General features: G+C 43.4%; 6 protein-coding genes across 15 annotated transcripts in view; 1 reads left to right on the forward strand and 5 right to left on the reverse strand.

Annotated features, from left to right (window-relative positions):
- Positions 1-3921: 3921 nt before the first annotated feature.
- LOC110501519 (MAP7 domain-containing protein 1) lies at positions 3922-68422 on the forward strand. Of its 10 annotated transcripts, none has more exons than XM_036947634.1 (19): positions 3922-4334; positions 30584-30802; positions 36096-36164; positions 36831-36851; positions 40632-40795; positions 42560-42671; positions 46977-47081; positions 48887-49009; positions 49386-49525; positions 49834-49964; positions 51179-51444; positions 52145-52433; positions 57452-57632; positions 59689-59793; positions 61836-61886; positions 61970-62030; positions 63709-63781; positions 64846-65081; positions 67233-68422. In XM_036947634.1, exons 1-19 carry the CDS (start codon positions 4265-4267, stop codon positions 67241-67243), a joined length of 2427 nt encoding a protein of 808 aa, XP_036803529.1. In that variant the 5' UTR covers positions 3922-4264; the 3' UTR covers positions 67244-68422. The 10 variants fall into 10 exon arrangements, with proteins under 10 accessions (XP_036803529.1, XP_036803542.1, XP_036803537.1 ...); XM_036947647.1 differs by having other exon boundaries at positions 48887-49000; XM_036947642.1 differs by having other exon boundaries at positions 48890-49009.
- A 13688-nt stretch (positions 68423-82110) lies between these two features.
- LOC110489008 (complement C3-like) lies at positions 82111-86889 on the reverse strand. Its single transcript, XM_021561545.2, has one exon. It carries the CDS (start codon positions 86841-86843, stop codon positions 82236-82238), a length of 4608 nt encoding a protein of 1535 aa, XP_021417220.2. The 5' UTR covers positions 86844-86889; the 3' UTR covers positions 82111-82235.
- A 9056-nt stretch (positions 86890-95945) lies between these two features.
- LOC118939581 (complement C3-like) lies at positions 95946-101095 on the reverse strand. Its single transcript, XM_036947701.1, has one exon. The coding sequence runs from the start codon at positions 101035-101037 to the stop codon at positions 96442-96444; it is 4596 nt and encodes a 1531-aa protein (XP_036803596.1). The 5' UTR covers positions 101038-101095; the 3' UTR covers positions 95946-96441.
- Positions 101096-109715: 8620 nt separating this feature from the next.
- Positions 109716-111499, reverse strand: LOC118939584 (complement C3-like). The gene has a single exon (XM_036947707.1). It carries the CDS (start codon positions 111401-111403, stop codon positions 110186-110188), a length of 1218 nt encoding a protein of 405 aa, XP_036803602.1. The 5' UTR covers positions 111404-111499; the 3' UTR covers positions 109716-110185.
- On the reverse strand, positions 111466-114762 carry LOC110489018 (complement C3-like). The gene is made up of 2 exons (XM_036933861.1): positions 114610-114762; positions 111466-114450 (listed from the first exon to the last, which is right to left on the reverse strand). The coding sequence occupies exons 1-2, from the start codon at positions 114760-114762 to the stop codon at positions 111466-111468; spliced, it is 3138 nt and encodes a 1045-aa protein (XP_036789756.1).
- An 8058-nt stretch (positions 114763-122820) lies between these two features.
- Positions 122821-125136, reverse strand: part of LOC110489027 (complement C3-like) — a 5405-nt gene continuing 3089 nt past the window's right edge. Inside the window, exon 1 of the mRNA XM_021561577.2 lies at positions 122821-125136. This exon is cut by the window's right edge and continues 3089 nt beyond it. Coding sequence (XP_021417252.2) covers positions 123179-125136 — 1958 coding nt within the window. The 3' untranslated portion in view covers positions 122821-123178.

Raw genomic sequence — 125136 nt, forward strand, 5'->3', positions numbered from 1 at the left:
GCTCTTCCCTCGATCCTATTAGAAGTTTTTTTTCACATCAGTCTTCATTTTATCTTAATTTCATATGTGTGGTAAAGACCTCCACAGGCAATAGAAAGTGCTTCATTTGCTCCTATTCATCTCCTATCTTTGTAAAAGGCTCTTGGGTATACTACTGGGACCAAATCATAAAATGAATGCAAGATTGTTGAATAGGTTTCTGGATTCATCCCAAGCCAAGTCTAACTGAATATCTCTGTCTCCTCCGTTTTCATTTGAAATTCCCCCTTCAAAAGATTAAGTGTCAGTTATGCAAACTAACAATCAAGCATGTGCACAGACACACACAAGCCCCCTTCTCCCCAGCACACACACAGACCCCCTGCTCCCCAGCACACATACAGACCCCCCCTCTCTGCCTCTCTCCTTTCGAGTTGTAGTGATAGGTGGCACTTGGGGGTTTGTGCTAAAATGGCTGAACAGCTGCACAAAGGAGCTCCACTGGGTCTTTTTTTGCGGGGGGGTGTCCCCTCTCAAGCGTGCCGATTAACCCCCCATGGCAGCCCCCTCCTTGGCAGATGCTCCTTGAGATCCACAGGTGGGGGATAGCGTGCTTCAGTTGGAATGAGTCGAAAGATCCATTATGGAGAAGCTTGTACACTTTGTATATATTTCAGTGCATGATGAACTAATGACATCAAGACATCTAAGCATGGATTTCTACTCTGCTTCTATTTGGCATGCAGTCGCCGTTAGCTTAATTACCTTATAAGGCCCATTAGACTGCGTAACATATTATTGGAATACTGTATTAGATCATACTAAAGAATTGTGAAGAAGAATCATTTTGTTATACTTTTCCAACATTGTTTTGGCCCAGATTGGCATGGTGTTTCTGTAAGCATAAACACTGCAGTAAAAACTCTTATCTTGGGTGGAACATGGCTTGTTTAACAAGTCCTGATATAAATCAGATTCACACACAAGAACACTGAGTAGAGTTTTCTCTCTACAAAGAATATATCTAAACTCAGTAAAAAAATAAACGTCCTTTCACTGTCAACTGCGTTTATTTTCTGCAAACTTAACATGTGTAAATATTTGTATGAACATAACAAGATTCAACAACTGAGACATAAACTGAACAAGTTCCACAGACATGTGACTAACATAAATGGAATAATGGGTCCCTGAACAAAGGGGGGGTCAAAAGTAACAGTCAGTATCTGGTGTGGCCACCAGCTGCATTAAGTACTGCAGTGCTTGGACTGCACCAGATTTGCCAGTTCTTGCTGTGAGATGTTTCCCCACCCTTCCACCAAGGCACCTGCAAGTTCCCGGACAATTCTGGGGGGAATGGTCCTCGCCTTCACCTTCCTATCCAACAGACTGAGATCCGGGCTCTTTGCTGGCCATGGCAGAACACTGACATTCCTGTCTTGTAGGAAATCACGCACAGAACGAGTGGTATAGCACGTGGCATTGTCATGCTGGAGTGTCAGGTTAGGATGAGCCTGCAGGAAGGGTACCACATGAGGGAGGAGGATTTCTTCCCTGTAACGCACAGGGTTGAAATTGCCTGCATTGACAACAAGCTCAGTCTGATGATGCTGTGACACACCACCCCAGACATGACGGACCCTCCACCTCCAAATCGATCCCGCTCCTCGGTGTAACGCTCATTCCTTCGACAATAAACTTGAATCGGACCATCACCCCTGGTGAGACAAAACTGCGACTTGTCAGTGAAGAGCACTTTTTGCCAGTCCTGTCTGGTCCAGCGATGGTGGGTTTGTGCCCATAGGCGACGTTGTTGCAGGTGATGTCAGGTAGGACCTGCCTTACAACAGGCCTACAAGCCCTCTGTCCAGCCTCTCTCAGCCTATTGCGGACAGTCTGAGCACTGATGGAGGGATTGTGCATTCCTGGTGTAACTCGGGCAGTTGTTGTTGCCATCCTGTATCTGTTCCGCAGGTGTAATGTTCGGATGTACCGATCCTGTGCAGGTGTTGTTACACGTGGTCTACCATTGCGAGGATGATCACCTGTCCATCCTGTCTCCCTGTATCACTGTCTTAGGCATCTCACAGTTCGGACATTGCAATTTATTGCCCTGGCCACATCTGCAGTCCTCATGCCTCCTTGCAGCATGCCTAAGGCACGTTCACACAGATGAGCAGGGACCCTGGGTATCTTTCGTTTGGTGTTTTTCAGAGTCAGTAGAAAGGCCTCTTTAGTGTCCTAAGTTTTCATAACTGTGACCTTAATTGTCTATTGTCTGTAAGCTGTTAGTGTCTTAACGACCGTTCCACAGGTGCATGTTCATTAATTGTTTATGGTTAATTGAACAAGCATGGGAAACGGTGTTTAGACTATTTACAATGAAGATCTGTGAAGTTACAAATTATCTTTGAAAGACAGGGTCCTGAAAAGGGACGTTTCTTTTTATGCTGAGTTTATATATATCATAGCAATGTATGCAGGATAACTTCATCATATAATTTGCTGAAATTTTCCATTATTTTACTATGAAGGAGAAACATGTTTCATGCCAATTATTGTGTTTGGCATGCCAAACCATGTGCCAATAATTGTGCTGTTGTGTTCTCTTGTTTTCATTGCATGCACCCTCACAGTCCAAATCCTCAGCTAATTTCTAATCCCTCAGACTGGAACGGTCGACTGAATCAGCATCTTTTACACACTGTGATGAGAATCCTAATTAACGTGAGTGTACATCCCACTCCTGAGTCAAGAGATTTAGGGGTGAAAGGTTGTGCATGTTGGTAACCTAATTCCCTGGGACTAGGGTCAGTCTAGGCCTACCTGAGATGCACACATGAGAGTTTTGAACAGTACATGTGTTCAGAGAATATCATTCTCACATGGTACAATATTGCATTTTATATGGTCAGTTACCATCGATGATGGCCTTGAACTGGTGGGGCCTTTCACAAACTTCTACAAACGTGTAGTGCCAGAGAGTGTGGTCACTGTGGTGTCTTGATGTTGTGTTGAAATTGTGCAGACTAAGACCAAGGCAAGGCTATGCCAACATAAAGTAACAATAGAATTTAGACAGCAGTCTCATTTTCTTTTCTGCAAGAGACAAGGGCGCAACTTTCACATAATTGGAATATTATACAAAACGAGGCAATGGTATTTTTTAGGCCCATGCCGACACCTCAGAGTGGTCGGGTAGTCAGTTTGGAGTGTTTATCCGACTGGATAAAAAATCATAATAATTATGTCTCCCCCCACTTCTGAAACCAAAGTTGCACCCCTGGCGAGAGATAATACAATTTAAACACTTGGGGAGAGTGAATTATACTTTAGGTTATACTTTTTTCATGGTCAATAGCAGGACAATAAGTGTGCCAAAATATACTGAACCAAAATATAAACGCAACATGCAACAATTGCAAAGATTTTACTGAGTTACAGTTCATAGAAAGAAATCAGTCCATTGAAATGAATTCATTAGGTCCTAATCTACGGATTTCACATGACTGGGCAGGGGCGCAGCAGGTGATGGATGCACTAATAATTAGGCTACCATATGTGACTCCAAAAAAATTGCTTTGAAAACGTTTGTTGTTTGGATGATAGCATCGTTGAAGCAATGGTCAGGAATTCAACACATGAAAAGCATTGAAATATACTTACCACTGGAATGGCCAGAGGTTGTAGTATTTTATAGACGGATGGCTCCATTTGGAATGAAAGGGGTATACATTTGTATCGTATGTGAATTATTTGATTAAACAATTTTAAACAAGTACATATTAAAATATAAGTAATTACAACATAATAATACAAATATATGTTATTCGTTGTGAATTAGATAATGCGGTATAAAGATTGAAAATAAACGTGCCCCATAACATATTCACACCCCTTCTGGCTATGGAACAGTCCTATCCGGAGGCCAGCATCCGACGGTCCGTAAAATGAGCATACCGTCAGCTGTTGTGTGGGTTTAACTTATTTCCCCATTCTCCTCCCCCTCAATATATTTTTGATCCTAAGCAATTTGTGAACGTTGATGGTATTGCAGCCCAAGTAGTTTCCAACCAAACACATTGTTGCTCTGTGTGTGGCACCGCTTTTATTTTTTTGAAAGAGCGCTACCTACCCGGTGCGTTTCCAGCGTTTTCCATTTGGAAATAGGGGTAGACTGCGCGCGCTGGTGAACAAGTAGAGTGACTCAACCAAGTTTCCCTTCTGTCTGAGGAATGAGTATACATACGGTCGGGAGAGGACGAGCCGAAAAGCGCACGATTGAATGAATAAAATGGAAAGCCAAGACCTCGACACCGATTTGGTGGGAAATGTGTTGCCCGAAGGTACAACATGTAAGTTACCTATTATTTCATTGAAACTCGTTAAAATGTCACGCGCGTTGAAACGTTTGTGGTTCGATCTGTCAGTGCATTCGAGGAGTTTCTTGTGACCTTTCTCACGTATCTCCCGGCAAAAAACTTTGGATCGAATGATCATCGTACCGGTCATTTGCACGGTTGTTGTGCGTGTGAATGTGAAATTGTTACAGATCAAACGAGCTTTATTTCCTCTTATCTGTATCATTGTTAGGCTATGTGTGGAGTAGTCTAATAAGGGTTATTTCCACGCTATAAATGTGTAATAACACGTCGATTATTTGTCTAAATGTTGATTATTAGCCTAGTCAAAAGGAAGGAAGCAGAGTTATACATTCACCACATTCACAAACAATTCATAATAGCATAGACTTGTCCGGATTGACTTCCGTCCCAAAAGCCTCACAGTACAGCCTAGTCTACTGCCACACTGCGAATTCTTTTCTAATCCGTATGACAACAACAACAACAACAACACATGGGAATATGCTTGTTTTAAATCACTGGATTTTCCTCAACAGGTTTCTCAACAAATGTATGACGAGTGTCTCTAACAGCCTGACCCAAACACTGCCCATTCGATCAAAACTGAATTAATAATAAATAATTACAGCGGAGCTTGGTGAGGTAATCTCTGTCCCCTCCCCCTCACATGTTTACATTATGCGGTCACCGGTCTGGCATCCGTTCCGTTTCCCCCTCAACCGGCTTATCACATGAGCACCCATCAACCGGGATAATGAACGGCTTCTGTTCTGTGCCATTTGATCTTGACTAGCCTAGCTCTAATGCAGGGATTCGTGGATCATATATCTTTAATCCAGGTGCCTTTCCATCTGTAAATATATACACTGTGATTTAGCCTACTGAGATCAGATGCCCTTTAATCAGAAGTGCAGAGCCAAAGTGCAGGCAAGTGCCATTTTCATCATCTGGCCAGATTGATTGATTTACTCTTGAAGCGCTATGATTTTCTATGTGCAATTACAATCTGTGACTGTGTTGTCCAGTGTTCAAGGACAAAGTTATCCACTGGATATCATAAGCAGTATGCTGTCATTCTGTCAGTGGGCTTTTGCATAAGAGTGTTTAACAGTGACCAGTCAAAACGGACGTGGCAGGAGTATGAGTGCAGTTGTGCATTCCCTTCAGGCACAAGTTTCGTATACACACACACACGCACACACACACACGCACACACAGACACACGCGCTGCATTGTTCAGGATATGCCTCCTCGACTCGATGGCTTTTCATGTGTCGTCATAATGCATAAGGACTATTATGAAGTATAATTACGAGTGAGTGAAGGACGTTTTGACTGAAGACCAGAGCACAGCCATGGATGTCATTCAGTTAAGGGAGTGTCGGTGGCTATTTAAATGTTCCGCTTTACACAGCCAGATAAGCAGCTCTATTTGAATACATGAAGATAGGTTTATTGGGAAATAGAGGACCGTGCACGTTCTCTCTGAATCAGACATACCTGATAATCAATAGCCTTGTTGGCCAATTACCTCTGTGTGAGTAATAGTACTCCCAGTAATGAATAGGGGTGGCTGGGGGGCGGATAACTAAGGTCCTCAAAACAAATCCTCCCCAGAAGGACGATGGAATTACTCCGATTCTCAGGCAATTCATGAGAGGAGGTGGTTGTGTCATAATGCAGGTGAGGTGATGTTCACTGGTTAGGACTGAGGTTGTCTAAGAGCTAGAGCCATTGCTTTGACCCATTACCCCGCTCTGCTAGTAGGACGGACACACACACACACACACACACACACACACACACACCATGGACAACAATGTCCAACCAAGAGCTTCCTTCCTTCTTCTTGTGGGCTGCTGGATGGGTGGGTTGTTACTTGTTTTGGCTGAGATTCATAAGAATGGGGCTCCACCCTGTTGACCGTGGGAACCCTGACCAGTCTCTGCGGTATCTTTCGAGCAGCTATGTCATTGATAGCCTGGTCCCAGATCTGTTTGTGTGGTCTTGCCAACTCATATGGTCATTGGATGATAATGACAATCGGAGTTGGCTACAGCACACACCAATCTGGTACCGGGCTATGTCATTGAAGGCTGTGTCCAGGAAACGCGCCATCCTCATTATGTGCACTGTAGCCGACAGTATTCTTCTTCTATGATCTCCGCCCCTTGACAACGATCAGAAGCTGTTTCTGAAGCTGTCTGTAAGAATTCATGTGGAGCAGGTTACATGAGCTAAAAATGTACCAAAGCGACGACTCATGCATGCAGCCCTCTCTGACTGACAGGTCCTGTTAAAGATCTTAGTCAATCTTCATCGTCACATTCCTCAAGCATGAAGGGTGACCTATTTGTCAAGCCTTAGTGGAACTCTGTTGTCATGTGAGAACATTTATAGATGGGATTTTCTTCAGTAGGGCACTTAATCAATATTTTAATGCCATCGTTGTTTTATATTGTTCTGTTTGGAGAATTTTTCGATATCTAAGGATTTTGAAGGGGTTATTGGGGCAGTCATTCATTCATACCTTGGAGGACAGACCAGCTTGGTTGCTAACCCAAAGCCAGACATGTTTTTCTGTGTCCTCCCTTCGGAAGAATCAGGGAGTTACCCATTCAGGTTGGAACAGTGTGCCTCTGAAGTGCATTGTTTATGCTTGCTAACGCTACTACGTTCTACTAGCGTAGAATAACGTTGATAGGATCCACTCATTGGTGTGAACTGTGAATCAGAGGCCCTTGCAGTGGGGCTGCTGTACTAGTCTCTTTAGTCCGGTCCAGGCATTGTGGAATTCTGCCTCCGTCAGGACTTTTGAAGAACATCTTCTAATCCTTATTTTCTTTAGGGACTGTGTCCCAAATGACACCCCATTTCCTATGTAGTGCACTATAGGGCTCTGGTCAAAAGTAGGGTACTATACAGGGAATATTTGGGACGCAGCCTAGATTTGCATTCAGGCACTCGCCCCTCTGAGCTCTCCTTCTCTCTGCACCGCCAGTCCGCCACTCGTTCCATGCCCTTCGAGTCGGCAACCATTTGGTCTTTCTCTCTAATCTGTTCAGTTGTTAACCTGCAAATCTGAGGCAGGCTGACTGGAATCAAGAGCTTTCTTTCTCTTTCGAGGCTAGCTATACCATTGCTAGTGCACTCTAACCATCACACACACACAAATGCACACGAACGCACTCACGTGTACTCACTCACGTGTACGCACGAACACGTACACACACACACTCACACACACACACACACCCACACACACAGAGTATGCCCTACCCATCAGAGAGGGATATAAAAATAACACTTGTCTGAAATGGTTACTGTAGACGTCACAGACAGTACAGGATATATCATATAGAATTCAGGCCTTCTGAATAACTTGTCAGGTACCTCTGAGGAGCAAAGTGAAGAGAAGCCATCTTGACGTTTGAACTCTGGAGGCAGATCATGTCAATATAGATGTGTTTCGTACTGGCATATTTACTGTAAATGTCAAGTGTGTAACTGCACAGCTAATGGTAACTGCCTTTAAACGAATTGAGGGTCGGCCATTGTATCACAGTTTAGGCTTACTTTAAATCTTGACAACGTGTGTAATATTGGGTAATATTGGGCCACTTGCTGATGCACCAGGTACTGCAGTGACGCCTCTTGCACTGAGATGCAGTGTCTTAGACCACTGCGCCACTCAGGAGCCCCCCGAATTGGAAAGTTGACACTCTTTCCAGGCTCAGCAATTTCAGAATGAGCGTGAGAAAGACGGAAATTGAGGTTCGTGGACTGGAGACAAATGCCGTCTAAGATTTGGCAGATTTGTCAAATTTCAGGTTCACGTGTAAGAAAAGTCCACATGTGAAAACCTCACTTTCACATGTGGAATCGCATGTTCACAAATATAACAAATCAAACTTGCAATTCCACATGTGAAAGTGATGTTTTCATGTGAAAGTTTTTCACATATGAAGCTGCAAGTTAGATTTTTACACGTTATTGGTTTTTCACATGTGTACTTGCAATTCCACATGAGAAAGTGAAAATCCAATTTGCAGTTTCACATGTAAGAAAACTCCAATGTTTGTAAACAAAGTAAATGTAAACAAACACGGTATAGTATAGCAAGGAAATACTTTTTAAATGCGAGAGCAAATTAATTGTAAATGGATGCACAACCAAATAAAATGCCTCCCTCTTCCGTGCAATTGTACTTATCTTTGGTTATGTTACCCTGGCCTTTGCTTTCCCTGTTTTGGAACATTCCTTCCAGCAACATAGCATCCAGGCCTTCTGCTTCTGAAGCTAAACAGGGTTGGTTCTGGTCAGCCCTGAACCAGAGACCAGATGTAGCTTAAAGGGGTGAAAATGTGAAAAATAAATGTGTGGGGGGGAAAAAATCCACAAAAATGTAAATGTGAAACGTCACACGTTTTTTCTCTCCACCTGATTAAAAAAAAAAAAATTATAAGGGTGATCACAAATGTAAACATTGCTGTCGTATAGAGATGTAGCCTAAGATTGGTCTTCTGTCAGATTTCATATATGGGGTAATATTTGTGAGGATGGGATCATCTTACTGATCATCTTGAGCTTCTAACAATGTCATTGTTGGATCAACTTGTTTTGCATAACTTTCTTCAGAAAATACTTTATTTCAACTGGACATACGGACATTACCATACACTTTCCCTCCACAGTTGTCAGTGTGTGGTTGAGACAATGTAGGCTGTACATCCTACTATAGCCTAGTGGTTGCAGTGTTCCTTCGCTTCATCAACATCAAAGCTGGCCTTGAAAAGGCGGGTTGCTGCTGCTGTGTGTGTCGATGAGCTTCCAGCTAGCACAGAAATAATTCATCCTCTCGGAAGATTTCAATTTGCTCGCAGAGTGAGATTTCAAAAGGGGGCCCATTTTCTAGCGCTTGATTTGAGGGACGACGGGAGAGATGGCGAGCAAATAGAAAGTCTTGTTCTAATTCATAATTTCACTCCTCTGTTTTATAATCTATTTGATGTATTACCGGTTACAGTGCAGAAGGAAGACCCACCAGAAGGATGACGGCTTTATATCCAGTATAATTCAGTTAATTCCATATGTATGGTTCTTCTACCCAAGATTATGTTGCCAATCAAACGCCCCGCTTCCCAACATATTAATCCGGTTGACTTTTTGGGAAGAATTAAAAAGCATTTGCATGGTTAAAAGGATTAGGCAAATCCTAAATCCTCTATAGAATTTGGAAATAAAAATCAGCAGAATAAGGAGAAGGCTTTACTTTGCTATCCTATTTAAGAGGTATGGCTCGTTGCTCGAATGCTGACGGAATGGGTTACCCTTCTAAGTTTGTAGTATAGGAACGGGAGTTTTCCAAACCACTCAAACTAACCAGGGAAATCTCTGGGCCCTAGTAATGCTGGTATGTTGTTGGTGCAGGAGGGAGGAGGATTTAGAAGGATAGAGGGTTATTAAGTTGTCCTCCTCTCCCACGTGTTCAAAAAGTCCATGCTCAACATATTGCACAGCCGAGGTGGGTTTTGAATGAGGACCAGAGAGAAAGAAGAAAAGAGAGGGAGAGGCCACAGAGTGACAGACGTCATGCCAGATTCGTAGTGTTTGGAGTCAGGTCTTTAAACAACAGGCAAGTCTATGTCGCTAGAGAGGCTAATGTTGACAATGTTTGGGTGGCATTTCTCTCTTTCTTCCGGTGCAGGGGCCTTGTTTGTGTGTGTGCGTGCTAGTGGGCATGTGCGTGTGCTTATGTGTATGTTTTCAGCAGGGTGTTTCTCCCTCATAGGAAGAGTATTAGTGAGGGTGAAGAAGAGGTAAAGACGAGCCAAAGAGATGGGGAGAAGAGGTAAAGAGATGAAGGAGAGCTCAGTGAAAATATATCTTCCCCAGGGCTAAACTTCCGAATCCCCACACATAGAGATAGCATCATGTCAGCTATGGTCCCCTCTACAGCACCCAGCTGGTGGAATTCTGCCTCAGACACGCTCAAAAGGTAAACAAAAACATAAATGTTTAGACAGAAAACGGGGGAAATAGTTACCTTCCAACCTTTTATGCTCAGGAATTTGCTGCCAGAACTATAACCAGTCATTGTTTATGTTACTTAGGGAGCAAGATCATTGCTTTTAAAATGAATGTGATCGTTTTTGTCGCCCATGCTTATGATGTTAATTTGGTCTCTTAATTAAGCACTTAAGTTGTATGCATATCCATGCTCATTCACAGCTCCATTAAATATGTTATTAGTCACGCTTTCAACGGGGCTTGGTAGTTGCGGTAGCCTCTTCGATCTCTCTGGTCTTCCCCACATAATATTAGCCTTCTGAAATAGGAGACCATTGATGTTTCAGATGGTTCCAGACCTATAAATTCCTTTATGTGGACCTGTAACTCCAAAGCTCCAGGTATAGTGATTAAAGGCTAATAGCAGATGACAACGAAGTGCTTTGAAGTAAGTTGAGTGGCTGAGTTAAATGTAACATATAATCTAATACCAACAGCTAATTTATGGCAGAGTGGTTCCCTATAAAGTAATGGTCATTGCTGTATACACCCAGGTTTGTAAATGGAGATCGTCTGAAGAGCTCACCCATTCATGAATTTGTCATCCAAAACATTGGACAAACACTGTAGTAGGGTCTCAACAGAGTGCTACACAGGAATTTCAAACCAAAAGGACACAGAGAGGAAGTGACCAAATACCAGAGCCACATGCTGTCTAATAGCTGACCGCCTGACCCCTCACTCTCAAAACACGAGGGGCCCTGAAACGCACACGTCAGCTATTTACAAACCTTCCTCTTTTTTATTCTCTCTTCCCACCCCCTCATTCTCTCTATCTTTCTTTCTCTCTGTCACTCCTCTGTAACTTCAGAATAACTCTGAGCCCGTGGCGTGGTGCCGTGCCCTAATTATATCACCAAACAGCTGTACCCCACTTCCCGGACTAGGTCGTTGCTGAATGTGAAGGGCTATGGTAGGAAACTAGCTCTGAACTCCATAGCTGCTTCCTATCCTGCCATTTCCACTCCTCTCAAAATAGCCCAGACAGGCTGCTTTATGCTCTCTTGGTCTTCTTAAAGTCCCAGTCACCAGACCCATCAGCTAACATTAGAGCCAGGCCCCGTTCAATTAAAGGAATTGGTACTGTTTTTATAGGCCACCTCAATGTGTTCTCACCTCTGCACAGATCAGAAAGATCACTTGATGGTGGTGGCCATCTTGTCAGAAATATCTTGAACCAAATGTTGTGGTAGTCATTTATTGGTTAATGAAGCACTTTGAACTCAACCTCTGACTGTCCACCAAGTGTCCTGTTGTATTATTGATCCACAGGTTCATAGTCCTGAACCTTGGCTCCATGGAAGATAGTTGCCAAGCTTGTCATTGCAGTAAACTGTCCTAAAATAGTCACGAGTTTCACTAGCCTTCCATGTTGTGGATGATGGAGGATGTACACCAGGGCTATTCAACCATAATCTTACAGGGGCCAGATTTGAAAATGTTTTTTTTTTTTTACAAGGGGGACAGATATTTTCTACATGAGATTACTCTTCCTAAAACCGGTATAACAAACTATGCACAATTATAATCTTATAAAGCACTTTTATTCAAATTAAATGATGCTAAAAGTTAATTTTAAGTGCTTTAAGATTAGCCTTATTCAGTGCATCAAATTGTTTAAATAACGGAACACATTTGTACTTATAACACAGTTAACCTGCATCACATTAAATCATTTCTACTTTCCTGTCCGTTTTACAAACATAGCTTCATCTTTTGTTTTCGTTTACACATAGTAAACATTTTATGAATGGCATATCTCAGTTGACCAGCATCATGTTCTGTTCTGTTTTCTATTTCTTTATCATTTCGTTCTTTTCTTTGTCTAGATGTTGTTGTTTTTTTACATATAGAAACCTTTTATGCATGGCACATCTCAGTTGACTAGCTTTTGCGGAGAAGTCTCTCGACCTCCGCATCAGTAGAGAACTGGTCTCTATAACGAACAGTACAACCTCGGTGGGGACTTAACTTTGCAACGACATTTGAAGAGTTTATCTTTCAGTTTATCTAAAAACTCAGACGTCATAGGAGTGATCTGTACTGATGATGACCGAATGTAGTTGCGCAGTGTAGAGAATTTGAGATTTTTTTTTTTGGGGGGGGGGGCTCAAATCTAAGGAGAAAATACAATAATGCATGTCAATCATGTCAATGACTGTTTTATCCCTCTCCTGTAGTCTCAAATGAAGTGCATTCAATTGATTTGAAGATGTCACAAAAAACAACAGCATCTCATTCAAACCCATCATCAAGCATTTTCGCTAGATATGTGTTGGCGTTCTTGTGGCGGCAATCACGGTGAAAATAAACTTATCTCCTCCTGAAGTTCACATGGGCTGCTCTCTTGACACCATTGTTACCCTTGCTTAGCCACCGAGCGTCATTGCATAAAAGTAGATCATGATGCTCAGCAGACTAAGCAAAAAGCAATGTTGCAAGCTAGATGTTGATTGCATAAAGTTTATGATAGCCAAAACTGAGTCCATGGTGTTTTTTTAAATCACCACTGAGTTAAGCGCAAAGAACGCTCTGGTGTATCAGGCAGTGTAATGATCTCATCTGTTATGTGTTTTTTTTCGTGATATTTGTAAATCATTTTGTACATAATGTTTCTGCAACCGTATCTTACGGAAGAAAAGAGCTTCCGGATATCAGGACAGCGATCACTCACCTCAGATTAGACAAAGATTCAACAACAACAACAACAAGCAGGACTCACACGATATTCTCCAAACACCCCACAGGGCAGACATCCCAATTATTCGCAAAAGGAAGCGACGCAGAGGACGAAGAGCCGGATGCCTCGTCCGGATCCGCAGAAGGCAATTAGGAAAGCTGCCGTTACCGTCTATTACTCGCCAACGTGCAATCATCATTGGGCAATAAACTAGACGAGTTACGGTCACGAATATCTTACCAATGGGACATTAAAAAGTGTAATATCCTATGCTTCACGGAATCGTGGCTGAATGACGACATGGATATTCAGCTAGCGGGATGCACGTTGCACCGGCAGGATAGAGCAGCACACTCCGGTAAGACGACGGGGGGCGGTCTGTGCATATTTGTAAACAACAGCTGGTGCACGAAATCTAAGGAAGACTCTAGATTTTGCTCGCCTGAAGTAGAGTATGTTGTGATAAATTGCAGGCCACACTACTTGCCTAGAGAGTTCTCAGCTATACTTTTCATGGCTGTTTATTAACCACCACAGACAGATGCTGGCACTAAGACAGCACTCAGTCAGCTGTATAAGGAAATAAGCAAACAGGAAACCACTCACCCAGAGGTGGCGCTCCTAGTGGCCGGAGACTTTAATGCAGGAAAACTTAAATCCGTTCTACCAAATCTCTATCAACATGTTAAATGTAGAACCAGAGGGAAAACAATTCTAGATCACCTGTACTCCACACACAGAGACTCATACAAAGCTCTCCCTCGCCCTCCATTTGGTAAATACGACCACAACTCTATCCTCCTGATTCCTGCTGACAAGCAACAATTAAAGCAGGAAGCACCAGTGACTCGGTCTATAAAAAAAATTGTCAGATGAAGCAAATGCTAAACTACAGGATTGATTTGCTATCACAGACTGGAACATGTTCCGGGATTCTTCCGATGACATTGCGGAATACAACACATCTGTCACTGGCTTTATCAATAAGTGCATTGAGGACGTCGTCCCCACAGTGACTGTACGTACATACCCCAACCAGAAGCCATGGATTACAGGCAACATTCGCAGTGCGCTAAAGGGTAGAGCTGCCGCTTTCAAGGTGCGGGACTCTAACCCGGAAGCTTACAAGAAATCCCGCTATGCCCTGTGACAAACCATCAAACAGGCAAGCGTCAATACAGGGCTAAGATTTAATCATACACATCCGATGCTTGTCGGATGTGGCAGGGCTTGCAAACTATTACAGACTACAAAGGGAAGCACAGCCGCGAGCTGCCCAGTGACACGAGCCTACCAGACGAACTAAATCACTTCTATGCTCGCTTCGAGGCAAGCAACACTGAGGCATGTATGAGAGCATCAGCTGTTCCAGACGACTGTGTGATCACGGTCTCCGTAGCCGACGTAAGACCTTTAAACAGGTCAACATACACAAGGCTGTGGGGCCAGACGGATTACCAGGACTTGTGCTTCGGGAATGTGCTGACCAACTGGCAGGTGTCCTTACTGGCATTTTCAACATGTCCCTGATTGAGTCTGTAATACCAACATGCTTCAAGCAGACCACCATAGTCCCTGTGCCCAAGAACACAAAGGCAACCTGCCTAAATAACTACAGACCCGTAGCACTCACGTCCGTAGCCATGCGGTGCTTTGAAAGGCTGGTAATGGCTCACATAAACACCATTATCCCAGAAACCCTAGACCCCTAGATGATGCAATCTCTATTGCACTCCACACTGCCCTTTCCCACCTGGACAAAAGGAACACCTATGTGAGAATGCTGTTCATTGACTACAGCTCAGCGTTTAACACCATAGTCCCCTCAAAGGTCATCACCAAGCTAAGGAACCTGGGACTAAACACCTCCCTCTGCAACTGGATCCTGGACTTCCTGACAGGCCACCCCCAGGTGGTAAGGGTAGGTAGCAACACATCTGCCACACTGATCCTCAACACTGGAGCTCCCCAGGGGTGCGTGCTCAGTCCCCTCCGATACTCCCTGTTCACCCACCACTGCATGGCCAGGCACGACTCCAACACCATCATTAAGTTTGCTGACGACACAACAGTGGTAGGCCTGATTAGAGGTTGACCGATTAATCGGAATGGCCAATTAATTAGGGCCGATTTCAAGATTTCATAACAAACGGGAATCGGTATTTTTGGGCGCCGATTTGCCGACTTAAAAAAATATATATATATATTTTTTCATATACCTTTATTTAACTAGGCAAGTCAGTTAAGAACACATTCTTATTTTCAATGACGGCCTAAGAACGGTGGGTTAACTGCCTTGTTCAGGGACAGAACGACAGATTTTCATCTTGTCCGCTCGCGGGATCCAATCTTGCAACCTTACAGTTAACTAGTCCAACGCAATAACGACCTGCCTCTCTCTCGTTGCACTCCACAAGGAGCCTGCCTGTTACGCGAATGCAGTATGCCAAGGTAAGTTGCTAGCTAGCATTAAACTTATCTTAGAAAAAACAATCAATCATAATCACTAGTTAACTACACATGGTTGATGATATTACTAGATATTATCTAGCGTGTCCTGCGTTGCATATAATCTGACTGAGCATACAAGCATCTGACTGAGCTGTGGTAGGCAGAAGCAGGAGCACAAACATTCATTCAAACAGCACTTTCCTGCGTTTTGCCAGCAGCTCTTCGTTGTGCGTCAAGCATTGCGATGTTTATGACTTCAAGCCTATCAACTCCCGAGATGAGTCTGGTGTAACCGAAGTGAAATGGCTGGCTAGTTAGCACACACTAACTAGAGGGACGGAAGCTATACTGTTACACTGGCAATACTAAAGTGCCTATAAGAACATCCAATAGTCAAAGGTTAATGAAATAGAAATGGTATAGAGGGAAATAGTCCTATAATTCCTATAATAACTGCAACCTAAAACGTCTTACCTGGGAATATTGAAGACTCATGTTAGAAGGAACCACCAGCTTTCATATGTTCTCATGTTCTGAGCAAGGAACTGAAACGTTAGCTTTCTTACATAGCACATATTGCACTTTTACTTTCTTCTCCAACACTTTGTTTTTGCAATATTTAAACCAAATTGAACATATTTCATTATTTATTTGAGGCTAAATAGATTTTTTTGATGTATTATATTAAGTTAAAATAAGTGTTCATTCAGTATTGTTGTAATTGTCATTATTACAAATTATAATAAAAAATCAATTGTCCGATTAATCTGTATCGGCGTTTTTGGTCCTCCAATAATCGGTATCGGCATTGAAAAATCATAATCGGTCGACCTCTAGGCCTGATCACATACAACGACGAGACAGCGCATATGGGAGGAGGTCAGAGACCTGGCCGGGTGGTGCCAGAATAACAACCTATCCCCCAACGTAACCAAGACTAAGGAGATGATTGTGGACTACAGGAAATGGAGCACCGAGCATGTCCCCATTCTCATCGACGGGGCTGTAGTGGAGCAGGTTGAGAGCTTCAAATTCCAACTAGATTGGTCCAAACACACCAAGACATTTGTGAAGAGGGCACGACAAAGCCTATTCCCCCTCAGGAAACTAAAAAGATTTGGCATGGGTCCTGAGATCCTCAAAAGGTTCTACAGCTGCAACATCGAGAGCATCCTGACCGGTTGCATCACTGCCTGGTACGGCAATTGCTCGGCCTCCAACCGCAAGGCACTTCAGAGGGTAGTGCGTACGGACCAGTACATCACTGGGGCAAAGCTTCCTGCCATCCAGGACCTCTACACCAGGCGGTGTCAGAGGAAGGCCCTAAAAAATTGTCAAAGACCCCAGCCACCCCAGTCATAGACTGTTCTCTCTACTACCGCATGGCAAGCGGTACAGGAGTGCCAAGTCTAGGACCAAAAGGCTTCTCAACAGTTTTTACCCCCAAGCCATAAGACTCCTGAACAGGTAACCAAATGGTTACCCGGACTATTTGCATTGTGTGCCCCACCAACCCCTCTTTTACGCTGCTGCTACTCTCTGTTTATCTTATATGCATAGTCACTTTAACTATACATTCATATACATACTACCTAAATTGGCCTGACCAACCAGTGCTCCCACACATTGGCTAACTGGGCTATCTGCATTGTGTCCCACCACCCGCCAACCCCTCTTTGCACGTTTCTGCTACTCTCTGTTCATCATATATGCATAGTCACTTTAACGAACCTATATGTACATACTACCTCAATAAGCCTGACTAACAGGTGTCTGTATATAGCCCTGCTACTCTTTTTTCAAATGTTTTTTTACTGTTGTTTTAATTTATTTACGTACCTACACACACACACACACACACACACATATTTTTTTCTTTTTTCGCACCATTGGTTAGAGCCTGTAAGTAAGCATTTCACTGTAAGGTCTACTACACCTGTTGTATTTGGCGCACGTGACAAATAAACTTTAATTTGATTTGTTGTGATGAACCAGCTATGAGAAGCTAACCACTACAAGGATTAGCCACAATAGTGCACTTTGTGGTTAGCCTTCAAAATAAAAGTATGGCATAATTCTACTATTTGTATTCATTTGCATCAATGTCAATGACATACTTTTATTTTGAAGGCAAACCACAAATTCCACTTTTGTGCCTAATCCTTATTGTGGCTAGCTTCACAACACATAACCTGGTCCGGTCAAGCGTCACTAGCCAGATGAAGCTAGCTGGCTGCTTATAACATTAGCTTTGGGCAACAGGGTTAAGTAGCTGGCTAGCTATTTATTTTCATGAACTGAAGTTCAATTTCAATTGGCGAACAGCAAGTGGCAACCTAGCTAATACTTACTCACAAGGGATCCTAAATCATTGCTAAGAATAATGAAAATGACTGCAAGCTAAAGCTACCTACCCCAGAAGTTGTGGTCGAACAAATGATGCTTTATTACCAACGCGGTATTGTAAACACTTCGTTCGTGGACGGTTTTTGCTTGTTTGCTGATTTTCTTGTACAGCTTTGACAGTGCTACTGTATCTTTTTTGACACGCAAAGACCCAAACGGCGTTCCATAGTATGTATGTCGTGAACTAATAGCAGTGAAGCTATTGCTGTGCAACTCCGGAAGGGAAACATTTGAAAAATTGCGCACTTGGTAGTGTTAACCGGTGCTCGACCAGTCGGCGAAATGACAGAGAACGGTTGATTTTCAAGGGCAATGAATTCCAATATCTTGGCTTTAATGGATTTCCCCTTTGAGCTGTCTCGCTGAAATGTTCTTACTCTTTCAAATGACTGCTGGACTTGTTGACTCCTCGATACACACAGCAGATATTGTGGGCTAGTTTGGGAATGCTGTGTTGCACGTATATCGCAACGTGGCGTCATTACGTCATGTACCTTCGTTATATAGCCAGCTTTGACTTCGGTTTTGCACATCGGGCGTTAAACTAGGCATCGGCCGATACCGATGTTGGCATTTTTAGCTATTATCGCCCAATTTAATATTTTTTTAATTTCACCTTTATTTAACCAGGTAGGCCATATTCCGATATGTTCACCGATATATCGTGCATCACTACTCCTTTTGGCACTAAACCTCACATTTTTGCTGGTCATTTTGAAGAAACCTTTTTGGTTCCAAGTAGAACCCTTTTGGCTCCAGTTAGAACCCTTTTGAGTTCCATGTAAAACCCTTTCCACAGAGAGTTCTAATTGAAACATAAATGGTTTCTACCTGGAACCAAAAAGGGTTCTCCTATTGGGACAGCTAAATAACCCTTTTTGGAACCCTTTTTTTCTAAGAGTCTAGGCCTTGAGAGATTACACATTACTCTTATGGTCTGTTGTGTTCTTGTAGAAGCTATAATTAGAGCTCTTGTCATTATGCAGAGAATCTCTGAACGGTTGGGTGGGACCTTAAAAACCCAAATACTATACAGTAACAAACAAGGACTTTGGGACTCTCCTTAATTGTATGTTTGTGTTGAGACTGTTCACATGATTACTGCTGGAACCTGATGTTGTTTGCCTGAAGTAATGGCCCTGAAAATGACTATGTTTGACAAAACAACCTCCGTCATCCTCCCACCTACAGTACCTCACGCAGGAACACACGCAGTCCCAGACATCCCTATCTCCAGAAACCGTCAACAAAGTCATAATGACACAAAATGACACCAATAGTGGTGCCTGGTTTTCATCAATGTATGATCTAGCTACATTATATGCAAGCTTTTGGAATTTGGCGTTGTAGGTCGGTTTTCCACAGAGAAACAGTTTGAACCAACTCTTCTGTTCATCTCTCTGTCTGCTGGCTCCAAATCACTGCTGAGTTAGAAACCTAACCCTCTGGGAGAGTATAGGAATTTTGGCTGTGTCACTCGTTAGTGATGTACAGAGAGAAGAGGAATAGCAGATAGCAGAGATGTTCAATGTGGTTTTGTCATGACTAACCAGCCATCCAGGCACAGCTGTGTTTTGTAATGGGCATCTGGCCAACAACAAGGTCATGCGATTGAAGTCTCTCTATTGTAAGCATGACTGTTTAAACTGTATCTGATTATCGGATGTAAACCCCCTCTATCTACTCTTCTAGGGCTGTGTTGGTCTTGGGATGTGATGTTACGGTAATTTCACGATTGCATTGCACTTTGTTACTGTTTTTTTTCTTTTCTTTCCATTTTCATTTATTTTTCGTATTGTTTTTGATGTGTCCAGCCAGTCACTACTCACTTCCTAGAACAGTGAAGTTGTCAATGAAATCCCTGCTATTCAGATACATATCGAGGACTGTTTTACAAATGCTCCATTAAATATTGATTGTTCAATTAAGGGGACTTTGGCACAATCAGTTGAGTTTGTTTGTAGAGGGTTTGTACACATCGAAACCTACATCCACACCATTTACAGCTACTCTAACAGTTACTCCTCCTTGTTAATGCCCCGTCCTGCCGCCGTGTAAACACATTGTGACAGGGGTGTATTTAGTGCCATGAGGCCACCTCACATAGACCAGTGGAGGATTAGACTGGGCTGCTGCTCCCAACCCCCAAGGGGGAGGTGGAGCAAGTTGGTCGGTATGTCGGATAGAGTGCTCAGTTATGAATGGATGGCAGCCAAGCTGCATGGCCCAGATATCCAGTTGAGGGTGGCTTGTGTGTGAAGGTTCTATCACTCCCTATTACTGCTGGGTGTCTCAACCAATCAAATACTGGTGTGTGTTTGTGCGTCTGCTGGGCATTTCATCACCACGATGGCTTTGAAAAGGCTGACAGCGCTTGGGAGGAAAGCGGCTAGCAAAATGCCAGGCATTGTTCCATATCCAGGCCAGGTGACAGTAGAAAAGTCGTGGCAGAGACCCTAACAGAGACATGACTATTAATAGGCACATTTTTATGCTATGAGAAACCGCCTGTAACGATGTGCGCTGAGAGTTGGGAAGCGAGTTCAGGGACTGAGAGTTTTAATAAATAAACGTAACATAATACAAAACACGAACAAAGCACAGACATGACACAGAAACAGAAACAATGACGCCTGGGGAAGGAACCAAATGGAGTGACAATAGGGCAGATAATCAGGGAAGTGATGGAGTCCAGGTGAGTCTAATGACGCGCAGATGCGCGTAACCATGGTGACAGGTGTGCGCCATAACGAGCAGACTAGTGACCTAGAGGCCGGAGAGGGAGCACACGTTAAAAGTTGTTTTCGGCCCCAAATCAGAATTATGTTGCTTAACTAGGCCATAAATTGCCATTTCTAGATGTTGGATGCCCAATAATGTTTCAACCTCAGTTTAGTTACATTGTAAACCCTGCACACATCTCTTCTCTCATTTGTTGTATGTATAATAATGCTCACAAGCAAGCAATTATATTTTGTGGAGTTAAAAAGTAACCCGCAATGTTGTGTTGATTGTGCTAATGCGGAGTGAAACTGTGTAAACGTGAATTAGTGATATATCTGTTTTATCTATTTCTCTCTCACGCCCGTTGTCGCTTGAACTCTAGGAACTTGAAAACAAAGTACAAATACACTCATTTCACAGGCTGGCAAGCCCGATAGTTGGAACTTTTAAACCCCGGCATGAGTACGCACACACCCGCACGAGCACGCACGCGCACGCACGCACACACACAAATACACACAGTGAGAGCCTTTTGGCGCAGAATTGGTGGTTGTTGTTTACACTGCGCTTCCAGTGTGTCTGGGGCCCCACCATAGCCCCTTACATCACCCCATTAGGGGTGAGAGTGTGAGGGCCGAGAGAGGAGCGAGGGGGGTGACGGTGAGGTAATTCATTAGTTCCCTGTCCTGCTCAAATGAGATGCAGACCTATTCTCTTTCGGCCTCCCGAGTTCCTCTTTACTCTTTTTCGGAGCAGCCCTTTTCCCTTTCCACTCTCTGATTTCACAGCTCGGGACCCGATGCTATTTCCTAGCCTGTTGTTTGCCTCATTTCCATTTTTGCAAGAGAACCATACAGAGTTCCCACCCTGTTTACTCAGTGCTCTTTTTCTGGCAAGTTCCGTTTGAAGTCTATTTTTATGATTGGGCTTCCAAGTCCACATATCACTAGCCACTATTACCAGTGGTTGTCTCGCTGTGCTCGGTCCTTTTTTGCCTGGTTTGGCAGGAGACGGGAAGAGAGATGTGCGTGAGAGAGCAATACTTGGATCTATGAATATTTCATTCCCTCCCTGTCCTATATTTCCATCATGTCCTGGGCCATGCCAGTGCCAATGATAATACCCAGGATTTTATGTTTGGGTGCAGATGAGTGACTCACTGTGTTTGTAAGTGATCTAATTGGTTGATGTCCTGGGACCAGGATCTACATGGGTTTTACCCATGTGCTTTTCTGTGGATAGTGGGAATCCAAGCCTGGTCTGATATCTGTTTTCTTGCTAAATCCTATGGTCATTGTTTGGCTTGACAATGACCATATGAGTTGGCAAGGCACTAAAGACGTCACAAACAGATCTGGGACCAGGCTAGGGGATTTCTTAGTTTCACATTCCCATTGCCTTAGTTGATGGTTTGCTTCCAAAGACAAAATCCCTTCTCAGGTGTAATTGAGTAATATTTAGTCATACTTTGGCGTTTGAGTCATATGTTTGCGTTGTGGATGAGACAACCTCATCGCTCTTTGTTCCTCAATGCATGTATGATGACACCGCCTCACAGCGGTTTGAGTTTGAAGAACAGGTAGCCAACAGAAAGGGGTGTGGTACGCACACACACAAACCCAAGTCCGAATTCCCCACTTTTTACGACTGCCAGGGTATCAGGCAACCAGACTGGCACAGCACATTTAGGCAGTTACTTAAGGCCTGAGTGAACAGTGTGGAGATATGAAATACCTTACATTCTAATGGGATCAACTTCTCAAGGACACAATGATAACATGTTTTTTTGGTTTGATGGCATTTACAGCTTTCATATGTATTTTGGGCTTTGAAAATAGAAGCATGCATAAATGTTTTTTGTATTTTTTGATTTTCAGGCTGCCAAATTTTTCTGATAATACAAATAGATTTTCATTTTTTGTCAGGCCGTGGGGCTTTTTGTGTAATTTTTAATCAAAGATATCACATCAGTCATTTTTATGTAAAGTGCTTTGATTTGAGACATTTATTTGGTATGACTCACCAGACCCCAGGAAGTGAGTTGATTACGAAAAAAGCAGTGGTTTCTCCTCTGAGAAATTGAATTACTGACATTTTCAGTTGCAATGTTGCCATTTGCACGTATGTCAGTGGCCTCATCACCTACTATATGCAGCTGTATTTCAGACCATGATATGGAAAGCCACTTAGAAAAGCTAGAGCAGTGAAATTACAGTTTACCTCTAGACCTGGAAAAGATGCAGTGCAGCAAAGCCCTGACGTCCTCAGCCTCTTTAAACAGACCATATCGCTGTATTCTGATACCAGAGGCGGCGCTCCTAGTGGCCAGTGATTTTAATGCAGATGAACTGAAATCTGTCTTACCTAATTTTTACCAGCATGTCACCTGTGCAACTAGAGACAAAAAAACTCTAGATCACCTTTACTCCACACATAGAAACGCATACAAAGCTCTCCCTCACCCTCCATTTGGCAAGTCTGATCATAACTCTATCAGTGACCGTACGTACATATCCCAATCAGAAGCCATGTATTACAGGTAACATCAGCACTGATTTAAGCGCTACAGCTGCCACTTTCATGGAGCGGGACGCTATTCCGAGCTCTTATAAGAAATCCGACCTCCGATGAGCCATCAAACAGTCAAAATGTCAGTACGGGACTAAGATCTAATCCTACTACACTGGCTCTAACGCCCATCGGATGTTGCAGGGCTTGCAAACTATCACGGAATATAAAGGGAAACCCAGCTGCGAGATGCTCAGTGAAGCGAGCCTACCAGATGAGCTAAATTCCTTCTATGCTCTCTTCGAGGCAAGCAACACTGAACCATGCATGAGAACACCAGCTGTTCTGGACGACTGTGTGATCTCACTCTCCATAGCCGATGTGAGTAAAACCTTATAAAAAGTTAACATTCACAAGGCAGTTGGGCCAGACGCGTACTTAGGGCATGCGCTGACCAGCTGTCATTCAGCCTTTTAGCAGCAGCCAATGTGTGGTGTTCAATATTGGCCTACATTACTTAAGACTTAAAAACAAAAATTTGCAGGGCTTGACATTAACCTGTTTATCCACTTGTCCTTCAGATTTGTTGTTGTGTTGTTTGATGCAAAAAAAATGTACAAAATAAAATGCATTATTATTCCCATACCATTATTACAGAGAAACAGACAAATTATGCTACCCTTTGCCTAATGGCTACTTAGCTTATTCAAGCCTGTCTTAAATTACTACACTGCCCCTTTAAGACAAAAAAAGCTCTTTACCTGACTCACTTTTAAAAGATGTCTAGAAATGTACACATTTTGGGCTCTTGTAGAAGGCAATCACTCCCCTATTGCTGACTGCAAAGTATCTATAACTGGGCTAATAACTCACTAACTAGCCAAGGATATGAACACAATGTGCACACGTGGCTAAATGCAGCTTTCACTTTGATCACAAAACAAGCTCATCTACTTACGACCACTCATGCTGTAAACATAGTCCAGTTCAAAGTAGCACAGCAACAGGTTGCCTCACTGCCTGATGGCGGCCGCGGTGCAAATGAGTATAGTCCAAAAATCTGCATTCCACGTCCAACATGTTTTCACCCGCGATCGTTTTCAAAGTAGCCCAATTTTCAGAGAAAATCTCAGACATGGCAACTCTGCCACTATGCCCAACAAACCCATCACCCCTTCCCACTACTTTGGCCCTAACAGATCCAACACCTGGCCGTCGGCCTGGGAGGATGGAACCCCTTCTCTTAAAACCCCCTGTAGTTCTGTGCTAAAATCTCTGACACCCAAAACCTTCTCTGCTGCTGCTACCACCAATCAATCTTCTGAGATTCCTGTACTATTTGTGCAGTACAATTAATGACCATAGCAATAAGCGAAAGAAATCCTACCTTACTAAAAATCCATCCTCTCTTAGCAATGGCAGCGCAATTGAGGAGTTTCACCATTTCTAAATAGTTAACTTGGTGCGATTTCCTATGAGTTAAGGAAGGATCACATACTTCCATCCAGTTCATCAGGAGGTATTAGCCAATTAATTATGCTTGTGTCATGAGCAAACATAACTGCAGGCGACAGTAAATCGGCAACTATATAACTGTTTAAACAATTCACTCAAGGTGGCAGTATGCTCCCTTTCAGTTTGTTTACCAATTCATAGAAGTATTAGAAGACTACTTCAAAATGGAGATGGCCTCAATGGCTCTGCCCATGCTCTCACAGATGCCAGAATGGGACAGATACGACTAAGATTTTTATAACTAACCAAAGATAGACCACAGCATGCCTTTTCCAATGGGAACAAGTGAATCATAGTGGGCAGAACAAGCAATGAGGTGGGCAGAGCCAAGCACGATCTAGTGAGATCCTATTGACATGTTCTAGCGTGCATGTGCATATTTCCGTTAGGGAATACCTACTCTATGAAGTGCCCGTGTGCAATAACTCAAATTCGCATTTGCATTCCTTCTTTGCACTCCTTTACACTTTGGCAAAGTGTAAAGTCCACATATCTTTGTCTACTCTGTTCATAACGGATTCTAATTTTGGTAACAGAAAACTTTATTGAGATCTCACTACCATCCGTTGAAATATATGTCTCATCTCTGGATACGACTTTTAGTCGTCTAGCTCTAGGCCTTATCATTGGGGTTTTTACAGAAATATTTGGCAATCGACTAGGAATTCTTTGGAGATCGCGATCGACCAGTTGGTGACCACTGCTCTAGAAAGTTGAGTGAAGTTCAATCTCGTGCGTCCCTCTGTGGCCTGATATTTCTTCTGCACGGCAGTCCCTGGGAGGCAGTCTCGGGGCTACTGTGAGGGGCTATTGTTTGTGTAATACAAATCAAATCAAATGTTATTTGTCACATGCAAATATAACAGGTGTAGACTTTACAGTGAAATGCTTACTTACAAGCCCTTAACCAAAAGTGCAGTTTAAAGAAAAAAATACATATTAAGAAAGTATTTACTAAATAAACTTATGTTAAAAAATAGAAAAAAAGAAAAGAAATTACAAATAATTAAAGAGCAACAATAAAATAAATTAACTGGACAGTGTACAGGACCAGTATGCCTCAGATTCCTGAAGCTGGTCTGTCCCACTTTCTGGGCCCCGACCTGGACTGCTCAAACCTCTGCTTTTCACTGTTTGTCTCTATATACCCACAGCAGACCTGGGCTCAAATACTATTTGAAAGCATTTCAAATACTTTATCCGTGTTTTATTCAGCTTGTCTGGTACAATGGGACCATTAGAATAGTCACGACAGTGCAAACGCTACCCATCTTGCACTCCAGGCAAGCTGAAGTAAATTCTCAAAGTATTTGAAAAATGTCAAATAGTATGTGAACCCAGGTTAGATAGAAAGTAGCGACCCTCTTCAACATGGAAATATGCAGTGTCATAGTGTTCATTATTTAGATTGATTCTAGTGGCACTTCTCAAGGTCTGTGCAAGGCAGCATTTAGAGTGGTAGGGACACTCCAAGAAGCCTAAAAACACATTAAGTCGGTGTGTGTGTGTGCATGTGTAAATGCGCACTGTATTTGGTCTCTTCAAAATGTAGAAAGAGAGAGTTCCAGTTTATTCTGTGAGTAATAATGTGACTGAATGATTGTGAAACAGTTATTTCTAAGACATTTGGCACTTGAATATACACACAGCTGGACAGCAGTGTCTACATCATAGCATGCCTATTGCATTCACTTCTTGAATTAAGTTGTTTTTAGCCGTTTTTACACTCAGAAGACTTGGGTCACTGACGCCAGAAGGTAGTATTTGAATGGTTATTCGACAGTAAGTCAAGTAATGGTTATGTTGGAATTCATTGAGTACATCGGCGCAAATATCAGATTTGCATTTTGAAAACCACAGTGTGTTAAATTGCAGCTAGCGTGTTAACATTTTGTTGCTGTGCTGTGCTGTGCCCCAATCCTGTCAGGGTAACTGGCATGGGGTTACCAGGCTTGTTGCTCAGTACCCGTATTCATAAAGCATCTCAAAGTAGGAGTGCTGATCTAGGATCAGCTCCTGTTTGTCCATGTCATCTTACTCATTATCGTATTAATGTCCAAACTGGTCCTAGAACAGCACTCCTAGTACGGGCACAGATGACTAAATGTCACTAACATAGAATATTATTCAGTGAGACAAATATAGTGTCTATTCTCTTGGTCTTTGTATCAGCAATCCCTTCTCTGTTGTCCGAAAGTGCAGGGCTGCAGGCAGCCAGAATATCACATCCATAATGACCCTCGTTTCTCTCCACTGCACCAAAACACCATGGAATATTAATCAGCCAAACCTCCCCTAGCCTGCAGCACAACACAAAACAACACCTCTTCTCATTTCCTCTAACTCTTACGCTTAGTAGTATACGGTTTAATTTGTATTCAGCATACACAATGTGCCTCCAGACTGGGCTTTCTTGCAAATTTATATCATAGACACTACACTGTATATATCATGCAGATTATCAGAGCGGTCGCACTCAGCACTGCTACCCATTGTGTTCTTTATGACCATAGTCCTCAGGTGTTAATGAGTATGCTATGATATGCTTCCTCAGAGTACAGCACCATAGTGCCCTCAAAGCTCATCACTAAGCTAAGGACCCTGGGACTAAACACCTCCCTCTGCAACTGGATCCTGGACTTCCTGATGGGCCGCCCCCAGGTGGTAACGACACATCTGCCACACTGATCCTCAACACGGGGCTCCTCAGGCGTGTGTCCCCTCCTGTACTCCCTGTTCACTCTTGACTGCACGTCCAGGCACGACTGCAACACACAACATTGATAGGCCTGATCACTGACAACGATGAGACAGCCTATAGGGAGGAGGTCAGAGACCTGACCGCGTGGTGCAAGGATAACAACCTCTCCCTCAACGTGACCAAGACAAAGGAGAAAGGAGGACGGAGCACACCTCCATTCTCATCGATGGGGCGTCCACATCACCAACATATTCCTTGGCGTCCACATCACCAACAAACTAACATGGTCCAAGCACACCAAGACAGTCGTGAAGAGGGCCCGACAAAACCTTTTCCCCCTATGGAGACTGAAAAGATTTGGCATGGGTCCTCAGATCCTCAAAAGGTTTTACAGCTTCACTATTGAGAGCATCCTGACGATTTGCCTCACTGCCTGGTATGGCAACTGCTCGGCTTCCGACTGCAAGGCACTACAGAGGGTGGTGCGTACGGCCCAGTACATCACCGGGGCCAAGCTTCCTGCCATCCAGCCACCCTAGTCATAGATTCTAGTTGCCATCCTCTGCACAAGCTCTCTCTCTCCCTCTTTCTGTTTCTCTCTCCCTTTCTACTTATATCTCTTCTCTTCTCTCTCTCTCACTCTCCCCCTGTCTCTGTCCTCTCTCTCTCTCTCTCTGCCCTCTTCCTGTTTCCCCCTCTCTATATATCTTCCCCTCTGACACTTCTCCCTGTCATTGCAGTGTGTTTGGCAGCAGGCCCGTTGCCATACAGAGACACCAACAATGGCTCCTCTCTCTCTGAGTGCATCACTGAGCTCATCCACCTCGCTGGCCAAGTACTTATTTAACAGTGGCAGGCTTTGAGCAGGGGACCGCTGTGTATCTGTCTCGTCTCAGCTGAGCTCCCCCGTAGACTCGTCTCAGCTCATCTCGCATGCCAGCACTCTCTCTCTCTCTCTCTTTCCATCGATGTCTCTGTCGCTGTCTTTCTCTCGCCCCAGTCTCACCTCTCAAGGAAGCCCATGGCGCCAATGTCCTACTAAGAGTAATCAGAGTAAATGCTCTCATTCCAGAACTGATAATGAGCTTTTCCATGAGCTGAGCTCTGGCTTGTCTTTTCCATACGGTCTATGTCAACAGAGGGATGCAGGAGAGCTCAGTCAGTTATGACTAGAGGAGTAGCTAGGAGTGACTAGAATGCTTCTCGTTTTTGCTTAACGTAACATAAGTACATGTAGCACTCTCCGATGATGTGAGTCAGTTAAAATTAAAAGTTTAAATGTCAAATGCTGTTGATATTGATATACAATATGCTTCATGGAGTGGGTCCTTCTTTTTTTGTGGTAATAATGCATTGGTTCTCCCTGTTGACTTGGTTGGCCACCCATGCCCACCCACTCTCTGTTCTTTGCGGAGGTTGGCAGCAGGTTGCCTGAATGCCGGTCTTATTTCCATCACTACCTCAAGCAGACCATAACATGTATAATTCACACAGGTTTCACTCTGCCAGGTGCATGCCAGCTTCCCACAAAAATGCATAGTGTATGTGATGGAGGAGGTCTGGTTGGCTGTGTGTGTCTCTCTGTGCCAGGTAGACTGTACAACAGATGGCAGGTGACTGAGAACGACAATGTCAATATGGAGGAGATCTGTTCCCATAGAAATAGAATGACTAGATGGGCGTATCCGTTCTAGTCATTCAATTTCTATACACACACCTACAGTTCAGTATCAGAGTACTCTTCAAAACAATATAGCTATACTGTATAGGCTACATGCAGCTAGATGCGATACTAAGTACATCATATTGAATTTCCAAAGTTATACACTATTTTCAGCTTCCAGCATTGCTGCACTGTGTGGCATTATCATACTTGCCACTGTGTTGCACAGAAGAGAGTAAATCTCCTGTCAATGGTCCTTTGTGACATACCTGCTCCACCGTCATTGTTTTTAGCCCTGGATGAGTCATTTAAAGCACGTTGCCCCAGTGTTTACCCTGAGAGACTATGTGGAAGAAACTCAGCTCAATGCTGAATGTTGCATAGGGAATGTAGGGTGACAGTGCTGAGTGGACAAAGGAGCCAAACATTTCTCCCTAGGCCTTTGTGAGGCCTCCAAAGCCTGGGCAAAGTTATGTTTGAGCAGGGAGCTTCAGGCTCAAGCTGCCAAGTGTGAGTCACACTGCCACTGAGGCACTGACCCAGCTGTGGAGCTCTCGTAACCAACACCCTGTCCAACTGTTTCTATTCCTAAAGGTTTTTGCAGGTGCAACCTGTGATCCCATTGTCTTATGTGGTCACAGGATGAAATGCACACACAATCAAGACCCACTGAACCTGTACACACACAATAACACACTTAGTGCCACGTAAGCCAGTGTTCAATTTACTCAAAAAAATACTCAACAAGACCAGACAGTACTTTTTTAGTATGAAACTACAGAGTACGCTTTTAAAATGTTCTCTGGCTAAATTAATGATGACCTTTGTCATAAAGAGAGGAACCTGCAATTATTTTTTCCCCCTCCTCTCACTAAATCAATCCGTTCCTCCCCAGTAGAATCATCAAGAGGCAGAGAGGCAATTACCTTGTTTTGTTCTGCCAGGGAGAGAATTCACTCAGCCCTGACTGTCGATAAATCAGCCGGTCGTTCTGGGAGAGAGGAGTGTGGGGTAAAGTTAGAGAGCCAGACCAGAGAACCGAGATCTTGTATTAGAGTGCTAGTGGACTAAGCATATCTTGAGTCATTTAGACTTTAAGGTTTGCCAGTGGGTGAGATGTATCGTTCTTGTCATGTTGTGCTTTATCATTCTTGTGTGTTTATAGTTTTACATTATTGAGGCTGAGAGTTAGTTGAGTAGCTCAACAGAGACCACAATGCACAATGCCTGTGTTCTCTGTTGATCGCGTACTATGACTTGCTGGTACGGTATGTATGTACAGTATACTGTTAGGCAAACCCCCATGGAGAAGGGGTTTCTTAATATACCTTGATTCCACCTGTTGCACCTGTTACATCCTAGACTATAAAGTAGAGCAATACAACGTCACTCAGACCCACCTCCAGACAAGCAGTTGCTTTGGAATGAGGACAGGTTGAATTCCATCTCTGTACTGTGGTGTGTTACACTTCTCACTCCGCCATTTTCTCACCTGGCTTCTTTTTGCCTCTTTCTCTGACCAGCTCCCCACCCGGCTCAGGACCCAAACCTCACAAAGCAAGACACTGAGGGGTTGACAAGCCACCCTAAAACAGGCCCAGCCCAGATAATGGAAACCTACACGAAAAAAGACAAAGAAAGGAGAGTGGGGACCCCCACGAAACTGGACGTCATCCCGAAGTCACCTGCTACACCGACATCGCCCAGGCCTGGCTCAAGTTCTAGCCCCAAACGTAATAAAGGTAAGTCTCCCTATACTGTGGTGTTACCGGTAATAAAGGAAATGGTGTGAAAATGGCTACCCATTAGTATGTGTTTCTATCTACCATAGAGCATTTGAAGTAGTTTATGACCATTTTCAGGGGTATGAACACCGCATTAGATATCCATGGTTGTATAATAAAGGCTATCTTCAGCAGTGCCCTGTGATTATTGAGCAATTACCTCAGTGCTCAGATGATGTCATCCGACCCCTTGGGAAAACAACATGGTTCAGTCCAGAATTATGCTGACCACAGGCTTTCAGTGCTGGGGGAAAATCCAATAGACATGCTGCAGGTGGTTAGTTACAGCGCTTACAGCTCACTTGACAAAATCCATTAAGCTGTAATTGTGTTGCTATGGGTTTATAGAATTTAGCCAACATTGTATTTTTGGGGTAATATCTGATGTAATGTTGAGTGGATGGCTAATGCTATTCGCTACCAGGCTAGTCGCTTACGGGCTATAGCTAGCCTGCTCGCTAATCACCTCCGGTCTCAAATGAAAGTTGGAGGAATTAACCAGACTGGGCATCACATTTCACTGAGTGATGCCAGGGGGTCATTTAGACCAGCTTGACCTGCTGTTGCACCACCACCACGTTTGTTTCTACAATGCCACTACTTGTCCTACCCCAAGTGCTGGCTAATGCAAACACTAAGAAATGTGTTTGGGGGGTTTTTGTGAACATAATCTTATTTTCTCTCTGCCCATTTTATTCTTTGCCCAGTAATCTATTGACTGTGGTCATGGTCTATTTAACAGTAGCGTGAGGTGGCAGAGCTGAACCAAAATAGTTCTACTGACTGATTATCACAGTAACGCCAAAGTAGAAGACTGGTTTTGGTGTGCCGGATCAGATAGTCCAATCAAGGAGCTCATTTTAGTGACAATCTAATTGAACTGCAGGATCTCTCAATAGACAACAGATCTCAGATCAGCTTTTGTAATGTAAAAGATATTGGTAACACTTTACTTAAAGCCTACAGGTGTAATGCTTTATAATCTGTCATAAGCATTTGTAGTGTCTTATGATAAGGCGTATAATGTTATGTCTCTGTTAGAAGCATTTGAGCACCAATAAGTCAACAAACCTCTGAGACAGCACATTCTCAAACAAGTTCTGTCACTTCCTCTCCTTCAGGTTGCCTTTCTGCTCAGTCATGCAAGCTTACCTCTGTTTTTAATCTTACCCTGGGGGTAGGAGGAAGAGGAAAAGGACGAGAAACACTCTGCAGCTCTTAATTAGCTAAGTTAAATGGCAAGTCATGTGTTTGGGAGCACTACCTCCGTAATGTCCGCCTTAATTAAACTTTGTCACATCTCAGACTCGGGTCTGACAGCTCATGGCACTTGGCCACCGGCGGTCCCTTGCTCCCTGGGAGGTTTTCAGTGTCCCTGTGTTTTCAAGAGATCTTTAAAAGACCGGGGATTTTACCCTTCACTGTCACTGTCAGGGGGCCCTGCTGCTTCAGTTCAGCCAGCCACATACACACGCATGTCGCACACACGCGCACACACCCTCTCCACGGCACTTTGTTGCTATGGAGACTTGGTTTTTACTATAACACTTTCTTGTGGGTTTCCCGTGGACATAAATACAGTGCCTTCGGAAAGTATTTACACCCCTTGACTTTTTCCACATTTAGTTGTGTCAGATTTTGTGTCACTGGCCTACACACAATGCCCTATAATGTCAAAGAAGAATGATGTTTTTTGAAATGTTTACAAATGAATTTAAAACGAAAAGCTGAAATGTCTTGAGTCAATAAGTATTCATTCCCTTTGTTATGGCAAGCCTAAGTAAGTTCAGGAGTAAGCATTTGCTTAACAATTCTCATAATAAGTTGCATGAACTCCCACTGTGTGAAATACTAGTGTTTTCTCATGATTTTTCAATGACAACATCAACTCTGTACCACACACATACAAATATCTGTATGGGCCCTCATTCGAGCAGTGATTTTCAAACACAGATTCAACCACAAAGACCAGGGAGGTTTTCGAATGCCTAGCAAAGAAGGGCACCTATTGGTAGATGGGTAAAAATAAAAAAGCAGACACTGACTATTCATTTGAGCAAGTTATTGATTACAATTTGGATGGTGTATCAATACACCCAGTCACTACAAAGATCTACATTCTACACACTACGAAGGCGTCATTCCTAACTCAGTTGCCGGAGAGGAAGGAACATCTCAGGGATTTCACCATGAGGCCAATGGTGACGTTAAAACAGTTATAGAGTTTAATAGCTGTGATAGGAAAAAACTGAGGATGGATCAGCAACATTGTAGTTACTCCACAATACTAACTAACCTAATTGACAGAGTGAAAAGAAGGAAGCCTGTACACAGGACAATAACCTAAAACACAAAACACAAGGCCAAATCTACACTGGTTTTGCTTACCAAGAAGACAGCGAATGGCCGTGTTACAGTTTTGACTTAAATCTGCTTGAAAATCTATGGTAAGACTTGAAACTGGTTGTCTAGCAATGATTAACAACCAATTAGACAGAGCTTGAATAATTTTTTATAAGAATGACACTTTGTTCAAAAGTTTGGGGTCACTTAGAAATGTCCTTGTTTTTTAAAGAAAAGCCATTTTTTTGGTCCATTAAAATAACATTAAATTGATCAGAAATACAGTGTAGACATTGTTAATGTTGTAAATGACTATTGTAGCTGGAAACGGCTGATTTTTAATGGAATATCTATGGAGGCCCATTATCAGAAACCATCCCTTCTGTGTTCCAATGGCACGTTGTGTTAGCTAATCCAAGTTTATAATTTTAAAAGACTAATTGATCATTAAAAAAACCTTTTACAATAATGTTAGCACTGCTGAAAACTGTTGTTCTCATTAAACAAGCAATAAAACTGGACTTCTTTAGACAAGTTGAGTATCTGGAGCATCAACATTTGTGGGTTCGATTACAGGCTCAAAATGGCCAGAAACAAAGATCTTTCTTCTGAAACTCATCAGTCTATTCTTGTTCTGAGAAATAAAGACTATTCCATGTGAGAAATTGCCAAGAAACTGAAGATCCCATACAACGCTGTGTACTACTCCCTTCACAGAACAGCACAAACGGGCTCTAACCAGAATATTAAAGAGGAGTGGGAGGCCCCGATGCACAACTGAGCAAGAGGACAAGTACATTAGAATGTCTAGTTTGAGAAACCGACACCTCACAAGTCCTCAAATGGCAGCTTCATTAAATAGTACTCGCAAAACAAAAGCTCCAACGTCAACAGTGAAGTGGCGACTCCGGGATGCTGGCCTTCTAGGTTCCTCTGTTCTTCTGTCCAGTGTCTGTGTTCTTTTGCCCATCTCAATCTTTTATTTTTATTGGCCAGTCTGAGATAAAGCTTTTTCTTTTCAACTCTGCCTAGTTGTTGACTGTTGACGTTGAGACTGGTGTTTTGCAGGTGCTATTTAATGAAGCTGCCAAGGGATACGAATACTTTCTGAAGGCACTGTATAGCCAGAAAGGCAGGCCCATCTTCGTCCAATGAGAGAAGGTATCCATTTAACGGATACCCATTGGATATGCCCAGACAAAAGTTGCATTACAACTCGGACCCCAGAACCAAATCCTGTGTGCGTTAGCTAGTACTACAATCTGCCATGAGAGCTATGTATAAAACTGCTCCTCTATTCCTTTCAAAAAGGCAAGTAAAAGAGATGAGAGAGAACAGTATTGTTGAGATTTGAGGAGTGGGCTGCTAACAGTCTGGAACCCAAATACGCTGCAGTGTTTCTGGGCCAACTTGATTCTGTTTCGGTCTCTGAGGCTCCTGTGGGGGGACTCATCGGGATGGTCAGGGCCTACACACACACACACACACACACACACACACACACACACACACACACACACAGCACTATACATAATCAGACGTAGTGTCAAAGTGGGTCAGAGGATGTAATAGGGAGGCTGCTGTTTTTCTTGCGTATCTGGTGGATTGTTTCAGCCCTGTGATGATATTGTTATAATGTGTTACAATCCCCTGAGGTATGAATCGTGACATGGATGTAGAACATATGCTCTGTTTATGGAAGGAATGGGTGGAAGATGAGGCCCGAAACCTTCACACATACAGTAGAATCCAACTTGGCTGGTTAAATGCCGATAAAGTGTCATGAAAAGGTAGTAAATGGTGCTTGGCATTTGAGAATTACATTGTAATAATTCCAGTATGGTGTTTTCATTCAGGGAGTTCAGGTCATAATTCTGCAATGAATCATATACAACATGATCATCTAATTACATGAATTATCTTTAAAAAATATCATTCAAAACCAATTGGTCAGGGGAAATGTTCCACAAAGAATCTATACCAAACAATCCAAAGGGGTGCAGTAGAATTCCTGTAACAGTAGGACTATGCTTCCCAGGCATGAGTTAAGGTGCTCAGAGGAATGCTCGGAGGAATGATCAGAGGAATGCTCGGAGGAATGATCAGAGGAATGCTCGGAGGAATGATCAGAGGAATGCTCGGAGGAATGCTCATAGGATTGCTCAAAGCAATGCTCGGAAGTAATGCTCGGTGCAATGCTCAGAGGAATGCTCACAGGAATGCTCAGAGGAATGCTCAGAGGAATGCAGACGCCAGAGATGTTACAGTAGGAAAAGATAAATCAACACTCCTCTCCCTTTTTCCACTAATGTAACACAGATACACACGCCTTTTTCCAGTCAGCACCATCAGGGACTTTGAACATATACAATAACTTGCAAGACAGCTCTGCTTGAAGATCGACGAGGACCTCTATAGAAACGGATTGTTCTGATGTACAATGTTTTTGTCTCGAGGTTGGACAAAGGCCATCTCTACCTTCCAAACATGATTGTTTATGTGGAATGCATTTCCTCATAAGTCAATAACAGCTAAATTGAATGCTGGAAGAACATAAACCCTGTTTATAGCCATATTCTGTCTAGGATTGAGTGCGTTACTTAACTGAATGCAATTACATGTTCACTCATTAATCCTCACCAGGACACAGTAGCCAAGGTGTGCCATGGGGTGACTAACCATCAGTCCTAATCAGAGTGTTTTCCACATTGCTCATTCACTTCTATTAGATACTAGAGTGGAGTCTCTATCTGGCTCTGATATAGTTGCCAGATTTGACTGCCAGCTTCCAGCGTTTCATCGCTCTGCCGATGTGGGGCTGGATTGGGGCTTCTCTCTGTGTACAATGACCTGTCACGTTCACATCCTCTCTCTCGCTCTTTCTCTTGTTCTCTCATTCTCACCCTAGACGCAGTGAAGTCAGAGGACAGACAGAAGCTGGCCAAGGAGCGGAGAGAGGAGAAGGCCAAATATCTGGGTAAGCTGAGATGGGGGGTTGAGAGGACGAAACTCTGTAAACAAGGAGAGGATGCCATCTAGTGTTGGGGGGTAAGGGGTGGTGGCAGATTTTGTTTTAGGTTGTGTCGGCATTGGCTTTGTTTTCAGGCCTACAGATGGTGTGCACATGTATCACAGAAACATTTAGAAAACGTTGAATGAACGTCAAACCAACCTAGGCTGTGGCTCAAGCTGAGCACTTCAATGAGAACGAAAAACAAGCCAATGATGATTTAGTATTTGGCTTTCAAGACACAGTTTTCAACGTGCATGCTCCAAATAAATGTTCATGTGCGTTTTATTAAAACAATAGCCTAGCCAACCCCTTTTTGTTTGAACTCACAAATGCTTTAAAGATCCCCAGCTCTGAACTTTAATGTTTAACCCAACGTCAATTGATAAAGAATCGTTTTCAATTGATAGTAGCGTATGCCAATGCCCTGCTTCCACTTGCCTTAACACTTCTCTGGCTCTATTTCTTTTGTCAGTCAAGATGGCTGCCTGTCACCTGCTTGAGTTGTTTTGTTTGTTTATTTATTTCACAAGTCACTGTCCTTGGCTCTAGTGACACACTGGCTACGTGCACTGCTTTGCATGATTGACAGTTGCTCTTGTCTTCTCTTTCGCCCACCCCCTCCCCATCCAGACAAGCTCGGCCAGATACAAGGTAAGTCACAACCGATGTGTCCATGGTGGTAGTGGTGGTGGTGGTAGTGGTGAGGAGTCTTGTTGTCATGACCTGCAGTTTTGACCTGTTGCCTTTATTGATTTTAAAAATTGTGTCTGTTTGTCGCTCAATCACCCTCTCTACAAAAGAATATTTTGAATGAACTTTCTACATGACCACGGAAATGATTGCACCACAGTACCAGGCTGCCATTGTGAGAGTACCAATGAGTTTATCAGCCAAATTGCCAGGGTTAGAGGATCCAAGCATGTTCTATGCATTCTATTTCTATGTGTGCCGCTGCTGCAGGGAGGGGGGCGTTGCCTAGCCAACCGACGACTCATTTGCTACAAGACCTTGCTTGTTTCAACAAAGAGCAACACAGTTTCATCACGTTGTAAAGAGTCCATGTTACCGCATAAAGGGACTCAACTGCATGAGTATATGGTAATTGTACCAGCCCCACATTGTGTGTGTGCACCTTGTTTTCATAGGACGTCAGCCCAGTGTCTACTTCCATCACATGTTTTCCTTCCATGTTGAGTAAATGATACAAAGTATATTGAACGCAGGTGCTTCCACACAGGTGTTGTAGCATTATAGCATCCCATTATAGCATCCCATCATGTATAAAAATGCTGGGCAGGCCATTATTTTTGCCATCATTTTGGCTACCATGGCTATGCCCCCCCCCATAAGATTACAGTGCCCCTATCCAGAGGGCACGAGTGGTCACTAAATGGTTCGATGAGCATGAAAACAATGTAAAACATATGCCATGGCCGTCTCAGTCACCAGATCTCAACCCAATTGAACACTTATGGGGTGTTATGTAACGGCGGCTGAGACAGTGTTTTCCACCACCATCAACAAAACACCAAGTTATGGAATTTCTCGTGGAAGAATGGTGTCGCATCCCTCCGAAATAGTTTCAGACACTTGTAGAAACTATGCCGAGGTGCATTGAAGCTGTTCTGGCTCGTGATGGCCCAACACACTATTAAGATACTTTATGTTGGTGTTTCCTTTATTTTATCAGTTACCTGTATAATCATGTAATATATAATTTATTACCACTAAATGCAGTTATTTTGCCATTTTATACAGGAATTATAAAGAGAGGATAGGAATCAAAAGTCACATCACCCTTGCTGAATGGCAAATGTGTTTATACTTAATCTCGGAACCCAGATCCAATTTTCACATTCCCTGATTAGCTACTTCATTTGTAAACATGTATGTCAACAGTCTGTCATGAGAGACTAGTTTTTACTATAAAGGTCATGTTTGTTGTCCCATATGTTCCATTGTCACAATTGGAGTACAAAGCTGGGAGCTGCTTACGTAAAGAACCTCATAGAAGTAATATATATGCCTTCTGGTAAATTCAGCCTTCATCATCATAGTAAAGTGCAGTAAATCTGGGATAAATACGTTATACCATCATGGATCAGTGTAATTGTCATTCCACTGTGGCAGGAGTCCAGACAGAGGGTTTCTCCCGGATCTAATTCCTTCATTCACTGAGATGCAATCTATATTTGTGTTCGCAGTCCCAGTTATGAAGGAAAACCCGGGCTAAGAAGGCCAGTCTTTTGAAGTATCAAAAGCTGGAGCGTACTGTGTCTTCTTCAAATGTAGGCTATATTGTTAAATTGTTTTCCTTCTTTTTTTTCTCCCTCAAACAAGATCGGATTTTCTCCCTGTATGTTTTAGTATTTTGATAGGCCTCTGCTGAGTATTGCATGAAATGTCCCCTTTGGCCCAAGAAGACTTGTTTGGCCCTGTGACCATATGAGTTGTCCGTTCTTGGCTCTCTGTAGAGTGTACTGCATACTTAATGTGGACAGGGAGGGAACATGACTCAGTTAATGTTTATTTCATGTCTCTAGTTGCTGCCTAGCAGATGTTGAGTGTCAACGAAGGGAAACATTAGGGGAGATGAAGGGAAGGAGGACCATATTTAAGTCACATCCACAAGGGGAATGTAGAGCTGTTGATCTCTTCAATATGAACACACACACACACACTTTTTAATTGGCTCAACTGGCACTACGCCATCCTATTCAAACGACGACAGATGTCAAAACTGAAATCAGATCACTGGGGACATTATTAAATGACCTAAGATCAGTTATTAACTGAAAGTATGTGTTTATTTCACAAAATAATTGTCTATTTGACACCAGCATTATAAAAGTTCCCTATAGCATGATATTTGTCCTACTCCTCAATGCTATGCATGTTCTAAATTAGCATGGCCACTGTGCTGCTCCCTGCCAATATGCCAAGATCTCATGTGTGCCTTGTCAGTGTGCCTTTGAGTCAGTGGAGGCGAGAGCTGTATAATTCTCCGTCCATAGACAGCCCTTACATGTAGCCTCTGTGGACACTGGAAGCCTTGCTTCTCCTTCCTCCTCCCTTCTCCCACAATCCCTCCTTCTCACTCCCCATACTTCAGATTTCTGCAAGGTTGAAACCCGAGACAGTCTGCATGTAATTACCTCTACTGCTAGACCTCAAATATGCCCTTGCCTTACTGGATTCAAAGTACTGTTATTAAAAGTAATTACGTTGAACCGAAATGCACACTGACTGTAGCAGATAAGAGGTAGGAACTCATTTTGTTAGTGCTGGGGCCTTCTGGCCTGCTGTGGCATGTTGTAATGGTGCTTTTTGTTTCCTGGTGCTTCTTGAGCCTACTTCTCTCAAATAAAAGCACAGCTGTGCACCTTGCGATAAATCTAAGCGTTTGCCTCCGATGTTACCCCAGTTTCCCCTAACGTAATCTGATAACCACCCGTCGTTTTTGTTGCAGCAAGTACCCCCCCCAGCCCCCCCCCCCCCCCCCCCCCCACCCCACCCCCCCCCCCCCCCCCCCACCCCCTGATCGTTCATGGGGGTTTATTCAATTAAGCCAAAAGATATAGTGGCTTATGTGCAAAGAGAGAGAAGCACCCTGTGTCCCAAATGGTACCCTGTTGCCTATTTAGTGCCCTATTTCCCTATAGGGCATTGGTCATAAAGTAGTGCACCATGTAGGGAAAAAAATGCCATTTAAGATGCAGGAGCAGTCATAGAGGTGGTGGCATAATACCACCTTATACACCCTCTTTGAATGGCTCAGGGGGACGCTTACCATATCAAAGCGTGCAGTTTATTGAAACCGCCGCATGATGCGATTAACGTGGTAAAGTGTCAGTCCAGGGGTATCAGCTGAACCTTGCATAATGCTGCCTCTGTGTCGCTCTGTGCAAAGTGAAGTAATTCAATTTATATCTGAGGGAAAGTGGAATTTCCCTGTTGAAAGGAAACACTGCTTCACACACCCGCACTTTAGAGGGATTTGAGATTTTAAAGCACTGTCAAGATCAGAGTGAAGAGACATTTGTCTTTTTATTTAAAAGTACTTAAAATACTGTTTACCACAGATTTGCTTTTGGAAGAAGTACTGTTTTTTATTGAAACAGATTAAAACACAACGTTAAAATGTTGGTCAACATCTAACAATGCAACAGGGCTCTGCCTATCAGCTGCAAGGGTATTGTATTCAAAGAGAGGATTCTCTGATAAGTGGACAGGAAGAATGAGAGGGCTCCCCCACATGGCTTTCACTTGTCTAGTCATTTCCAATCAGTGATTGTCTCAAGGAAGGGAGAAATGAAGGATGCACTTTTGAAACATTTGAACAGGGCCTCAAAGAGAGAGAGGGAGAGTTCTCTCTTGCTCCCAATTTTGTTATCTTGCCTCTCTAACCCTCCTGATGTGGTTTTCCCGTAGCGGCGAAGAAGTCCCAATGGCTGGAGAAAGAGGAAAAGGCCCGGCAGCTGAGGGAGAGCCAGCTGGACGAGCGGCGCAGGAAGCTGGAGGAGCAGCGGATCAAGACAGAGAAACGTCGCACTGCCCTGGAGGAGAGGCAGAAACAAAAACTAGAGAAGAACAAGGTGGGTTGTGAGGGAGAAGGGTGAAGTACCCCTAGACGCTAATCTTAGGTCAGTTTAGCATTTTCTTAACTAATGACAAAGGTTAGTATTTGCGGAGGGGCAGCTGATCCTAGATCTGTACCTAAGGGAAACTTCACCCCAGAACGGGTGGTAGCACTCCTCACAACAAGCAAATATTAGAGCCCTGATGATTGTGGTTTCAATTCCCACGTCCTCCTTTCCTGCTTTCCCTGCAAGATGTCGCCGACAGAGATGGTCGCCTCACTTCAGGTCCTTAGGAAACTATTACGTTTAAAAAAAATAATTATGTTTTATTTCTTACATTGTTAGCCCATAAAATCTCAAGTGTTATTACGTACAGCTGGGAAGAACTATTGGATATAAAAGCGACGTCAACTTACCAACATTACGACCAGGAATACGACTTTCCTGAAGCGTGATCCTTTGTTCGGACCTCCACCCTGGACATGGGATCTAATCCCAGAGGTCGACCCAAAACAACGCGGCCGCCGCAGGAGAGGCAGACGGAGCGGCCTACTGGTCAGACTTAGAAGGCAAGCACAACGCTTCCGAGCATATTACTCGCCAATGTCCAATCTCTAGACAACAAGGTGTACGAAATTAGGGAATGAGTTACCTTCCAGAGAGACATCAGAGATTGTAACATTCTCTGTTTCACGGAAACATGGCTCACTTTGGGATAGGTTGTCAGAGTCGGTACAGGAACCCGGTTTCTTCATGCATCGCGCCGACAGAAACAAACATCTCTCTGGCAAAAAGGGCGGGAGTGTATGCCTTATGACTAACAACTCACGGTGTAATCATAACAAAATACAGGAACTCAAGTCCTTTTGTTCACCTGACCTAGAATTCATTACAATCAAATGCGGGCCGCATTATCTCCCAAGAGAATTCTCTTCGATTATAGTCACAGCAGTGTATATCCCCCCAAGCAGATACCTCATCAGCCATGAAAGAACTTCACTGGACTCTATGTAAACTGGAAACTGGCATATCCTGAGGCTGCATTTATTGTAGCTGGATATTTTAACAAAGCTAATCTGAGAACTGAGGGCTTCCTAAATTCTATCAGAATATCGAATGCGTGACACGAGCTGGTATCATTCTAGATCATTGCTACTCTAACTTCCGCGATGCAAACAAAGCTCTCCTTCGCCCTCCCTTCGGCAAATCTGACCATGACTCCAGTTTGTTGCTCCCATCCTATAGGCAGAAACTAAAACAGGAAACCCCTGTGCTCAGGTCTATCCAACGCTGGTCTGAACAATCGGATTCCACGCTTCAAGATTGCTTCAATCACGTGGACTGGGATATGTTGCGGGTAGCCTCAGACAATAACATTGACATATATGCTGACTCTGTGAGCGAGTTTATTAGCAAGTGCATCAGAGATGTTGTACCTACCTTAACTATTAAAACCTTCCCTAACCAGAAACCATGGATTGATGGCAGCATTCGCACAAAACTGAAAGCGTGACTGCACTGTCAGAACTAGAAGCACAAACATTTCGCTACACTCGCATTAACTTCTGCTAACCATGTGTATCTGACCAAGAAAATGTCATTTGATTCTATTAACCTGTCTCCCATTTCTATTTCCACACTGTCTTAATGAAGGTCAGAAAATGCTAAAGGAGAGGTTAAATTCCACTCACTTTAACAAAACAAGAGAATAAGGAAGAGATTGGGTAAGATAATTATTAACTAGTGCTAACCTAGTATTTCTCCATGTTTGGCATGAAGGAGCGGTATGAGGCTGCCCTCCAGCGGTCCGCTAAGAAGACCTGGGCTGAGATCCGTCAGCAGAGATTGTCCTGGGCAGGAGGCCTCAGCCAGAACTCCAGCCAGAGAGAAAGTGAGTACCTACCGCTGAAACAGGAACCCAGAACCAGAGCCCACTGACCCAGACACTGCCAACGCCTCTCCTTCCTTCAAAGACAACTGCCTCATCTATACACATTTGACACTATCTTGCCGAGCCAAACAACTGTTTTGGCTTGGATCATTTCTTTTCACATGGTCCTTCCCAGCACAGTTCCATCAACTTTGGTGGATGCGTTATCAGGCCAGTGCTCATTTTGGCTCGCTTCAGTAGTGGGAAAAGGGTACTACTGTGCAGACATTCACATTCTACATATTTTCACAATCTTACAGTTGTTTTGCACCATAAACCATAAATTAGGTCACTCACTTTACAGTATATAGTCAATTAGTAACAGTCAAACTTGAATTCCAGTCACCTTCAACCCTATTAAGCAGAGGTGGTTCTCCATGATTCAGTCTGGCATCAATCAGCCTACACTGCTGAACAGCTCCTCTCAACCTCATCACAGATACATAGTTATCTCGAATTAAATCACACGCACGCACGCACGCACACACACACACACACACACACACACACACACACACACACACACGCACACGCACGCGCACACACGACAGGTGGGTTGATATCCCCATCTGCTCTTGCTGGGATGTGCTACACTACAGTAGTCTAATTTCCCTGCAGAGGGAGGGAACATTGGCTTCATTTTGTGAGGAAATAGATGGGTAATGTCAAGGCTGAGGTGAATATGAGATGTCCAGGCATGGTTGAGGTGTATATGTGTGGTGTTGTGGGCTGTGATGGTGTTAGATATGTAGTGGTGCCCTGCGAGACACAAACAATTCTGACCAATGTTTTCCGGTCTGCGTTTGTGCGACATACTCACCACTCGTCTCCTTATTTTCTTTCCCCCTGTTTTTGTACGGTCTCTGGTGATTCTACAGTGCACAATTTTTTGAAAGGATTTTATATTATTCATATTTAATTGAAAGGAGTGAAGGGGAGACAGAGAATGAATATAAGTAGTGTGAAGAAGAGTCCTGAGTTTGACTGGGATTCGAACCCACGCAAGCAGGGTTGGCCTATCCGCACAACCAACCTCAGGCACATAGTGTAGGCTACTGCTTGACTGGTTGTTTAATTCAGGGTCATTAGCTGTTCTCCACCTTTGCAAGTCTAAATCTCAGGGGGTCTCATATACAGTATATTATCTTAAGTCATGGAATCACTAATAGCCTGGTCCCAGATCTGTTTATGCGTCTATGGTCACAATGACCATAGACGTTGGCAAGACAGCCAAACAGATCTGGGACCAGACTATGTCCCTTATGAGCCATGAGTAATGGCAAATGTTGTCTGCCAAATCACCCTGCCCCCCAGCCTCCTCTTTCAGACCCAGTGCTGTCAGAGACTGAAAGGTAGAAAAAAGAAGAAGGAAAATAAATACTGAACGGTAACAAGCATAAAACAAACAGGATACAGTGGACTGCTGAGAATCCATCTGGGGGCATTTAATAAAGGGCACAATGTTCACATGATTAGTCTCTATTAGAGGGTCTGGAGGGGAATGGTGTTTAATCAGTGGGTTGTCTCAGTAGTTCACTCCACTGCTTGTCAGTTGTGTTACATTTGTGTCAGCTGTGTTGACTGACATTGGTATTAGTTTGTGTAGTACAGCAGGTTGTGGTAACAAAAACACTGTTACTACTTTGTGTACAGCAGGCTCAGGTTGGGTTACAGTTACATTCTAATCATATCAATGCAGGTTAGACATACAGTACTAGTCAAACGTTTGGACACACCTACTCATTCAATCGTTTTTCTTTATTTTGACTATTTTCTACATTGTAGAATAATAGTGAAGACATCAACACTATGAAATAACACATATGAGAGTCATGTAGTAACCAAAAAAGTGTTAAACAAATCAAAAATACATTGTAGATTCTTCAATGTAGACACCCTTTGATGACAGCTTTGCACACTCTTGGCATTCTCTCAACCAGCTTCATGAGGTAGTGTTAAAAGTGAATTTGTGGAATTTCTTTTCTTCTTAATGCATTTGAGCCAATCAGTTGTGTTGTGACAAGGTAGGGGTGGTATTCAGAAGATACCCCTATTAGGGGGTAAAATACCAAGTCCATATTATGGCAAGAACATAAAAAAAACATCATCAATCACTATGATGAAACTGGTTCTCATGAGGACCGCCACAGGAAAGGAACACCCAAGGTTACCTCTGCTGCAGAGGATAAGTTCATTAGAGTTACCAGCCTCAGAAATTGCAGCCCAAATGCTTCACAGAGTTCAAGTAACAGACATATCTCAACATCAACTGTTCAGAGGGGACTGCGTGAATCAAGCTTTCATGGTCGAATTGCTGCAAAGAAACCACTACTAAAGGACACCAATGAGAAGAAGAGACTTGCTTGGGCCAAGAAACACGAGCAATGGACATTAGACTGGTGGAAATATGTCCTTTGGTCTGATGAGTCCAAATTTGAGCTTTTTGGTTCCAACCTCCGTGTCTTTGTGATACGCAGAGTAGGTGAACGGATGATTGTGGTGGTTATTTATTTATTATCAAATGAGGAGAGATGAACTTATCACACAAGTCAGAGTTATACTTAAACTAAATATTTATTCACTTATTAATAAGGAAAGCATGTCACACCACACACATAAGTGAATGACACAACACTCTTGACTGTTGTGTTGAGAGCCCTGTCACAAAGAATACAAAGATCTTTTATATGGCAAAGATACACCCCCTTAGTTTACATGACAAACAACAGATGTGTGGAATGGGTCACAAGGTTAGGATTTCATATGAAAGAAAATAATCATTCACAGCAGCCAGTATCTGCTGTAGAGACATCTCTCATTGTGTGGAAACAGGGTCTGGCCCCCAAAACAAGGTTCCCCTCATCATTATTCATACCCAAGCCATCTCTACCCTGGTACCTCCCTGTACACAAACACCAACTCATGCTATGGAATGCGGTCTTTAGGTTTTTAATCACCAAAGGCATCGTAAATCCACTGTCAGCATTAAGCCCCAGAGGCCCAACTCAGAAGACCACGCACAGATGAGTGTTTTAAGAACCCTACTCTATTCCATAAAACAACCATTTGATGCAATAACAGTATTATAATATAATCTTGTAATTTTGCTTCACAATGATCTCCGCATGTGTGGTTCCCACCGTGAAGCATGGAGGAGAAGGTGTAATGGTGTGGGGTGCTTTGCTGGTGACACTGTCTGTGATTTGTTTAGTATTCAAGGCACACTTAACCAGCATGGCTACCACAGCATTCTGCAGCGATACCCCATCCCATCCGGTTTGTGCTTAGTGGGACTACCATTTGTTTTTCAACAGGACAATGACCCAACACACCTCCAGGCTGTGTAAGGGCTATTTGACCAAGAAGGAGAGTGATAGAGTGCTGCATCAGATGAACTGGCCTCTACAGTCACCCGACCTCAACCCAATTGAGATGGTTAGGGATGAGTTGGACCACAGAGTGAAGGAAAAGCAGCCAACTTGTGCTCAGCATATGTGGGAACTCCTTCAAGACGGTTGGAAAAGCATTCCAGGTGAAGCTGATTGAGAGAATGTCAAGAGTTTGCAAAGCTGTCATCAAGGGTGGCTACTTTGAATAGTATCAAATTTCAAATATATTTTGATTTGTTTAACACTTTTTTTGGTTTCTACATGATTCCATATGTGTTATTTCATGGTTTTGAAGTCTTCACTATTATTCTACAGTGTAGAAAATAGTAAAAATAAAGAAAAAGCCCTTGAATGAGTAGGTGTGTCCAAACTTTTGACTTCTACTGTCAAGTGTATCTATTTTGAACATCAAGGTCTAACTGAATGATGCATGACCCACTAGACTCAACACAATATTTATTTGAATATATTTGCTCCGTGCGTAGAAAAAGACCCCTAACTGTGTTATTTCCCTCTACCATCAATTGTCTGTTTTCAGATTGTTTTCGATTTTTGGTGGAGGCTCCTCAAAGTATACTTTGACATGACAGTTTGAATTTCAGTTCTGTTTCCCGTTATCTCCATGTCAAAGGAATGTTAAATAACACTGTCAGATGAGAAAAGTTCAATACAGAGTATTTTATTTTTTTGTTTCTTTATTGAATCAGAAATAGTTGCCCTCTGGAAATACACCATTTTGGTATTTGGATGTTTGCTGTATGTATGTACGCGTGTGTGGGGGGGATAGATATCACCGTGACACATCCTGGAGGTCTCCCTCCCCTGTGTGAAACAGTGTGACCCACCATCTCTGTGGACTACTCTCTTGGCTTCACAGGCAGATGCTCCATGTCGGCGGTCAACCTGCCCAAACACGTGGACTCGGTTATAAACAAGAGACTCTCCAAGTCCTCCGCCACCCTTTGGAATTCCCCCAACAGAAGTAAGACACGTCAGGCCCTCTTTTCCGGGAACGCCCCCTTTTCATATCCGTTCTCTCACATTTTTTTCTCCACAGTTTTTTTTTCTCCCCACCGCTGTCTCCAATCCAATCGCCTGTCTATGTTCGATGGTTGATACCGTATCATTTTCACCTTCCAAATTCAAATCCACCTTAGTTTTTATTCTTCTGTGGTTCATGGGTTATGCTTTTTCTCCCTCCCTCTGCATTTTGTTCAGTCCCTGCATTTATATACTTCATACTTTGGTGTGAATATATGGGTTCATTTACGCTGTCTTCATATTTTATGTCCCACGTTTTTTTGGTGTTCTCTTGGGTTATTCATTTGCTGGTGATGGTCATTTCGTGCTCTTTGGTTTTGTGTGTCAGTAGATGTTTTTTCACTCGTTGGAAAGTATTTGTCAATGTTTTGAATGGCGATGATGATGTCTTGAATGGTGATGGTGATGATGATGTCTTGAATGGTGATGGTGATGATGAGATGATGAATGGGTTATCAGGCCTATGCTAACCTGAAATAACTACACTGTACTATGCTGAATCTAGTAACTCATATTCAGAGTTACTCACACAAGTCAGAGGTGTTTCAGTGCACCTAGAACACCACTGCAGGTACAGAGTTATTTCATAAGTACATGTCTAAGTAGGTTGTAGTGCGCCGGTGTAAACACATAGGAACTTTGGTGTTTAAAAGTTTCAAAAGTCAGCCACTAAGGGATGAGTCAGCATTTTGAGAGATAATGCATTCTGAAAACTCCACAGGAACACCTGTGATGCTCGAAAATAGATTAAGGGGACTCCGGTGAAAGCGTAAACCCTCTCCCTCTTTTCCTCTTCTTCTCTCCTTCTCTCCTCTCTCTTACCTACCCTATCTTTCACTCTCGTCTCTCTCTTCTTCCTCCCTCTCGTCTCTCGTCTCTACTCCTCTCGTCTCTACTTTCTCGTCTACCCCCTGTTCTTTTGTTTCACTCGTTGTCTATCAAAAGCTCACTCTCCTCTCTTTTATTTCAGTCCCTCTCTCTCTCTCTCTCTCTCTCGCTCTCTCTCTCTCAGACTTTCTCTCTCTCTCTTTCCCTCACTGCCGGATAACCTTATTATCCTTCAGGGCAGGTTTAATAGGGAAGTGGGACGTGTACCATAAACGACCCCGAGCAAACCTCTGCAGTGGACTTCTTTCATCTCTCTCCTCCCTCGTTTTCAATGTCAATGTTCTGAACAGCTGCCTCCATAGCCAGAGGTGTTTTTCTAAATAAAGGATGTTGCTAACTCTGGCAGTGCTTGCTTTATACTGCTCTGGCATATAGGTTGTGTTCTTCCTCCCTCTCATGTTATTATGTGTCTGGAAGTTTTCCCAGTCTAATCTGGAACCCACCATTTCCCCATAGAGCATGTTTACTAGAGACATAAGGGTTTTTGCGGGTGAGATAGTGTTATTTGATCTGTCATTATAATATATAAGGTGGGAAAGCTAACTGAGCAAAGCTTAGCTCACTATTTTATATGAAACGAGAAGCAAAAGGTACTTTCTGTGATGCTGCGATGTGAATGCGAGAATGGATCATTTACTAAAATTGGTTTGCAATAGTTATCAAACAGTTCGGTAACAGTAAGGTGCATTTTAATGCTGTTTGAACACTGACGTCGTCTGACGTAGCGATACAGAAGTGGAGACATTCACGGTGTCTCTAAGAGGCAAACCAGCTTTGGAAATGAAGCTGGTTTGCCCCTTGGGCCACCATAGGATTTTGAATATATGCGATAACATTGGTAATGTTTGTCCCCTCCAGCAGCCCGTAGCCTCCAGCTGAGCCCGTGGGAGAGCAGCATTGTGGACCGACTGATGACGCCCACCCTGTCCTTTCTGGCCCGTAGTCGCAGCGTCGCCAGCGTGCTCAGCAACGGTAAAGACCGTAAGTAGTTAGCACAGTCACACTGGGATAGATGAGACCTGCTATTAGTGGGTATCTTTGTCATTTAGATCAGCATCTCTCCAACCTATCCTCTTGGCCCCCAGCAGTTCCATGTAATTGATCAATTTGCTCCAGTCAGAGCTAGCATATCTGATTCCACTTGTCAACTAATCATCAAGCCCTTGAATGAGCTTATGAACTACGATAAGAGGTTTGAGAAACTCTGATGTAGGGTATGTGACGTGATGTGCGGCATTGAATACCTTTGTTTGCTAGGCTCTGCTTGTGTTTTTAGATATGGGTGTCGTATGTATTTCTCCAACCTCCCTTCTCTCTATCTCCCGCCTGCTCTCTATGTGCCTCTCCTTCTCTCCAGAGTCGCCCCTATGCCCTCGTTCGGCCTCGGCCAGCCCGCTGACGCTGTGTGCCCACCGGCCTCACCACCGCTGCTCCGACCGCTGGAGGGTGACGTCCAGCACGCCCGACATCACCCAGCGCCGACGCGACTCCACGCCGGTATGTCAACCACCCCTTTTTCTTTCCTTTCGTGTTTTTCAATTTCATTGGCAGGATAGGGATGAGAGTAGATGCCAGAGATACAAATCGAAGAGGGTCCTAGACAGTGAAGGGCACAGACAGACAGGACTTTGACACCTGTTCAACCAGACCCTACTACCATCCCTTACCGTTTAAATGCGATGCAACACTGTTTGGCACTTTTCAATAAGCTAGAATGTACCGTGTAATTTTGGTGTTTCGAGAGAGAGGTTTTGATCATTCATACCTTACTGATGGTTTGTGTCTTGGCCCTTGTCTCTCTGCAGATAGAGAAGAAAAAGAAAGAGAAGAAGGACAAGGAGCGGGAGAACGAGAAGGAGAAGAGTGCTCTCAGCAAAGTCAAGGTGCTGAAGAAGAGACAGTCCTTACCCAGTATGAGACACAAACCGGACCCCAGGTAACCGACCCTCACACAGATCTACTGTATCTGCCTTTGGCACAGTAAAGCATTGAACACCCTTTACCCACTACTGAGCCGAGTCGAACCAAGTCAAGCCAAGGCTGTGCTGTATTGTCCTGGTTACACATCCACCAAAGTTGTTGAAAACTTGCAGGAAAGGATCATGTGTAAAGAACATATACAAGCCAGCACAGCATACATAGATTGGGTTGACATTATAGTGTGAATAGGGTGAAACACTACAATTAGAGCTTAGAGTGTTTATTTAGGTTAGGGATACAGTAAGAGACAAAGATACCATGGCTGTGAGTGCAGATGGTGAAACCAGCGTGTCTGTGTGTTTAAGTGAACTCAGGCTAAGACTTAAAAGCATGAGGCCCCTGAGCCGAAGGATATTTATCCAGTGCGTTTAGCATAGCCGGCCGCGGGACGTGGAAATGGATGGGCTCACTGATAGATAGAGGGGAAGAGGGAGACAAAAATGAGTGCTGTGACTTAACAAAGGAGGAGAGAGAGAGAGAGAGAGAGAGAGAGAGAGAGAGAGAGAGAGAGAGAGAGAGAGAGAGAGAGAGAGAGAGAGAGAGAGAGAGAGAGAGAGAGAGAGAGAGAGAGAGAGAGAGAGAGAGAGAGAGAGAGAGAGAGAGAGAGAGAGAGAGAGAGAGAGAGAGAGAGAGAGAGAGAGAGAGAGAGAGAGAGAGAGCTGAGGATGCCGTAAGGAAGAAGAGAAGTACACACACACATCACTCTGGTATAATGGAACTTTCCCGTCCCGAACGGTGACTATTACACTGTCTACTGCTGGGAAACCATCCCATAATGCTCTGTCACAGACCACACAATGTTACACGTGTTATGTTGTGTTGTGTCGTGTCTGACCCTTGCTACCTGGTGAGGTCATGTTTATTGACTGCTGTCTGAGACTTGAGGTTAGGGAGGCACATATGAAACAGTTCACTAGTATTAATTCAATGGATGTATTATTGGTGGTCTCCTTGCTTGATTGTATATAGAGGCGGGCAATTTTTTCATCCCTAGGACTGGATATGACTAAATGTTCGACTAAACTTTACTTAACTGTTGTTTGCTTATTATTATTTACATATTTCTAATTATTTCTAATGATTTGTCAGACATACTGTATCTATTCATGTTTTTCATAATATAACTCTCTCACACTCTGCCCCCCTCGCTCCCTTCCTCCCTCTTTCCAGTCCTAGTCTCTTATCCAGACAGCGGGCTGCCTCACCTGCCACTACTCCTAGAGCAAGACCTTCCTCCTCTTCTCCTAGCCCTGCTGCCTCCCCCAAACCTCCCTCCTCAGCCCGGGCTAGTCCCTCCACCCCCAAGGCCCGGCCCAAGAGGGCTAGGACCCCGGCCCGGGTGGACCACGGGCGCACCTCCTCCCCCGTACCCCTGGAGAGGGCCAGGGAGACCCGCGGCCGTAGGTCAGCCACACCCGAGGAGCCCAAAGGCAAGAGTGAGTATGCAGTAGCTAGTTAGTACCCCCAGGTGGAGGGTTATGTGTTAGTACAGTGTACTCCTCTTACAGGGATGAGAGAACACTGTGTACCCATACAATTCATTTAATTTCCCCCTGACACAAGTTGGATTTTAGTGTGTCTGTTTTCTGTAGGCCAATGCCTGCCACGGCTGATTCATACTTTGCTTCTTTAGTTCTTTGTGGTTTGGCTCAGTTGTTCCCTTTGCTGAGAAGAGTGAACTTGAAACTCAAACTGGAAAAAGGGAATGCGTATGTACGAGTGTCAGTGCGCAGTAGAGTCGGCACAGCCAGAGGATGATTACCGTCGTAGGTAATTAGGCACGCCAGCAATGCCAGCTCGTTAAGTGAGTTACACAGCTTCTCTGTCTTGCTCTCCTTCACACTCATTGAGGAACAGCAGAGGTGGTGCTAATTACTGAAAAATGCTATAATTACAAGTCTCCCAAGTTTACAGAAATTAAAAATGGCCAAAGTTTCCATGCTTTGCCACTGTTTGAATCAATCAAGACGAATCTAGACCAGAGGTCCAGTGTACTTGTCATAGTTTAATTACACAGTTTAATCAAGGTTTCAGCTTAAAGAAGACGATAGCGTGAACAGTGATTTGTCTATTGAAAAATATTTTTATTGGACTTTCCCATTCCTCTCCTCTTTTCCTGTTCAACTCTCTCTCCAGGCTCCCCCGTTCCTTCAATCGTGGTATCCTCTGCTCTGGCCACGCCCCCTTCGCTGAGTACACCAAACACGATGGCCACCACCACTCCCTCTGAGGTCCCTCCTTCTGCCCAATCAACCCCCAGTGTCCCTGCATCGTCCCCAGCCCCAGCCTCCTCGTCAGCCAAGCCCATGGCGGGCACCAACAACCCAGAGGAGGCCGCCCGGATCCTGGCCGAGAAGAGGAGGCAGGCCCGGGAGCAGAGGGAGCGGGAGGAGCAGGAGAAACGCGAGCTGGAGGAGAGAGAGAAGTGAGAATCATATTATCCTCATTTGCAGTACATAAACCCACACTGGAGAGAGCCAGAGCAGCGTCTAGTCGGGTTGCAAAATTCCTGAAATTTCCACAATATTCCCAGGTCTTCCAGAAACACCTTATATCCATGATACTTTCTACTGTAAAGACAACCTATCTCTTACCAGCTTGAAGGGACAAGGTGGAAGTAACCATGGCAGCACATCACAATTTGAATAATTTCAAGTGTAAAGCATCAGCATATGGATCACAGTACAGTTCTCCACCGTATCGTATGCAGGGCAGAATTAGACCACACAGCGCTGTCTGTGATACAGTATGTGTGGTGCTCGTGTTACCCCCAGAGGTGTGGAGCTGTTGACATTTGTGTAACGCTTTAAGTTGCCCCCCTCCGCTCAGGTTTATGAGCTAAAAAGGATTTCCCGCGTCAGCCTATTGTGCCATGTTGACCACAGTTACTATGTGACCCCTGGGTATTTATATCGGGACAGCTGTCAGGCTGGGCAATGGGCTCCTGTTGCTCTCTGTTCCTCTCCATTTTATCAGCAGGCAACTATTTCCTTTTAAAATAGTTTCATTTCCTGATTGTGTTCAACTTTTTATTTTTCTGACACAGCTATTGCCAATGTTGTACAAAGACAAAGATTCACTCTTTAAGATAGAGCACATGTTAACTGATTTATTCTAAATCTAGATGTATACAGTGCCTTCTGGAAAGTATTCAGACCCCTTGACTTTTTTCCACATTTTGTTAGGTCACAGCCTTATTCTAAAATTGATTTAATCGTTTTTTACACACACACATTGTTTGCTAATTTATATTAAAAAAAAAAACTATATCACATTTACAGTGGCATGAAAAAGTATGTGAACCCTTTGGAATTACCTGGACTTCTGCATAAATTGGTCATCAAATTTGATCTTCATCTAAGTCACAACAATAGACAAACACAGTCTGCTTCAACTAATAACACGCAAATTATTGTATTTTTCTTGTCTATATTCAATACATCATTTAAACATTCACAGTGTAGGTTGGAAAAAGTATGTGAACCTCTAGGCTAATTACTTTTCCAAAAGCTAATTGGAGTCAGGAGTCAGCTAACCTGGAGTCCAATCAATGAGATAAGATAGGTGATGTTGGTTCGAGCTGCCCTGCCCTATAAAAAACACAAAATGTTAGTTTGCTATTCAACAAGAAGCATTGCCTGATGTGAACCATGCCTCAAACAAGAAGAGATCTCAGAAGACCTAGGATAAAGAATTGTTGACTTGCATAACGTTGGAAAGGGTTACAAAAGTATCTCTAAAAGCCTTGATGTTCATCACTCCACGGTAAGACAAATTGTCTATAAATGGAGAAAGTTCAACACTGTTGGTACTCTCCCTAGGAGTGGCTGTCCTGCAAAGATTACTGCAGCAGCACAGATCAGAATGCTCAATGGGGTTAAGAAGAATCCTAGAGTGTCAGCTAAAGACTTACAGAAATCTCTGTAACATGCTAACATCTCTGTTGATGAGTCTACGACACGTAAAACACTAAACAAGAATGGGGTTCATGGGAGGACACCATGGAAGAAGCCACTGCTGTCCAAAAAAAACCCATTGCTGCATGTCTGAAGTTCGCAAAAGAGCACCTGGATGTTCCACAGTGTTACTGGCAACATATTCTGTGGACAGATTAAACTAAAGTTGAGTTGTTTGGAAGGAACACACAACCCTATGTGTGAAGAAAAAAGGCACAGCACACCAACATCAAAACCTCATCCTAACAGTAAAGTATGGTGGAGGGAGCATCATGGTTTGGGGCTGCCTCAGGGCCTGGACAGCTTACTATCATCAGCGGAAAAATGAATTTGCAAGTTTATCACAACATTTTGCAGGAGAATGTAAGACTATCTGCTCGCCAATTGAAGCTCATCAGAAGTTGGGTGATGCAACAGGACAATGACCCAAAACACAAAAGTAAATCAACAGCAGAATGGCTTCAACAGAAGAAAATAAACCTTCTGGAGTGGCCCAGTCAGAGTCCTGCCCTCAACCCGTTTTGAAACACTGTGACATGACCTCAAGTGAGCGGTTCACACCAGACATCCCAAGAATATTGCTGAACTGAAACAGTTTTGTAAAGATGAATGGTCCAAAATTCCTCCTGACTGTTGTGCAGATCTGATCCACAACTACAGAAAACATTTGGTTGAGGTTATTGCTGACAAAGGAGGGTCAACCAGTTATTAAATCCAAGGGTTGACATACTTTTCCCACCCTGCACTGTGAATGTTTACACGGTGTTCTCAATAAAGACATGAAAAAATATAATTTTTTGTGTGTTATTAGTTTAAGCAGACTGTGTTTGTCTAGTGTTGTGACTTAGATAAGGATCAGATCACGTTTTATGACCAATTTATGCAGAAATACATGTAATTCTAAAGGGTTCACATTAGAGGTCGACAGATTAATCGGAATGGCCGATTAATTAGGGACGATTTCAAGTTTTCATAACAATCGGTAATCTGCATTTTTAGACACCGATCATGGCCGATTACATTGCACTCCACGAGGAGACTGCGTGGCAGGCTGACTACCTGTTATGTGAGTGCAGCAAGGAGCCAAAGTAAGGTGCTAGCTAGCATTAAACGTATCTTATAAAAAAACAATCAATCTTAACATAATCACTAGTTAACTACACATGGTTGATGATATTACTAGTTTACTTCGCCAAACTGGTGATTTAACAAGAGCATTCGCGAACAAAGCACTGTCGTTGCACCAATGTGTACCTAACCATAAACATCAATGCCTTTCTTAAAATCAATACACAAGTATATATTTTTAAACCTGCATATTTAGTTAATATTGCCTGCTAACATGAATTTCTTTTAACAACAGGAAATTGTGTCACTTCTCTTGCGTTCATTGCACGCAGAGTTAGGGTATATGCAACAGTTTGGGCCGCCTGGCTCGTTGCAAACTAATTTGCCAGAATTTTACGTTGTGCAATGTAACAGGAATAAGTCTATGATTTGATATTTGATAGAGCAGTCTGACTGAGTGGTGGTAGGCAGCAGCAGGCTTGTAAGCATTCATTCAAACAGCACTTTTGTGCGTTTGCCAGCAGCTCTTCACAATGCTTCAAGCATTGCGCTGTTTATGACTTCAAGCCTATCAACTCCCGAGATTAGGCTGGTGTAACCGATGTGAAATGGCTAGTTAGCGGGGCGTGCGCTAATAGCGTTTCAAACGTCACTCGCTCTGTGACTTGGAGTAGTATTTCCCCTTGCTCTGCAAGGGCCGCGGCTTTTGTGGAGCGATGGGTAATGATGCTTCGAGGGTGGCTGTTGTTGATGCGTTCCTGGTTCGAGCCCAGGTATGGGCGAGGAGAGGGACGGAAGCTATACTGTTACACTGGCAATACTAAAGTGCCTATAAGAACATCCAATAGTCAAAGGTATATGAAATACAAATGGTATAGAGAGAAATAGTCCTATAATTCCTATAATAACCTCAACCTAAAACATCTTACCTGGGAATATTGAAGACTCATGTTAACAGGAACCACCAGCTTTCATATGTTCTCATGTTCTGAGCAAGGAACTTAAAACATTATGATTTTTACATGGCACATATTGCACTTTTACTTCCTTCTCCAACACTTTGCAGTATTTAAACAAAATTTAACATGTTTCATTATTTATTAGAGGCTAAATTGATTTGATTGATGTATTATATTAAGTTAATAATAATAATAAAAGTGTTCATTCAGTACTGTTGTAATTGTCATTTATTACAAATATATATATATTTTTTAAATCGGCCAATTAATCGAGATCTGCTTTCTTTGGTCCTCCAATAATCGGTATCGGTATCGGCGTTGAAAAATCATAATCGGTCGACCTCTAGTTCACATACGTTTTCTTACCACTGTACATAAGTATTCAGACCCTTGACTCAGTACTTTGTTGAAGCAACTTTGGCAGTGATTATGACGCTACAATCTTTGCACACCTGTATTTGGGAAGTTTCTCTCATTCTTCTCTGCAGGTCCTCAAGCTTTGTCACGTTCAATGGGGAGCGTTGCTACACAGCTATTTCATTAAGGACCTCTCTGTACTTTGCTCCGTTTATCTTTCCCTTGATCCTGACTAGTCTCCCATTTCTTGCCGCTGAAAAACATCCCCACAGCATCATGCTGCCACCGCCATGTTTCACTGTAGGGATGGTGCCAGGTTTCCTCCAGATGTGACACTGCCATTCAGGCCAAAGAGTTCAATCTTGGTTTCATCAGACCAAAGAATCTTGTTTCTCATGGTCTGAGAGTCTTTAGGTGCCCATTGGCAAACTCCAAGCGGGCTGTCATGTGCCATTTACTGAGGAGTGGCTTCCATTTGGCCAATCTACCATAAAGGCCTGATTGGTGGACTGCTGCAGAGATGGTTGTCCTTCTGGAATGTCCTCCCATCTCCACAGAGGAACTCTATAGCTCTGTCAGAGTGATCATTGGGTTCTTGGTCACCTCCCTGACCAAGGCCCTTCTCCCCCGATTGCTCAGTTTGGCCGGGCAGGCCAACTCTAGGAAGAGTGTTGGTGGTTTCAAACTTCTTATGGAGGCCACTGTGTTCTTGGGGACCTTCAATGCTGCAGAAATGTTTTGGTGCCCTTCCCCAGATCTGTGCCTGGACACAATCCTGTCTCGGAGCTCTACAGACAATTCATTCAACCTCATGGCTTGGTTTTAGCTCTGACATGCACTGCCAACTGTGGGACCTTATATAGACAGGTGTGTGCCTTTCCCCAAATAATTTGTTTGTGTTTTTTTTGTGGAAAAAGTCAAGGGGTCTGAATACTTTCCGAAGGCACTGTACATTGGGTAAATGAGCCTATGTTTTGATTGGTATAGTGGTTGTTGATACATAATAGGTTGTATTGCTCGCTATACTCATGGCGACACAGCGAAGGTGGGGAAGAGACTGCATTATAGGTAGGATTGCTAAATGCTTGTCATCCTTTGCTCAGGGTCCTGCGAGAGGAGCGTAAGCTGCGGGAGGCGGAGGAGAGCAAGCGCAGAGAGGAGGAAGCGCGCCTCATGGCTGAGGAGCAGCGCCTGAGAGACGAGGCCCAGCGTGTGGATGAGGAGAAGGAGGCGAAGGAGAGAGCCAGGGCAGAGCAGGAGGAGAATGAGCGCCTACAGAAACAGGTGAACAAGCACCCCAACTGCCAGCAGACAGAGGGAGCTAGTCTACACACACAGAGGGAGCTAGTCTACACACACAGAGGGGGGCTAGTCTACACACACAGAGGGAGCTAGTCTACACACACAGAGGGGGGTAGTCTACACACACAGAGGGAGCTAGTCTACACACACAGAGGGAGCTAGTCTACACACACAGAGGGGGGTAGTCTACACACACAGAGGGGGGTAGTCTACACACATAGAGGGGGGTAGTCTACACACACAGAGGGGGCTAGTCTACACACACAGAGGGGGGTAGTCTACACACACAGAGGGGGCTAGTCTACACACACAGAGGGGGCTAGTCTACACAAACAGAGGGGGCTAGTCTACACACAGAGGGGCCTAGTCCACACACACAGAGGGGCCTAGTCCACACACACAGAGGGGCCTAGTCCACACACACAGAGGGGCCGAGTCCACACACACAGAGGGGCCGAGTCCACACACACAGAGGGGCCGAGTCCACACACACAGAGGGGCCTAGTCCACACACACAGAGGGGCCTAGTCCACACACACAGAGGGGCCTAGTCCACACACACAGAGGGGCCTAGTTCACACACATAGGGGCCTAGTTCACACACAGAGGGGCCTAGTCCACACACAGAGAGGGGCCTAGTCCACACACACAGAGGGGGGGGGCTGGTCTACACACACACCGAGGGGGCTGGTCTACACACACACCGAGGGGGTTGGTCTACACACACACCGAGGGGGCTGGTCTACACACACAGAGGGGGCTGGTCTACACACACACCGAGGGGGCTGGTCTACACACACAGAGGGGGCTGGTCTACACACACAGAGGGGGCTCGTCTAAACACACAGAGGGTGCTGTGTCTGTCCATCTTTCTGTCCGTCTGTCCGTCTGCTTTTCTTATTGTCCACCTACTTTGTGACAGAGAGCCTTCTGTAACCCTGTCTGTATTTAACACCCTCTCTGTCCCATATCACTACTTTAGCCAAGTTTGTCATCTACCTGACCTCATTTGATAAGGCATATCTCATAACCAACCTTGTTTCGTATATTTGTCCAAATCACTTTCAACCAATGTGATTTGTCATTAGCATCAGTCAATATTTTCCTAATGGCTACAGACATTGACATTAATGCACATTGAATTACCCCTTTCGTTTTTTTTAGATCAGCACAAAAGGTCTGAGTCTGTTTGACACACTGTCGACTTCCTGTATTTACCAATGGTTTTACCGCTGTTGCTCAGGAGCAGTCGAGGTCCAGGATCCCGAGGAACAGATGTCAGTCAGTTAGCCGGAAAACACTGTGATTCACAGAAGTGTTTGTTTGCATTGTCAACATAGACTGTGTGATAGGAGATAGGAGCTGCCCCTGGGTTTGTGTGGTTTCTGTCCCTGTCTAAGTGGTTGTTTTCTCTGGCTGGCGACCCTATGATACCGTCTAGTGCGTTGTCAGTGAAGTGTCTTTCGTAGTTTCAATAATTATGTACTTTAAACATACAGTAGCCTAGAAAGGGTATTGTGTTCAATGACAGGTGTAATACAATGACAAAATTCTCACAATGTTGAAAGTGTTCACTTCTGCTACTACAAAAAGATAGTATTTCCTGTAGTTTTACACAGTCCACTTTCTCCCTCAGGATAACGTATATACAACAACACTATTGGTGGTATTAGCATTGTAAAATCCATACAATTAAATGGAACACTAGAATGGACTTTGGCATCCCAGCGGTGTGACTAAAAGGTTTGCCATCTTGGTCAGTAATATAATGTAATCTCTATGGTAACCCTTACGGATTTCACGTGTGATCCCATGTGAAGTGTTCCAAAAAAACACATGTTCATGTGATCTTATTGTGCAGCTTATGTGATAACATGTGACAACCTGTAAAGCAACGTGTGATAACATGAAACCACACACGCGTGTAAACATGTTGACCACGTGTAAAAGTGTTCCAAAAACATATGGGAAATGTATGTTTTTTTATTTTTCTCTGTAAGGGAAGAGCATACCACATTGTAATCTGTATGCTTTCCAGAGAGAGGAGGCTGAGGCTAAGGCCAAGGAGGAGGCCGAGAAACAGCGTCTGGACAGAGAGAAACACTTCCTGAAGGAGGAGCAGGAGAGGCTGGAGAGGAAGAAGGTAAGAAAAGATCCATGCGTTCATTCTACTACATGAGTATACCCCACCGGCGTCCTCTCTACCCTGGTATCCATATCTGTGCTGTGTAGCCAACTCCTATTTAATTCCAGCCATTGTCATGCCAAAGGAGTTGGCAAGACAGCACAAACAGACTGTTTCTGCGCTATTGCCATCTCCTTATGGAATTGTCATGCCAAACAGACTGGCAAACGACTGTGTTTCTTCTGTGTTGCCTGTACTGTACATCTTCCAAAAGTACAGAGTGAAATGTTTAGGGTACATTACAGTAAGCTCACACGGGGCCTTATTCAATCAAAACGGTTATTATTGCGGGATCAGTCAAAAAATAACATTGTTCTAGTAGCAACAGGAAAGCATGCTTGATTTTGCCTTCTAATTACGTGTATTTTTGTTTCACTCTTTAGACCAGGATTTGTTGAAGATAATATCAACTTTCACATTCTTGCCGCCAAAAAGAATGATGTTGTTGGCTTTCCCTGGCTACTTGTTTTGATTTAATAGGGCTTACAGTCTCTATTTGTGTGAGCGGAAGACTATATACTAGGTCCAAGACCCCAGGCTAGATATTAACAGTAATGATGGAGAGTGAGTCCTATCTGGCCCCGTTCAGTATGCAGCCCAGGGTTTTGTGTTCTTTTTGTGTACCACCCGCAGTCACACCATGCTGTAACCTGCTAAGTCTGCTCTCTCTCCCTCTTGCTCTTTCTTTCGCTCTTACTCACCCTCTCTTTTTTCCTTCCTGTCCGTCTCTTTTCCTCCACCATCATCCCTCGCTCTCCCATTCTCCCTTCATTATTTCTCTACCCCTCTCTCTTTCTGTCTGTTTCTCTCCCTCTCCCCCTTTCTTTCCCTTCTCTCTCTCTCTCTCTCTCCCTCTCCCTCTTTATTTCCCTTCTCTCTCTCTCTCTCCCTCTCCCTCTTTCTTTCCCTTCTCTCTCCCTTCTCTCTCTCTCTCTCTCTCTCCCTTCTCTCTCTCTCTCCCTCTCCCTCTTTCTTTCCCTTCTCTCTCTCTCTCTCTCTCCCTTGTCTCTCTCTCTCTCCCTCTCCCTCTTTCTTTCCCTTCTCTCTCTCTTTCCCTCTCTCCCCTCTCTCTCTCTCTCTTTCACTCTCTCCTCCCTCTTTCTTTCCCTTCTCTCTCTCTCTCTCTCTCTCTCTCTCTCCCTCTCCCTCTTTATTTCCCTTCTCTCTCCCTTCTCTCTCTCTCTCTCTTTCCCTCTCTCCCTTCTCTCTCTCTCTCTCTTTCACTCTCTCCTCCCTCTTTTTTCCCATCTCTTATCTGAGGCTGCCAGCCCATGCAGCTCAGCTGGCCAAAGCAGCTCCACATTGTGTGTTGAGCCAGGCTCTAGTGGTATTACTGCACAAGAACAGTATGTCCTCTACCCAAACCCCTGCTTAGTCACACGCCTCTGCACACTGCTCCACAGCTGCTGTTACATACCTGACTGAGTATGGATTCTGTGGAAGCTCGCTCACACACGCATGAATGCATGGACGCGCACAGACGCACACACACCAGCGGAGGCTGCTGAGGGGAGGACGGCTCATAATAATGGCTGGAACGGAACACATGAAATGGCATCAAACACATGGAAACCATGTGTTTGATATATTTTATACCGTTCCACTAATTGCACTTCAGCCATTACCACGAGCCCGTCCTCCCCAATTAAGGTGCCACCAACCTCCTTTGACACACACACACGGACCACCTAACTCTCCACTTTACCAATAGCAAGTATTACGTCCTCGCATCTGGCATATCTGTATGTTTTACTTGATTTATGGCAGGTAGCTCTTCCCTTAGCATCATGGTTATCTTGTACCAGGTAGGATTTGGGTGTTGTTTCAGCTGTTCGGTGCCAACAAGGAGCCCATTGAGTTTAAGTTACTGCACATTTACTGTGTTACTCTGTGATTCAACCCATGGGGACTGAGTACTTCATCTGCATCCTCCACCTTGTTCACATTCTCAGTGTATTCCCTCTCTCTGACCATTGTCATCTTTGTGCCTTCTTCCTTAGCGTCTCGAGCAGATCATGAAGAGGACACGCAAGACAGACGGAGGGGAAAAGGTACTTTTGTTGAAAAGGCACAATGGCAATGCCTTCAATCAATTTAAAATATATGTAACACGTGATAATCTCTCTCTCTATAGAAAGACACCAAGTCCCCACCTCCCTCCCAAGTCAATGGCAAAGAGGCCAAGAGCAACAAAGGTAAGCAGAAAATGAAATGCAGCGTAAACCGGCGTCCATCTTTGGTCATTATATTGCTCTTGTGTTCAGGAAATCGACGTTTGGACTCAATTTGTCTCAATTAATCCTGAAAGGAATTAGATTCATTCATCGATGATATCTGGGGGGAACGGATTCAAACATCAGTGTGCTGTGTCCCTGGTCCTTTTCCAGCCTGTGTTTCACTGCCACATTAATGGAGAAGTTCAGCTCTACATACTGACTGGTTTAATAAACAAATTAAATCCCACTGGGCACAGACGTCAATTCAACGTCTATTCCACGTTCGTTCAACGTTGATTCAACCAGTGTGTGCCCAGTGGGATAATTTGGCTTCTTTGATTGGATGGCTGTATCAGTCTTAATGTTAACTTTGACATTTGTTCACTCAAAATAAAAATCCAAATCCCCATTGCCTACATTGCCAAATTCCAAGTTACACACCCATCATTTAAAGTAGGATTTAGCTGACTGTGTGTTGTTTATGTTTAGGCCCGATATATAGGATTAAAAGAAGTAGCTCACTGATCTATTCCCTACCTCTTCCTATATAATAGGAATCTTATTGATTTAGAATGGAGGGACTGAACTTCTACGTTTCACCCCTACAGTTTAGCTTCAGTACTTTGTCAAGTCAAGTTCATCTAAGCCAATTGTAGGTACTAAAATACCCGTTTCGTAAGAGCTCGCAAACAGTAAAACAACATAAACATACGTGTGAACATGCAGAGTCAGAAACAGCACAAATATCTCATTAGACTAGGCTAAAAGCACGAATGCAATAAATATGTAGTGCTGTAGTTCCGGACAAAATGGAATAAAAGGGTCAGTGAACAGTCCCTGTCCTCCCTCCTGATGTTTAGAATGTTTTGCCTTTGGTTTCATCGCCGTCTGCATTGCGTTCCCTTTTCACATGAAGACTATTTAATACTATTGTTAGCATCCCAGCCCCACTGCTTCCATTTAGGACAGTATAACCCATGCGTGTGCTTATTGTTTGCAGTCCAAACCCAGTCTGGGGGCTTTTCCGTTTCTGGGAATATCTCATGGCAGTGCATTGCATTGCAGGGTTGGCTTAGTGACTGTAAAATGGACCACTCGCCACATTTAGCCGGTCAATTTAATTCCGTCTTATTCTATCTTTATTGTTGCGGCAGGGGCAGTCGCTGTGCAGCCAGGTGTACATAAGACACAATAAATACAGTGTTCACATGACAAAGACACACAAATATCACTCCTACTTATACAATCCCCATCCCCATTTGACCACACACACACACACAACATTTTCCGATGAGAAGGATGAGTAGGAAATGGGTACATGTGGCCAGGATTCCAGTATGGTGGAAACCATTATTGGAGGCACTGATGTGGTGGGGAGTTCAGGCAAGTTGTGTGGCGCTGCTCCTCTTCAATCAGGCCTTTGGACACACTCACACAAACACACACTCACACGTGCGCGCACGCACCCACATGCTCAAATACGGACGCACTAATACACACACACACAGCCCAAGGATGTAATCATGAATCCAGCACTGGTTGGATCCATCCTGCATATTGTCATAGCACTGTCGGTGCTTGCTTCAGGGTGGCCCACGAACTGTGTGTGTGCTTGCACGTGTGTGTGTTTTACAGTGGATTTTATTTGTTTCCGCAGCCTCTGCTGACTACCAGCCAAGCCCAGAGATCAACAAGAATACAGAGAACGACCATAGTGATTTGAGAGACAGGTAAGGCTCAAAAACCGTGTCCTCTATTTCCTCTTGTCCAAAATACCTGTTAGAAATGTAAAATAGCAAGACCACCATATTACAAGACCACCATGCGTGCTAGAAAACGAGCAAACCAGAAAACAACAGTATTGGATGCCTTTTTATTTGATACATTTTTTTTCCACCTTTATTTAACCAGGTAGGCCAGCTGAGAACAAGTTCTCATTTACAACTGCGACCTGTCCAAGATAATGCAAAGCAGTGCGACACAAACAACAACACAGAGTTACACAGAAACAAACGTGCTGTCAATAACACATTAGAAAAATCTATATACAGTGTGTGCAAATGTAGTAAGATTAGGGAGGTAAGGCAATAAATAGGCCATGGTGGCGAAATAATTACAATTTATCATTAGCACTGGAGTGTTAGATCTGCAGATGATGATGTGCAAGTAGAGATACTGGGGTGCAAAAGAGTAAAAATAAAAAACAATATTGGGATGAGGGAGTTGGGTGGGCTATTTACAGATGGGCTGTGTACAGGTGCAGTGATCAGGTAAGCTGCTCTGACAGCTGATGCTTAAAGTTAGAGAGGGAGATATAAAACTCCAGCTCAGTGATTTTTGCAGAGAACTGGAGGAGGAGTTGGCTTTGGGGATGACCAGTGAAATATACCTGCTGGAGCGCGTGTTACGGGTGGCCTTCTAACCAAGACCTGTACCGATTTGTATAGTTTTAAACCGCAAAAGAAAACAGAGTCTCTGTACATAGGCTTTCAGTAGAAAAATAGAGATATTGTTTATTTATCTATTGAAATATGTTTTTTGTTTGAGGGGTAGTGTAATATAAGGTTTGAGGTCTTCAGTTAGCCACTGAGGGCAGACCAGGGTTGTATTCAGTGATGTGAAACGTTATGAATGTTGCTGTCATCGTTCTATCTATCTGACAATCATTTCTGTTCTACGTTATAGCTACGGTATAATGTTACATCTACCTGAACAGGCCCGAGGGGAAAATCTGCAACTGAACCACTTGGGGCCATAGTCCTTTTGTCTGTAACCATGTTTCACCCTCCCACAGCTCCACGGTCCATGTGGTCAACGGTGTCCAGCCTGCCAGACACGAGAATGGCCTGTCTAGCAAGGGAAACACCGCACACTTTGAGGAGGTCATCCAGCTAGCCAATCAAGGCAACAGCAGCAACGGGGGGAGGGAGAAATCAGAGAGTGACATGCCCATTGAACCAATCCTGGCCTTTGAAAGTGATGAGCCCTTCCTGAAAAAAGTGGGCACCATGAAGCCTCAACATGTCGCAGGTATACAGAGAGAGAGGGAACTCCAAGGGCCGGTTTCCTGGACACCGATTATGCTTAGTCTTGGACTAAAATGCATTTGAATAGAGAATCTCCATTGAACATGCTTTTCAGTCTAAGACTAGGCTTAATCTGTGCCTTGGAATCTGTGTCTTGGAAACCGCCCTCAAATGACATAACCTAATAATATTGTATTAGCTGTGCCAATATTTCCAGGGATTCAAGCAAGGAATCTTATCTGATTATCCTCAACCCCTAACAGTTCTTAACTATAGATTAAGCTGTGGTTCAAATACAGCAGTAATAATGGTCTCGCATCTGCTCTGGTGGTTGACTTTTCACATTAGGGCCAGGGTTCACAACGTGCCATAAAGAGGCGCCATGGGTTCGTAGTGTTGTCCTTGGCAACGAAGACCCGTCCGACTGAGCCGGTCGGTTTAGTGTTGTCTTAGATGCAAGTCGTCACGCGTGCGTACGTAAGTGTCCCTGGGGAAAGAGAGGGGGAGAGAAAGGGAGGTACAGTGGGGAGAACAAGTATTTGATACACTGCCAATTTTGCAGGTTTTCCTACTTACAAATCATGTAGAGGTCTGTAATTTTTATCATAGGTACACTTCAACTGTGAGAGACGGAATCTAAAACAAAAATCCAGAAAATCATATTGTATTATTTTTAAGTAATTAATTTGCATTTTATTGCATGACATAAGTATTTGATCACCTACCAACCAGTAAGAATTCCGGCTCTCACAGACTTGTTAGTTTTTCTTTGAGAAGCCCTCCTGTTCTCCACTCATTACCTGAATAAAATACACCTGTCCACACACTCAATCAAACAGACTCCAACCTAAAAGATAGAGAAGAGATTCTCCAACCTCAAAATTACAGACCTCTACATGCTTTGTAAGTAGGAACACCTGCAAAATCGGCAGTGTATCAAATACTTGTTCTCCCCACTATAGAAGGTGGCAGGGGGAATCCTCCAGCCCCCAGAGTGCCTAAGGTGACACAGAGGGGCGGAGGGAGTGAGGTATCTTAATACCGACTACTTTCACTCCCAGAGCTCCGGTCGCTAGGCTCAACACCCAGTGTCAAATTCCCTGAGTGTTGGGGAGCTAGCTAGCTGCCAGGAATGGAAACAGGACCCTGGCCCAGTTATGTACCCCCATCACCCTCACCCCCTCCCCACGGCGGGGTCAGTATTACTGCCCCTCGCCCCTCCACCTAGGGCTTAGTCCCCACCTGTCAGCCTGCCAGTAGGTCATACATTATATCCAAAGCAAACAGAAAAGGGTCACCAAGCTGCAACCAGACGAGCTCTGACAATATGACCCACTTTTATCAGAGTGAATTCACTCTGCCACTCACACTGCCTTCAAGTTTCACAAGTTAACATCACATTTCTAATCTTCCCTGTCTGCATACCCCGCACTCTCTTACTATGATGACTTGGAGGGGTTATTTGGTTTATGGCCGTGGGGCTGGGGGTTTGTGACTGGGGAGATTACTGTATCGACACTGATTGAATGTTATGATGTAGTTACATAGATTGGGAATCGGGGACATGTTTATTTCTAAACATACCACCGGGGGCTAGTTCAAATGGCGATATTCGTGAGCTAGTGTGGTGGACCGTTTAGTTGCCTGACAGGTGCCTCTGTCAATCTATTGCTACTGTTAGCATCAATCATACTGTGTTTATCACACTCGTAGCGCCAGCTAGCTATCACTCACTCACATGATGGGCGACTGAATGGTCGTTGATGGTCCGTCATTAAAAGGAGTCAGGATTCTGCCTGAAGCCTCTGCTGTTTGGTTTGATTAGCCTCTTCATTTCCCCATAAAAACAAGCCTATAAAGCCTTGTGGGTTCATGCCCTTTGTGACATCCACTCAGGACCTTTTAAAATGTAGTATTGTTGCCAGGTCAAGGGTTTATAAGCCTCGTCTTTAGCATGGACAGTGAGGGTGGGTCCTCCTCACACATTTACAAATGCTGAAATTGGCGACCATTTTGGCTCACCATTTAGATGGCGCATTCAGAACGGCTCTAAATGGACACCATTTAGGATCTCTGGTGTTTTTTCTTGTTGTGTGGTGTACCACTGTGTTGAAACTGACCCTCATCTTGTCCTCTCTGTTTATTATCTCTCCAGAGGTCCTGTGAGGTGTGCCACTCATAAAGGCGATTCTTAGGCCCCCCCTTCCCGCACCTTCCCGAATCCAGCCTCCACTCGTACGGGTAGAGGGCCCCCCTCTTCCCGAAGGTGCACATCCCCAATGACCTGTGCCAAACCAATCACAGACTGCTTTCTAGGCCCAAAAAAACAAGGGCAGAAGAAAAGGGCAGAAGAAGATGAAGAAGAAGCAACAACTCTGCATTCTGCAAAAAAGACACAAGCAAAACACAAAAACAGGATATGACGTCATCGCCACCCGACAGGGTGCATCAGTGTTACCATTTGTAGATGGTAGAAGATAACGCAGCATCAATTCTTCCACAGCAGTATCATCCATGGTAGATTTCAGTAGCCCTGGGGGTAAAAAAATACACATTTGACACAAATGAGTAATTGTTGATATTATTGTGCTGACGAGTTGAAAGAGAAGTGAGTTGGCTTTTTGTTTCTAATGTTTAGTTTATTTAAGAGAAATGTAAGGACTGGGTACAGTTGTATGTGAATAATGTAAATGAAAACTTGAGAGTTGGACTAAATGAGGGAGGGGTCTGTGGAATAAATTGTGTGTGAATTTATGAAAGGAATCCCAATGTTTACTTAACTCCTGCCTTTCAAGGTTTTCCCAGTAACTAATATGTATTGGAAACGTAATGATATGGTCTCTATAAACATTTTTGTAAATGTTCTGTAAATGGAGCTACACTGCAAATAGAATGTCTCCAAAATACTGAAGATGACGTTTGACAACGTTTTGACAATGTAAGAATGACATTGTTGCAGCACAGCGTTAGTTGTCTCCAAGGAGCGCTATAGAAATGAACAAGGGATCAGTTGAACGAAAAACAGCACACACGTGGGTACTCCAGATTCAGGATTGGTAAGCCTTGGGTCAAATCAGTGATCCATTCAGTTTAATCAGTGTTGAAACAGAATGTACACAAGGGCATCCCATCCCACCATTTTAAAAATCAGTGCAGTTTAGTTTTTTTTCTCAACCTGAGCAAGAAGCATGATATGCTGCCACCTCCCATCGAAATTCCACAGATTCTAATGCGTTTGAAAATGAAATGCTGGTGTGTGTATATGCTATAAATACATTTTGTTGTGTATTGAAGGGTCAGAGGGAGTATCGGGAGTCTTATTAAAGAGAACATTGTTGTCCAGTAGTCTGTGGTTTAGTTTTCCTTCATTTTTTTTCTTGTCTTTTGTATATAGTCTGTCCACAATCTGGATGGATAAGATTTGGAATGACACTCGAAACCAGCAAAAATACGACCAAGAAAACACTATTGTTACAAAACGGGCGAGACTGAAAAGACAGACACACTGTAGACTGTGTTTAGGTTGAATGTGCTCATTGATTCTTTGAATGTCTGTCATTTATCAGAAACAGACAAATCGAACAAAACGCATGACGTTTCACCAAGTAGAACATTTAGGAAATATTTCCCCCTTTTAAGCTGGCCTTCAAAGTCCAATGCCAACTCATTTAGACACACTGTTGACAGCCTGAGGAACCAAATACAATGCTACACAACCACCAGAAAACCAGATCTGGAGATGGTTTTGAGAGAGAGAGAGAGAGACTGGCTATTTTTTTAGGGGGGTACAGTGACTTAGCTCAGCTGTCCTTCAATTTGGTATTCTTTTCCCAAGGCCCAGTGGGTGTTCATGCCTCCCATGCTCTTACCACATCACTGCTCCCACATTCTGGTGGTGAGAGGGGGCTGACAATGTTGATGAACGCTCGCCATTTGCTGTTCGCCATCCGTTTTCCCTGCAAAGCAGCTGGACTATATTACCAGCACGATTTATGTCCCTCCGCTCCCCAACGTAAACGCATGCCGTACTGATCATCACGCGCAACTCTCATTTGACTAATACGACTTATAACTGCTAATGCACCTCGGCGAGTCTAATGACAATGACTTAATGCAAGACACTAATGGACTTGGCTAGGGAGAAGTACGTTTGACTTATTAGCCCAAACACGGAGGTGTCTTCCCCGCACTACTGGTGTGTTTCGAAGTCACTGTAATGTTTTGAGAATCTCTTCTCTATCTTTGAATCACATTTAGTTTGGTTACTCGGGTATGGCCTGATTCATGTCTTGGAACAATGATGTAATGGTTTTCTTATTGACTTAACTTCCCCTGTCTAGTTGGATCAGTGAATATTGATAGAATGATACGTGTCCCTGTAGAGTATAAACTAGATGGCTCGTCTTTTTACGAGCACATGATCTAACCGTATAAATCTTATCTCACTGGGATAACATCTAGCCGACTGACGCAGTTGCTTAGATTAGAATAGTCACTAGAAAATCTATTTAACAGCTGTATTCATCCGGCCCAGCAGAGGGCAGTCCAGCAACACAGGTGTCAAACCACAGATCACATTTGCCCACACATGTTCACTCTCTGACTGCTCTCTCAGTCAGTGGAGGCTGGTGGGTGGAGCTATAGGAGGATGGACTCATTGTAATGGTTGGAATCATTGTAATGGTTGGAATGGAATGAATGGAACAGAGTCAAATGTGGTTTCCATACGTTTGACACCGTTCCATTTATTCCATTCCAGCCATTACAATGAGCCCGTCCTCCTATAGCTCCTCCCGCCTGCCTCCATTGCTCTCAGTCAATGATGTAGCCTACCAACAAAACCAGAGAAAGAGAGTGTGTGTCATAGAGAGATAGTGATTCACACATTCAAATCCCAAACATATCTAAAAGACAGTCATAAAACTTTCAATAGAAATGTTATAGTCAAGCTTTAGTGTGTTCCCTCTCTTCATCCACTTAGTCAAGACCCAGTTTGCCCATAGTGCTGCCTAGAGGGCGAGGGGCAACTATTTTTAGGCGGATGTCAGCAGACAAGTAATGAGTAATGGAAGGGGCAGTGGGCAATGCCAAGGTGCTGAATGAATTCTCAGAGAATGGAGGGTGAAAAGAGGAGGAGGTATGTGTGTGTGTGAGAGAGAGAAAGAGAGAGTGTGTGGTGTGTTTGTGCGTGTTTGTGTGTGAGAGAGTGTGTGTTCGTTAGATTTACGAGGCTCTGACGGACATGGAGCAGGATAAAGGTGCCTGTTGGTCAGAGTTAGGGCATGCCACTCACTCCTGGGATAGCAGGGCTGGGTGACATAGTGGCGGTGCAGATTTGGCAACATCACTTTGATCTATTGGTCTATTATCTCATCAGCGGACGGAGAGCTGCCCAGCCTGCCTGCTGATAGGTGTACTGGAGATGTTGCCATATCAACCCTATTCTTAGATCGCATTCCTCTTCACAGGGTGGAGAGGCCATAAGATTTAGCCTTATAGAGAACGGTAAAACAGGAATTAACCGAGCTAATTCAGTCCTCTATGACTTTGCTTGTTATCTTATCTGGGTATTCTCAGACAAACATTGGTTGTCTGTTATTCTACCATTACCAATCCAACTACTGTAAAAAGCCCGATGCATTTGGCAGTCATGTCTACCTCACTTCCCATTCACGACGTGGTGCAACTTGCATCCGCTGTTGTTCTTGTCGTAAACCCTCTGCACCTTTTGACCCGTGGAATCTTGTAAACGGTGTGGAAGCGCAAATGTGTCGTCTGTGCCTGCCGGATTTAACGAGGTAGACAGGTCAGTGAGGGGTCAAGCCATGCCTGCATCTGAACCATGAAAAACTAGAGAGACCACACACACACACACACACACACAGGCATGCACACACTAACACAAAGGGATGCACACACACACGCAAGTTTACGCACGCACGCACACACACACCCCTAATACAGTACATTGCACCCTTTATCTGCTCAGCAACAACAACAGGACCCCTTAACACAGCTGCTATCTGATGGCAACACATTAATAGCAGGCCACAGAAAGGCAGGCACTCCAAATAAGCCAATTTCTTTATCCCTGGAGATGCTGTTCCACCTCCAAGTTGACCTGGCCTCTCAACTGCTCTGACGAGAGACAAGGGTTTCTAACAGCTGCCCCAAACCAGAACCTATCACCATCCTACAGTGCCTGTTGTTATGGAGTTGCTGATTGGGAGGTCTCAGGGCCCACATTCCATGGGGGTGGCCCAACCACAGTGGTCACAAAGTAGCTGACTCTAGAAAGGTATCAGCTGGAGCATTGACACAACTTTTGGAGTTAATTTTCATGCAGGCACATTCTTGGGCACTCTTTGATGAGGAGTGTGGACCTTTGGGGTTGATGTATAGAGTGGATACAAGCATATTGGTTTTAAGTTAGAACAGACAGGTGTTGTTGAGAAGGGAAGCATATGCTGTATAGACACAGTACAAGTCAAAAGTTTGGACACACCTACTTATTCAAGCATTTTTCTTTATTTTTACTATTTTCTACATTGTAGAATGAAATAACACATATGGAATCATATAGTAAACAGAAAAATGTTTTAAAAAATCTAAATATATTTTAGATTTTAGATTCTTCAAAGTAGCCACCCTTTACCTTGATGACAGCATTGCACACTAGTGGCACTCTTTTTTCAATCAGCTTCGCCTGGAATGCTTTTCGGCAGGGTCTTGAAGGAGTTCCTACATATGCTGATCACTTGTTGGCTGCTTTTCCTTCAGTCTGCGATCCAACTTATCCCAAAACATCTGAATTGGGTTGAGGTCGGGTGACTGTAGAGGCCAGGTCATCTGATGCAGCACTCCATCACGCTCCTTCTTGGTCAAATAGCCCTTACACTGCCTGGAGGTGTGTTGGGTCATTGTCCTGTTGAAAAACAAATTAATGTCCCACTAAGCGCAAACCAGATGGGATGGCGTATTCCTGCAGAATGCTGTGGTAGCCATGCTGGTTAAGTGTGCTTTGAATTCAAAATAAATCACAGACAGTGTCACCAGCAAAGCACCCCCACAACATCACAACTCCTCTTCCATGCTTCACGGATGTAACCACACATGCGGAGATCATCCGTTCATCTACTCTGCGTCTCACAAAGACACAGCGGTTGGAACCAAAAATCTCAAATTTGGACTCATCAGACCAAAGGACAGATTTCCACTGGCCTAATGTCTATTGGTCGTGTTTCTTGGCCCAAGTAAGTCTCTTCTTCATATAATCTACCAATTATATGCATATCCTAGCTTCTGGGCCTGAGTAGCATGTAGTTTACTTTGGGCACGCTTTTCATCCTAAATTCCGAATGCTGCCCCCTATCCTAAAAAGGTTAAAACATGGAAAATCATGCAGCTCATTAGTTCAGCAACACATTGTAATATGGCCCAATACACTTCTGTGGATCAAATTCAACCCACCAACGTAATCAATGGCGACCTACCAGAAACATGTTTCCATTACGTACAGTTCCACTTACAACCACGAAAAGCATTAGGCTACCATAACAATAGAATGTAGGCTATCTATTTCTATGATGAAATATATCGATATGTTGCTATACCCATTTGGGTTCTTGCATTGAAATTATATTGAATTCTTCTTATATCACGCTATACCACAATAAACATTTAAATTAAAATGCTGAGACCATTGAGTGCTTTTGACCAAGAAGTGATGCATCTGCAGTAACCGAGTATTTCAGCCACTCTCTTCCTATGAACCAGATGCTACTAAATGATTTTTTTTTTTACAGAAAACTTGCGGCTAGAGTATGATTCTATAGGCTAACCTGGGCTGGCTCCTCTGTTTCAAGATCATCAGGAACAGTCGTAAGTGGAGCAGGCTGTGGAGCCATTATCTTGGCGGCACTAGTGGAAGGCTAGCTGGAGCTCGGCAGCATCAACATTGCTGGGCTCGGCGGCGGCCTCAGTGGTTTGATTTCTGATATCCATTGTGGCAGTGCAGATTAGCTGGTTAGAGCGAAATAGGCTAATAACGCTAACGCCTTTTACAGCTTGCTAAAACGCTTACTAAACTCTGTAATGGCGAGGTAAACTTGACCCCGTCCTTATAAATCTTAATCAAATATTACAGGCGGAGGCGGATCACGTTATTCACATACCCTACCCTAGATGAGCAGCACCTAGCCACCCAGTGGCTTTCCATAGCACCCCTATACATAAACATACACACTCTTCACGACGCTGATACAGCACAGATGCAGATTTCAGAAAATGTAAACGGAGGTGGCAGAAGTTTCAACTGAGGGGGCTAAGCCGGCTCAATGTTGTCACTGACTCTCTGCACCATATACCATGGTTATATCAATATCACGTCTCGAATTCAGTCGGTGACACATCCTTGATTTGCTGGTTCTGTTTGTCTCTTAATTTCGGCGCTGACAGTGGACACGGTTTACGACATCCCCACCCGTTAGCCCAGCACAGCCTCAGGCTTCAATTTTGCCAGAGGCTGTGGTTATTTTCAGTTCCCAGGGATAGTTGGGTATCAACCATATTGCACTGCACATTAGTACTGTAGCAGGCTACTGTAACGACAACAAAGGGAGCCAGGAAGCAGGTGCAGATGGTGAGTTTAATAATAACGAACATAGCGCGTTACAAAACAAGAGCAACGTCTAGACATGAACACAGAACCTATACTGCCTGATGACTCAAGTAGGTGAGGGCTAAATGAAGGGAGAGTAATGAAGTCCAGGTGTGCTTAACGATGGGGAGCAGGTGTGCGAATGTGGGTTGCCAGGACTGGTGGTTATTAGACCGGCGACGTCGAGCGCCGGAGGGAGGGTGCAGGAGTAGGCTTGACAGCTACAATCATATAATAATATAATATAATTACTACATATTGAGTGTACTGTCAAAATGCTGTGGTCTGAGGGACTTTTCTCATTCTATCTCCATTAATCCCATTGCACCTTCAGTAGCAGTCTACAATCATATAAATACTGTAGAATTATTGTTAAGTGTACCCATAAGTGTAATGTTCTAGTCATTCTATTTCTATGGCTACAGTAATAATGTGTTGCTGTAGGCTACTGTAGCACTGCCTCTTGGATGCCTTCCAATTACGGAATAATGATGATGGCCAGATACATGTAAAGTAGAAAGGAGATTCTCCATGGCACAAGCCTGTGTTATTATTGGCTAGCTAAATCAGGCCCTCGGTACAGGGGCTATAATTCAGTGTAGTACAGGCGGACTCCCTACACAGTTTTCTGGGGAGCACCTGTAGTGTCTTATTTTCCACTGGGTTATGCAAGGCAGCTCTGTAACACACTACTTTTATCTAGTTTATCAAGTTGTTTTTCATATCACCACCACCCACATTTAGCACTTAAATTGAAAAATACCCTGGATAGAAATGGTTTGAATGTTGAAACCATATGATCCAGTAGATTAAACATTTCTCAAATGGTTTGAAAAACCTTTCAGGATGTGAACTTTGAATTACCCTCTCTGTCCTTTAAACAAAATAAATAACATTTTCAAGACAATATGTTACTGTATAATTTTACCTTCCTCCCTGTGGCCTGCTCAGTTCATGTTTCTAGACCAGCACTAAATCTTACCATTCTTAATTTATCCTCCATTGAAAAATGATTATATCAATGACCTCTCAGATCATAGTAATTTACTGCCAAGGGGTCAACAAGATGCGTGTGTCTGCGTGCATGTATGTGCATCCATGTGTGACAGAGTGTTTGTGTGACATGTGAGAACAGCTGCTCTGGGACCCTGGAGAGTTTGAATGAGGAGTAGGGGAGTGGTGAAACAAAACTACCATCCACCACGACAGTGGCCTCTGAGTTTTCTCCTATTCGGTCTGATTTAAAGGAAAATTCTAATCACAGAGTGACACCCACTTCTGGTTACCCACACTGACCTGCTGCTCACCTTACTGGGTCAGGTTAGACTCCCGGCCGGGGTGGGCAACTCCAGTCCTCGAGGGCCTGATTGGTGTCACACTTTTTCTCCTTCCCTAGCAAACACAGCTAATGAAATTGCATTCTAAACTGAAGATCATGATTAGGTGATTATTGGAATCAGGTGTGTTAGCTGGGACTGGGGCAAAACTGTGACACCAATCAGGCCCTAGAGGACTGGAATTGCCCAGCCCTTGGAGGCTAAACTTAGCAAAGGGACAGGAAGTGGTCATGGTTATGATAGAAGTGGTGGTCAAGGCTTGCAGTATATTTGACAAGTTACTCTTCCAGTTGAGCAGCAAATGAAATGTACTTCCTCAGAGTTGAGCACTTGAATAGTGAGCAGGCATGCTGTTTCTCTCATACTCAACTCTGATGCCAAGTATTTCAATGAAACTGGAAGTACCTTCTATCTCCCTAACCACATTAGATTGAGCCCCTGGACCTTCCCCCCTGGGCACACACTGGTTGAATCAACATTATTTCAATGTAATTTGTCAACATATTGTAACATGGAATCAGTGTGGGAAATACATTGGATAAAAAAAGTCATCAAATAGTACTGTTTTCATCTCATTTCAACCGGTGTTGTAAACATTGAATGGGGATAAACTTCAACTTAAATACATTTACTTAACCTGACTAACAGGTTGTTCCATCAATCTAATTCCAACATAATCATCAGAACAATGTATACGTAGAAATTGTGTTGAAGATTCCACATAGAAATGTAAAAATTGTTTTCATTCTGTATTCATATACAAAACATTAAGAACACCTGCTCTTCCCATGACATAGACTGACGAGGTGAATCCAGGTGAAAGCTATGATCCCTTATATCACTTGTTAAATCATTATAGATGAAGGGGAGGAGACAGGTTAAAGAAGTATTTTTAAGCCTTGAGACAATTGAAACAGGGATTGTGTATGTGTGCCATTCAGAGGGTGAATGGGCAAGACCAAAGATTTAAGTGCCTTTTAAACGGGGTATGATAGTAGGTGCCAGGCGCACCAATTTGTGTCAAGAACTGCAACGCTGCTGGGTTTTTCACGCTCAACAGTTTCCTGTGTGGATATTGTTATCCACGTCGGCACCAATGATGTTAGGATGAAACAGTCAGAGGTCACCAACATAGCTTCAGCGTGTAAATCAGCTAGAAAGATGTGTCGGCATCGAGTAATTGTCTCTGGCCCCCTCCCAGTTAGGGGGAGTGATGAGCTCTACAGCAGAGTCTCACAACTCAATCGCTGGTTGAAAACTGTTTTCTGCCCCTCCCAAAAGATAGAATTTGTAGATAATTGTCCCTCTTTCCGGGACTCACCCACAAACAGGACCAAGCCTGACCTGCTGAGGAGTGACGGACTCCATCCTAGCTGGAGGGGTGCACTCATCTTATCTACCAACATAGACAGGGCTCTAACTCCTCTAGCTCCACAATGAAATAGGGTGCAGGCCAAGCAGCAGGCTGTTAGTCAGCCTGCCAGCTTAGTGAAGTCTGCCAAATAAAATACAATTTTATGCCACTAGCACAGTCAGTGTGGTCAGCTCAGCTATCCCCATTGAGACCGTGTCTGTGCCTCGACCTGGGTTGGGCAAAACTAAACATGGCAGTGTTCACCTTAGCAATCTCACTAGGATAAAGACCTCCTCCATTCCTGTCATTATTGAAAGAGATCGTGATACCTCACATCTCAAAATAGGGCTATTTAATGTTAGATCCCTTACTTCAAAGGCAATTATAGTCAATTAACTAATCACAGATCATAATCTTGATGTGACTGGCCTGACTGAAACATGGCTTAAGCCTGATGAATTTACTGTGTTAAATGAGGCCTCACCTCCTGGCTACACTAGTGACCATATCCCCCGTGCATCCTGCAAAGGCGGAGGTGTTGCTAACATTTACGAAAGCAAATTTACAAATTTACAACAACAAAAAATGACGTTTTCTTCTTTTGAGCTTCTAGTCATGAAATCTATGCAGCCTACTCTACACTGGCTTCCTCTCAAGGCAAGGGCTGATTTCAAGGTTTTACTGCTAACCTACAGAGCATTACATGGGCTTGCTCCTACCTATCTCTCTGATTTGGTCCTACCGTACATACCTACACGTACGCTACGGTCACAAGACGCAGGCCTCCTAATTGTCCCTAGAATTTCTAAGCTTTCTCCTATAGAGCTCCATTTTTATGGAATGGTCTGCCTACCCATGTGAGAGACGCAAACTCGGTCTCAACCTTTAAGTCTTTACTGAAGACTCATCTCTTCAGTGGGTCATATGATTGAGTGTAGTCTGGCCAAGGACTGTGAAGGTGAAAGGAAAGGCTCTGCCTGGCCGGTTCCCCTCTTTCCACTGGGATTCTCTGCCTCTAACCCTATTACAGGGGCTGAGTCACTGGCTTACTGGTGCTCTTCCATGCCGTCCCTAAGAGGGGTGTGTCACTTGAGTGGGTTGAGTCACTGATGTGATCTTCCTGTCTGGGTTGACGCCCCCCCTTGGGTTGTGCCGTGGCGGAGACCTTTGTGGGCTATCTTCTGTATCCAACCCTATCTTGTCACAACACAACTGAATCCTACAGACGAAGAACCATATATGTGACATTTAAAAAAAAAAAAGAGATAAAGCAAAACCATTCAAGGTGATGAGGATGCAATGTGAAGACTTCAGGCACCTCCCAGATTCTGTCCTCAAGCGACCAGCTGGACTACAGATCACCTCAGTGAGGTGGTTAAAAGTCACAGGTATTGCACAGAGAATAGTTTACTAACATCCCATCAACATGCAACATGTTGTTCTAACAATAAAATATCCTAATGCTTGACTGTGAAAGTTGTTATTGATGTCAGAAACGTAGAATGTTTCTGTTCTAATTTCAGTTGAGGATCCTTGGAATCTGTACGCCAAACAGAGCCAGTCTATTTGAGGGATGGAAGTCGTGGCTGATCTCCAAACCAAAAGGAGGAGCTACACCTCAACCTCCCTATTTTGCAAGCCACTACCCTAGAGCACATGAGAGTCCTCTGCCCATCAAAAAAAACAAGTACCAAGATCTGATGACCATGCTCAACGACTTGCCAGCTGCTGCACGCTCTTTTTATGAATCACTGCAGAGTGAATAATTTGTTGTTAAACCAAGCTACATAATTTTCCGTTTTTTTCTGTGAGTTTATGATCCCCTGTATAGTATGTTGAATCTGTATACATTTCAGAAGACATGTCACCCCTATTGTAGGAAATTAAATGTATCGTAGGTGTTTTCTATGTGAGTCAATTTGTGTATGATTTGAACCAGCACAATATATTGAATGAATTTAATTTTAAGATGTTGTTCCTAGTGTAGAAAATGTTATGTACAATGTGTTCTGTTGAGAATTATTTTGTGTGTGATCATTTGGACCTTTTTTAATCTGAATGAATTAAAAACAAATAAGTCATCACATACAGTATGTGAGTATTCATTTGATCTTGATTCCCTTTTTTTATTCATTACAATATACAGTGTCTCTCTGTCACCACATTTAGCATTAACTCTAAGCAGTTAATACTTATTTACTGCTGTCACCTCAGTACAGAAGGACATGTCTTGCCTTTAGCATGGGTTTAACGCAATTCACAACATAATTGCTGATCATAGTGTTAAACACAAAGAGAATGGTTTTCTGAACGTTTTGTAATATTGACCTTAGGGACCTGCATAATGGACATGCATATTGACACATCACATTGATCCATATTTGATATTTACAAGTTGTGCTTGTTTTGATTTAATTAATTTAATTGTATTCTATTTTTGTAGTTCTATGGTATGTTCACATTGAGGGCTTCATTTTAAATGAGACTAAGATTTCATGACTCAACTTTTAAGAATAGTCATCAGTGCTAAAGTTGATAGACCACCTTTAAATGAACCTCCATACAAATGAATTAACTACATACTGCATTTAAGTTATTTACATGAAGGGCATCTGTACTTGAAAGTACTTAAAACATCCTATCAGGTGTTAAAAAAGGACATCTTACAAGAGTCATGCAAAATGTCACATATACTGTTCTTCCACAAACTGAAATCATCACTGGAGATATACTGTTCTTCCACATTCTAAAAATTAAATGGCAATAAAAAAAATATTATTTGAAATAACAAAAAAATATAAATTGTTGTTGGAAGATATGGGTATGGTGAATTATTTGTCAACCATAAAACACCTAATGTGGTACACATTATTAATAATGTAAAAATAACTGATTATCTTAAAATGGAAAAATTGTCACATATATGGTTCTTCGTCTGTAGGATTCAACTGATTGGCTCAAACTCATTAAGAAGGAAAGAAATTCCACAAATGAACTTTTAACAAGGCAGGCAACCTAGTGGTTAAAGCACTGAACTTGTTACCGAAAGATGACAAGGTAAAATTTGTCATTCTGCCCCTGAACAAGGAAGTTAACCCACTGTTCCTAGAATTTGTTCTTAACTGACATGCTTAGTTAAATAAAGATAAAATAAAATAAAAATACCTGTTAATTGAAATGCGTTCTAGGTGAAGCTGGTTGAGACAATGCCAAGAGTGTGCAAAGTTGTCATCGAGGCAAAGGGTGGCTAATATGGAATGTCAAACACTTTTGTTGAACACTTTTTTGCTTACTACATGATTCCATATGTGTTATTTAATAGTTTTGATGTTTCATTATTATTATAAAATGTAGATAATAGTAAAAATGAAGAAAAACACTTGAAATAGTAGTTGGGTCCAAACTTTTGACTGGTACTGTATGTTATTTTACTCAAGCTATGACGTTGAAACAATGACATTGATTCAAACATACCATTTTCCTATTTAAAACAATTAGTTTAGTTTTGATTAGAATTATTTGTTCTCTTTTTAGGCTTCATCAATAATGAATTTTATCTTGCCTATTGACAATATTTGGCATGTCCATGCTCAGCCATAATGCAGTTTACAGTAGGCCTAGCCCCTATATCAGTGTGAATGAGATTGAGTCCATGCAATTACTTAGAACAATGTGCAAACTGGTTCTAGTTAGCCTATTTAACATGACTAACATGACTAACATTAGAATTGGAGTTGATTCCATGGCAATACATAAAAAACTGTAAATACACAACCTCAAGCAACCACATATTTCGCCATGGAGCATGTTCTGATTGGCCAGTGAGGGGCCAAGCCTCGACACACCCACAACTTTTTAATTAATCAAAACCCAGCCCAACTCCAGCAAGTGAGCCAATAATTATGATAGGGAAAATAGCAAAAATATTTTTGACACAACCCTGAACCTGTAGCAATATTACCTGTGCTTAGATTTACCATTGTGTTTGGTTTGTTAAAAAAATTATCTCGGCATTGTGACCAGATTTCCTGGTCCTTCCATGGGCAGGTAGCGTAGTGGTTAAAGCGTTGGAATTGTAACGGAAAGTTTATAAGATCAAATCCCTGAGCTGACAAGGTAAAAAAAAAAACTGTTGTTCTGCCCCTGAACAAGGCAGACTGTTCCTAGGCCGTCATTGAAAATAAGAATTTGTTCTTAACTGACTTGCCCAGTTAAATAAATTAAAGATATTGTTTCAAAATAATGTCATGCTTAGTCAATCATTTTACTTTTGCTAAAGTATATTGATGAGTTAAATTGTTTGACCAACCAGATCTGCACACTTGTAAGATGTCCAGATACAATGCAGTGTAGGCCGTCATTGTAAATAAGAATTTGTTCTTAATAACTAACTTGCCTAGTTGAATAAAGGTTAAAAACAATTATACAAAATATTCAATGCATGCCTGACTACCTCCGGATGTGTTCAGAAAGATCTGAATACAATTAGTTCACAATATGTATTTTGATTGTCTACACCTGTCAAAAAATGTGGACGCAATCAGAATGTTGACAAGATCACGACAAAGGACGCATGTTAGCACAAGACTTTGTCATCTGGGTTCAGGAAGAGAGTGAGGATGTTGGGCTATGGATAATGTGGGGTGATTATTGATATTTTTGTCTTTAATCTTCACTGATTGAGACTGAAATGTCCTTCAAACACTCAGAGCCACTCCAGCTGTGTCATCCCCAAGGCTTAGACGAAAGGTTCAGCATCAGTGTGTGTGTGTGCGTGCACACGTGTGTGTGTGTGATCCCACTACAACTGTTGTTTGCTAAAATACATACTGCATATCTCCCATGATGACATGTCTGTAAAACAAAAGCTCAATGACGGAGACACACTTCCTCCTGGTAAGGGTCAGTGTCCTTTGTTTCACCCCTAATGTCAAAACCTTGCTCATAATAAATTAACCCCTGATTATAAATGATCTTGTTTCTTTCTATAAACAAGTTTCCACATCGGTAAAAGTAGTGATGAAAGTGTCTATTACCCTGACTGATTTGTATACAGTACATCTTATTTGCTTAGTGCCACATGGGGCAGGAGAAAATGTTTGCAAATCCTGATCGCATTTGGTAAAAACAATGATGAAGTGCTGAAAGATATATAGTACTCTGACTGACTTGCCATATGGACAGGAATGAGATATTTGGACATTTTGGTGCTCAAATAGTGAACAGAAATAGTTACCATCCCACTCAACCTTAAACTTAAATGTCTCTTTTTGGTGTTTAAAATAAACAATTAGATCCCCACAATGACTGGTGATACGCACACAAAGGAAAGAGACAATACGTTTTTTTCATGCTTTATTTCATGCTATTACAGCAGGCAGGGTCATTTTAGTGCAAAAATAAAGCCATGGAAATGTGACTATGTCATTGTAATCAATGACGATATACACTTAAATGTATAAGTGTGCCATTTGCAGTCGTTATCATCATATTTTAACTTTAAAGATATATATTTTTTGTTATACACGGTGTACATCATTTACTGGTCAATTTCTAACAGAATATATTCCAAGTGGGCGAACTCATCTCTATTCACTCTATAGGTTACAATGAGTTATGACAGGGCATGCAACCTGGATTGCAATGTTACAAAAATGTACATTTAACAAAGCAAGAAGAGAAACTAAACTGGGCAGCCGAAGGTTGTGATCTGGTTGATGAACTCATCAATGCCCAGACAGACTTCTCTGTAGTTTCTGGATGTGCACTCTTGTTGTGAGGGCCAGTACTCTTTCCATGTCTGTTCTCCTAGGACACCACCGTAGTGCTGCGGTTGACATCTGGCTCATCTTTCTTCTGCATACTGCAGCTTTCTTCCGCACACGTGCACACATCTCCAAGAGACAGTCTGCTCAGAGTACCGCCTTCCCTCTGTGGGTGGTAGAACTTCACACAGTTCTTCTGGTTGTAGTATTCATATACAGAGACGGCAGCTGGCTGAAGAACTCCCACTTCCTGTACTCTGTGGATCTTAAAGGATATTTTCTCTTCTAACTTATGAGACACCTTGTTCAGATATAGGATGAGAGATCCTCTTTCAGACAGAACTTTGGACATCTCAAACTTCTCTATGTAGCGCTCCCTCCCCTTGGACAACTGATTCAGATCGTCTGTGTCCACAATGAAGCCGGTCAGCAAGCTGATGTCCAGAATAGACATGGTCGCATCTCTCTCTGAGTTACGGTACAACACCTCAATATTGAGCATAAATGACTCCTTGGCGTCCTCGTGACTTGTTTTGTCCATCTTAGTGAGGGTGACAGAGAGGTCAAAGCTTTCACAGTCACTGTCCTTTTCCTCTGGCAGGGCATAGTACAGTGTCACCACCGACAAGGTCGCCTCACCATTTCCTGAGGCTTTTACAGTCAAGTCCTTGTCTATGGAGTTGACCTTGTCTGTACGAGTGTGGAACTGGTTCTTGTTGTTGATGGACCACTTGGTGACTGATGCCCTGCCGGCCACCTCTAGGTTGATGTTCAAGTGAAAGTCTTTCAGGTCCTTCACGTGGCTCCAATACTCAGCCACAGCCTGGAACACCATGATGGTGGACTGTGTGGATCCGTATCCCCCTCCCACCTTCTTCTGCTTGTTGAGCCACCTGACTATGGGGCCGGCCTCTTCGAAGGCCTTCACCTTGACCAGGGCAAGCAGGGCGTACGACGTGGCCTCCAGCGTGTACTGGTGAACACCAGGGACTGGCCAGTGGTCCAGCTGTGGAGAGGCGAACTTCAATAGGGTCTCCTTGTTTAGTTTCCCTGCATTGGCCAGAGCATAGGAGGTCATAGCTACAGCATATGGGTTCGTCAGGTGGGGCAGACGCTTCTCGAGGTACGCTACTGCTTTAGCCATACTGTCTTGTAGGCTGTTGACATACTGCTCACACAGTGAGTGTGCTTCCTGCATGGCGATGAGAACAAAAGCTGTCATGGAGGCGTCATTGTCCGATCCCATCATGTTACTCATTATCTCTGCGTGAACGACAGGAGCAAACTCATTGAAGATGCCATCTGGCTGTTGTGTGCTCAGGATCAGCCACTTGACAGCAGTACAGAGCACATTTTCCTGAACACTGATTAATGTACTGGACATGGCAAACACCTTCACCACGTATGCTGTCAGCCAGGTGCTGCTCTGTCTGCTGACCCAGGCAGCGTAGGAGCCATCTTCTTTACGGTAGGCCAGCTCACGTTGGTAACCAATGTTGATATACTTGATGGCTGTGTTCCGTCTGTCCAGGCCAATATCCTCCCACTTTTTGGTGTTGTCTAGGTAGTGTGTAGCAATGACAGGCAGGGTCATGTAGATCATGTTCTGTTCCCCAGATCCGACTGGCTGAACTATCAGACTGCCCAGAGAGTCTCCACTGATGGCCTGCTCCACCAGCACACTGGTCTGCTCTCCACCAGTCAGACTGATCAGTGTGTAAGCATCAGAGTTTGGCACCTGGTTCCGGGGAACTTCACTGGGTATGTGTGACGTCTGCTCACCACCATGTTTAGCCGGGTTCAGGAGTACGTTGGTTTCCTTCTTGACCAGTACTCCCTCAGCCACAACACGCAGATCCCTCTTCACCTCGTCATTGCTGTCAGAGTTTTTCACAGATGCCTTGACCTCAATGGAGTACATGCCCAGTTTCATAGGGATGATGACATAGGGGACAACCCGGGTGGACATGGCGTCCATGTTCACTTCCTGCCTGTACTTACCCTTCTTGCTTGCCGAGCTGCACACCTCGTCATTCTCCATCAGCTCCACACACACAGTGATGGGGTCTTCGCTGTTGTTGTGGAGGATTGCTTTGACCTCCAGCTGTTCATTGCGGACGGCTGAGTAGGGTAGCTTGAGGTCGATGAAGAACTTCTTTAGAACTATCATCTCAAACGAATCTGCCACACAGATACCATGAGTTTTAGACAGGCTAATGGCTGTTATTTGCCAGGTGGTGATGGAATCCTTTCGGAAGATGTTCCTTATTACAGATGTGGACTCGCAGTTCTTGTCTTGGGCAGGGCATTCAGGAAGATTGATCTCCTCCCACATCCAGCTCTGAGGGATCTGACAACGAGACACAATGTCTTCAGACCGCATGTACGCATCATCATCATCCTCCTCACTGCGTGAGAGCAGCAGTGCATCCTGTTTGGATTCTATCTTCTTGGAGGCCATCTCAGTGCAACAGACAAGGAAGGCTTGGACGCAGACGTCTTTATCTGTGATGTACTGGGCCCGTCTGTCACAGGTATATCCCATGGTGTTGTCCCTCATCCCGTCCACACAACACTCCTTGGCCAGACCATTGTACTTACTGGCCATACTAGTGATGATGTCACTGATGGTCACTGCTCGTCTCCGCCTAGAACTAACAGGACAGCTGGGGTCTGTTCTGATCCCAGTCCCTTTAGCAGTGTTGGTCTCAAATACCAGACCAGCATCGTAGAACACCCCCATATTGTCTGCTCCCCCTCCAGCTGTACAGCCTGTATCATGCTTCTCTATGGTGTCCCAGATCTTGGTCTGTGTGAGACGGTGTTTGCTGTTGAGAACGTAGACTCCCTTGTCTACAGCCACCAGTCCTACTTTAGCTCCCGGGTCTCCAGTGATGGTTAGACTGAAAGCCTTATGAGGCTCATAGGATGCCTTGGGCCTGGTCGATGTGACTTTCAGTGAGCCGATGCAGGAGACCTTGATGTCAACCCAGACAGAGTCTGCCACCAGGTCAGCTGCTCCCACATGGTAGTACGCTACGATGCGGAACGACGGAAGCAGCTCCTTGGAGACAGGCACTGACAGTGTCACCAGCGCGTTGCCCTGTCTTTTAAATCGGCCCACTTTCACCAGCTGACCTCTGCTCAGGAACATGTATGTAATGTCATGGATTTGTATGGGGGTGGATCCCAGGTTCAGATTGATCTTAATGGGGTCTCCAATCTTCAACTCATTAGAACAAACCCCAACATGGAGAAAGTTCCCAGTGGAAGTTCTGTAGGGGAGAGCCTTCATGGTGGCCTCCGCCTGTCTGTTGTGTTGGATCGCCGGGTCCTTGGTCTTCACAGTGATTGCCAGCTCTCTGGCTGATGCCACAGGGTTAAGTGATATTTTTGCAAAACCGTTGGCCCTGGTCACCCCTTTAGCATTATCTGGAGTCACCTCAATCGCCACTCCACTTGCTGGAGAGTTGTCAGGATTCGTAATGTAAACAGAGACGTCAAAGGGCATGCCAGGTTTGAAGTATTTGGGCGTCCTCTTGAAGAGGATGGTGTATGACGAAGTGACAATATGGATCCCTCTCTTCTCTGCCTCTACCATTTCACCCCCACCCTCTGTTAACACGCTGACTGATACAAAGATGGACTGTTTGACCAGATCATGGATGTTGGGGAAAGTCTGTGTGATGTGTTCCTTCTTCAGACAAGCCACTCCTTTACCTTCTTTGATCCCTACTCTCTGCAGAGAGGCAGGGAAGATATTTTTCTCGCTCTCTGTTGTGATGAAACCAAACACCACATAGCCTGTCCCTGTCACTTCCTTACCGTGTAGATACCTGGCAGTGATGTCAACAGTCAGGTCATTGTCATCGACGTAGAAGAAGGCTTTAGCTGGGGTCAGACTAACCTCGAAGCTGGGCAGAACATAATCCTTGACCTCAAAGTCAGATGAGAAGGTATTTTGAGGAGTGCTCTGGAACCTTGTGACTACATGCCATGTCCCGAAACTGACGATGTCAGGGAGTTTGAACCGTCCAGATTTGACTCCCTTGTCTGGGTTGACGATATCCCTGAAGATGGTGATGTTCTCAGGAGTCATGATCTCCACAGAGACTGCGATCTCTTTGTTCTTGGCGACCTCCTGGTCCTCAAATATCTCCCTGGTCAGAGGCTCCAGGCCAGGAGTCATAGAGAACACTCTATAGTAGACGGTGCTTGCCGGAGTGTAAATGGACTTGTCAGTCTGGACGAAGATGTATCCAGACTGGAAGGAGACCAGAACAACCTTCTCCAGGAGGCGGTCAGGGAACTGGGCCTGCAGGACCACATACTGCTTCTGCTTGGGGTCATCCACAAAGTGGTCCCCCTCTGGAATGACCAGTTGTGTCATAGCCTGGAAGTTGTTTGCTTGATCCAGAACCACTGATTTAGAGGCTAGCTCTTTGCTCTGCGTAGGGTGGTTCTTCACCATGATCTTAACATTCAGGGGACCTCCTGCATGGTCCTGAGACTCCACAAAGATGTTCTCATTACTGCCCACACGCAGCAGGTTAGGAGCTGACAACACTAGTAGTGCAGCTCCATCAGATAAGGTAGGTAAGGAGAGGGCTACAGCCAGAGCGGCCAGATACAGCAAGTTGCCGACCCACATCTCCCCTGCTGATTCTGGGTCTGTAATGGTGCCTTCCCTCTCCAACCCTGGCTTTTGTCCTTCTAGAGTTAGTTCATTCTGTGGGAGTAGTTTCAGGGGTGAATCCCCCGTGGGGTGCGTTACTTCCCAGCAGTAGAGTTGGGAAACCAGCCGGCTTGATAAGAGTAGTTGGAAAGTCCACTGTTAAGCAAAACAAACAGCTCAAAATCTGTCAGAGAGAAATACAGGCTGGAAATGTACTGGACCTGTGGAACTACTGTGATTTATATTTAACCACTGAAACAAACAACTTAATAATACAAAACGGCAAAAAAAGTTTGATTATTAATCAGCAAATGAACATGGATTTGCTATTATCAAAGCCGAAGCTAACTAACTCCATTAGTTCAGATCTGGTATCAAGACAAGTGAACTGGTCATGCATGATACAGTCACTGTCAAAACAACAGAAACACCCTAAATGCCAAGGAGAGCTCGGTGCATACACACACACACACACACACACATACACACACACACACACACACACACACACACACACACACACACACACACACACACACACACACACACCCTCAGTCAGTACTATAATGATGTATTTCTCAAATAATCTTGTTACCATGGCTTTGCTATGAAAGTGCTTGCAATTAACTAACGTTGAACAATTAGCTGAAACAATCCGAAACAATGTACCTATTTACTGAACACCAACTGCCATGTTTACGTCATTATCTGCACAGTCAAGTGGTTGCAGATTTTTGTAAGGCCTACAGATGCATAGCACAAGACCTATAGAGAAACATCCACCTGGAATACTTATATGGCAAAGTCTGATGAGTGGGGGTTACTCACCAAGGCTACTATAATTAACTACTGTGCCTTCAGAAAGTATTCATACCCCTTGACTTATTCCACGTTTTGTTGCATTACAAACTGAATTCAAAATGGATTAAAAAAGAAATAAATCTCACCCATCTGAACACAATACCCCATAATGACAAGGTGAAAACATTTTTGCAAATACATGGTGTGTTAGTAGCCTGAAACCCATTGTGGAGTTGAGTTTATTTTATTTTTACAGGGTCATTGCACATTAATCAACGTTTCAGTAAAAGTGCTGGATTCAGCCAGCCAGCTCATTTTCAACCACAGTCCCTGGGCAGGTTATTATTTCACGAAGTATACCCATTTAAATGTCAGTCTATATTAGTTGGACTCCATGTTTGCCAATGTTACAGCCTTTAGAAGGCACGTTTCAAATCAAGACCCAAAAACGTGAATGGCCTATGTTGAGCCTATGTTAGCCCCAGTTCTATCTTGAGGTGGTATCTCGTTAACCTCTAAAAGTCCAAGCCGTTGGGGGGTGGGGGGGACTTTACTACTATAGCCCATAGAATCTAATTGAATAACACATTCCTAAATGGAGGCACCGGATAGGCCGGTGTACTTTGCTCCCTCCCGTCTGTCCTGAGCTAGCGCCCGGGTAACATTAGTTATCTTGTAATTGTGATTCACACCCTTCAGTTTCAGTTAAACCCTCCCATCTATCTCTGAACACCATGCATTTTTTTGTCCTATATGCCATATATTTTTCAACTGTGCTGTGATGTTTCACAATAGATACGGTATATTCTGCTGATTTTGCATTATTAATAGGAAAAAATGTTGGTCGCATTTCTATGTTGAAGATTAAAACATAATTTGGTGCATTTTCCCCCACATTCCATCCAGTTTGCTTTATTTTTTATAATATTTTACATTTGATCTTTCTTGAGTAAGTACCTCCATTTATTTTTGTTTTTCCTCTAACGTATTCTGTGTCTCTGTGGTACAGTTTTTATTGCTATCTATCTGTACTGTTAGTCCCTCTATTTCCTTTGTAATTTTGAATTATTTTGACCTAAATTGCTTTTGTTTAAAAGATGAGTAGTGAATTTCATGGCCTCTAAAGGCACATTAAAAAATGGCCCATACCAACCCAATTGTAAAGCAGTCTCTTAAAATTTGGAATCAGTTCCGTTTAGCCTTTAACCTCCGAGGCTTTTCTCTATCAGGCCCAATCAATCAGAACATTTTATTTCCTCCATCTTTGAATGATGGGGCTTTTGGCATTTGGCACTCACTAGGCCTTTCCTCGCTAGCCCAATTATTCTTTGATGGTACATTTGCCTCTTTTTCTCAGCTGCAGGAAAAGTTCAATCTCCCCCAATCCCACTTTTTCCGCTATCTCCAGACTAGAAACTTTGTCAGGGCTAATACACCTGGATTTCCCAATAGGCCTGCGAATACAGCTATAGAGAGCATCTTGGAGCTGAACAAGCTTCCTAGGGGCGCAATTTCAGATGTATATGCAATCATTCATGACTTACAGAACCCTTCTTTGGTGCCTTTAAAGACTCGATGGGAAAAGGATTTGGGGGAGGAACTTGGGGAAGACGCCTGGGAATCTGTGCTGCACAGGGTGCACTCGTCCTCTTTTAGCACTAGACACAGCCTCATTCAATTCAAGGTGGTTCACCGTATCCACTGGTCGGGGGCCAAACTTGGAAGAATATTCTCTGATTTTGATCCTACCTGTGTCAGATGTAAGGTGGAACCAGCCACACTGTTGCATATGTTTTGGGGCTGGCATAAACTGTCAGGTTTCTGGGAATTAATATTTAAATGTTTCTCTGATATATATGACACTGTTATAGATCCGTCTCCCCTTACAGCCCTTTTTGGAGTACTGCCCATGGGTACCCCCCTATCAAGAATCCAGTCGGACACTGTTGCTTATACAACTCTTTTAGCTAGACGGCTAATACTACAGAACTGGAAGATGGCAGCTCCCCCATCTTATAAATATTGGGTGAGGGATGTGTTGTGCTCTCTGAAACTAGAAAAAATTCAATTCAATTCACGTGGGAACCCCAAACTGTTTGATGAGGCTTGGTCTCCATTCCGGTCTTACTTTAAACAGTCCATCCTCTGATGGCATTCCAATTAATACTAAAATAAGTCTGTGACTTAAGGGTTGGGGGAGTCTCTCTCTGTGTTTTTGCTGGGGGGGGATTCATGTGATCCATGTGCTTATTGATTGTGGTCCGCAGATGCCTTGTTCATCTTGCCCAGGCAGAGACTGAAGTGTGAGCTTGTTTTTCCCAGTTATTTTTACATTTTGTTCACGCCTACATGAATAATCATTTTATTTGTTTTATTTTAAAGCATTGTCAACTTTTTTTTTGTCCAGTGGATGGTCGGTCTGTGGCCATGACTCTCTGTTGAGTGGTTGCATTTCTCCACCCTTATCCCTTGACTGTTTACAGGAACAATGGTGAGATGTTTGCCCTGTCCCTGTACTATAGATTGCCCTTTAACCTCTGTAGCCTTCTGCCCGGTGTGTTTAACTTGTCTAAAGTATGGTATCTTTAAAGCTATTTTTTTATTTGTATTTTTATTTGTATTTTTTTTTTTTTTTCTAGTTGAGTATATTATTTATATTGCTTTGTCTTGTCTGTATGTGTGTATGTTCAAAACTTAATAAACAGAGTTAAAAAAAAAAAAAAAAAATGGCCCATACAATAAGTGGATCTGCTATACCTACAGTTCGTTATGTCGGAAAACGTCAGTTATAAAATATTCTGTCCTGTTTAAAATCAAGTTGCCATCCAATTTATTTTTTACAACATCCTTGCCCACGTGGACATTCTGTAAAAGTAATGTATATGCCAATTATTTGATGGTCCGACGACCGCATTCTGTCCACTATCAACACTTTTTAAACTTTTGGTGCCATCGAGACTGACATAAGAAAGTTATCAATAAGACTAGCTATATTGAGCCTCCCCATGTATATCTCAGCAGGTCAGGATATTTAATCCTCCATATATCAACTAGTTCCAATATATCTATGATATTCGTGATTTTCTTAAATGGGTGATAGTTTGTAGTGTGATTTTCTTTAAGGACAATTGAAGTATTTAAAACCGTATTATAATCTCCCTCCATAATAATATAATATTGTATTGGTTGTAACCTTGATAAATGATTATATATACTTATATATTTTTTAAATGTTACCCCTTTTTCGTGGTATCCAATTGTTTTAGTAGCTACTATCTTATCTCATCCCTACAACTCCTGTACGGACTCGGGAGAGACGAAGGTTGAAAGGCATGCGTCCTCCGATACACAACCCAACCAAGCCGCACTGCGGCTTAACACAGAAGCCAGCTGCACCAATGTGTCAGAGGAAACACCGTGCACCTGGCGACCTTGGTTAGCGCACACTGCGCCTGGCCCGCCACAGGAGTCACCGGTGCGATGAGACAATGCCACCACAGACTCTGGTTTCGCGCCCAGGCTCTGTCATAACCGGCCGCGACCGGGAGGTCCATGGGGCGATGCACAATTGGCCTAGCGTCGTCCGGGTTAGGGAGGGCTTGGCCGGTAGGGATATCCTTGTCTCATCACGCACCAGCGACTCCTGTGGCAGGCCGGGCGCAGTGCGCGCTAAACAAAGGTTGCCAGGTGCACGGTGTTTCCTCCGACACATTGGTGTGGCTGGCTTCCGGGTTGGATGCGCGCTGTGTTAAGAAGCAGTGCGGATTGGTTGGGTTGTGTATCGGAGGACGCATGACTTTCAACCTTCGCCGCTCCCGAGCCCGTACAGGAGTTGTAGCGATGAGACAAGATAGTAGCTACTAACAATTGGATACCACGAAATTGGGGAGAAAAAAAATAAAAACAAAAATATTTTTAAAATGTAGGCAGTTCATACGAAGGATTGTTACCTATAACCAGGATTGGCATTAGAAAACGTACATTTCTTACTATTATTTTGGAAAAACAATTATTGTGAACCATCCTGTATTGTCCCTAACATAATTACCCCATAGCAACAGATGTGGAATACACACACACACACACACACACACACACACACACACACACACACACACACACACACACACATACACACACACACACGTGGTAAAATACTTTTGTAAGGCCTACAGATGCATAGTACAAGACCTATCGAGAAACATCCACCTGGAAATCTTGCATCCCTGGGTAGATCCTATCTTTGGGTCAGCATGTGTTTGATAACGGGCCAAACTGAGATACCTATTCCTGTCAGTGACGAGAAGAACCTAACCACACACACTGTGTCAACGTCACCTTTTCACCCCTGGCACTAGCAGGGTTCTGTTTAATGTAATAATGAAACAATCCTGGACAGGGACCGTTGGATAGTGATGGGGACAGGGATGGGGTGGGTGGGTGGGTGGATTATATGGCAAAGTCTGATGCGTGGGTCTATGTTAGCCCCAGTTCTATCTTGAGGTGATCTCTCGTTAACCTCTAAATGTCCAAGACGTTGGGGGGGCCTTTACTACTATAGCTCATAGAAACTAATTGATAATTCATTCATAAATGGCAAAAAAAGACAGTAAAAAAATGAATCATAAGGAATAAGGTTTTGAAGTGTCTGTCTCTATGGAAAGATGAGACTTTCACGAACAAGACGTTGCCTCTATTTTGCTCTGCGACAAGTATCACGGACCTCGTCTGAAGTTGATCGGTACCAGTTAAGAAATAGAATGGAAATACAAAGGTGCCTAATCCAGAAAATGGGGTTAAATATGTGTAAAGAAATAAATAAAAAATTATTTCCTAAGCTTTCTTATATAGCTCTTACATTTCTGGACCCCTTTAGATTGAATTTGGCCATTACTACTATAGCCAATTTCTTAAAATTCTAGGGGATACCTATTTAACCCCTTTTATTGGGCAGGCACAAAACGTATTTTTTTAAACTGGAACTGCAAGACCATTGTGTTCATGAGAGTCTCATCTTTCCATAGAGTGATCATATTAGTTTGTAGGCCAAACTGTTTGGATGCTACAGACATTTTTGTGAGAAGACCGATATTTGGGATGTCTCAGGGTCTGACATACACCACTGTAGCTCGGCCACCTTTTACCACAGATGGGTAAGGCAGCCACACGCGTATGTGTTGGATTGAAACGCATTCAATGCAAACATATCTAGTTTAAACTGACAGATTTTGATTTAATTTCTTTATTATGCTACTTAGATTGACGCTGGGGTTCATTAATATACACATTTTTTGTAGGGAATGCATTATGTAACTTAATATGTAAACAAATCCACATAGAAATATGAGTCATAGATCTGTCATTCTCATTGAAAGCAATTCTTATAAGCGGTAGATCTGTTCTATGTGCACTATTTTTATGCTTCCTTGCTTAAATTTTGTTTTGAACTTTCGGTTTTGAACACCAGCTTCAAACAGCTGAAAATACAATATTTCTGGATATGGAAAATATATTTAGATGGTGCAATGATTTTCTGCACTATACTTACTTGTTTTGTCACAAACTCAAATTAGGCAAACTATTACAATTTCAGCAAACAGGAAATGGAGGAGAGATTTCTGCATAGTGCATCTTTAAACCTTCAATATGTGCTAAGATCAATAACACTGATGTTCTCAATTAGTTCCAAAATGTCCTGCTCCTTTAACCGTCTTGAGTCAATTTCTGTGGCCCTGTGGAAAACTATTTGGCATACCAAAACAATCCCAATCGAAATCCGTCTTTTAAAGCTAGAGACATCTGTGGTGGAAGGTGGCCGAGCTACAGTGCAGCGGTATTTGTCAGTCCACGAGACATCCCAAAAAAAACAAGCCTCACAAGACTCGCCTGAGGGCAGCCCGGTAGCAGTTTAAACAAATCTGGATTGACTGACCTTCATGTCTTAAAGCAATTACGGACTGGACTGTTGTTTCTCTTTGATTATTTGAACTGTTCTTGCCATAATATCTTCTGTATACCAACCCTACCTTGTCACAACACAACTGATTTGGCTAAAACTCATTAAGAAGTAAAGAAAGTCCACAAATGAACTTTTAACAATGCATACCTGTTAATTGAAATGCATTCTAGGTGAAGCTGGTTGAGAGAATGCCAAGAGTGTGCAAAGTTGTCATCGAGGCAAAGGGTGGCTAATATGGAACCTCGAAACTAAAATATATTTAGATTTGTTTAACACTTTTTTGCTTACTACATGATTCCATGTGTGTTTTGATGTTTCACTATAATTCTACAATTTAGAAAATAGTAAAAATAAAGACAAAACCCTTGAATTAGTAGGTGTGTCCAAACTTTTGACTGGTACTGTATGTTATTTTACTCAAGCTATGACGTTGAAACAATGACATTGATTCAAATATACCATTTTCCTATTTAAAACAATTAGTTTAGTTTTGATTAGAATTTGATTAAAATTATTTGTTCTCTTTTTAGGCATCAGTAATGAATTTTATCTTGCCTATTGACAATATTTGGCATGTCCATGCTCAGCCATAATGCAGTTTACAGTAGGCCTAGCCCCTATATCAGTGTGAATGAGATTGAGCCCATGCAATTACTTAGAACAATGTGCAAACTGGTTCTAGTTAGCCTATTTAACAAAGATAGGAGAGGTCTATAGTTTATTATTTTGTTTATGTAAGCAATTTAACAAACTATAACGGACTAACATTGGAATTGGAGTTGATTCCATGGCAATACATTAAAAAACTGTAAATACACAACCTCAAGCAACCACATATTTCGCCATGGAGCATGTTCTGATTGGCCAGTGAGGGGCCAAGCCTCGACACACCCACAACTTGTTAATTCATCAAAACCTAGCCCTTTCGTGCCAACTCCATTAAGTGAGCCAATAATTGTGATAGGGAAAATAGCTAAAATATTTTTGACACAACCCTGAACCTGTAGCAATATTACCTGCGCCTAGATTTACCATTGTGTTTGGTTTATTAAAATAATAAAGACTATTACAATGTTGTATCTGTCCATTCTCTCGGCATTGTGACCAGATTTCCTGGTCCTTCCATGGGCAGGTAGCCTAGTGGTTAGAGTGTTGGAGTTGTAACCAAAAGGTTGCAAAATCACATTCCTGACAAGGTAAAAAAAAATCTGTTATTCTGCCCCTGAACAAGGCAGACTGTTCCTAGGCCATCACTGAAAATAAGAATTTGTTCTTAACTGACTTGCCTAGTTAAATAAATAATTTTTAGGAGTTATTGTTTCAAAATAATGTCATGCTTAGTCAATCATTTTAACTTTTGCTACAGTATATTGATGAGTTAAATTGTTTGACCAACCAGATCTGCACACTTGTAAAATGTCCAGATACAATGCAGTGTAGGCCGTCATTGTAAATAAGAATATGTTCTTAATAACTGACTTGCCTAGTTGAATAAAGGTTTAAAAAAAGATACAAAAAATTCAATGCATGCCTGACTACCTCCGGATGTGGTCAGAAAGATCTGAATACAATTAGTTCACAATATGTATTTTGATTGTCTACACCTGTCAAAAAATGTGGACACAATCAGAATGTTGACAAGATCACGACAAAGGACGCATGTTAGCACCAGACTTTGTCATCTGGGTTCAGGAAGAGAGTGAGGATGTTGGGCTATGGATAATGTGGAGTGATTATTGATATTTTTGCCTTTCATATTCACTGATTGAGACTGAAATGTCCTTCAAACACTCAGAGACCTCTAGCTGTGTCTTCCCCAAGGCTTACATGAATAGCTGTGTCTTCCCCAAGGCTTACATGAAAGGTTCTGCGTCAGTGTGTGTGTGTGTGTGTGCACTCGTGTGTGTGTGTGTCTGTGTGTGTGTGATCCCACTACAACTGTTGTTTGCTAAAATACATACTGCATATCTCCCATGATGACATGTCTGTAAAACAAAAGCTCAATGACGGAGACACACTTCCTCCTGGTAAGGGTCAGTGTCCCTTGTTTCACCCCTAATGTCAAAACCTTGCTCATAATATATTAACCCCTGATTATAAATGATCTTGTTTCTATAAACAAGTTTCCACGTCGGTAAAAGCAGTGCTGAAAGATATATAGTACTCTGACTGACTTGCCATATGGACCAGAATGAGACATTTGGACATTTTGGTGCTCAAATAGTGAACAAAAACAGTTACCATCCCACTCAACTAAAATGTCTTTGTTTGGTGTTTAAAACCAATAAACAATTAAATCCCCATAATGACTGGTGAAACGCACAAAAAAGAAAGAGAAAATACATTTTTTTAATACATTTATTTCATGCATATTACAGCAGGCAGGGTCATTTTAGTGCAAAAATAAAGCCATAGAAATGTGACTATGTCATTGTAATCAATGACGATAACAACTGCAAATGGTAAACTTAAATGTAAAAATGTGCCATTTGCAGTCGTCATCATCATATGTTAACTTTTTTTAAATGCACGGTGTACATAATTTACTGCAGTTTCTAACAGAATATATTCCAAGTGGGCGAACTCATCTCTCTCTATTCACTCTATAGGTTACAATGAGTTATGACAGGGCATGCAACCTGGATTGAAATGTTACAAAAATGTACATTTAACAAAGCAAGAAGAGAAACTAAACAGGGCAGCCGAAGGTTGTGATCTGGTTGATGAACTCATCAATGCCCAGACAGACTTCTCTGTAGTTTCTGGATGTGCACTCTTGTTGTGAGGGCCAGTACTCTATCCATGTCTGTTCTCCTAGGACACCACTGTGGTGCTGCGGTTGACATCTGGCTCATCTTTCTTCTGCATACTGCAGCTCTCTTCCGCACACGTGCACACATCTCCAAGAGACAGTCTGCTCAGAGTACCACCCTCCCTCTGTGGGTGGTAGAACTTCACACAGTTCTTCTTGTTGTAGTATTCATATACAGAGACGGCAGCTGGCTGTAGAACTCCCACTTCCTGCACTCTGTGGATCTTAAAGGATATTCTGTCTTGTAACTTATGAGACACCTTGTCCAGATAAAGGATGAGAGATCCTTTTTCAGACAGGACTTTGTTCATCTCAAACTTCTCTATGTAGCGCTCCCTCCCCATGGACAACATTTTCAGATCGTCTGTGTCCACAATGAAGCCGGTCAGCAAGCCGATGTCCAGAATAGACATGGTTGCATCTCTCTCTGAATTACGATACAACATATCAATAGTGAGCATAAATGACTCCTTGGCATCCTCGTGGCTTGTTTTGTCCATCTTTGTGAGGGTGACAGAGAGGTCAAAGCTTTCACAGTCACTGTCCTTTTCCTCTGGCAGGGCATAGTACAGTGTCACCACCGACAAGGTCGCCTCACCATTTCCTGAGGCTTTTACAGTCAAGTCCTTGTCTATGGAGTTGACCATGTATCTACGAGTGAGGAACTGGTTCTTGTTGTGAATGGACCACCTGGTGACTGATGGTCTGTCGGCCACCTCTAGGTTGATGTTCAAGTGAAAGTCTTTCAGGTCCTTCACGTGGCTCCAATACTCAGCCACAGCCTGGAACACCATGATGGTGGACTGTGTGGATCCGTATCCCCCTCCCACCTTCTTCTGCTTGTTGAGCCACCTGACTATGGGGCCGGCCTCTTCGAAGGCCTTCACCTTGACCAGGGCAAGCAGGGCGTACGACGTGGCCTCCAGCGTGTACTGGTGACCACCAGGGACCGGCCAGTGGTCCAGTTGTGGAGAGGCGAACTTCAGAAGGGTCTCCTTGTTGAGTTTTGCAGCATTGGCCAGAGCATAGGAGATCATAGCTACAGCATAAGGGTTAGTCAGGTGGGGCAGACGCTTCTCGAGGTACGCTACTGCCTTAGCCATACTGCCTGGTAGGCTGTTGACAGACCGCTCACACATTGAGCTTGCTTCCTGCATGGCGATGAGAACAAAAGCTGTCATGGAGGCGTCATTGTCTGATCCCCTCACGTTACCCGTCATCTCTGCGTGAATGACAGGAGCAAACTCATTGAAGATGCCACCTGGCTGTTGTGTGTTCAGGATCAGCCACTTGACAGCAGTACAGAGCATGTTTTCCTGAACATCGATAAATGTCATGGACATGGCAAACACCTTCACCACGTATGCTGTCAGCCAGGTGCTGCTCTGTCTGCTGACCCAGGCAGCATAGGAGCCATCTTCTTTACGGTAGGCCAGCTCACGTTGGTAACCAATGTTGATGTACTTGATGGCTGTGTTCCGTCTGTCAAAGCCAATATCCTCCCACTTTTTTGTGTTGTCTAGGTAGTGTGCAGCAATGACAGGCAGGGTCATGTAGATCATGTTCTGTTCCCCAGATCCGACTGGCTGAACTATCAGACTGCCCAGAGAGTCTCCACTGATGGCCTGCTCCACCAGCACACTGGTCTGCTCTCCACCTGTCAGACTGATCAGTGTGTAAGCATCAGAGTTTGGCACCTGGTTATTTGGAACTTCACTGGGTATGTGTGACGTCTGCTCACCACCATGTTTAGCCGGGTTCAGGAGTACGTTGGTTTCCTTCTTGACCAGTACTCCCTCAGCCACAACGCGCAGATCCCTTTTCACCCCGTCATTGCTGCCATAGTTTTTCACAGATGCCTTGACCTCAATGGAGTACATGCCCAGTTTCATAGGGATGATGACATAGGGGACAACCCGGGTGGACATGGCGTCCATGTTCACTTCCTGCCTGTACTTACCCTTCTTGCTTGCCGAGCTGCACACCTCGTCATTCTCCATTAGCTCCACACACACAGTGATGGGGTCTTCGCTGTTGTTGTGGAGGATTGCTTTGACCTCCAGCTGTTCATTGCGGACGGCTGAGTAGGGCAGCTTGAGGTCGATGAAAAACTCCTTTAGAACTATCATCTCAAACGGATCTGCCACACAGATACCATGAATTTTAGACAGGCTGATGGCTCTTATTTCCCAGAAGGTGATGGAATCCTTTAGGTAGATGTTCCTTATTACCGATGTGGACTCACAGTGCTTGTTTTCGGCAGGGCATTCAGGAAGATTGGTGTCCCACCACATCCAGCTTTCAGGGAACTGACTACGAGACACAATGTCTTCAGACTCCATGTACGCATCATCATAATCCTCCTCACTGCGTGAGAGCAGGAGTGCATCGTGTTTGGATTCTATCTTCTTGGAGGCCATCTCAGTGCAGCAGACAAGGAAGGCTTGGACGCAGACGTCCCCATCTGAGATGTACTGGGTCCGTCTGTCACAGGTATATCCCATGGTGTTGTCCCTCATCCCGTCCACACAACACTCCTTGGCCAGACCATTGTACTTACTGGCCATACTAGTGATGACGTCACTGATGGTCACTGCTCGTCTCCGCCTAGAACTAACAGGACAGCTTGGGTCTGTTCTGATCCCAGTCCCGTTAGCAGTGTTGGTCTCAAATACCAGACCAGCATCGTAGAACACCCCCATATTGTCTGCTCCCCCTCCAGCTGTACAGCCTGTATCATGCTTCTCTATGGTGTCCCAGATCTTGGTCTGTGTGAGACGATGTTTGCTGTTGAGAACGTTGACTCCCTTCTCTACAGCCATCAGTCCTACTTTCGCTCCCGGGTCTCCAGTGATGGTCAAACTGAAAACCGTACGAGGCTCATAGGATGCCTTGGGCCTGGTGGATGTCACTTTCAGTGATCCCATGCAGGATACCTTGATGTCAACCCAGACAGAGTCTGCCACCAGGTCAGCTGCTCCCACATGGTAGTACGCTACGATGCGGAACGACGGAAGCAGCTCCTTGGAGACAGGCACTGACAGTGTTACCAGCGCGTTGCCCTGTCTTTTAAATCGGCCCACTTTCACCAGCTGACCTCTACTCAGGAACATGTATGTAATGTCATGGATTTGTATGGGGGTGGATCCCAGGTTCAGTTCGATCTTAATGGGTTCTCCTATCTTCAGCTCATTAGAGTCAACCCCGACATGGAGAAAGTTGCTGGTGGAAGTTCTGTAGGGGAGAGCCTTCATGGTGGCCTCCGCCTGTCTGTTGTGGAGGATCGCCGGGTCCTTGGTCTTCACAGTGATTGCCAGCTCTCTGGCAGATGCCACAGTGTTAATTGTAACTTTGGCAAAACCATTGGCCCTGGTCACCCCTTTAGCATTATCTGGAGTCACCTCAACCTCCACTCCAATGGCTGGAGAGTTGTCGGGATTTGTAATGTAAACAGAGACGTCAAAGGGCATGCCAGGTTTGAAGTATTTGGGCGTTCTCTTGAAGAGGATGGTGTATGGCGAAGTGACAATCTGGATCCCTCTCTTCTCTGCCTCTACCATTTCACCCCCACCCTCTGTTAACACGCTGACTGATACGAAGATGGGCTGTTTGACCAGATCATGGATGTTGTGGAAAGTCTGTGTGATGTGTTCCTTTTTCAGACAAGCCACTCCTTTACCGTCTTTGATCTCTACTCTCTGCAGAGAGGCAGGGAAACTCTTTTTCTCGTTATCTGTTGTGATGACACCAAACACCACATAGCCTGTCCCTGTCACTTCCTTACCGTATAGATACCTGGCAGTGATGTCAACAGTCAGGTCTTTGTCATCAACGTAGAAGAAGGCTTTAGCTGGGGTCAGACTAACCTCGAAGCTGGGCAGAACATACTCCTTGACCTCAAAGTCAGATGAGAAGGTCTTTTGAGGAGTGCTCTTGAACCTTGTGACTACATGCCATGTCCCGAAACTGACAATTGCAGGGAGAATGAACTGTCCAGATTTGACTCCCTTGTCTGGGGTGATGATCTCCCCGAAGATGGTGATGTTCTCAGGAGTCATGATCTCCACAGAGATTGCGATGTCTTTGTTCTTGTCCTCAAATATCTCCCTGGTCAGAGGCTCCAGGCCTGGAGTCATAGAGAACACTCTGTAGTAGACGGTGCTGGCCGGAGTGTAAATGGTCTTGTCAGTCTGGATGAAGATGTATCCAGACTGGAAGGAGACCAGGACAACCTTCTCCAGGAGGCAGTCAGGGAACTGGGCCTGCAGGACCACATACTGCTTCTGCTTGTGGTCATCAAAAAAGAATTCCCACTCTGGGATGACCAGTTGTGTCATAGCCTGGAAGTTGTTTGCTTGATCCAGAACCACTGATTTAGAGGCTAGCTCTTTGCTCTGCGTAGGGTGGTTCTTCACCATGATCTTAACATTCAGGGGACCTCCTGCATGGTCCTGAGACTCCACAAAGATGTTCTCATTACTGCCCACACGCAGCAGGTTAGGAGCTGACAACACTAGTAGTGCAGCTCCATCAGATAAGGTAGGTAAGGAGAGGGCTACAGCCAGAGCGGCCAGATACAGCAAGTTGCCGACCCACATCTCCCCTGCTGATTCTGGGTCTGTAATGGTGCCTTCCCTCTCCAACCCTGGCTTTTGTCCTTCTAGAGTTAGTTCATTCTGTGGGAGTAGTTTCAGGGGTGAATCCCCCGTGGGGTGCGTTACTTCCCAGCAGTAGAGTTGGGAAACCAGCCGGCTTGATAAGAGTAGTTGGAAAGTCCACTGTTAAGCAAAACAAACAGCTCAAAATCTGTCAGAGAGAAATACAGGCTGGAAATGTACTGGACCTGTGGAACTACTGTGATTTATATTTAACCACTGAAACAAACAACTTAATAATACAAAACGGCAAAAAAAGTTTGATTATTAATCAGCAAATGAACATGGATTTGCTATTATCAAAGCCGAAGCTAACTAACTCCATTAGTTCAGATCTGGTATCAAGACAAGTGAACTGGTCATGCATGATACAGTCACTGTCAAAACAACAGAAACACCCTAAATGCCAAGGAGAGCTCGGTGCATACACACACACACACACACACACATACACACACACACACACACACACACACACACACACACACACACACACACCCTCAGTCAGTACTATAATGATGTATTTCTCAAATAATCTTGTTACCATGGCTTTGCTATGAAAGTGCTTGCAATTAACTAACGTTGAACAATTAGCTGAAACAATCCGAAACAATGTACCTATTTACTGAACACCAACTGCCATGTTTACGTCATTATCTGCACAGTCAAGTGGTTGCAGATTTTTGTAAGGCCTACAGATGCATAGCACAAGACCTATAGAGAAACATCCACCTGGAATACTTATATGGCAAAGTCTGATGAGTGGGGGTTACTCACCAAGGCTACTATAATTAACTACTGTGCCTTCAGAAAGTATTCATACCCCTTGACTTATTCCACGTTTTGTTGCATTACAAACTGAATTCAAAATGGATTAAAAAAGAAATAAATCTCACCCATCTGAACACAATACCCCATAATGACAAGGTGAAAACATTTTTGCAAATACATGGTGTGTTAGTAGCCTGAAACCCATTGTGGAGTTGAGTTTATTTTATTTTTACAGGGTCATTGCACATTAATCAACGTTTCAGTAAAAGTGCTGGATTCAGCCAGCCAGCTCATTTTCAACCACAGTCCCTGGGCAGGTTATTATTTCACGAAGTATACCCATTTAAATGTCAGTCTATATTAGTTGGACTCCATGTTTGCCAATGTTACAGCCTTTAGAAGGCACGTTTCAAATCAAGACCCAAAAACGTGAATGGCCTATGTTGAGCCTATGTTAGCCCCAGTTCTATCTTGAGGTGGTATCTCGTTAACCTCTAAAAGTCCAAGCCGTTGGGGGGTGGGGGGGACTTTACTACTATAGCCCATAGAATCTAATTGAATAACACATTCCTAAATGGAGGCACCGGATAGGCCGGTGTACTTTGCTCCCTCCCGTCTGTCCTGAGCTAGCGCCCGGGTAACATTAGTTATCTTGTAATTGTGATTCACACCCTTCAGTTTCAGTTAAACCCTCCCATCTATCTCTGAACACCATACATTTTTTTGTCCTATATGCCATATATTTTTCAACTGTGCTGTGATGTTTCACAATAGATACGGTATATTCTGCTGATTTTGCATTATTAATAGGAAAAAATGTTGGTCGCATTTCTATGTTGAAGATTAAAAAATAATTTGGTGCATTTTCCCCCACATTCCATCCAGTTTGCTTTATTTTTTATAATATTTTACATTTGATCTTTCTTGAGTAAGTACCTCCATTTTTTTTTGTTTTTCCTCTAACGTATTCTGTGTCTCTGTGGTACAGTTTTTATTGCTATCTATCTGTACTGTTAGTCCCTCTATTTCTTTGTAATTTTGAATTATTTTGACCTAAATTGCTTTTGTTTAAAAGATGAGTAGTGAATTTCATGGCCTCTAAAGGCACATTAAAAAATGGCCCATACAATAAGTGGATCTGCTATACCTACAGTTCGTTATGTCGGAAAACGTCAGTTATAAAATATTCTGTCCTGTTTAAAATCAAGTTGCCATCCAATTTATTTTTTACAACATCCTTGCCCACGTGGACATTCTGTAAAAGTAATGTATATGCCAATTATTTGATGGTCAGACGACCACATTCTGTCCACTATCAACACTTTTTAAACTTTTGGTGCCATCGAGACTGACATAAGAAAGTTATCAATAAGACTAGCTATATTGAGCCTCCCCATGTATATCTCAGCAGGTCAGGATATTTAATCCTCCATATATCAACTAGTTCCAATATATCTATGATAGTCGTGATTTTCTTAAATGGGTGATAGTTTGTAGTGTGATTTTCTTTAAGGACAATTGAAGTATTTAAAACCATATTATAATCTCCCTCCATAATAATATAATATTGTATTGGTTGTAACCTTGATAAATGATTATACAGTGCCTTGCGAAAGTATTCGACCCCCTTGAACTTTGCGACCTTTTGCCACATTTCAGGCTTCAAACATAAAGATATAAAACTGTATTTTTTTGTGAAGAATCAACAAGTGGGACACAATCATGAAGTGGAACGACATTTATTGTATATTTCAAACTTTTTTAACAAATCAAAAACTGAAAAATTGGGCGTGCAAAATTATTCAGCCCCCTTAAGTTAATACTTTGTAGCGCCACCTTTTGCTGCGATTACAGCTGTAAGTCGCTTGGGGTATGTCTCTATCAGTTTTGCACATCGAGAGACTGACATTTTTTCCCATTCCTCCTTGCAAAACAGCTCGAGCTCAGTGAGGTTGGATGGAGAGCATTTGTGAACAGCAGTTTTCAGTTCTTTCCACAGATTCTCGATTGGATTCAGGTCTGGACTTTGACTTGGCCATTCTAACACCTGGATATGTTTATTTTTGAACCATTCCATTGTAGATTTTGCTTTATGTTTTGGATCATTGTCTTGTTGGAAGACAAATCTCCGTCCCAGTCTCAGGTCTTTTGCAGACTCCATCAGGTTTTCTTCCAGAATGGTCCTGTATTTGGCTCCATCCATCTTCCCATCAATTTTAACCATCTTCCCTGTCCCTGCTGAAGAAAAGCAGGCCCAAACCATGATGCTGCCACCACCATGTTTGACAGTGGGGATGGTGTGTTCAGCTGTGTTGCTTTTACGCCAAACATAACGTTTTGCATTGTTGCCAAAAAGTTCAATTTTGGTTTCATCTGACCAGAGCACCTTCTTCCACATGTTTGGTGTGTCTCCCAGGTGGCTTGTGGCAAACTTTAAACGACACTTTTTATGGATATCTTTAAGAAATGGCTTTCTTCTTGCCACTCTTCCATAAAGGCCAGATTTGTGCAATATACGACTGATTGTTGTCCTATGGACAGAGTCTCCCACCTCAGCTGTAGATCTCTGCAGTTCATCCAGAGTGATCATGGGCCTCTTGGCTGCATCTCTGATCAGTCTTCTCCTTGTATGAGCTGAAAGTTTAGAGGGACGGCCAGGTCTTGGTAGATTTGCAGTGGTCTGATACTCCTTCCATTTCAATATTATTGCTTGCACAGTGCTCCTTGGGATGTTTAAAGCTTGGGAAATCTTTTTGTATCCAAATCCAGCTTTAAACTTCTTCACAACAGTATATCGGACCTGCCTGGTGTGTTCCTTGTTCTTCATGATGCTCTCTGCGCTTTTAACGGACCTCTGAGACTATCACAGTGCAGGTGCATTTATACGGAGACTTGATTACACACAGGTGGATTGTATTTATCATCATTAGTCATTTAGGTCAACATTGGATCATTCAGAGATCCTCACTGAACTTCTGGAGAGAGTTTGCTGCACTGAAAGTAAAGGGGCTGAATAATTTTGCACGCCCAATTTTTCCGTTTTTGATTTGTTAAAAAAGTTTGAAATATCCAATAAATGTCGTTCCACTTCATGATTGTGTCCCACTTGTTGTTGATTCTTCACAAAAAAATACAGTTTTATATCTTTATGTTTGAAGCCTGAAATGTGGCAAAAGGTCGCAAAGTTCAAGGGGGCCGAATACTTTCGCAAGGCACTGTATATATTTATATATTTTTTAAATGTTACCCCTTTTTCGTGGTATCCAATTGTTTTAGTAGCTACTATCTTGTCTCATCCCTACAACTCCTGTACGGGCTCGGGAGAGACGAAGGTTGAAAGTCATGCGTCCTCCGATACACAACCCAACCAAGCCGCACTGCGGCTTAACACAGAAGCCAGCTGCACCAATGTGTCAGAGGAAACACCGTGCACCTGGCGACCTTGGTTAGCACACACTGCGCCTGGCCCGCCACAGGAGTCACCGGTGCGATGAGACAATGCCACCACAGACTCTGGTTTCGCGCCCAGGCTCTGTCATAACCGGCCGCGACCGGGAGGTCCATGGGGCGACGCACAATTGGCCTAGCGTCGTCCGGGTTAGGGAGGGCTTGGCCGGTAGGGATATCCTTGTCTCATCGTGCACCAGCGACTCCTGTGGCAGGCCGGGCGCAGTGCGCGCTAACCAAGGTTGCCAGGTGCACGGTGTTTCCTCCGACACATTGGTGTGGCTGGCTTCCGGGTTGGATGCGCGCTGTGTTAAGAAGCAGTGCGGCTTGGTTGGGTTGTGTATCGGAGGACGCATGACTTTCAACCTTCGTCGCTCCCGAGCCCGTACAGGAGTTGTAGCGATGAGACAAGATAGTAGCTACTAACAATTGGATACCACGAAATTGGGGAGAAAAAAAATAAAAACAAAAATATTTTAAAAATGTAGGCAGTTCATACGAAGGATTGTTACCTATAACCTGGATTGGCATTAGAAAACGTACATTTCTTACTATTATTTTGGAAAAACAATTATTGTGAACCATCCTGTATTGTCCCTAACATAATTACCCCATAGCAACAGATGTGGAATACACACACACACACACACACACACACACACACACACACACACACACACACACACACACACACACACACACACACACACACACACACACACACACACACACACACACACACACACACACGTGGTAAAATACTTTTGTAAGGCCTACAGATGCATAGTACAATACCTATCGAGAAACATCCACCTGGAAATCTTGCATCCCTGGGTAGATCCTATCTTTGGGTCAGCATGTGTTTGATAACGGGCCAAACTGAGATACCTATTCCTGTCAGTGACGAGAAGAACCTAACCACACACACTGTGTCAATGTCACCTTTTCACCCCTGGCACTAGCAGGGTTCTGTTTAATGTAATAATGAAACAATCCTGGACAGGGACCGTTGGATAGTGATGGGGACAGGGATGGGGTGGGTGGGTGGGTGGATTATATGGCAAAGTCTGATGCGTGGGTCTATGTTAGCCCCAGTTCTATCTTGAGGTGATCTCTCGTTAACCTCTAAATGTCCAAGCCGTTGGGGGGGCCTTTACTACTATAGCTCATAGAAACTAATTGAATAACACATTCATAAATGGCAAAAAAAGACAGTAAAAAAATGAATCATAAGGAATAAGGTTTTGAAGTGTCTGTCTCTATGGAAAGATGAGACTTTCACGAACAAGACGTTGCCTCTATTTTGCTCTGCGACAAGTATCACGGACCTCGTCTGAAGTTGATCGGTACCAGTTAAGAAATAGAATGGAAATACAAAGGTGCCTAATCCAGAAAATGGGGTTAAATATGTGTAAAGAAATAAATAAAAAATTATTTCCTAAGCTTTCTTATATAGCTCGCTATATAGCTTCTTATAAGCGGTAGATCTGTTCTATGTGCACTATTTTTATGCTTCCTTGCTTAAATTTTGTTTTGAACTTTCGGTTTTGAACACCAGCTTCAAACAGCTGAAAATACAATATTTCTGGATATGGAAAATATATTTAGATGGTGCAATGATTTTCCGCACTATACTTACTTGTTTTGTCACAAACTCAAATTAGGCAAACTATTACAATTTCAGCAAACAGGAAATGGAGGAGAGATTTCTGCATAGTGCATCTTTAAACCTTCAATATGTGCTAAGATCAATAACACTGATGTTCTCAATTGCTTCCAAAATGTCCTGCTCCTTTAACCGTCTTGAGTCAATTTCTGTGGCCCTGTGGAAAACTATTTGGCATACCAAAACAATCCCAATCGAAATCCGTATTTTAAAGCTAGAGACATCTGTGGTGGAAGGTGGCCGAGCTACAGTGCAGCGGTATTTGTCAGTCCACGAGACATCCCAAAAAAAACAAGCCTCACAAGACTCGCCTGAGGGCAGCCCGGTAGCAGTTTAATTAAACAAATCTGGATTGACTGACCTTCATGTCTTAAAGCAATTACGGACTGGACTGTTGTTTCTCTTTGATTATTTGAACTGTTCTTGCCATAATATCTTCTGTATACCAACCCTACCTTGTCACAACACAACTGATTGGCTAAAACTCATTAAGAAGTAAAGAAAGTCCACAAATGAACTTTTAACAATGCATACCTGTTAATTGAAATGCATTCTAGGTGAAGCTGGTTGAGAGAATGCCAAGAGTGTGCAAAGTTGTCATCGAGGCAAAGGGTGGCTAATATGGAACCTCGAAACTAAAATATATTTAGATTTGTTTAACACTTTTTTGCTTACTACATGATTCCATGTGTGTTTTGATGTTTCACTATAATTCTACAATTTAGAAAATAGTAAAAATAAAGACAAAACCCTTGAATTAGTAGGTGTGTACAAACTTTTGACTGGTACTGTATGTTATTTTACTCAAGCTATGACGTTGAAACAATGACATTGATTCAAATATACCATTTTCCTATTTAAAACAATTAGTTTAGTTTTGATTAGAATTTGATTAAAATTATTTGTTCTCTTTTTAGGCCTCATCAGTAATGAATTTTATCTTGCCTATTGACAATGTTTGGCATGTCCATGCTCAGCCATAATGCAGTTTACAGTAGGCCTAGCCCCTATATCAGTGTGAATGAGATTGAAGCCATGCAATTACTTAGAACAAAGTGCAAACTGGTTCTAGTTAGCCTATTTAACAAAGATAGGAGAGGTCTATAGTTTATTATTTTGTTTATGAAAGCAATTTAACAAACTATAACGGACTAACATTAGAATTGGAGTTGATTCCATGGCAATACATTAAAAAACTGTAAATACACAACCTCAAGCAACCACATATTTAGCCATGGAGCATGTTCTGATTGGCCAGTGAGGGGCCAAGCCTCGACACACCCACAACTTGTTAATTCATCAAAACCTAGCCCTTTCGTGCCAACTCCAGCAAGTGAGCCAATAATTGTGATAGGGAAAATAGCAAAAATATTTTTGACACAACCCTGAACCTGTAGCAATATTACCTGCTCTTAGATTTACCATTGTGTTTGGTTTATTAAAATAATAAAGAGTATTACAATGTGTTATCTGTCCATTCTCTCGGCATTGTGACCAGATTTCCTGGTCCTTCCATGGGCAGGTAGCCTAGTGGTTAGAGTGTTGGAGTTGTAACCAAAAGGTTGCAAAATCACATTCCTGACAAGGTAAAAAAAAATCTGTTATTCTGCCCCTGAACAAGGCAGACTGTTCCTAGGCCATCACTGAAAATAAGAATTTGTTCTTAACTGACTTGCCTAGTTAAATAAATAATTTTTAGGAGTTATTGTTTCAAAATAATGTCATGCTTAGTCAATCATTTTAACTTTTGCTACAGTATATTGATGAGTTAAATTGTTTGACCAACCAGATCTGCACACTTGTAAAATGTCCAGATACAATGCAGTGTAGGCCGTCATTGTAAATAAGAATATGTTCTTAATAACTGACTTGCCTAGTTGAATAAAGGTTTAAAAAAAGATACAAAAAATTCAATGCATGCCTGACTACCTCCGGATGTGGTCAGAAAGATCTGAATACAATTAGTTCACAATATGTATTTTGATTGTCTACACCTGTCAAAAAATGTGGACACAATCAGAATGTTGACAAGATCACGACAAAGGACGCATGTTAGCACCAGACTTTGTCATCTGGGTTCAGGAAGAGAGTGAGGATGTTGGGCTATGGATAATGTGGGGTGATTATTGGTATTTTTGCCTTTCATATTCACTGATTGAGACTGAAATGTCCTTCAAACACTCAGAGACTGTGGCTGTGTCTTCCCCAAGGCTTACATGAATAGCTGTGTCTTCCCCAAGGCTTACATGAAAGGTTCTGCGTCAGTGTGTGTGTGTGTGTGTGTGCACTCGTGTGTGTGTGTGTGTCTGTGTGTGTGTGATCCCACTACAACTGTTGTTTGCTAAAATACATACTGCATATCTCCCATGATGACATGTCTGTAAAACAAAAGCTCAATGACGGAGACACACTTCCTCCTGGTAAGGGTCAGTGTCCCTTGTTTCACCCCTAATGTCAAAACCTTGCTCATAATATATTAACCCCTGATTATAAATGATCTTGTTTCTATAAACAAGTTTCCACGTCGGTAAAAGCAGTGCTGAAAGATATATAGTACTCTGACTGACTTGCCATATGGACCAGAATGAGACATTTGGACATTTTGGTGCTCAAATAGTGAATAAAAACAGTTACCATCCCACTCAACTAAAATGTCTTTGTTTGGTGTTTAAAACCAATAAACAATTAAATCCCCATAATGACTGGTGAAACGCACAAAAAAGAAAGAGAAAATACATTTTTTTAATACATTTATTTCATGCATATTACAGCAGGCAGGGTCATTTTAGTGCAAAAATAAAGCCATAGAAATGTGACTATGTCATTGTAATCAATGACAATAACAACTGCAAATGGTAAACTTAAATGTAAAAATGTGCCATTTGCAGTCGTCATCATCATATGTTAACTTTTTTTAAATGCACGGTGTACATAATTTACTGCAGTTTCTAACAGAATATATTCCAAGTGGGCGAACTCATCTCTCTCTATTCACTCTATAGGTTACAATGAGTTATGACAGGGCATGCAACCTGGATTGCAATGTTACAAAAATGTACATTTAACAAAGCAAGAAGAGAAACTAAACAGGGCAGCCGAAGGTTGTGATCTGGTTGATGAACTCATCAATGCCCAGACAGACTTCTCTGTAGTTTCTGGATGTGCACTCTTCTTGTGAGGGCCAGTACTCTATCCATGTCTGTTCTCCTAGGACACCACTGCAGTGCTGCGGTTGACATCTGGCTCATCTTTCTTCTGCATACTGCAGCTCTCTTCCGCACACGTGCACACATCTCCAAGAGACAGTCTGCTCAGAGTACCACCCTCCCTCTGTGGGTGGTAGAACTTCACACAGTTCTTCTTGTTGTAGTATTCATATACAGAGACGGCAGCTGGCTGTAGAACTCCCACTTCCTGCACTCTGTGGATCTTAAAGGATATTCTGTCTTGTAACTTATGAGACACCTTGTCCAGATAAAGGATGAGAGATCCTTTTTCAGACAGGACTTTGTTCATCTCAAACTTCTCTATGTAGCGCTCCCTCCCCATGGACAACATTTTCAGATCGTCTGTGTCCACAATGAAGCCGGTCAGCAAGCCGATGTCCAGAATAGACATGGTTGCATCTCTCTCTGAATTACGATACAACATATCAATAGTGAGCATAAATGACTCCTTGGCGTCCTCGTGGCTTGTTTTGTCCATCTTTGTGAGGGTGACAGAGAGGTCAAAGCTTTCACAGTCACTGTCCTTTTCCTCTGGCAGGGCATAGTACAGTGTCACCACCGACAAGGTCGCCTCACCACTTCCTGAGGCTTTTACAGTCAAGTCCTTGTCTATGGAGTTGACCTTGTCTGTACGAGTGAGGAACTGGTTCTTGTTGTTGATGAACCACTTGGTGACTGATGCCCTGCCGGCCACCTCTAGGTTGATGTTCAAGTCAAAGTCTTTCAGGTCCTTCACGTGGCTCCAATACTCAGCCACAGCCTGGAACACCATGATGGTGGACTGTGTGGATCCGTATCCCCCTCCCACCTTCTTCTGCTTGTTGAGCCACCTGACTATGGGGCCGGCCTCTTCGAAGGCCTTCACCTTGACCAGGGCAAGCAGGGCGTACGACGTGGCCTCCAGCGTGTACTGGTGACCACCAGGGACCGGCCAGTGGTCCAGTTGTGGAGAGGCGAACTTCAGAAGGGTCTCCTTGTTGAGTTTTGCAGCATTGGCCAGAGCATAGGAGATCATAGCTACAGCATAAGGGTTAGTCAGGTGGGGCAGACGCTTCTCGAGGTACGCTACTGCCTTAGCCATACTGCCTGGTAGGCTGTTGACAGACCGCTCACACATTGAGCTTGCTTCCTGCATGGCGATGAGAACAAAAGCTGTCATGGAGGCGTCATTGTCTGATCCCCTCACGTTACCCGTCATCTCTGCTTGAATGACAGGAGCAAACTCATTGAAGATGCCACCTGGCTGTTGTGTGTTCAGGATCAGCCACTTGACAGCAGTACAGAGCACGTTTTCCTGAACATGGACATGGCAAACACCTTCACCACGTATGCTGTCAGCCAGGTGCTGCTCTGTCTGCTGACCCAGGCAGCATAGGAGCCATCTTCTTTACGGTAGGCCAGCTCACGTTGGTAACCAATGTTGATGTACTTGATGGCTGTGTTCCGTCTGTCAAAGCCAATATCCTCCCACTTTTTTGTGTTGTCTAGGTAGTGTGCAGCAATGACAGGCAGGGTCATGTAGTTCATGTTCTGTTCCTCAGATCCGACTGGCTGAACTATCAGACTGCCCAGAGAGTCTCCACTGATGGCCTGCTCCACCAGCACACTGGTCTGCTCTCCACCTGTCAGACTGATCAGTGTGTAAGCATCAGAGTTTGGCACCTGGTTCCGGGGAACTTCACTGGGTATGTGTGACGTCTGCTCACCACCATGTTTAGCCGGGTTCAGGAGTACGTTGGTTTCCTTCTTGACCAGTACTCCCTCAGCCACAACGCGCAGATCCCTTTTCACCCCGTCATTGCTGCCATAGTTTTTCACAGATGCCTTGACCTCAATGGAGTACATGCCCAGTTTCATAGGGATGATGACATAGGGGACAACCCGGGTGGACATGGCGTCCATGTTCACTTCCTGCCTGTACTTACCCTTCTTGCTTGCCGAGCTGCACACCTCGTCATTCTCCATTAGCTCCACACACACAGTGATGGGGTCTTCGCTGTTGTTGTGGAGGATTGCTTTGACCTCCAGCTGTTCATTGCGGACGGCTGAGTAGGGCAGCTTGAGGTCGATGAAAAACTCCTTTAGAACTATCATCTCAAACGGATCTGCCACACAGATACCATGAATTTTAGACAGGCTGATGGCTCTTATTTCCCAGAAGGTGATGGAATCCTTTAGGTAGATGTTCCTTATTACCGATGTGGACTCACAGTGCTTGTTTTCGGCAGGGCATTCAGGAAGATTGGTGTCCTCCCACATCCAGCTTTCAGGGAACTGACTACGAGACACAATGTCTTCAGACTCCATGTACGCATCATCATAATCCTCCTCACTGTGTGAGAGCAGCAGTGCATCGTGTTTGGATTCTATCTTCTTGGAGGCCATCTCAGTGCAGCAGACAAGGAAGGCTTGGACGCAGACGTCCCCATCTGAGATGTACTGGGTCCGTCTGTCACAGGTATATCCCATGGTGTTGTCCCTCATCCCGTCCACACAACACTCCTTGGCCAGACCATTGTACTTACTGGCCATACTAGTGATGACGTCACTGATGGTCACTGCTCGTCTCCGCCTAGAACTAACAGGACAGCTGGGGTCTGTTCTGATCCCAGTCCCGTTAGCAGTGTTGGTCTCAAATACCAGACCAGCATCGTAGAACACCCCCATATTGTCTGCTCCCCCTCCAGCTGTACAGCCTGTATCATGCTTCTTCTCTATGGTGTCCCAGATCTTGGTCAGTGTGAGACGATGTTTGCTGTTGAGAACGTTGACTCCCTTCTCTACAGCCACCAGTCCTACTTTCGCTCCCGGGTCTCCAGTGATGGTCAAACTGAAAGCCCTACGAGGCTCATAGGATGCCTTGGGCCTGGTGGATGTCACTTTCAGTGATCCCATGCAGGATACCTTGATGTCAACCCAGACAGAGTCTGCCACCAGGTCAGCTGCTCCCACATGGTAGTACGCTACGATGCGGAACGACGGAAGCAGCTCCTTGGAGACAGGCACTGACAGTGTTACCAGCGCGTTGCCCTGTCTTTTAAATCGGCCCACTTTCACCAGCTGACCTCTACTCAGGAACATGTATGTAATGTCATGGATTTGTATGGGGGTGGATCCCAGGTTCAGTTCGATCTTAATGGGTTCTCCTATCTTCAGCTCATTAGAGTCAACCCCGACATGGAGAAAGTTGCTGGTGGAAGTTCTGTAGGGGAGAGCCTTCATGGTGGCCTCCGCCTGTCTGTTGTGGAGGATCGCCGGGTCCTTGGTCTTCACAGTGATTGCCAGCTCTCTGGCAGATGCCACAGTGTTAATTGTAACTTTGGCAAAACCATTGGCCCTGGTCACCCCTTTAGCATTATCTGGAGTCACCTCAACCTCCACTCCAATGGCTGGAGAGTTGTCGGGATTTGTAATGTAAACAGAGACGTCAAAGGGCATGCCAGGTTTGAAGTATTTGGGTGTTCTCTTGAAGAGGATGGTGTATGGCGAAGTGACAATCTGGATCCCTCTCTTCTCTGCCTCTACCATTTCACCCCCACCCTCTGTTAACACGCTGACTGATACGAAGATGGGCTGTTTGACCAGATCATGGATGTTGTGGAAAGTCTGTGTGATGTGTTCCTTTTTCAGACAAGCCACTCCTTTACCGTCTTTGATCTCTACTCTCTGCAGAGAGGCAGGGAAACTATTTTTCTCGTTATCTGTTGTGATGACACCAAACACCACATAGCCTGTCCCTGTCACTTCCTTACCGTATATATACCTGGCAGTGATGTCAACAGTCAGGTCTTTGTCATCAACATAGAAGAAGGCTTTAGCTGGGGTCAGACTAACCTCGAAGCTGGGCAGAACATACTCCTTGACCTCAAAGTCAGATGAGAAGGTCTTTTGAGGAGTGCTCTGGAACCTTGTGACTACATGCCATGTCCCGAACCTGACAATTGCAGGGAGAATGAACCGTCCAGATGTGACTCCCTTGTCTGGGGTGATGATCTCCCTGAAGATGGTGATGTTCTCAGGAGTCATGATCTCCACAGAGATTGTGATGTCTTTGTTCTTGTTCTCCCTGGTCAGAGGCTCCAGGCCTGGAGTCATAGAGAACACTCTGTAGTAGACGTTGCTGGCCGGAGTGTAAATGGTCTTGTCAGTCTGGATGAAGATGTATCCAGACTGGAAGGAGAGCAGGACAACCTTCTCCAGGAGGCAGTCAGGAAACTGGGCCTGCAGGACCACATACTGCTTCTGCTTGTGGTCATCAAAACAAAATTCTCACTCTGGGATGACCAGTTGTGTCATAGCCTGGAAGTTGTTTGCTTGATCCAGAACCACTGATTTAGAGGCTAGCTCTTTGCTCTGCGTAGGGTGGTTCTTCACCATGATCTTAACATTCAGGGGACCTCCTACATGGTCCTGAGACTCCACAAAGATGTTCTCATTACTGCCCACACGCAGCAGGTTAGGAGCTGACAACACTAGTAGTGCTGCTCCATCAGATAAGGTAGGTAAGGAGAGGGCTACAGCCAGAGCGGCCAGACACAGCAAGTTGCCGACCCACATCTCCCCGCTGATTCTGGGTCTGTAATAGTGTCTTCCCTCTTTTGTCCTGTCTAGGATTAGCTCATTCTGTGGGAGGAGTTTCAGGGGTGAATCCCCCGTGGGGTGCGTTACTTCCCAGCAGTAGAGTTGGGAAACCAGCCGGCTTGATAAGAGTAGTTGGAAAGTCCACTGTTAAGCAAAACAAACAGCTCAAAATCTGTCAGAGAGAAATACAGGCTGGAAATGTACTGGACCTGTGGAACTAATCTGATTTACATTTAACCACTGAAATAAACAACTTAATAATACAAAATGTCAGAAAAAAAGTTAAATTATTTATCAGCAAATGGACATGGACGTGCTATTATCAAAGCCGAAGCTAACTAACTCCATTAGTTCAGATCTGGTTTCAAGACAAGTCACTGTCAAAACAACAGAAACACCCTAAATGCCAAGGAGAGCTTGGTCCATCTCATCATGAGTCAGCACGCACGCACCCACACACACACACACACACACACACACACGCACGCACCCACACACACACACACACACACACACACACACAACTATAATGATGTTCTGTAGTTCTGTACCTACCTTAAAACATGCGGTTAAATATGTGTAAAGAAAAAAAAAAAAAATAATTATATCCTGAGCTTTATTATATAGCTCTGAAATTTTAGGATCCCTTAAGATATAATCTGTTTTAAAAATACATTATTTGATTAAATATTGAATTCGGCCATTACTACTATAGCCCATTTCTTAAAATTCTAGGGGATACATATTTAACCCCTTTTATTGGGTAGCCACAAAACCATTGTGTTCATTAGAGTCTCATCTTTCCATAGACTGATCATCTTAGTTTGTAGGCCAAACTGTTTGGACGTTCCAGACATTTTTGTGAGAAGACCGATTTTTGGGATGTCTCAGGGTCCGACAAACCACTCTAGCTCGGCCACCTTCCACCGCAGATGGGTAAGGCCGCCATAGGCGATGCAGGGGATTGAGACGCATTTAATGCAGATATCTCTAGTTTAAACTGACAGATTTTGATTTTGATAACTTTTTTATGCTGCTTAGATTGACTCTGGGGTTCATTACAGTTTTTTTCGATGGCTAAACGACAGTGGGCACAACTGGAGTCACATGTGCAAAACTCTAACTACAGTCTGCACTACCAACAGTCACCTGAGCTAAACAGTTCACATCACCTGCAAAACTCATTCCAAGCAACACAACTCTTAACACATGGCTCAAAACACGCTCAGTGCAGCCAAACACTATGCACAACCCTCACTGAGATAACACACACTGCCACTCAGAACACACTGAGAGTAAAAACACTAGCATCAAACACCAATACAGAAAATACAAACTATTCATCATTACAGTTTGAACAATTTCAGTGACTTCATACAAAGTAATATTTTCTTCAAAGAAAAGAGTGACATTATTTCACATGATTTATTAAAATTTTTAGAACATAACAATTCTTTAAGGTAAATGAAAATTAGCAGTTTGCTTCAATAGTCTGTAGTAATTTACGGAATTACAGTAATGAGAAAAAAAAGGTAGAAACTAAAAGTACATACTGTAATTCGAACAAATAATTGAGGGGCTAATCCTGCCTCTCTCTAGCATCAGGCCACAGGTTTTCTTCAACATCACATCTAATGTTTTCTCTTGCCATGCACCTGGGGAAGAACCTTCTGGAGTGCCTTATCCATCCCTGGCAGTCCTCTGGACTCGTGTCCTCACATCCGGCACGCATGGCTTCCAAAAGAGACATTTGGTCATGTGGGTGGTGACCAAACACTTTCCACCTCCAGGCAGAGAAAAACTCCTCTATTGGATTGAGGAAGGGTGAATATGCAGGCAGGTACAAAACCATAAATCTGTGATGCGCTGCAAACCAATCTGTGACAGCTGCAGAGTGGTGAAAAGCAACGTTATCGCAAACTATGACAAAAACTTGGGGGTTTCTTACTGGCTCCCCCTGTTCTGCTGGCACTAGCTGAGCATAGAGCTGTTCTAGGAAAGCTATAAGCCTTTCTGTGTTGTATGGGCCAATGAGTGGTGTGTTGAGAAGCAAACCATCATTGGCCATTGCAGCACACATGGTGATATTTCCCCCCCTTTGGCCTGGAACCTCCACAGTGGCCCTTTGACCTATAACATTCCTTCCTCTGTGCCGTGTTTTGGCAAGGTTAAATCCAGCTTCATCGATAAATACAAATGAATGTGGTCTTTCCAGTGCTTCCACATCCATTACTCTCTGAAAAACAGTAAGTGCACAGTTTTACTGTAGAAATGCTAGTGTTTTTTTTTACTGTAAATATTTTGTATAGCTGTGTACGTAACCTCAGACGTCTTACCTGGACATATTGGTATCTTTGCTCTTTTACCCGTTCACTGTTTCTCTCGACCGGTACAGTGTATAACTGTTTCATTGTAACTTGGTGTTTCTTTAGGACTCGAGCAATAGTTGTTGTGCTGACAGAATTAACATTTTCAAATATATCATTATCAGCCAGCACTCTATCTTGAATCTCCCGCAGTTTTATTGCATTGTTGACAACAACCATGTCAACAATAGCATTTTCCTGCGGATCTGAAAATATTTTTCCTCTTCCCCCTGTTGGGGGCAGCCTTTGGGTCCTGTTGTAAAAATATATTTTACAGTCAAACTTACTGTAATATATATCTGTGTAAATATTCTATAATTGCAATACAAAATAGTTTCCTGTAATGTTTTCATTTACTGTAAGGATGTAACTCTCACCTGTTTGCATGATGGAAAATTCGCATTACAGATGCCACTGTGGATCTTTGCAGATTGGGTTGCACCCTCAACCCTGCCTCTCTCAATGAGAGACCATGGTTCACGACATGGTCTATAAGTGTAGCCCTTATTTCATCTGAAATAACAGCTCTTTGTCTTCTTTGTCTTCCTCCACGCATCCACCCTCTCCCTGCCACCCTTCTCCCTCCACGAACCCATCTTCCTTGTTTCATTTCCAAAATTAGTCTTTCTGAGCTCTACCTATATATACTGTAATATGTGTGTGTGTTCACTAACAAGTCTAAAACAAGACACCTGCTTAGCCTTTCAGCTGAAATTGCAATCAGCAGTGTTTGAAAGGCACAAGGCTGAAATCTATTCCGTTTTGAATGTGTGGTTCACAGTTTTGACAGCAGTGTGTTAGCATTTGAACAAAGTGCTGGAAATCCACAGTGTTGTGCAGGTTGTGGTTAAAGTCATGGGATAAGTGTGTAGAGTTTTGAAAACTGTGTTCAAGCAATGAAAAACGAACTAGAGTTTGGTCCACATGAACTGCTGCTGTGCAGACTGTAGTTAGAGTTTTGCACATGTGACTCCAGTTGTGTCCACTGTCGTTTAGCAATCGAAAAAAACTGTAATAGACACAATTTTGGGGGGGATGCATTATGTATGATTCTCAATGATTCTCTACGCTGTGCTTGCATGTATTGTCACAAACTCAAATTAGGCAAATATTACAATTTTAGCAACAAGGAGATGAAGGAGCGATTTCTGCATAGTGCATCTTTAAACCATCAATAAGTGCTAAGATCAACAACACAGATGTTCTCAATTGCTTCCAAAATGTCCCACTAACTTGCCTCTTTAATTAAACATTTTTTATAAAGGGGTTTTATAAATGGTGGATCAGAATTAATATTGCAGATAGATTGTTGCTTCCATCAATGTAATTGTCTGCATCATTTCCAATCCCCCATATATTCTTTGGCTAAATACATACATACATATATGTGCATACATAAACATTCCTACAAATACACATATATATATATATATATAGTGGGGCAAAAAAGTATTTAGTCAGCCACCAATTGTGCAAGTTCTCCCACTTAAAAAGATGAGAGAGGCCTGTAATTTTCATCATAGGTTCACTTCATCTATGACAGACAAAATGAGATAAAAAAAATCCAGAAAATCACATTGTAGGATTTTTTATGAATTTATTTGCAGATTATGGTGGAAAATAAGTATTTGGTCACCTACAAATAAGCAAGATTTCTGGCTCTCATAGACCTGTAACTTCTTCTTTAAGAGGCTCCTCTGTCCTCCACTCGTTACCTGTATTAATGGCACCTGTTTGAACTTGTTATCAGTATAAAAGACACCTGTCCACAACCTCAAACAGTCACACTCCAAACTCCACTAAGGCCAAGACCAAAGAGCTGTCAAAGGACACCAGAAACAAAATTGTAGACCTGCACCAGGCTGGGAAGACTGAATCTACAATAGGTAAGCAGCTTGGTTTGAAGAAATCAACTGTGGGAGCAATTATTAGGAAATGGAAGACATACAAGACCACTGATAATCTCCCTCGATCTGGGGCTCCACGCAAGATCTCACCCCGTGGGGTCAAAATTATCACAAGAACAGTGAGCAAAATTCCCAGAACCACACGGGGGACCTGGTGAATGACCTGCAGAGAGCTGGGACCAAAGTAACAAAGCCTACCATCAGTAACACACTACGCCGCCAGGGACTCAAATCCTGCAGTGCCAGACGTGTTTTCCTGCTTAAGCCAGTACATGTCCAGGCCCGTCTGAAGTTTTCTATAGAGCATTTGGATGATCCAGAAGAAGATTGGGAGAATGTCATATGGTCAGATGAAACCAAAATACAACTTTTTGGTAAAAACTCAACTCGTTGTGTTTGGAGGACAAAGAATGCTGAGTTGCATCCAAAGAACACCATACCTGCTGTGAAGCATGGGGGTGTAAACATCATGCTTTGGGGCTGTTTTTCCGCAAAGGGACCAGGATGACTGATCCGTGTAAAGGAAAGATTGAATGGGGCCATGTATCGTGAGATTTTGAGTGAAAACCTCCATCCATCAGCAAGGGCATTGAAGATGAAACGTGGCTGGGTCTTTCAGCATGACAATGATCCCAAACACACCGCCCGGGCAACGAAGGAGTGGCTTCGTAAGAAGCATTTCAAGGTCCTGGAGTGGCCTAGCCAGTCTCCAGATCTCAACCCCATAGAAAATCTTTGGAGGGAGTTGAAAATCCGTGTTGCCCAGCAACAGCCCCAAAACATCACTGCTCTAGAGGAGATCTGCATGGAGGAATGGTCCAAAATACCAGCAACAGTGTGTGAAAACCTTGTGAAGACTTACAGAAAACATTTGACCTCCAACAAAGGGTATATAACAAAGTATTGAGATAAACTTTTGTTATTGACCAAATACTTATTTTCCACCATAATTTGCAAATAAATTCATTAAAAATCCTACAATGTGATTTTCTGGAAAAGAATTTCTCATTTTGTCTGTCATAGTTGAAGTGTACCTATGATGAAAATTACAGGCCTCTCTCATATTTTTAAGTGGTAGAACTTGCACAATTGGTGGCTGACTTAATACTTTTTTGCCCCACTGTATATATTCTGCTAATTGTACATTATTAACGCTGGGGTTCATTAATAGACACATTCTTTGGGGGGGAATGCATTATGTAACTTAATATGTGAACAAATCCACTTTGAAATATGAGTCATAGATCTGTCATTCTCATTGAAAGCAATTCTAAGAAGCGGTAGATCTGTTATATGTGCGCTATTTTTATGCTTCCTGTGCTTAAGTTTTGTTTTTAACTTTCGGTTTTGAACAGCAACTTCAAACAGCTGAAAAGGGTGGCTAATATGGAACCTCAAATCTAAAATATATTTAGATTTGTTGAACACTTTTTTGCCTACTCCATGGTTCCATATGTGTTACTTAACAGTTTTTGATGTTTCACTATTATTCTACAATGTAGAAAATAGTAAAAATAAAGAAAAACCCTTGAATTAGTAGGTGTGTCCAAAGCTTTGACTGGTACTGTGTGTTATTTTACTCAAGCTATGACGTTGAAACAAGGACATTGATTCAAACGTACCATTTTAAAACAATTTGTTTAGTTTTGATTAGAATATTTCTCTCTTTTTTGGCCTCATCAGTAATTTACTTAATCTTGCCTACTTATATTTCTTCTTTATTTAACTAGGCAAGTCAGTTAAGAACAAATCCATATGTTCAATGACAGCCTAGGAACAGTGGGACATAACTGCCTTGTTCAGGGGCAGAACAACAGGTTTGTGCCTTGTCAGCTCGGGGATTCAAACTTGCAACCTTTCAGTTACTAGCCCAATGTTCTAACCACTAGGCTACCCTGTCATAGCATTGACAATGTTTGGCATGTCGATGCTCAGCCATAATGCAGTTTACAGTAGGCCTAGCCCCTATATCAGTGTGAATGAGATTGAGGCCATGCAATTACTTAGAACAATGTGAAAACTGGTTCTAGTTAGCCTATTTGGCAAAGATAGGAGAGGTCTATAGTTTATTATTTTGTTTATGAAAGCAATTTAACAAACTATAACGGACTAACATTAGAATTGGAGTTGATTCCATGGCAATACATCAAAAAACTGTAAATACACAACCTCAAGCAACCACATATTTCACCATGGAGCATGTTCTGATTGGCCAGTGAGGGGCCAAGCCTCGACAAACCCACAACTTGTTAATTCATCAAAACCTAGCCCTTTCGTGCCAACTCCAGCAAGTGAGCCAATATTTGTGATAGGGAAAATAGCAAAAATATTTTTGACACAACCCTGAACCTGTAGCAATATTACATGCTCTTAGATTTACCATTGTGTTTGGTTTATTAAAATAATAAAGACTATTACAATGTGTTATCTGTCCATTCTCTCGGCATTGTGACCAGATTTCCTGGTCCTTCCATGGGCAGGTAGCCTAGTGGTTAGAGTGTTGGAGTTGTAACCAAAAGTTTGCAAGATCAAATCTCTGAGCTGACAAGGTAAAAAAAATATCTTCTTCTGCCCCTGAACAATTAGTTTTTAACTGACTTGCCTCGTTAAATAAATAAAATTAAGGAGAGTTATTGTTTCAAAATAATGTCATGCTTAGTCAATCATTTAACTTTTGCTACAGTATATTGATGAGTTAAATTGTTTGACCAACCAGATCTGCACACTTGTAAGATGCAATGCAGTGTAGGCCGTCATTGTAAATAATATTTTGTTCTTAATAACTGACTTGCCTAGTTAAATAAAGGTCCAAAGAATAATACAAAAAATTCAATGCATGCCTGACTACCTCCGGATGGGGTCAGAAAGATCTGAATACAATTAGTTCACAATATGTATTTTGATTGTCTACACCTGTCAAAAAATGTGGACACAATCAGAATGTTGACAAGATCACGACAAAGGACGCATGTTAGCACAAGACTTTGTCATCTGGGTTCAGGAAGAGAGTGAGGATGTTGGGCTATGGATAATGTGGGGTGATTATTGGTATTTTTGTCTTTCATATTCACTGATTGAGACTGAAATGTCCTTCAAACACTCAGAGACCTCTAGCTGTGTCTTCACCAAGGCTTACATGAATAGCTGTGTCTTCCCCAAGGCTTACATGAAAGGTTCTGCGTCAGTGTGTGTGTGTGTGCACTCGTGTGTGTGTGTCTGTGTGGGTGTGATCCCACTACAACTGTTGTTTGCTAAAATACATACTGCATATCTCCCATGATGACATGTCTGTAAAACAAAAGCTCAATGACGGAGACACACTTCCTCCTGGTAAGGGTCAGTGTCCTTGGTCTGCACCCCTAATGTCAAAACCTTGCTCATAATATATTAACCCCTAATTATAAATGATCTTGTTTCTATAAACAAGTTTCCACATCGGTAAAAGCAGGGATGTGTCTATTACCCTGACTGATTTGTATACAGTACATCTTATTTGCTTAGTGCCACATGGGGCAGGAGAAAATGTTTGCTAATCCTGATCGCATTTGGTAAAAACAATGATGAAGTGCTGAAAGATATATAGTACTCTGACTGACTTGCCATATGGACAGGAATGAGATATTTGGACATTTTGGTGCTCAAATAGTGAACAGAAATAGTTACCATCCCACTCAACCTTAAACTTAAATGTCTCTGTTTAGTGTTTAAAACCAATAAACAAATAAATCCCCATAATGACTGGTGATATGCACACAAAGGAATTAGAGTTAATATGTTTTTTAATGCATTTCTTTCATGCTTATTACAGCAGGCAGGGTCATTTTAGTGCTAAAATAAAGCCATAGAAATGTGACCATGTCATTGTAATCAATGACAACTGCAAATGGTAAACTTAAATGTATAAATGTGCCATTTGCAGTCATCATCATCATGTTAACTTTAAAGAAAAAATGATTTATGCACGGTGTACATCATTTACTGGTCAGTTTCTAACAGAATATATTCCAAGTGGGCAAACTCATCTCCATAATCTCTATAGGTTACAATGAGTTATGACAGGGCATGCAACCTGGATTGCAATGTTACAAAAATGTACATTTAACAAAGCAAGAAGAGAAACTAAACTGGGCAGCCGAAGGTTGTGATCTGGTTGATGAACTCATCAATGCCCAGACAGACTTCTCTGTAGTCTCTGGATGTGCACTCTTGTTGTGAGGGCCAGTACTCAATCCATGTCTGTTCTCCAAGGACATACTTGTACTGCAACAGTCCTTTATCCTCCACTCTGTGCAGGTCTTCAGACTTCCCCATAATCATGTATGTTTTCCCCTGCATTAGACCCAGAGCTTCTCTACAGTAAGCCAGTCCCATGAAGTCACGATTCTTCCCCTCCACTCCCTCGTCAGTACCTGGCTTGATGACCAAATCGATCTTCACGGTGTAAGTATCTGTGTGTGTGGTCAGCTTCGAGTCCACCACCGTGGCTTTGTAAACGTAATCCAGTCCCGCGCCGCAAGCTTTGTCAATGCGTTGGACATCTGGCTCACCTTTCTTCTGCATACTGCAGCTCTCTTCCGCACACGTGCACACGTCTCCAAGACACAGTCTGCTCAGAGTACCACCCTCCCTCTGTGGGTGGTAGAACTTCACACAGCGCTTCTGGTTGTAGTATTCATATACAGAGACGGCAGCTGGCTGAAGAACTCCCACTTCCTGTACTCTGTGGATCTTAAAGGATATTCTGTCTTCTAACTTATGAGACACCTTGTCCAGATATAGAATGAGAGATCCTCTTTCAGACAGAACTTTGTCCATCTCAAACTTCTCTATGTAGCGCTCCCTCCCCTTGGACAACTGATTCAGATCGTCTGTGTCCACAATGAAGCCGGTCAGCAAGCCGATGTCCAGAATAGACATGGTCGCATCTCTCTCTGAGTTCTTATACAACACCTCAATAGTCAGCATAAATGACTCCTTGGCGTCCTCGTGACTTGTTTTGTCCATCTTAGTGAGGGTGACAGAGAGGTCAAAGCTTTCACAGTCACTGTCCTTTTCCTCTGGCAGGGCATAGTACAGTGTCACCACCGACAAGGTCGCCTCACCATTTCCTGAGGCTTTTACAGTCAAGTCCTTGTCAATGGAGTTGACCTTGTCTGTACGAGTGTGGAACTGGTTCTTGTTGTTGATGGACCACTTGGTGACTGATGCCCTGCCGGCCACCTCTAGGTTGATGTTCAAGTCAAAGTCTTTCAGGTCCTTCACGTGGCTCCAATACTCAGCCACAGCCTGGAACACCATGATGGTGGACTGTGTGGATCCGTATCCCCCTCCCACCTTCTTCTGCTTGTTGAGCCACCTGACTATGGGGCCGGCCTCTTCGAAGGCCTTCACCTTGACCAGAGCAAGCAGGGCGTACGACGTGGCCTCCAGCGTGTACTGGTAACCACCAGGGACTGGCCAGTGGTCCAGCTGTGGAGAGGCGAACTTCAGTAGGGTCTCCTTGTTGAGTTTCCCTGCATTGGCCAGAGCATAGGAGGTCATAGCTACAGCATAAGGGTTAGTCAGGTGGGGCAGACGCTTCTCGAGGTACGCTACTGCCTTAGCCATACTGCCTGGTAGGCTGTTGACAGACTGCTCACACACTGAGCTTGCTTCCTGCATGGCGATGAGAACAAAAGCTGTCATGGAGGCGTCATTGTCTGATCCCCTCACGTTACCCGTCATCTCTGCATGAATGACAGGAGCAAACTCATTGAAGATGCCATCTGGCTGTTGTGTGTTCAGGATCAGCCACTTGACAGCAGTACAGAGCACATTTTCCTGAACACTGATTAATGTACTGGACATGGCAAACACCTTCACCACGTATGCTGTCAGCCAGGTGCTGCTCTGTCTGCTGACCCAGGCAGCATAGGAGCCATCTTCTTTACGATAGGCCAGCTGACGTTGGTAACCAATGTTGATGTACTTGATGGCTGTGTTCCGTTTGTCCAGGCCAATATCCTCCCACTTTTTGGTGTTGTCCAAGTAGTGTGTAGCAATGACAGGCAGGGTCATGTAGATCATGTTCTGTTCCC

Source organism: Oncorhynchus mykiss, chromosome 2, assembly GCF_013265735.2.
Source record: "Oncorhynchus mykiss isolate Arlee chromosome 2, USDA_OmykA_1.1, whole genome shotgun sequence".
Classification (NCBI taxonomy): Eukaryota; Metazoa; Chordata; class Actinopteri; order Salmoniformes; family Salmonidae; genus Oncorhynchus; species Oncorhynchus mykiss.

Excerpts from the sequence above, each read along its gene's own strand:
- LOC110501519 (XM_036947634.1), top strand. The coding sequence starts at position 4,265 with ATGAATAAAATGGAAAGCCAAGACCTCGACACCGATTTGGTGGGAAAT. Across the intron at positions 36,165-36,830 it reads GGAGAAGGCCAAATATCTGG|ACAAGCTCGGCCAGATACAA; the intron begins GTAAGCTGAGAT and ends CTCCCCATCCAG. Across the intron at positions 40,796-42,559 it reads AAAAACTAGAGAAGAACAAG|GAGCGGTATGAGGCTGCCCT; the intron begins GTGGGTTGTGAG and ends TTTGGCATGAAG.
- LOC110489008 (XM_021561545.2), bottom strand. The coding sequence starts at position 86,843 with ATGTGGGTCGGCAACTTGCTGTATCTGGCCGCTCTGGCTGTAGCCCTC.
- LOC118939581 (XM_036947701.1), bottom strand. The coding sequence starts at position 101,037 with ATGTGGGTCGGCAACTTGCTGTATCTGGCCGCTCTGGCTGTAGCCCTC.
- LOC118939584 (XM_036947707.1), bottom strand. The coding sequence starts at position 111,403 with ATGACGGGTAACGTGAGGGGATCAGACAATGACGCCTCCATGACAGCT.
- LOC110489018 (XM_036933861.1), bottom strand. The coding sequence starts at position 114,762 with ATGTGGGTCGGCAACTTGCTGTGTCTGGCCGCTCTGGCTGTAGCCCTC. Across the intron at positions 114,451-114,609 it reads TTGTGGAGTCTCAGGACCAT|CAGAAGCAGTATGTGGTCCT; the intron begins GTAGGAGGTCCC and ends GATGACCACAAG.